General features: G+C 30.6%; 2 protein-coding genes, 1 long non-coding RNA gene and 1 pseudogene across 3 annotated transcripts; 2 read left to right on the top strand and 2 right to left on the bottom strand.

Annotated features, from left to right (window-relative positions):
- Nucleotides 1–38,999: 38,999 nt before the first annotated feature.
- Nucleotides 39,000–40,866, bottom strand: LOC139426650 (uncharacterized). Its single transcript, XR_011637881.1, has 3 exons — nucleotides 40,738–40,866; nucleotides 40,162–40,269; nucleotides 39,000–39,129 (listed from the first exon to the last, which is right to left on the bottom strand). It is a non-coding gene; the product is annotated as an uncharacterized lncRNA (long non-coding RNA).
- Nucleotides 40,867–53,864: 12,998 nt separating this feature from the next.
- Nucleotides 53,865–55,528, bottom strand: LOC107447400 (cytosolic purine 5'-nucleotidase pseudogene; annotated as a pseudogene).
- Nucleotides 55,529–56,517: 989 nt separating this feature from the next.
- On the top strand, nucleotides 56,518–80,908 carry LOC107447399 (uncharacterized). The gene is made up of 14 exons (XM_043055089.2): nucleotides 56,518–56,669; nucleotides 57,968–58,110; nucleotides 59,773–59,870; nucleotides 61,384–61,445; nucleotides 62,467–62,524; nucleotides 63,831–64,029; nucleotides 66,402–66,503; nucleotides 68,178–68,269; nucleotides 69,588–69,657; nucleotides 71,337–71,448; nucleotides 72,875–73,147; nucleotides 76,423–76,545; nucleotides 78,723–78,851; nucleotides 80,667–80,908. The coding sequence occupies exons 1-14, from the start codon at nucleotides 56,639–56,641 to the stop codon at nucleotides 80,891–80,893; spliced, it is 1,719 nt and encodes a 572-aa protein (XP_042911023.1). The 5' UTR covers nucleotides 56,518–56,638; the 3' UTR covers nucleotides 80,894–80,908.
- A 2,316-nt stretch (nucleotides 80,909–83,224) lies between these two features.
- Nucleotides 83,225–100,052, top strand: LOC122272063 (uncharacterized). Its single transcript, XM_043055090.2, has 6 exons — nucleotides 83,225–83,251; nucleotides 84,606–85,022; nucleotides 87,600–87,684; nucleotides 92,575–92,688; nucleotides 94,839–94,913; nucleotides 99,921–100,052. Exons 2-6 carry the CDS (start codon nucleotides 84,655–84,657, stop codon nucleotides 99,951–99,953), a joined length of 675 nt encoding a protein of 224 aa, XP_042911024.1. The 5' UTR covers nucleotides 83,225–83,251; nucleotides 84,606–84,654; the 3' UTR covers nucleotides 99,954–100,052.
- The last annotated feature ends 5,209 nt before the right edge of the window (nucleotides 100,053–105,261 follow it).

The following is a 105,261-nucleotide window of genomic DNA, read 5'->3' as shown; positions in this document are numbered from 1 at the left end:
CTTGGCCTTTTTCCCAACTTGCACCCATGTGTTGGACTAAACCAGCGCTATTTTGAGTAGACAAATGACACAGGAGAATGAACTGTTAGAGTTCAATCCTTTAATTCCTTCTCGCTCCCGAGAAAATGACGGGATGAGGTTTCGCCCTCTATTTCTCGCTCCCGTGAAATATCCGGGCTGGAGTGTTCAGTAATAAAGCGCTAAAAAGAATTAAAACTAATTCATTTCTCTTGCCCGAAAAACATTTTATGTCTCCTTTTACACACCAGGTGGCAGTACCAGATATTTTGAAGGGAATTGTAGGTATTTTCTACGACACCAGATGTCAACTTTAATCAAATACGTGTATTTATCAAAATAGGGACTTTTATGACCGTTTTCTTGAAAATTAACCGATCGTTAAGTTGTTTATAGTTCCACTTTGATCAGCCTGTGTAGGGACCGAGAGTGCGCAGTATCAGTCATCGTTAAACTGTTCTACCGTAAAGTGCACTACTTCGCGCGTAGGTCTCCGGGCTACCAAAGCGGAGGAGTCATCCCTTCTGCAGAAGATCAAAAATGTGATGGCATGTCTTCGGATAATCCTAAAGACATTTCCCAGATCGTCGTTAAAAGCTCATTGTACAGCTTTAGTACTACGTTAATAAAATACCTGTCATTCCTTTAATAAAAATATCTTATGCATAAAACATAAACTTGACATTCAAAATCATTTATACGCATACTTTTTTAACGCTAAATACTTTAACTCTTGTCATAGTGCAACTCAACGCTTTGCAATTTATCGCAGCTCTTAGAAGTAAGTTTTATTTTGCTTGTTTAAACTCTGAAATAAAATTTACTAAGCGCCCTGCTTAAATATTCATAGATTAATTTAATAAATATTTAAACTTGGTGTTTTTGGGCAGACAATAATTGTTTACTTTTTTTTTTAAATACTAGATATTCCCCATGTGTGATAAGCAGTCTTTAAAAAAAAATTACAACCTCGAAAATTGCTTCCTCAACGTTACAAAAAAATCTTTTATCAGTAGATAATTATAAATGCTATCTAACTTCGAAACAGATGATATTGATTTATAACCGACATTGAACAACCGACCCAATTTTGGGTTTTCCGACAGCAAATGTTAAACCTCCGTAGACTTGTAAATTTGAACCCATTCCAGAAGACAATGGAACTCCTGGATCAAATATCGAGAGATATTCGCTTACGTGGATGACTTTTTGAAGTTATACTTCTTATGCGACTTCCAACAAGGTTGCGTTAACGTTTAACGCTACATTTTTATTGACCGGGAAATAACGTGGTAGGATCCAGTTTTCCCTCATTCATTTCCATATTGTTTTGGTTCTCACTAGCATAAAAATAATAAAAGTATTGTTTTTCTATAAATATTTTTTTAGTTTGTTTTGATACACATATAATTTAATAGGGTAGTATTTTTTACTAGGGGGCAAAGCCCCCTGTTCGCTACCGCTCACCAACCCCGATGATTGCTTCGCAATAATTGTTTTTTCTTGCCAGAAAACAGTTTTTCTACTAAAATTAAAAATATTCACTTAACATCTATGTACTAAAAGGANCTCTTAGAAGTAAGTTTTATTTTGCTTGTTTAAACTCTGAAATAAAATTTACTAAGCGCCCTGCTTAAATATTCATAGATTAATTTAATAAATATTTAAACTTGGTGTTTTTGGGCAGACAATAATTGTTTACTTTTTTTTAAAATACTAGATATTCCCCATGTGTGATAAGCAGTCTTTAAAAAAAAATTACAACCTCGAAAATTGTTTCCTCAACGTTATAAAAAAAAGAAAAAAAGATTTTTTATAAAATTGTTTCCTCAACGTTATAAAAAAATCTTTTACCAGTAATTATAAATACTATCTAACTTCAAAACTGATGATATTTATTTATAACCGGCATTGAACAACAGACCTACTTTTGGGTTTTCCGACAACAAATGTTAAACCTCCGTAGACTTGTAAATTTGAACCCAATCCAGAAGACAATGGTACTCCTGGATCAAATATCAAGAGATATTCGCTTACGTGGATGACTTTTTGAAGTTATACTTCTTATGCGACATCCAACAAGGTTGCGTTAACGTTTAACGCTACATTTTTATTGGCCGGGAAATCACGTGGTAGGATCCAGTTTTCTCTCATTCATTTCCATATTGTTTCGGTTCTCACTAGCATAAAAATAATAAAAGTATTGTTTTTCTATAAATATTTTTTTAGTTTGTTTTGATACACACATAATTTAATAGGGTAGTATTTTTTATTTTCAAATTTAGTGGATAACAATTGTAAAAAATGAGTGAAAACAATCCCACGGACAATGCGACGGATTTAAGGTTACAGGTACGTCTCTTGTGAATATCAATTGATTGTTTCTCTTCTGAAATTACATTATGACGCATTCACATACATTATTAATACAAATACATTTTCCATGGCGAGACGATGAGGCAACCACAAGCACTTCCACTGGTTCAAGAGGTTCACGAGGGAAAAGTGCACAATATTACAGTGATTACAGAGCACGGAAGCGAGCGGAGCAGGAAAAAGAGTCGTTGAATAGAACTAGTGATCCTTCTACAACTGCTGATTCTTCGATTATTAACGTCGCAGGTTGCGAAGTTTAACTTCTTCCGCGCGGAGGGACTCCACGCACTATTTTTTTTTGTGGAGCTAACCCGCATTTGTGTTACATGCAGGGGTAAACCACGAAAATCTCAAACGGTTCACCTTACAGGAACTACGCAAGGGTACCCTTGATACGTCTTCCACCAAGGATATTTCAGGTCAGCACTGTGGTCGGTGAGAGCCGGATGCGGATGAATATCGGTCAGTCATCGCAGGGATTCAAACCCGGTTCTCCTCATAGGAAGGCGAACGTTTTATCTAATTGGAGCCATCGCGGCTCAAAAGCTAATGATAGAAGTAATCGGGTCAATATTGAACATTTTGTGAAATTTGTGATTGTGTTCTATAGCTTATTTTCAAGATCAAAATTCTATAGCAACTTTAATCAAAAAGTATATAAACTATAAATGTTAGTGTTTTGTTACCCGAAAATATAATCAAGTTTAAAAAGTGTGTTAAAAATTATATTTACTAAATTCGTTGAAAAAGATATTGGGGTAAAAACAAAATATGAATTCTAAGCATTTTCTCCCAAAGCAATTCATAACTTTTCTAAAAACCGTAACTGAAGAAATTTATCATTGAAATTAATATTTCATAAGCTTGTCATTTCAAACCTATTTCCAACATAACAAAAAGTTTCCCTGAATTTTACGAAGCGAAACGTTTAGGAAAAAATAGATTATTTTTTATCAGCAACCTGTCATTTCTGACATAGAGTATCAACTGTAGTAAGGATTGTGCTTATTACTATTTGTTTCCGATTGATGTACAATTCATCTTTTATTTATACTGTTCAAACTAACAATTCAAAACTTAATTCAAAGTCCTATACTCTCAGTAGTTTATTTTATATTGACATAAATCATTCTTTGTGCTGAGTATTATTTAAATTCTGCCGAGGATCACTAATAAAAGTTTACTTAAAAAAATGGAATTCAGTTCAAAGAAGTAGAGATCATAAAAAAGCTATTTCAAATCTTTAAGATATCTTACTATATATAAAATTCTAATGATGGTGTCGCAGTTTTCCATTGTTGTCAGTGCATTTTTATTGGCCAGAAAATCACGTGGTGTGATCCAGTTTTTCCTCATTCGTCTCCTTATTGTTTTGGTTGTAGTCAGCATAAAATTAATAAAAGTCATGCTTTTCTTTAAATATTTTTGAATCCCTAACTTCAAGTTATTTTCCTGTACTGCTATTATTACGCTTTTAATTCAAGAGTTTAAAACTAAGAGAATTGCTGTTTTTTTTTTAGTATTATAATGTAAATCTGTCTTACATTTTAAGATAAAGTTATTTAGAAAGGTGGTCTAACAATTACTATTTTTGAGCAAATAACATTAATATACTGTTATAAATTATAGTTAAAGAGAACTGTTAAATGATTTAGAACTTAAGGATCAGCTACATGCACAATGAGATGCAGGCAAAAAAAAAAGTATTTAATATATCCTACAGTTTGGTAAGTGAAAATATTAAATAAAGGATGTGAACTCATCAAATTTGTTTCAACAATATAACGTTATAACAACATAAATGTTATTTAAAAAAATGATTACTTAGAAAAATCACTTCTGTTTACCAATAGATCTAAATATCTAATATATATAATTCTCTTACGTGGCTCCCAAATTTTGGCTTTATTTCTTTTCCNAGCAAAACATTTTTTTAATTCAATATTTTTACTTTATTTAAGGCATTTTTTGCGCAATTTTTGCATTTTTAAGGGCATTTTTTGCACTTTTTAAGGGCATTAGTTGAGATTTTTTAGGTCATCAAAATCCGGGCTCTATTCATAAGCTTGTCATTTTAAACCTATTTCCAACATACCGAAAAGTTTCCCTGACTTTTACGAAACGAAACATTTAGAAAAAAATAGATTATTTTTTATCAGCAACCTGTCATTTCTGACATAGAGTATCAACTGTAGTAAGGATTGTGTTTGTTACTATTTGTTTCCGATTTATGTACAATTCATCTTTTATTTATGCTGTTCAGAAGAACAATTCAAAACTTAATTCAAAGTCTTATACTCTCAGTAGTTTATTTTATATTGACATAAATCATACTTTGTGCTGAGTATTATTTAAATTCTGCTGAGGATCATTAATAAAAGTTTACTTAAAAAATGGAATTCAGTTCAAAGAAGTAGAGATCATCAGAAAGCTATTTCAAATCTTTAAGATATTCATATAAAAAGGAAAGCACTTTTTTAAATTCCCAATATTAGTTCACATTCCCCCTATATCTTGTTCAAATTTTAAATCGTTAATGAAATACTTTTTATTCATACTCAAGTTCAAATACATTTATTTTAAAATTTTAGGAAATGACACTTGATGTTAATACAGTTTTTTTCAATTAATTCTTTCATTAAATAGGGATGAGGGAAAAACGAAATGGAATTTTCGGATGGGTTAAGCGTTAGTCATTTTCTTAAATTTTACTATAAGCGATTTAGTTTTCACATTTTTTAAAAGCAACATCAGTGATAATTTTTAACTGAGAGCTCTATTTGAACAAAACAAATAGTTCATTACGCACATTTAAATATCTATATATATATTTCTCTTACACGGCGACAAAAAAAGCCTCATTGCAACTCCCCGAATGGTAACACTAGAAAATCGACCAATGATTGCAGCTAAAAATGTCACATGCCAAATCTAGGTGAAGTGGCTCAACATATAGCGCTTTTAAAAACGGAAACTGAAATAACCAGAGAGAGCATAAGCTAGGCAGAAGTGAGTAGTCTTTGTCGATAGATCTCTATTTTAGTATTTTGTCGAAAGCGCTTTTTTTCACGATATTACGAATTTATTTGACGATTTTTGATTTATATCACGAATTTACGCAGGTTGTTCCATTGCCATTCACTTATTTCAATTTTTAATTATAGCCAAAATTTTAACCTTTTTAAAGAGATATCAGTTTTAGAAATTTTATCTTAAGATTTTATACTATAGCACATTTCTAATAGGTTTAACGAATTACATGTCATTTATTTGAATTCAAATTTATTTTAATGACTTAGTATTCACTAAAAAGATGTAATTTTTTTTAAAAAAGTTGCTACAGGGATTTGAATGATTGTTTTGAATTCTTAGAATTTTGTGCATTTGCAATGTACCTAAGTTAGTAGCGAGCGAAGCGAGCTTGGTTTGCGAAGGAAACTACATAAGATTGCATAACAATTTTCGGGGGTTGGCGAGCGTTAGCGAGCAGGGGGCTCAGCCCTCTAGTACTTTTTATTCATCCATTCAAGTTCAAATGCATTTTTTTTAAAATTGTGCTGGATATTAATACAGTTTTTCAAATATTACATTAAATTTATTTTTATTTTCATGTGGGAGAAATTTTGATTATTTAATAAACTGAAATAAAATTTCTCCTTGTTGATCTAAGTCAATATCAATAACTTATCATATCATATAATCAGAGCTTAATATTACTTATCATATCTTAATTATTACTTATCATATCATATACAATATCATATATCATATACAATATCATATCATATCATATAATCAGACTTAGATCAATATCAATAACTTTGTCAATACATGATTTCTTCCCTAAACATGTTGTTAAAGTGAAAGCACTAAAATTTTATAGCTAAATTTTATATTATTTTTCAGCTCTCACAGTTGCTATCACAGTGACAAAATTTTGAGATGTTTCAATAGCACCTTCTTATAGAAGCTCACTGCAAACAATCAAGCATTTAGAACGATGTATAAACAGCGATGCTAGGCAGTGATAAAGAGTAGGGTGTCTTACCAAATTTTGTCGTATCAGCAGCTCAACTGACTCTACCGAAAAAGTTGTAGTCATTTATACTTCCTCCTACATCTCTATTCACTGGAGAGAAAAAAATCTACATCCATATAAAAATGTAGAGACCCGTATAAACCAAATTTTACAAAATTATTTTTTTAAAACTTTGTTTATATGGATATAACAATCCTTACAGACCCCATGTTTAAAAAATTTTGGTGAACGAAAGAAAAGTGTTACTGCTATGTTAAATATTGTGTTTATATGTCTATGCTAATGTTAATGTCAGTGCTATATGTAATTTGATTCTTTTTAATAACGGAGTTGCAAGCTGTGATGGCTCCGGAAATAGAGCGTTCTCCTTCTATTGAGGTGAACCGGGTACGAATCCCAGCGATGGCTGGTAGATACGAATTCCGCATCCGGCTTGCATCGACCATAGTGCTGACGCGAAATATTCTCAGTGTTAGAAGGATCATGGGTCCGTCAGGCTAACCGTGAAAGGTACTCGTGGTCTTCCTCTTAATGTAAATCAAAGACGAGTTAGTTCCAACAAAGTCTTTCACGAAGACCAATTTTTCTCCCAATACTTACTCCAGGAGTTCTCTTGTCTTCTGGATTGGGTTCAAAATGATAAGGCTTTGAAGTTTAACGTTAGCAGTCGTAAACATAAAAGCTGAGTCGGCTGTTCAACGACGGGTATAAAATCATATATGAGAGTTACGTTTAATGTTGACATTAAACTAAGTAATATCTGTTTTCATGCATTTTCAAATAACATTGTTCCATGAAAAGGAAAGATTAACGTAAGTGTGAGGTATAAAGACAAATATATGAACTCTATTACGTGCTAACTGGACATGCTTCTGTCGCAATTGCATCAGAAGCCTCGAACTGAAAGATTGTCACAAAATTCTACAAATCTGTCTTTGTTTACAAAATAGATTCGATACTAAGTGAATTTCATGAAACTTTCAAGGAAGAGTTTGGTTGCTTAAAAAACATTAAAATATCTCTGATCCTTCCAGCACCTATATTTACAAGAGAACGGAATGTGCCATACGCGCTAAGAAATAGAATTGACAAGGTTCTAGATACCCTAAAAAGTCGAGGAATTATCACTCCTGTTGCCATTAGTGACTGTGGTTCTCCATTAATAGTAACTTTTTTATAATCGTCGTTGAACAGCCAACCCAACTTCTTGGGTTTACGACTGCAAAAGTTCAACTCCTTAGCCTTGCAATTTTGAACCTAACCAAGATGACAAGGGAAATCCTGGATCATGTATTGGGAGAAATTCGCCTTCGTGGAAGACTCTTTTGATGCAACTAAGTCACATTTGCGTTACATGGAGAAGAGAACCACGGAAACCTCCCACGGTTAGGCTGACGGCATATTACCCTGANATAACTTTTGTTCTAATGATCGGATTTTCACGATCTAAGTGTCAATCTTAATGGTTCCCGGGGGTGACCTCAAATATGCTAATTAATTAGTGCTAACTATTAATTAAGTTACGAAATCAGACACAAAAACGTACTTTCTCTGAATAAACATATATATTTTTTTTTACATATTTGAATTTCTTATCTTCAAAATATAGGGGATAGCCGCAATCTGGGAAAAAAAAAATTTCCCTTTAATAACGGCAGGCACTAAACTTTTCGTTCTTCGCCATAGAAGATGCCGGAATTGTTACTCATTTAGCGTTACCCAGTGGGCACCTGTGAACCAAAATCACGGAGGCGAGCAACGTTACCCACGCCATACTGGCGCAAACCCGTTCATAGGGTGGGCCTCATTCACACAACAGAAGACAACACAGAGAGAGAAACATCTATGCCCAGAGCGGGATTCGAACCCGCGACCATTGGCTCCGCAGTCAGACACGCTAACCACTCGGCCACCTGGCCGGCAATCTGGGAAATGTGGTCACCCTACTTTGATCAGGAGAGCGATTCAAAGTTTGGAATCCTTAATGTTAATTTCGCTTTTTGCGTTTTCAGTCATATTTTAAAAACTAATGAAGCAATTCAAAAAAAAAATTACACCCACTCATAAAACTCATTTACCCAAAGATAATTTCATGAAAAAAATAATTTTTTATAGTTATTATTTTTTATTATTTAATTAAATTAGGGATGAGAAAATTTTAAATTTTAAGGTATGGATATTTTTATACCATATTAATCTACATATTTTTCAATTGAAAAACCAAAAGTTTCAACTATTTTTATTTATTAGAAAATGAGAAAAATTAAAATTAATTATTTTTAAAAAAATAATTTGGCGACAGTGAAGAAATAGTTAAATGGGGTGATTAATATTAAAATGTGATAAACTTACGAGGAACTTGACTTAACGCGCGTAGCGTAAAATTTCATTCATATTTATTTCGCAAATAATCATTTGCTATCTTTTTATTTTTATTTTTTTTAAACTGTAAAATACGATATTTCTTTTTTAGTCGTCTAAAAATCTATTTGAAATTTAACAAAGAAATTTGAATAAAACATTTTATTGAATAAAAAACATTTTATTCAACGAATGTCGAGTTTTATAAAAGGATACTTCTGATAGAATATGATTATATATCAGATTTTGCTTATTTAATGGGTTTATTTTTTAGTTTTTTTTCTCAATAACTGATACAATTTAGATAATATACATCCGTATGAATAGATTTGGAATAAAATATTTATCAAAATATATATTTTATAAATATTACTTTAAAATTTTGACTACGTATTTTTATTATCTTTCACAACATCGCAAATTTCTCAACATCTTATAGTGTAAACTAACCAGTGAAGGAACACTTAGTTTAAGCTTAGTTTGCCTTTAAAAAAAAAATCATAAAAACTTCAAAATTTGTAATTTTAGCTAAATGATGGAGTCGACATATTTGTTATTAAATGCAAATTATGCAAAAAAAATTTAGATAGCATACATAATATTGTTTTAAGCTTTTGTTGGTTTAAATAATAAGTAGTAAGATAACCAAGTGAAGGAACAGTTCTTACCAGGGAATAAACTCTAAATTTTCCAGTGAATGAACACTTAATTTAGAGAATGTTTAATGCTCGTTAGGAATCCATAGGCCACACAAATGTCTAAAAATAAGATTTTTCTTGGAATTACAACATATAACCACAGTTAACGTGGAAATTGTTACTTTTTTTTCAGTCATGGAATAGGAAGTAAAATATGTTTAAATACATAATTAAAAAAACATTATTCTCATTTTTTTTCTCTCAGTTTAATAGCCCGTTTTAAATTATGAATGTTTATGAATTCCGATGTTTTTATTATTATAATTAGATCACCTTTTTTGTTTGCTCTTTTCCCCATATTTTTTTAAGCTTTTTTTAAAATCTTTTTAAGTATTTTTTTTTCTCTTCATCATACTTTCTGCTTTAACTTTTTTTTCAGCTCTTTCACTCTCTTTAAATTTTAATTTTTTTAAGTTAATACAAAAAAGTAATTTATTTCCTTTTCTTTTGATTTAACCTTCCCGTTTTTTTCCAAATTTTTGGCCAATGTAAATGTATCTTCGAAATTTCTTTTGATTTTCCAGCACCATTTCAAGAATTCCTCACTGAATAATAAATGAGGAAAAGGAGTTACGAAGTTTGAGTAAAATCCATCTCTCATTGACTTATATCCAGTGGGTTTTCAGCAGTACTTACCATTTACTTATGGAACCAATTGTTTTTGCAACTAACAATGCCTCAAGAGGACTTATCTCAAAATCAGTTTTCAAGATACTTTCATTATCAGTGTTAGTTGTATCAGCTTCAGTGCCAAAATTTGATTAACCAAATGTTCTTTTTGAAATAAATTCTTCCATAATGAGAAAAGCACGGGCTATTGGATATTTGGGAGATTAAATTTTTCTGTCAATGTTCCTTTAAAAATTTGCGACATAACTTGAGATTTCCTTCTCAAGCTTCTGAAGAAATAGTGCATCGTTACTCTCGAAGCATGTGATTTGTTGATAAGCTGTCTTGCTCATTAACTCTTGGTGTCTGCTTTGCATGCATTTGTTAAAGTCAACGTTTTCTACATCGAATGGAAAAATATCGCATTTCATAAAAGCATTTTAACTTCATCAGTTGATGCCTCAAAATCTTATTTAAAAATGGATGCAAAATTTTCTCGACATATTGTTTTACAATTCTTTTGGTCTCAAGATCTAACGGGAGAGTTCCATAAATTAGGTAGTAAACTAAACCAGAAAATTTGTTTTGATGAACAAAACTTGCTCAGTTTCAAACTGATAGGAGATTTATACCTATCCAGAAGAAGCAAAATAGGGAATTTGATAGCATTTTTAATTAGCCATGGGTAGAAATATATTTGGAAAATGTTGCTGCTGTCATTGTTTCATTTCATGAATCGCTTTTTCCAATGAAATATATAGCAGGGACAGATTCTGTAATATCTCAAAGACTTCTTCAGTAAGGAAAAACTACCAATGGAGGTACTTTTTCTTTCCTAGTTACTTTAGAATATAAATCCTTATAATTTTTAGGGCCAAAGATTTTTCCCGTTTAAGGGCAGTATTCAACACTTGTTTCGTTCGCATTGTAAATGCAATCACTTTCTAAAAGGATGCCTGGGCTACTTCCCTCCTAAAGATTCATCTAAAGTTCGTAAAACCAGAATTTCGAATATTATTCTCTAAGGGAAGTTTTGCCTTTTGAAATTATCTTCGCATTGCACTGAGTTATTGGTGGATGTTGTCTTAAAAAAAATTTCACCCATTTTTCACCTGGATGATTGTCTTTAAATGGATTTTTCCTACCAGTTCCTGTCAGGACAATAAAGACCGCAATAAGATAATAATTTAGCTAATTATTGGCGCAAAATCCTGCAAAGAAATTTTCTATTCAAGCTTTTATTATTATATTTAGTCAGTAAACATAGTTTATTAAGTTGTCTAAGATATGATGTAATAACTAATCACTACATTTATAAAGATAAATAATAAATAAATTATTATTATAATTCTTCAAATAAATTTAGCAATTAAATCTGCTTTTTGAAATGAAATTGATATAGGAACTATTCATGCAACATTTAACTGAATTTTAGGTGTCCTCTATATCGCAGAACTACTAATTAATCACTTTCCGAGCCTATTTTAATAAAGAAAAAAAAACATGGCAAGAAGGCTTACATACTTTTTAAAGAGACTGTGAAAACCATTTTTTCCTATATTTCGTCAAAAGAGGATAAGAATGATATTGCTCCAAGGGACCTACTCAATAATTTCGCTATTTCAAGAATGAAATCTATTTGATCGAAACATATTATTCATTGAAAATTAAGACGAGGAAAAAATTAACTTTTACTATTTATCTAAGCTTATTCCATTTACTTAATGATAGCGGTATTAAGGTTAAGGATATGCGATGGAAGCCCCATTTACTATTACACTATAAATGCATTAAATCATGTAGCCTGAATAATTTATTTTAAGCAAATTATTTAATAATTTTAAGTAAATAAGGGTGTAAAAATAAATTCGATCGAAATACTCCGAAAGTATACCCTAAAATATATGTAGAATAAACTTATTTAATTTGTAGAATGAAATATATGTAGAAAAATCGATATATAAAAAATACCTTTTCAAACAATTTCGTGTAGGACGGAACTATTTAATTTCGAACTAACTTGTTTGAAATAATTGTCCTTTTAACTATTTAATTTCGATTCCTGGTGCTAGGGGACATTCCATTTTCACATTCAACTTTTGAAATTTCAATTGTAAACGGAATTTTTTTATGCCCTTATCTTAAAATGTTAAGGCTTGCAGCAAAAAAAAATTGCACTGCATTGATTTTTTTTTACAAAGTAGTGAATTATTATTTTTTTCAATTTAAGCACCTGTGCCTATAACTTAGGTAAAACTTATTTTAATATCCAGTAAAACAATTCAATATGTTGTGTAATGAAATAGATAATCTCAAGGAACTGAATCAAAAATGTAAAAACTTCATTGATTTAAAAAAATAATAGATGATAATAAAAATAGACATGTTTTGAGTTCAACAATAAAAATCACAATATATTCAAGCCTGACAAGTCTTGAGAATGGACGATTATATTTGAACGCTCGAAACATGTCGACTTATACTTCCTTCTTCATATGTTTTGAAGCCAGTTGAGTTTTTACCAATTACACTGTTTTACATTTGGGTCTTGATCACTATTTTAAAAAAGGATTTTACAGTCGCTAAAGTAAACATATGCATTTTAATATAACAGGATTCATGTGGTCTTAAAAAACGTGAGAGCATCAATATTGTAAAAGTTAAAGATAACTTTAAAATTTTGAAACCAGATGTTTTTGAGTTAATGAAATTGAATATTTTATCTTTTAAATTTTTGTGCCCCCATTTCAGTATCTTAAGGACCTTGCGAGCTCTGTTTAAGTTTAAAAAGAGAGTATCGTTTCAGATATATATAAGAAAGCACAAATAATCATAGTAGCAGTGTTTGGTGGTAAATGTAGCTTATCGTAATTGAAAAACATGCTGTGCAACATTTTATGGTGAATTTGCGAACGTAAGTTTCAGTATGTATCGAAACATGAGGATGCTATTTGCAAATCATCTTTATTCAAAGAAAACCATATAACCTAAATATCTAGCAGAAAAAAGCGATTTTTTTAAACAATTAATCATACAATATGCAACATATTATTTCAATATCTTATTCTTAAACATAACATATTTCAATATTTTTAAAATGCCACAAAACATACAGCAATTCCTTTAGTTATAGAAAAAAGAAATATCGCAAATTATAGAAAGCCATGTGAATGTGCATTAGAATTACTATACAATCTACATTTCATTTTTCAAGCACTTTTTTTTCCATCAGACTTGCATGCTTAGAAGACTATTACGGGTGTAAAAATGATTATCCCTAAAATTTTGTATATAGCTGTAATAAGTTATGCTAATTTGATTTTAGTTTGAAATTCTCGAATAAATATAGCAAAAACAACATAATCTGCATAATATCAGATAAAAAGTTCATGTATTTAAATTCTAAAAACTCATAAAATCATAAATAATTTATAAATCTATTCAATTTTTCTTTAAAGGAGATTAAAAAAAATTTTTTTGTGCTTTTTTGACAGAAAGCAGCTTAAAAATTGTCTATTGCCTAGGAACTTCGAGATATTTTTAATAAACAATTAATTAAATCTCTCCGAGCAATCACAGAACATTATTTCAATTTTTTTTACAATCTGAGCTTGGTTGCCTAGCAACCTAGTAAATTTAAGCTTTCCTCCTTTGAATTAGTCAATGGGTTATCTTAAAATATTCATTTGCTCAGGCGACTTTTTTTGGCTGTTTTCTGGACCATCGCCAAATATATAAACCTTTATTGTGCCCCAATTTACGATGAAATTTTTTTTGTCTACCCCCCCCCCCTCTAATTCTAGTGTCTAGATTCCGAATATGTGAGAAAAAATATATATGCTTATTCAGAGAAAGTAATTTTTTGTGTCCAACTTCGTAACTTAATTAATAGTTAGCACTAATTAATTAGCATATTTGAGGTCACCCCCAGGAACCATTAAGATTAAAACTTAGTTCGTGAAAATCCGATCACTAGAACAAAAGTTATTCAGGGTGATATCTTTTTTTTGCGGACAGTACATGCATGGTTTTATATTTAGTTTTTATATGGTTTTGTATTGTACTTTTTATATATTTTTAAAATTATACTTTTAAATTTTTATAATTATAAATCGAAAATTTAAACACCTTTTTATTTCAATTCAAATTTTTAATTAAATAATAAGGCGAGAACAAATTTTCTCTAATATATATCTGAAAATATGTCATCACTGTATTTAATTTAGCATAAATGAGCATCTCAAAATCAAATTCTTTTTAATCAATTAAAAATAAATCTCTCTAAACCAATCCGATATGGATGGTGTTTTCTACACTAGGGAACGCTGCAAGCTCGATACCGCCTAAATTTCCGGGTAACTGTTTCCGCTGTATTTTAAAGCCATTTGACATCATTGTGTTTTCAGATTCTTGCGAACAATGTATTTGATTACTTATTACTTGTATTTACAATGCTAACAATGCTTGTGTTTACAATACTAAAAGTATTAACGCTAACGTAAGATGGTGCACAGCTTGCAACAAGAGCAAACAGTGATAAACTTATGGAAAGAGGCCATATCAAGACTGCCAAAAAAAGCGAGTTATCTGAAATCTAGCAACCATGTCACCTTTTTTAACAATATATCTCTAAATAACTAAAACAAATTTTCACTCCAAAGTCCCCTGAATTACATAATAACATTAATATCTTATGAAATACGGCAGATTTGAGCTCAGAAATTATCTAATTTATTTCTTTTATTGAAAACAAAATTATCCGTTTGAAAATATCGCCTCGCAGAATAACTTGCAGTAAGCAGCTGCAAACTTTCTAACCGGAACTAGAGCAGGCATACAGCTCGAGATTGTTATTGTTTACACTTCTACTGAAAACACCATCCATACATTTGTCCAATATACCCTTCAGCACACTACTACGAAAAGAAACTGCACAGATATATCGCCCATTGGGACAAAACCGTAAAAATATTTTTAAAAAATTAAAGATATATTTTTAATACATAAATTCATTAAATAATATCAGTGTAAGACTAGTCCTAAAAATAAATACTAATAAAAAAAGTTTATTTGAAATTATTAATTAAAGGCACAAATTTAAGCACTTGCTAAACTCTAAACTGGTCTGTAATTCAGGATGGTCACAACTGGGAAAAGTTTAAAAAGTGGGTGGTATGGAAACATTTTAGATGCAGATTGTTTTGACTAACTCTTATCTTCCAAAATTTAATCTAGGAGTTAAAATTAACTAATTTAATTTCTTAAATTTAATTGAAATTAAAACATTTTCCAATTTTCAAAAATGTTATAAATCATTTTCCACCACGTACATTTTTTACATTTTGGCCACGCTGATACAGCAAAGCATATTCTTCTTCCGAGTGCAAAACATCATCAGTGATGAGTTGTATACGAATATTGATATATACTCAAACATTTTTAACACATTTTCTGTTGTGTTGCCTATCGGTGAAAAAAAGAGGATACTTGGTAGGTCCACTTGGTTAGCTCCCATTTATTAAATAACGTTTCGTACAGAAATTTCATAAGAATTATCTGTCGTTCGATTTTAAAAAAATGGGAGCTTTAAACCCCTCCACCGCGATAAGGTGGGACCCTTCGGAGGGGGTTGTGTTGAAAGTGTGTGGGCAGCTAAGGTTCCCAAGCCGTGTTGACATTGTAGTGGGTATCTAAGGTTCCCAAGCCGTGTTATGACTTTGTAATGGGAATCTAAGGTTCCCAAGCCGTGATGACATTGTAGTGGGCATCTAAGGTTCCCAAGGNCTCCACCGCGATAAGGTGGGACCCTTCGGAGGGGGTTGTGTTGAAAGTGTGTGGGCAGCTAAGGTTCCCAAGCCGTGTTGACATTGTAGTGGGTATCTAAGGTTCCCAAGCCGTGTTATGACTCTGTAATGGGCATCTAAGGTTCCCAAGCCGTGATGACACATTGTAGTGGGCATCTAAGGTTCCCAAGCCGTGTTTTGACTTTGTGATGGGCATCTAAGCAAGCCGTGTTTGTTTTGACACTGTGTTGGGCATCTAAGGTTCCCAAGTCGTGTTGAAAGAGTGCGGTGAGCAGCTAAGGTTCCCAAGCCGTGTTGAAATTGTTTTGGGCATCTAAGGTTGGTTCCCAAGCCGTGTTTTGACATTGTGTTGGGCAGCTAAGGTTCCCAAGCCATGTTTTGACATTGTGTTGGGCTTCTAAGGTTCCCAAGCCGTGTTTTGATATTGTGTTGGGCTTTTAAGGTTCCCAAGCCGTGTTTTGACATTGTGTTGGGCTTCTAAGGTTCCCAAGCCGTGTTTTGACATTGTGTTGGGCAGCTAAGGTTCCCAAGCCGTGTTGACATTGTGTTGGGCAGCTAAGGTTCCCAAGCCGTGTTGAAATTGTTATAGCTAACTATTTTGTTGTGAAATACTTACAAGGCAGAAAACAAGTAGGTGGACCAGACCTTTTGTGTCTTCTTTGGCTCTACTGTTTCTTGGTCTTGAGCGATGGGTGATGATTCAAAATCCTGTGATTTCAACCAATCCATCACTTTCTCGTAGACTTCTTGGTTGTAGGTTCCACGTTCCTTCCACGTGAACACATCTGAGTTTTTACCTGGTATCCAGATCTCGGGACCTTTCAACAACAGGTACGTCGTGCTTAAGTCGTCTTCTTTCTTCTTTTGTCTCCTTTTCGTCTTGTGATCTTTTCTACCGTAAGTCTTTTCCAACCACATGTTGTTCCGCTCTTCAAGGTTGTAAGCTCTCTTCGTCGAAAACCTATAGAAGGAAGGAAAAAAAATGAAGACAAATTTTTGAATAATCTTAAATATTTTCATTCCGATAATGAATTGACACAAATTTACTTTTCTTGAAACTATCTTTACAAATTTATGTTTAGCAAATAAGATTTATTTTGAGGATATATTTCTTTGGATCATGCAAACATATACTTAGAACTTACATTTATTTATATTACATTAATATTTATTATATTTAAAACTATTAGTAGTTTATAAATATTAAGCTACTGTACTAACAGATAGCTAGTTATAGCTAATTAAGTTATTATAAAAACGAGGTGAGATTCGGTGGGTTATTGCTTTTTTTTTAAATATTCTTTTTAAATGGTACGTTTATTTGTTTGCCATTTTTAGGTTACGATTTTCTGTGGTTTTGCCTACACAAATTCTTGGCGAAAATTTTTAAAACGTCATTTTGGTCGTTAGTGTTGCTTCCATCCTCTCTCTTTAAACGTAACAGTGTAACAGTGTAGGTAGATGCGTCAAAGATTTTGATGAGAGCTGATGTAACTAGCCAATCTCCTTTGTTAACAATTTTGAATAAAGTTAAAAGAAAATTGTGAATTTGTTTAGCAGCCTAATTATCAGTTATCCTGCTCTTTTGGTTTCTATATTGGATAATTTTGTTTACAATCAATAATCTTACATCGTGGCGTCCTCGAACTTCATTAAATAAAAGGATAAAAATGGCTGATGATGAAGCAACCAAAAATTTTGACCTACTTAAGACGTAGCGAAAACGCCTGCGTGCTACGTTTACTAAATGCGTCACCAAGATTGAAGATACCTTAAAAACAAAAATAGTGGATGAAACAAACTTTCCGAATTTGCAAAGGCAAATCACCGATAAATTCTAAAGATTGGAATCAATTCAAGGCGAAATAAGCAACTTATTATTATCAACAGAAAATTTGATGGCATATTATGATTTCCAGACAGTGGAAACTTATCGTGATAAATACTCTGAAAAGTGTAGTACTTTGGAGGACTATCCTACTGCGATAAAAGAACTGTCAATTCCAGAAAAAGGAAAATATAAATTGCCTACAATTGAATTAAAGAAGTTTAGCGGGGATGTGAGAGAATATTTTGGATTCTGGAGCCAATTTGAGAAAATACACGAAGACTCAGAAATCTCAGAGGACGACAAATTTCAATACCTATTTCAGGCGATGGTTCTCAATTCTAAGGCTTCAAGGTTTGTACTGAGTTTCCTTCCAACGAAAGAAAACTATAAAAAATGTATCACACAACTCAAGAATCGGTTTGGACGGGAGGATTTATTAGTGCAAATATACGTTCGTGACCTACTTAACATGGTCATGCGAAATGTTACGGGCGGAAAAGCGAAAGATCTCTCGGAACTATATGATGAACTTAAATCCAAGTTAATGTGTTTAGAAACTCTCGGTAAAGGTTCTGAAAATTTTTTAGACTTTTTAGCGCCACTGGTTGAAATCAGTTTACCGGAACAAATACTCCGCGCCTACGAACGCAGCAGACAAATGGATAATACCAATAAAGAAAGTAGTGCAAGATCGTTGAATAAACTTTTAACTTTTCTTGCTCAAGTTAAAAATGAGTAAATAATGTTACTTTTCCGCTACAGCATACAATCGGCTAACTAGAAAACAAAATCAAAGAAATTGGAGAGAGATCAACCAGTAGCTACAGGTGCGGCGCTCTTAAATAGGACCAATAACTCAGGTAAGCGATTTCGTTGTATTTTCTGTTCTAAAACAAATCATAAATCTATTGATTGTTTTCTTGCTAAAAAGATGGCATTTAATGAAAGGAAGAAAATTTTAATCCAAAAACATGCTTGTTTCAAATGCTTACGTATTGGCCACTCACTGCGCAATTGTAGAATTCCGATTACCTGCAATTTATGTAGTAAAACCGATCATTGTATATTGTTATGCCCCGAAAAAGAAAATAATATTTCTGATGTAGGTAATTTAGATGCAATTAGTTCTAATACAATTAACTCTAATACTGAAAATGTGGTCACTAATACCCTCTATAGTAAAAATGTCAATAATAACATACACTATCTAGCCATTAATGACCGGACACTGTGAAGTTCGGTGGTGGAGGAATTATGGTGTGGTCCTGTTTCTCATGGTTTGGCCTTGAACCCTTGGTGTTAGTGCGTCGAACCCTGAACTCAGAAGGGTATAGAGACATCCTGGACAATTCGGTGCTTCCCACCCTGTGGCAACAGTTCGGTAATGGCCCGTTTGTGTTTCAACACGATAACGCTGCCATTCATAAAGCACATGCCATCACGGACTGGTTTGATGAAATGGGGGTGCAAGAGCTTGACTGGCCATCCCAAAGTCCCGACATCAATCCAATTGAGCATCTCTGGGATGAGTTGGAGCGCCGGTTGAGGGCCAGACCACAACGCCCCAAAACCACCACTCAACTCTTCGCCATGTTACAGGAGGAATGGCGGGCAATACCTGCCGCCGTGTACCAACGCCTAGTGGATAGCCTTCCTAGAAGGGTTAAAGCTGTGATTCGGGCGCGTGGCGGCCCTACGCCCTACTGACTTGATACTAGCACCTCATGTATCCGAAATGAGGGTTGTCCGGTCATTAATGGCCAGATAGTGTATTTTACTGTCAATATTAACATATATTGTTGTAAATAAGAAGGAAGCAACTGTTCGTGGGTTAATGGACAGTGGATCACAATATTCATATATGAGTGAAAAATTAATTGAAAAATTACACTTGCATCCCAAAAGTAAACAAACACTTGTCCACGGTTTGTTTTGGGGGAGTGTGACCCGTCCTCGTAATCACTCATTATTTGAGATAAAAATCAAAAGTCTGAATGGCAATTACACACATGATATTGATGTTTTTCTAAAAACAAAATTTGTGGGTATGCTCCCAAAGTTAATGATTTGTATGCTTTAGTTGAACTTAAAGAAAAAGGTATTGATGTTCCTGATGTAAATGTGGCTCTAAATGAAATTTATATATTATTGGGTGCCCAAACAATTAGTGATATTTTTCAAAATGAAATATATAAACTAAATTGAGGTTTATTGGCTGTTAAAACAAAACTTGGGTTTACAATAATGGGTAAAGTTAATGGTATAATTAATGAACATCAGGTATTGTCCGCACCTGCCTTGCGTGAACGCGATTTGTGTAATAAAACATTTTCTATGCTATCTTTCAATTTTAACAATTTAAATGTTAGAGAATTGTGGGATTTGGATGTTATTGGAATTCGTGATCCAATAGAAAAATAATAAACAGGTAGTGCTGCATTCTGATATGATAAATCAGTTGAATGGAAGGTATGAACTTTGTTTACTTTTCAAAGGGTATGTGACTTTGCAAGAAAATAAGGATGCAGTTCTTAAAAGGCATAGACGAATTATTCAAAGGTCTATTGCAAATAACACTATAGATGATTATGTGTCTGCATTTAAAGAATGGGAAGAATTAAAAATAATTGAGAGTTCCCACAGATTAAATATTAGATAAGAGTTATTATCATCCCCACAGACCGGTAATTAAGGAAACTAGTGAAACTACACGAATAGGGCCAGTATTTGATGCTAGTGCTAAAGTCGGCCAACAACCCTCCTTGAACGATTGTTTATTTAGAGGGCCAAATTTAATTGAGCTAATTCCAGATGTATTAGATCGGTTTCGAATGTATCCTATAGGATCATCTAGTGATATAGAGAAAGCATATTTGATGTTAGGCATTTCACCCGAGCATCGTAATTTTTGCGGTTTTTTACCATTCGAGAAATGAATAAATTGTCTGTAGACATTGTAGGGTAGTGTTTGGGGTTTCGTCTAGCCCATTTCTACTGTCCGCCTCAATTAATCACCTTTTGGATAATACTAACACAGAATATGCAGAAATTGTTTCGAAACTCAAGAATTCATTTTATGTGGATAACTGCATAACCGGAGCATTTAGCGAAACGGAAAGAGATAAATTCATTTTGGGTGCTCAAAATATTATGAAGGGAGTGCGTTTTAATTTAAGAAACAGGGAAAGCAATTCTAAAGATCCCAACATTACCAAGAGCACAAGGGATAAGAGCATTTTGGGTATCACTTGGAATTTAGAAAGAGATACGTTAAGATGTAATATTTTCAGAGATCATAGTAATATTGAAGAAATGAGTAAAAGATCAATATTATCTACTGTACAACAGCTTTGACACTGTAGGAATTTTGGCAGGACTATTACCTAAATTTTGGTTACAGGAATTATGGAGATTGAAATTGTCCTGGGACTGCCCATTGCCCTTAGAAATCCGCTATAAATTTTGTAAATGGATTTCAGAAATTTATATGTTAAGAGAGTTAGAAATTCCCAGATATGTTGAAACCAATGATAACTTTGAGCTCCATATTTTTACGGATGCTTGCAAAACTTCCTATGGAGCTTGTGTATTTGTTAGGACAGATACTCAATCAGGGGTAAACCTAAACTTATTAAGAGTAAAATCAAGAGTAGCTCCCTTGAAAAGTGCCTCGATTCCACGTTTAGAGATTTTAGCTTGTTGTATAGGCGCCAGATTAGCCAACTCAGTTAGAATCGCTCTGGATTTATCACAAATTAAAACTAATTTTTGGACTGATTCTATTGTCGCGTTGTGGTGGATTCAGAATCGTGGGGAGCGAGGTGAATGGTCAATATTCGTGGCTAATCGTGTTAAGAAATAAACGTGATAGCTTTCCATGAGAATTTGCCATATGTGCCAAGTAAAATGAATCAAGCTGACCTCATTTCTCGAGGATGTACTCCGCGACAATTATTAGAATCAAAATAGCACGAAGGACCAAAATGGCTACTTAAGTCAAGTGAGAACTGGTCTTTAAATGACACGATTTGTGAAATGAAAGAACTAAGTGCTGAACGCAAAAAAATAAAAATTAGTAATGTTAATGTAACCGAGGAATCACCATGGTATGCAACAAGGTTTTCCAACTATCACACCATGATTCGTGAAAAATTTGCGTACAGCCTTAGACAAAAGAGAACTAGCCGATCTAACTGCGACTGAAATTGAAATAGCAGAGAAAACTATTATACGCGAAATACAAAGACTTTTTTTCCAAACTTTAAAGAAATTTCAGTTGTTAATGTTTAAAGAGATAGTGACAATTTAATTTGTGTCAAAACCAAAATCATCGAGCGTAATGACGATCTGAACTTTAAGGCCCCTATCCTTTTGCCAAGTGACTGTTTGTTTACTAAAAAGTTCATCGATTATCAACATCGAAAAAACTGTCACACGGGTGTTCAAATTTTGCTCTCTATTATACGAGAAAAATATTGGATCTTAAAAGCTCGAAAAACAATTAGAAGTGTGGTTAAAAATTGAGTGAGTTTTAAGCGATATACTGCAAAGGCGGCAGTTAGCCAGCCAGTATCGTTGCCCATAGATATAGAGTAAAAAACGCTAGCGTATTTGAGGTCATAGAAGTCGATCTGGCTGGACCTCTAATTTTGAAAAATAGCGAGAAGGTGTGTATAGTGCGCAATTTTTAGAGCAGTGCACTTGGAAATGGTAGCATCTTTATCAACTGAGAACTTATCTTTTCGGCGATTCGTCGCACTTCGTGGTAGACCCAACATCATCTATTGCAATAACGGCACGAATTTCCGCGGCGCATACCGTGAGCTCAAAAACTTAAATTGGGATAAAATTGTGGGAGAAACTGAAATACAAATAATAAATTGGAAGTTTAACCCTCCAACCGCCGCATGGTGGGGCGGTTGGTGGGAAAGACTTATTCGTGTAATAAAAGATTTACTAAGGCGTACATTGGGGAGGTCGGTGCTCAATTATGAAGAACTGTTCACCATTTTGTGTGATTGAAGCAATTATTAACAATAGACCCTTGACGTATGTGCCCGAAGACACATCAGATTTGAAACCACTGACCCCTGCTATGTTTTTGGCTACTAATTCAACCTTTGACGTAACTGATTTAGATCTAAATGATTTTTCGAAGTTTCAAAAAAGAATAAGATATCGTCGTAAACTTATTCTTGATCTAAGATCTCGTTTCGAAAAGAATATTTAAGTCAATTGATCCAAGTCAAAGATTAAAGGAGCCACTAGAAATTTTGCTGTTGGAGAAATTGTCGTAATTGGTAACGACAACAAAAAACGTTTGAATTGGCCCTAAGGTAAAATATTTGAGCTAATACCCGGAAAAGACGGGAAAATTCATACTCTTAAGCTCCGCTGTAATAACAACATACTAATCAGACCTGTTGGTAGAATCTATTCCTTAGAAGTTCCAGCAGATTCCATCTTGGAAACAACCTTGGAAACAACACCATCTTCTGGCAGTGAACCATCAGTAGCTTCTGACAGCGAATGTTCTGCAGTTCCTGCCCTAGAGACTACTGTTCCTTCGGCAACCAGTGATCGTGCTCGAGTGCCTCTCCTCCCACTCATGAGTGACAGAGTGTCCAAGTATGGACGTAAGATAAAAAAGCCAAACCGGCTATTTTTTTACACTCTTACGATGAATAGGTTTTCGTTTACTTCAATTTAATGCAACAACGATGTTGAGCAGAATTTAGTAAAAAAGTTAAATTTTCAAATTAATTTTTATACAATACTTGTAAAATTAACTTTTTAAGTTCCAATTCTCACTTTCCTGATCGAATACGGTACTTGAAAAAATGAGAGTTCAAATTTTATTTATAGCAAATTTCATCTTAAGCGATAAAACTGAATTAAGATTATATACGAGGAGAAATTTGATAATCTTGTAAAAGTCAGCTTAAAAATAAAAATCGGCTTAAGCCTAGTATAAGTTAACCGGTGGATTTGGCAACATTGGCGACATTTTGAAATTCTTTAAAGTTCGCAATCCGTGGTTATATATATGGTGAGATTCGGTGGGTTATTGCTTTTTTTTTTAATATTCTTTTTAAATGGTACGTTTATTTGTTTGCCATATTTAGGTTACGATTTTCTGTGGTTTTGCCTACGCCAATTCTTGGCGAAAATCTTTAAAACGTCATTTTGGTCGTTAGTGTTGCGTCCTTCCTCTCTCTCTCTCTTTAAACGTAACAGTGTAGCGGTGTAGGTAGATGCTTCAAAGATTTTGATGAGAGCGGTTGTAACTTGCCAATATCCTTTGTCAACAATTTTGAATAAAGTTAAAAGAAATTTATGAATTTGTTTAGCAGCCTAATTATCCTTTATCCTGCTCTTTTGATTTCCATATTGGATATTTTTTTTACAATCAATAATCTTACAGTTAGCGAAGTTTTTCATAAACGCGCCAAGTGTGTAACATATACTAGGATTTTCAAGAAAAATCTGAATATTAAACTGTATATAAATTTGAAACATTAACAACACAGATTAAATTTATTTAAGAATTTGTTCATTAGCTGATTGCGAGGATTTTTCTTTTCTTAACTTTTAAAACACTAACACCCGTTTTAAACAAAGGGCATAATTTAAAAATAATACAACTAAAAGTTGAAAAATATTTAATAAACAATTTTAACACCATCTATTGGATAAATAAATAAAAAATAAACTTAAACTATATGTATAATTTTTTATTAACCTCTTTTATTAATGCCCAGCAACCCGATAAAGCTTAAGTTTTAACTTTTCATTTATATAGTTATCATTTCTAATCAGGAATTATTTTTGTTAAAAATTTAGAATGTGCACTACTAAGATTTAGAATGTGTTTCTAACAGAGTTTCGCTTTAGTAGTTTTTTTTTATATATAAATCACTAATGTAGATATTTTATATCTTATCAGATAATAACTTTCGGGAATTTCTATTTTGGCGATGAAGCTGTATTTGAGTTCAGTTATATGTTTGCAAAGTTATATTTGAAACAATTGCAAAGACAATTTAATTTAATGAATTATTTCATTACTTTAAGAATCTATGAAAACTGCATGAACAAGTATTGAAATAACTTAAAAGCGAAATGCAAAACAAAGTTGTACTGTTTAAGTGCGCTTATAAACACAAGGAGAACTCCAAGTATTTATTTCGCGTGAGAATTATATATATAAATACTTCCGTTAACTTAAGCAGGCTAAATTGATTTTAGAAATTATTTATCATAGCTCGAGAATTTTATTTCTGTTTACTAGTTTAATGTAATCAAAATAAAAATCTAATCATTTGTACTAAATAAACATGTATCGCATTTGTTTTATAATAATGACCTTATATATTCGAAAATGCAATTTTTTATTTCTTTACTTATAATTTACTTTTCTTTTCGCAAGTCGGAAAGCTTTTACTTCTTAGTTTTATACAAAATATAGGGATCTAATGGTCGAGACTGATAGCTTTGAAATTGAAAAGTATAACGTTACTATACATTTTCATATTCTAGATGACATACAGCTGAAGACTTCATGAAAATACAGAACTATAATTTAAAATACTTCACGGCTTGTTTAAAATTGTCAGATAGTAGTTGGCAAGTGACTATTAAAGCTTACAGAGTTTATAAGAGAAAACTGTTTTAATTACATGCTGGTAATTTGCATAGAAGCTTTAAAAAAATCTACTCTTAAATTAAAACAGAATTTATAAAACTTACGTTTTTCTTACACTCTTGAACATCTTCGCTTTAATTTATCACAAAATTATTATTATATAAACTAGGACAGTTCAGTCATATGAATTGTACAGCAATTTATCTGATGGTGTAATGTTTAGAATGTATGACGTCATGAGATCATTTAAACTGAATTTCGATTGGTTGGTATTTGAAGTCTTCTGCCATTTTTTTAAAAGCAGTTTGATTGGTTGATAAAGCAGATATTTTTGAAATTATTTCTCATAGTTTAAAAAGGAATTATTGATAATATTTTTTGAAAAAACTTTTCAATTTTAGCACCTTTTTTAATTAAATATCTTTTCAATTTATTCAGTAATGCGTTAATAAGATATCGCAGCTGTTTAAGCACCGAAACATCTACTTAAAATTTACGGAAGCACTTTCATTTCTATTTTTAGCTCTGACATTCCAAAAATCTGTCAACCCTATGTCATTCCTAAACTTATTATTTATTTCAAGCTTGGTAAATTCTAACTATTAATTGCATTATATTTTGAAATTCAAGCCAAACCCTAAAAAAACTCATTATTAATTTTCTATGCAGCAGTTTGGCAAAAAAACATTTAAAAATTATGCAGAGGGACTTTTTCATACTCTTTAACTTATGAATGTCTCTAAATTTTGAAATTTCTTTTCTGAGAATTAACAATTTAATTGAACTGTAGATTTATTTCAATTATTTACTTCCTAATATTGCATTTTCAATTACCCGTTTTCTTGCGATGGACAGTTTCTACAAGATCGCTTACTCATTTTGACTGTATTTATAGTACTGCATAAAACTTGTCATTTAATTGTAATTTTCAAAATATGAACTATATTACTATTATTTAACTTATTACTACTTATTATTTAACTATATTACTATTACTGTTATTTTACTTATGAGATTTCGTTTCCGATGCAGACTTTTAAGCTTAATCTATTGAAACCAAGTCCAAGACGATGGCGATAACAGTTTAGAAGTAATAAACACATGAAGAATAAAAAGTGCATTATTGTACTTGTACCTATTAATGCATTTGATAATGCTAATTAAGCAAATGAAATGTGGTTTTCAACGTATTTAAAAAAAATTAAAAGCAAAATACCAAATTTAAATAAGTTATCAAGATGTTTTTGCGTTATGTAATAAGTAATTCTTTTTATCTAATGAAATTATAAAAAATATAGTAGCCAATAAAGATTAATTTTGGATATATGTTTCACATCTTCAAAAATTGAATACAATTTTTTCTCACAAGATTATGTTTCTCGATAAGGCAAGATTTCATGACAATTTAAAGAGATTTCCAAATCCTTAATAATTTCTAAACTGTACTAATGCTTATAGATGAAGTGTTATAATTTAAGACAGTTGTTCCATTTTTTTTTTTTTTTTTTTNCTTTTTTTTTTTTTTTTTTTGAGCTACAGAACTTTAAATGATCAAACTTTTTTGACAAAATCCTGATACTTCCATTAATTCGATAGAATTTATATAAACTAGTTCAAAAATTCTAAATAATAATCAATTTGGGAAAAATATACTTGAGGGTGCCCCTTGGCGAAATTGGCGACTTATGTTCTCCATACTTGTTTGCCCGGAACGCCGTGGTAAACCACGAACTGGACATTTATATGTATTACTAATTAAACCGTCATTCATACACCAGTCAATCACTGTTTTTTTTCTCATTGTTATTTAAATTGTACAGAAATTTAAGATTTATCTTATTGACAGTCTTCATTTTTAGTATCTGAAGCAAAAATAACCTTACCAGCCGGTATCCAAAGTAGAACTAACGGATCTCTGAAATTACATTTAAAAATTCATTTAAAAACAACGCTAAACTCTAATCAGAATCACGATTAAAATCTAAACCAATCTGAATCACGATTGGTTTTCAACATCGCCCAGCTTGGCGATCAATCGCGATCACAACTTGGCGGGGGCACCCTCAAGTATAGTCTACCCATCAATTTATCAAATTTAGAAAAAAATGTCAGAATTTATTTTTAAAAATCAGTATGAGAAGTATAAATAGGAAATAGTTCTAGTTAGGAGAGTCTTCAAGATTTAAATGTGTGAAGAAAAATTCGTTTAATCTTAGTATAAGTTAAACGGTAGGTTTGACGACATTGGCGATATTTAGAAATTCGATAAAGTTTACGATCCGTAGTTGTAGTTAAGGTGAGATTCGGTGAGCTATTGCTTTTTTTATTTAAATTCTTTTAAATAATATGTTTATTTATTTGCCGTTTTCAGGTAGTGATTTTCTATGATTTTGTCTATGCCAATTCTTGGCGAAAATCGTAAAACGTCATGTTTGGTGTTAGCGCCATTTTTCGTAATGGTGCGTGCCAAGGATGTAACGCATACTAACATTTTCAAGAAAAATCTAAAAATTAAAACTGTATTTTTTGAAATGTAAGCAAAATAGATTAAATTTATTTTAGAACTTGCTCTCTACCTTATTGCGAGGATTTCGCTTTTCCTAACTTTTAAAACACAAACACCCCTTATAAACAAGAGGCATAATTTAATAATAACGAAACTTAAAGTGGAATATATTTAATAATTGGTATTTAATAAACAATTTGAACACCATCTATACATAAATAAATTACAAATATGTTTAAACTATATGCATTTATTTATGAACATATATCAAAGGCCAATTAACCGGCTTTACTTATAAATTTTCATTTATAAATTTATTACTATTTTTATCTACTAAGACTAAACGATTTGGAATGCGTACTATCAAGACTTAGTATGTGTTTGTAGCAGTGTTTCGCTTTAGTAGTTTTTTCATAGATAAATCATTAACCTAGATAATTTATATATCATCATACTTCACGCTCCGAAAATTTCTGTTTTGTCAATGAAGCTGTTTTTGAGTTCAGTTATATGTATGCAAAGTGACATTTGAAGCAGTTGCGAAGAGCATTTAAACTTGATGAATTATTTCGATAATTAAAGAATATATGAAAACTGTATAAACAAATATATTGAAATATTTTTATAAGCGAAATGCAAAACAAACTGGTACTGTTTAAATGCAATGTTAAGTCTTATTTACATAAAGAGAAATCCAAGTATTTATTTCGCGAGAGAATTATATGTAAGTGAATACGCTCGTTAACTTAAGCAGAAAAATTTATTTTAGAAATTATTTATCATAGCGCGTGAATTTTATTTTTGTTTACTACTTTAATGCAATCACCAAAAAAATCTAATAATTTGAACTAAATAAACCTGTATAACCTCAATTGTTTCATAGTAATAATCTTGCTCCTATAATCGAAAATTTAATTTTTTATTTCTTTACTTATTTACTTCTCTCTTCGCAAGTCAGAATCTTTTACTTCAGAGCTATTCATAAAATGTAGGGATCTAATGGAATGATAGAGACTGATAGCTTTGAAATTGAAAAGTATTATGTTAATATACATTTTCATATTCTAGATGACATACAGCTGAAGACTTAATGAAAATACAGAATTATAGTTTAAAATATGCTTCACGGTTTGCTTAAAATTGTCAGATAGTAGTTGGCAAGTGACAATTAAAGCTTACAGAGTTTATAAGAGAAAACTGTCCTAAGTACATGCTGGTGATTTGCATAGAAGTTTTAAAAAAATCTACTCTTAAATTGAAACAGAATTTATAAAACTTACGTTTTTCTTACACTCTTGAACATCTTCGCTTTAAATTTATCACAAAATTATTATTATATAAACTAGGACAGTTCAATCATATAAATTGTATAGCAATCAATCTGATGGCGTGATGTTTAGAATGTATGACGTCATGAGATCATTCAAACTAAATTTTGATTGGCTGGTATTTGATGTCTTCTGCCATTTTTTAAAATGCAGTATGATTGGTTGATGAAGCAGATATTTTTGAAATTATTTCTCTTGGTTTAAAAAGGAATTTTTGAGAATATTTTTAAAAACCTTTTGAAGTTTAACACCTTTTTTACTTAAACATTTTATCAATTTATTTAATAATGCGTTAAAAAGATATCGCAGCTGTTTAGACCAAAACATCTACTTAACATTTACGGAAGCATTTTCATTTATATTTTTAGCTCTGACATTCCAAAAATCGGTCAACCCTATGTTATTTCTAAGCAGTTTTTTTATTTCAAGCTTTTTAAATTCTAAATATAAATTGTATCATAGTTTGAAATTCAAGTCAACCCATAAAAAAACTCATTATTAATTTCTGTAGAACAGTTTGGTAAAAATATTTAAAAATTGAAAAAGAAGGACTTTACCATACGCACTACATTTTGAATGTCCCTAAATTTTGAAATTTCTCTTCTGAAAATTACAAATTTTGTTGAACTGTAGATTTATTTCAATTATTTAGTTCCTAATATCGGATTTTCATTTACCCGTTCTTTTGCAATGCACTAAACTCAGTTTCTAAGAAATAGTTTTCTCATTTTGACTGTATTTATAGTACTGTACAAAACTTGTCATTTAATTATAATTTTCAAAAAATAAATGAAGGTTTATCAAAAATTGTGAAATAACAAAATTTAAATAAGTTATCATGATGTTTTTTACATCATGTAATAGGTAATTCTTTTTTATCAAATGAAATTATATATAATATAAAGTAGCCAATAATGATTAATTTTGGATGAATGTAATAATATAAATATGGGAATAATTTTGGATAAAAAGAACTTCTACAATTCAATACTATTTTTTGTCTCATAGATTATGTTTGCAAATAAGGCTAAATTTCATGACGAGTCAAAGAGATTTTCATATCTTTCATAATTTAAACGGCACCAATGCTCAAAGATAAAGTGTTATAGTTTAAGACAGAGGTTCCCACTTTTTTTGAGCTTTGGAATCTTAAATGATGAAACTTTTTTTTCACGAAATCCTGAGACTTAATGAATAAATTTCCTTAGCAATGGGGAACATATTAATTAACGATAAACAACTATTTTAAAAATATCAAGTGAATGAAGGAAGAATGACATTTTTTCATCATATCGTTTTANTTCATACAGAAATCGCAGGTAAGCGTCTCATACAACAACGCCCCCTATAGTTCGTTGCGATCGCGAATATTAAATAATTGGTCAATATCTTAAATTTTATCAATATCTTTACGTCTTAAAATTATGTTTTATATGAAACAGTTAAATTCACAGGTCTGGAGAGCTTGCTTTAATTTGAAATCACAAGGATGCCACAGGCGACTAAAAGTGTAAAAAGTGGTAGAAACCCATTTCACTTTTATTTATTTATTATCTCTTTAATTATTCGGTACCTTGGGATTATCCCGTTAAATTGTGAATCCTTTGTCTCCATCATAATGAAAAGCAATTTCCAAAAAAAAAACATTTTAAGCACATTATATTTATCAAATAATAATAGCAATAAAATAATAACATAAAAATGTAAGAGTAAAAGTACGTATTAATAAAGTATAATAAATAAAATCAAAATGAAGTGAAAACCTCTTTTTTATAATTACACATTGAATTCTTTTTGAATCTAACCATATATATTATTATAAATCATTTCGGCTGCAAAAAATCCTTAGTAGCTTTCAAAGCGCTAATAAACAAGTCCTTATTCTGGTGAAGTCTCTGCCACATAAATTCGTATTCTGGTGAAGTCTCTGCCACATAAATTCGTTTGTATACGAATCCAAATGTTTCGGTGTTAAATAATAATAATCTCTTCGGTGCTAGTCAAATTCCAAATTCGAGTCGTTTGCCAGCGGAGTAAAAAAAAAGTATACTTCAACACGCTAAAGAAAATTAACTCGCATAGGATTAGAAAGTAAATATTATAAAATTTGCGGTTATTGGCGTAGAAGCTACCTTTTGGCAATAATATCGGGTTTGGCGAAAATGTTCGACGGGAAAATCCCAAAGTACTAATTATTCATTTGCAACCACTATTATTACTAACATTTCAAATTAGTCACATTTAGACGAGAGAAAAAAACTTTTCTCACTTACAGTAGTAAAATGAAAATATGTGTTGTAAAAAGTTGCTAATTTTAATGTCTATTAATAGGATCTTGAATTCAATTAGTTTTTTGAGATTTTAGTCACTCGTGACAACTCTGATATTAGTGTATTCATAAACTGAGAGTGAGTGAGCCGAAATATGTTTTGAGTTAAAATAAAAATGAAGAGGGGTAATACGAAACAAAGCTAACAAAAAAACATACTTATTCATTGTTCAATCTAAATATTTTTAATCGACTAGACATACTAATGCAATTTGTTCATGTATGATTTATTCATAATGTAGTTATTAAAAAACAAATGTTTTGAATTTTCTTTCTATTAAATAATTTCATAAAAATTAAGGAAATATAAAATATTTAATAGATAATAAATTGGATATGAATTTAATTACAGATTTCGAAAATCGCAACTGGTAAAAATGAAGTCATATCTCTCGGAAACCCTGTAACATTTCAAATAAACCCCACGGTACGCCATTTGGAATCTATTGGTTTAAGTAACAAATTATGTGTATAGGAATTTAAAAATTTCTGTCAAATATTTTGGAGTACTATTAAAGTAAACTTTTGGCGATCACACTCTTAAAAAATTGGTATTAATCCGTTCTAAAGAGGGCGCAAAAAACATTTTACAAATGTACTAATTAGAAATCAATTACCACAATACCAGTAATTCTAATTAACTCAATTAATTGAACAATATTGAAGTCAGTTGTCCGTATCTTGTTAATTTTTTAGATCTTCTCAAAATTGATAATTACTTAAAGTGACCGACACTCTTTTCATGGTTTTTTAAATGCTACAAATCTTTAAATAGTAGTATTCGTATGTTATTGTGCTTTGCTTTTAGATCTTTAACTCAGAAAACGGTACTTAACACGAAATTTGAGCTTTCATAAGTTTAACATTTTCACTTAGCGATGAATCTGAATTTGGGTTACAGAGGCAAAGAAATTTAATAAACGTGTGTATACATTTAGTGTAAGTAAATCATTCAATCAATTAAAGGAGAATGTATGCAAATATAACAAACAACTAAAAAATCAATATGAGAATTACGCAAAGAATATGGTACTAGTTAGGCGAACCTTCAAGACTTAGTTGTGACGAAAAATCTAAATGTTTATTTCACATGGAATAAATTGCATTTAAATTGAAAATGCAGACCATATTTATTTCATTAGTTGCAAGTAAATTGAATGCGAGAACTTTGTTTTTTCTAACTCTCAAAAATATAAACACCCCTTTTAAACAAAAGCCATGGCTTAAAAACAAAGAAAATAACATATTTTATACTGAATTATTTCTTTAAACATTTTTAACACCATGTATATTTAAATCTTTAAAATATGCATTAAAATTGAGCGTGATGCTATGAACCTATAATGCTAATGCCCAGGAAACTGATGGAGCTTAAGTTTTAAATACTCATTTACTTTTTTTTAAAATATTTTTTGTTAACTTTTGAAACTTTTATCTTTCAAGATTTAAGTAATAGTATTTGGTTGAAACAGTGTTTCTCTTATCCATAGTTACATAACGCATAAATCAGTTGCTTCGTCAATTTTGGCGATGAAGCTGTATGGCCATTAATTTTGGTGATGAAGCTGAATAAAGTTCATTTATAAAACTGCTAAATGATATTTGAAGCAGTTATAAAGAAGAATATAGGATGCATGTAAACTATATAAGCAAATATAATATAATAACATAATGGGCATAGTTCAAAACAAAGTAGTACCATTTAGATGAACCGGTATAACTTTGTTTTGAATTACCGGTTTACTTTGTATTGATTTACCTCAAAGAGGAAACAAAATATTTAACTCACGTGAAAATCAAAGTACGTAAAATAGTTTCATTGACTTAAGCAGAGAAAATTTATTTTAAAAGTTATTAAATGCAGCGAGAGAATTTTGTTTACTTTTAAAATGTAAACAAATGAGCAAAGTAAAACCTATTGTATCAAAGTCATTGGCATCAAAAGGGAATGAATAATTGGTACTTAATAAAGTCGTATCATCTCATTAATTATTTAATAACTTAAAATTATGAAGCGCAATAAAAGATATTACATTACTAACTTGAATTATACTACTAGAACAAGTATTACATATAATAAGCTAAACATTGAAATATATAATACCAACAACTACGGATATAAAATCTACGGAAATATAAATTTTTATTTATCATTTTTCTTTCATTTTTGCAAGTTTAAGAATTTCGCTTCTCAGTGATTTATAAAATGCAAATATCTAATAGAGATACCAAGAACTTAAGTAGAATAGTTTAATGTTAGCTGTTTTGTTGATTTACATTTTCCTAATTAGGATGTCAAAATAACTAAAAGCGTCATAGAATTATAATTTGAAATACATAGTGATTTTCTTTTATATTGTTAAATTTTACTTTGACAGTGAATCGATATGTTTACAAAGCTTAAAAAAATTATTTCAGATACTTTAATGAAATTTTTAAAACGTAGTCATAATATTTACAGTTTATTAAAATAGAACTTAAAAAACTTACGTTTTCTTTACCATCTTGAACATTTTCGCTTAACAATTTCGCTCAGAAAATCAGTACAAATATTAAAACAGTTCTATCTTAAATCTTAAATTTGTTAGCAATTGTAAGTTTAGAATATATGACGTCATTATGAGATCATATAAAACGATTTTTGATTGGTTGGTACATTATACGATTTGTGCCATTTTGTAAAATAAATTTTAATTGGTTGATATGTAACTAATACCATGAAAAAGTTTTAAAAGGTCAATGCAATTTAATATTTTTTTAATAGATTATATATTTTATTCAAAACTAGTAGATTTTTTTAGTATTCACTATTTCAGGAATTAACGAAAATTACTTTCTTTGTTGTCTTTAATGACCGTACCTATTTAAATGATTGAATTGATTTTGGGGAAAGGAATATTTAAAATATATTTTCAAGTAACCTAATTCGCTGCTCATTGCTTTCATAATTTTTTTTAATCCAAAAGTAAAAAAGCAGTAAGTGTAGGTGCCGCACAAAGGAACTTTTATTAGCACTAGAAACGCTGAAGTAATAGTGATTATAAGTACTACTGGCATTATAAAAACAAATTCCTTATATACTAATATGGATACCTAATATAAGTTTCTAGTAATAGGTTTTTTATGTCTTAATCTACGCAACTTGAAATTTTTTCCTATAGTGGAATATCTGAAATAGCTATAAGTAAATCTGTTGTGTGAAACTAAATAAAAAATAGCCATACTAAATGAAGCCAGCTTTTAATAAATAAATATATTTATTTATCCTTTTTCTAAGGCAAATATTTTTGCAAGAAGTGCATAATTTTTACAATTAAAATTTTTGATACTTAAGGTAAATTTATTGATTTTCACCGTTTTCCCGTATCTATCACTCGTTTACTTGTTTTTTATAGATCAATTGTAAAAAGTATTACGTTATTGTGAAAGGAATTTTGAGGAATCTTGAAGAATTTTTCATAGCATTTTAAACTTTTTACTTTATTTCATGATTTTAATCAATGTGTTCAATAAACGGCACATGTAATCGTGTCATCTAATAAAATAAGTCAAAAATCTGTTTAATTTCTGTTTTTTTTAGTTTATTTAATGTTTTCGTAAAATATGAATTATATTTACCTAGCTGCCTTTAGCGACCTTCTAAAATTATCTTCTTTAACATATAAACTTTAATAGTAATCTAGCCAAATACACAACACAAACTAACGCTATAAATTCTTAAGGAAAATTATAAATAAAGCTAATAAACAATAAATCCGTATTTCATATTGACCTCATGAAATGAATCAGAGTTATAATGTGTTAAAATATTACAGACGGCGTTAAGTTAATGCGTTTTATGTTTCATAAACATATCAAATAGAATTCTCTTCTATGTGCTGCTTAAATGTGAAATTATTATTCTTTGTTATGTAAGAAGAAGAAAAATCAATTTTCTTTTCTAGAACGTAAATTCCTCTATTTAACTATTATTTTTAGGTACAGGCCGCTGTCATAATCTTTTCCGATGACATATATTATTTTGTACTATTGAAATATTTTATTCTTTATATTATTAGAAAATAAAAAATATTTTTTTGTTATTAGAAAATTTATTTTAAATCACATCACCAAATATTTAACACTCTTGGCAGGTTGTTTTTCAACGGATTTGAATTTTTGACCTTAAAAATATGTTATGAATATTTTCGACTGAGGAGAGGTGTAAATCCATGTAAAAAATTTCTGATAATTTTTCATTATTTCTTTTAATAAGGTTCAAAATAATATTGAATTATGATATTTTATTTTATTTTATAACCGTCGTTGAACAGCCAACCCATTTTTTTTTTTAGGTTTAAGACTACTAATGTTATAATAGCCATATAATTTTGAACTCAATCCAGGAGACAAGAGAACTCCTGGATCAAATACTGAGAGAAATTTGCCTACATGGGGGACTTTTTGAGGGAACGAACCCGCATTTGCGTTACATGGAGAGGAAGATCACAAGAGCCTGCCACGGTTAGCCTAACTGCAAGGGGACTCTAACCCATGATCAGTCTACCACTGAGGATATTTTACGTCAGCACTGTGGTCGGTGCAAGTCTGATGCGGAATTCGTATCCACCAGCCAGCGCTAGGATTCGATCATAGTTCACCTCATTCATTCTCTAACTTAATAGATTCCTTCATTCTTTACCTTGATTGATAGTTAACACTGATTAGTTGCATAATTGAGGTTCCCCTTTTGAGTCTTTTTGATCGGTATTTAAGTCATGAAAATCATGTCATTGGAACCCAAGTAATTCAGGATGTTATCTTTTAATTTTACAAACAGTACACTCACAAAAAATCATTTAATGAAATGAGTAGCTTATAATTGAAGTATATTTTTTTAAAACTATTTTAACAGTTGACAAACATGAGATGCGAAAAAATATCATCTTAGAAATTTTGAGATGTTAACAAGAAAAAAATATTTTGTAAAAAACGGCTCAAGTGTCCCTTGTTTATCCTATATTTGAAAGGCAGCATACCGCATGGAGAATACAGTTAGCAAAAAATAAAGTACGTAAGCAGTAATTTATTATCTCCAGTATTATAATTGTTTTTCTCTTGCAGTATTTATTATTATTCATTACTATATTACTCGTTGCAGTTAACAACGAGTTCTTATTCCAGAAGATGACCCTCCTCGCAATTTACGCACATGTCATATTATAAAAGAGTAATCGCAAGAAGTAAAACCCTGACAGAAAGCGATTTATTTCTGTTAGAATATAATTTATTAAAATCATTGAAATTCCAGGATAGCAAGAAATCAAAATTATGTGACAAAAGCAGTACCTTTCATACTATTGCATGCTCGCATAAAAACTCTTGCAACTTTTGAACTATTTGTTAGATTTACTTGTGTATTATCATCATCAACATACTTGGGCAGATAGCCCAATGTGGGCCACTGTCTTCCTCTGAAGATTTCTCCATGATGATTTCTCCATCTTTTTATTAGTTGCAAGATTTTTTTTACTTGTGTATATTCTCATTTAATTTAATGTTCTTACTTGACTAGGTTTCAGTATCAGTTGCGTACTATGCGTACTAGCATAATTTCTTATTATAAACATTCATTTCTTATTATAAACATTTCTTATTATAAACTATTGGTTCTATCTTCTCAAATCTCATTCAATTCACCATGTAGAAACATATCTGAAAATATGCATCACGTGACTGTCTAGAAGAAATTAAATTCTCCCCCCAAATCACCACTATTTTCCTCGAGGATAAGGGGAGGCGTACAAAGGAAAGTAAGTGAAGTTTTAGGTATTTAAAACTAGTGGGTCTCCACTAGGTCTGTGCGATGTTAAGATTTTGGCATCGTGATGTATCGTCACGCTAACATCGTGATATTTTAATGCATCACGATGTTTCGGTTCATTAATGCTTTACATTTAGTACTGCGTAAATGCGCAATTAGTTAGTTGCATTTTTTTATAAACAACGTTGCATTTTTTTTTTGTAATTATTTCTCAATATTTAAAGACATGGATATCTGCAAAATAGTGGTTAAAAAACCTTAAACGGCTGGATTAACTTTGCCCTTTATTTTGTAAAAAAAAATCAACAGAATTTGCGCACACACAATTAAAAGAAAACCCTTCCATAACTAAAATATTCAACAACGCTTCGATTCTCCAATCACATACGTATTCATATTCATTATGTCAGTAAAACGATGAGTCACGATGTAATAAAAACAAACGGAGGAAAATGACGATCATCGCCACAGTTATCACTGCACACTTAAAGCTCTTCGCGCGAGCTTTCAAACATCGATGTATGAAAACAGTCAACGATGTATGAAAACAGACAACGATGTATGAAAACAGACAACGATGCATGAAAACAGACAACGATGCATGAAAACAGACAACGATGCATGAAAACAGTCAACGATGCATGAAAACAGACAACGATGTATGAAAACAGACAACGATGTATGAAAACATGCATGAAAACATATCAAACCAAAAGAAAAAACATATCATCAGTAACTAAAAAATCCGTAAACAACTTGGGTAGCTTTAAGTTCACTTCATTAATGATTAATCATGCAATTCAGACAGCACATCATATATCATTGCTAAAAGAACGGACAATAGAAAAATCGTGGAGAAATGACATCCTTAATCTCCCCGATTGCTCAAGGAGCAGTGCTGTAGCTGCGTTTCGTTTTGCTACCAAGCACGATTGCTCATGCGCTCATCTTTTCCGTCTTAATAGTGGATAATCCTGCCTGCCCCCTCTGCCGCAGTGGTGGGACGATGAATGCTGAACATCTCCTCAACTGTTCAGTTCTCACAAAGAACTGCATCTACTCCCGATACTGGGAGGCCAGAGACCTTTCGTTCAATTTAAATTCTTGATTTAATTTTTGTGTTTGATGTTTTGTATTTTGTATATTTCATCTCTTTCTGTATTTGTATTTTTCTTTTCTTTTGATCTCTGTACGGCGTTAGGATAATGTCTGTATNATCCCCTCTGCAGAGGATCAAAATTGTGATGGCATGTCTTCGGATCATCCTCAGGGATGTTTCCCAGACCGTCGCCAATAGCCCATTGTGCAGCTCTAGTGCGGCGTAAATTAACAACAACAACAGCATTGGAAATAAAATAAAATAAATAATTATGAAATAGTAGTTTATTTAATTCTTTTCATTAAAATAAAGTTGACATCAGCAAATACATAGATGGCATAGATGATTGCTATTATTCATGCTACATTTCTTAAAAATTGTTATTGCAGTCATAGTTCTTGGTGGTACGATAGTTATTAATGTTTCAATTCCTGAAGGTACAGTTATTATTTAGGTTACAGTTCTTGAAATTTTGATTATTATTCTTTGAACTTTCTCCACTTTTTTTTAACAATAGCAGCAAAGAAAGCAAATGGGTCGCAAAAATATTAGCCAAAAGTATTAATTAATTAGCTTGTCCCTTGAAGCAACAGCAGAAAACCCAGCAAATAGATCTCAAAAATGAGCTGAACGTTTTCTTCTCCATTTCACTATTCAAGAACTCTTCTTCCCCATTTGCACTTCTGAAAAACAATTAGCATTTTGTAATTAAACATTTTCTTGCATATTACATCAGTGTATATAAACAGAAGGGAAATATATTGCTGTAAGTAAATAATAATACTTTTTTTTAAAATTTATATAATACACTTTTAAACAAAACGTTTTTACTTTTAGAAAATTTATTAACTGTTATTTGAATAAAAACGAAGGTTTTGTTCATTCTGCGAAATAAGTTATTTTTGTATAATGCAACATGTCCGAACATGAGCTTAGGAAATTCACTGTACTACAGAATAAAATTCTGAGAAAAATCACGGCTGCGAGATGTTACCAAAGGATCTTGGATCTAGACATTCACAGCTACGATCACCACTTTTACGAACTGAATCGAAATTTCTTTGACAAATCGTTGAACTTTAATGCAGCAAACTTAGATTCAATCTTTGATTATGAGAATCTCATTGAAGATGCCTCCCTGAAGACGATTGCATACTTCTTTACACGTGTGATGCGATATTGGTCATTTAAGTTTAACTCAATGGTGTGTATATAGTGATAATTTATATAGCGATATATATGACGATATGCGATAAGAATATATAATTGAAATGGAATTATTTGTAAAGTGTTGACGGAAATCAACTTGATTTGAAATGGCACTTCAAATGTTTTTTTTTATATTTGAAATGGAAACTTTGCTTTGTACAATTGAAGAAGCGTTAGATGACGTATAGTAGTTATGTTTTTTTACACAGAAAGTATAATTTTTATTAGCTATATCTTTTTTATGTATATTTACATGCATACTCTGCATCATCTTTGATGATATCTACTCGTTCAATGTACAATAAAGGGCCACGTCGGCCTCAGGCACCCTGGCAAATCAATAAGACTAGGGCTAATTTATTTTTGTAAATTTTTTCTTTTTAATCATTTATTTTGTTTAAATTTGCATTTCAAACTAATACACACTACTCATGAGAATTAAAAGCATATTCATTTAAAAAATATACATAACAAATTTTATTTACTTAAACCATAAAGAATAATACCTTTTCGCATCATTCGATTCATAACTGATGATAGGATAGGCACCATGTGCGTTAAAATCAAATTGAAAATCATCCAACATTTCATCATTCAATACCATTTGGTTGGATCTAAAATTATAAAAGTGTATTTTTTTAAAAAGAAATTGTTCTAAGAAATGTTTAAGATGAAAATGTAACTCCTAAAATAGTCTTTAATAAATATAAAAGAGAAAATTATTTATGAACACAGAGTTCAACTAATATTTAAATTAAGCACTGAAGATAAATATTAAGTTCTTCTGGAAAATAATTGTTACAGGTTACTTTTTTGTCTAAGTTAGTCAGAGTAAGTGAATTTTTTTAATATTCATAAAGTGTAATCACTGAAGGAAATAAATTGATTAAAATAGTATAATAACACCTGAAAAATCATATTTACTTCATCATACTGAAAATTTATCTTCTATTGAAAATGGGATTGTTTTGGATTATTAAAAAAACTTGTAAAGAAATTTTCTTGAAAGAAAATTTTAAATCATAAACTAAATGTAAAAAATAAGTTTAATGAAATTCAAAGAAATTTAGAAAGTAATTTACGTTTTCCTTTCCTTGTATCCATCTCCAAGGTGCAAATCAAATCCACTTTGATCATCATAAATAATATGGACAGAACTGAAATTATAAGAAATAAATTATTTTTTTCAGTAAAACAATTCTGTACTTTATTGCATTTTAATGATAGAAATAAAAGTCATTTAAACATTACTAATAAATATATCATTAGAAAAAAAAAGGAATGGTTTTACTTACATAAAGCTTAGGATTAAGTTATATTTATATATTTAACATAGAAGCTAAATTGCTCTGTTAAAAAAATTAAATTTAACAGGTCTGTTTAGCTATTATTTAAATTTAGTCATTTCCCTTGACTTAATAACAAAAACAAAAATTTGAGTAAAATTTTTATTTTTTTTTGTTATGTTATAATTTCGATTAAAAAACCTTCTCCGTCAACACTACAACCTGGTGGTAGTTTGAATTCGTTTCCTTCAATAAGAACGTTTCGAGAGAAGAATTCGCCATCTCTCTGCACCTTAAGTTCTAAAATTTTCTCGGCAAGAAAAAAATAAATACCTAAAAATACATAAAAATTAAAAAAGCATGTTTTATTAAGAAATTTTTTTTTCTTTTTTGCTATAATTTCGATTAAAAAACCTTCTTCATCAGCACTACATCCTAGTTCATGGGTAAGGCGTTCTGAAATCGCATTCTCCAATCAGAACAGTTTGACAGAATAATTCACCTTCTCTCTACTCCTACAGTTGTGAAATTTTCTCGACGCAATCCAACCATCTTTTGTATGGTCTACCTCTTTTTCATGTTCCTTTTATTTTCGTACATATAGAAAATATTTGCCATAAAAAATCAAATTACTCTGACATACGTTTTATCCTATATTTTAGAAATTCATTTTGACTAAATTGACAGGAATTTTTTGGAATTTAAATTAAGGTACCTAGTTAAACGGCCTATTTCTGTTTATGCAATCATAAACTGCCTTATATTCGAAGAAACGATGGTATGTATCAATTTTGTTGTAACATAACATAGGTTATAAGATAAAACAGAATTAAAAAATTTTTTTAGTATTCTTTAAAAGTAATATTTAATAATCGCATCCAAATATGTTGAATGTTAAAAATGAGAATCTATCTGGATTGAATATTATTAAGTCCATAAAAATATTTTGAATTATATGCACTATACATTTCAATAATTTTAATGTAAAGTTTAACTTTAGCTTAAAACTAAATTACCTTCGTAAAACATCCAACTCGTTACTCATGTTGGGGTAAGCCCCATATCCATTATAATCAAACTCAAAGTTATCCACCAGTTCATCGTCCAATATTATTTGATCAAAGCTAAAATCACATAAAAGAGCGTTTTTAATTTACTATTTAATAAAAGTTTCAGGAAATAAATTGTATCATGCAAGTTTTTTTTCAAATATGTCAATCCGTAAAAGAATTTATTTAATAAGCAAAAAGTTAAGAATATTTAATGTTATAACATAAAATATAGTTAAAGACAGTTAGCTTTATTTAAAATATTTTTTTAATTCATATAACAAATAAAAAAAATTTTGAAAATGATTTATCTACCCAAAATGAAAAAAAAAACTCTACGATTGTGCTACACTATGCCGTAAGCGATTTCATAAATTCATAAAGTTGTCAGTATATCTAATTTGTTAATTGATATAAAGAATAAGTTTGAAAAAGTGATTAATTTTTACTTGATAATAAACAGTATTCAGATTAGTACAGATCTCTTACACAACAATTTTAATTTATTAAATTACAAGGTAAATTACCATATGTTCTCAGCACTGTTATCATTTTCATCCTCCCAATACTGGGAATCATACCTGAAATTATAAACGAACACTTTTTAAAAATTTTAATTTGGTATAGAATTCAATAAATAATTATTTATATTGATATTTAATATTTATGTTAATCAGATGAGACATCGATTTCTTAACCAAAGAGTCAAGAATAATAAAATAATAAAAATAGAAGATTCAAAAAACTTTTTTTAGAACACGAAATTTGAAAAATTCTATTCACTGTTAATAGAAAAAAATAGAACATGCTATGCATTAATACTTGATCAATTACATATTACACAATAACACATAACATAAATACATTAATAGTCACACATAATTACACAATAACATACTAATACGTGATCAATACTCGGATTAACTAAATATTTTAAATGTTAATATCATGTATGACAACTGATCTTTAATTTTAAATCATATTTAATTTCGAATTTATTTTTCTTCAGCATTTTAAATCTTCGGCCAATTTTAATAACATTTAAAATCAATTTCGTTACCTGTAACTTTATTACTACTAACATGAACTAAACATTTTTTTTATATTGTATATGAACAAATTCTAGAGATGGATTTTTAAAAGCAGCAATTTTTTACCAGCATTATAAGCATAGCTTTTTAAAATTTGTCGGAAAAAGATATAAAAGCAATATGCTGTGAGAAAAAAATATATATCACCCTGAATAATTTTTGCTCAAATGCTTGAACTCTCCCATACAAGTGCCGATCTCAATAGTTTCAAGGTTTAATCTCAAATATGTTACCCGAATATGTTTTTCTCAGCATTTTATATCTTCTGCTAATTCTAATGACATTTAAAATCAATTTCCTTAACTATAACTTTATTGCAACTAACATGACCTAAACATTTTTTTATATGATAGCTGATCAAATACAAAATCGATTTTTGAGAGCAGTAAATTTTTACCAACATTATAAACATAACATTTTAAAAACTGTTTAAAAAAAGGATATAAGTGCAAAACGCTGTGAGGTAAAAAAAATTTAAAATGTCACCCTGAATAATTTTGCTCTAACAATTGAGCTTTCACATACAACTGCCCATCTCAATGGTTTCAAGGATTGATCTTAAATGTGTTACCCAATTAACACTAAATATTACAAAAAAAGTTCGATAAGACCTAATATAGTTTGTCTGGAAGCCGTGATGGCTCACAGGATAGAACGTTTGCCTTTCAATCATGAGAACCGGGTTCGTGTCCCAGGGATGGCTGGTCGATGCGAATTCCGCATCCTGTTTGCGCCGACCACAGGGCTGACGTAAAATATCCTCAGTGGTAGACGGATCATGGGTTAGAGTCCCTTGCCATCAGACTAGTTGTGGGAGGTTTTCCTCTCCATGTAGCGCAAATGCTATTTAGTTCCATCGAAAATTCCTCCACGAAGGCAAATTTCTCTCAATTCTTGATCCAGGTGTGTCCTTGTCTTCTGGATTGGGTTCAGAGTTACAAGTCTTCGGACTGCTGTTCAGCAACGGTAATAAAATAAAATAATATAAAATAACACGCGAAATAAAAAAAAGTTATACATACTCCGACTCATCTCCACTTTCTCCATTTTCCAGTACATCATCCTCGGCTAAAAATTTGAAGAAAAAATTTAATTTTTAGAAATAAAAATACGCTGATACTTCAAAAAATAAGCCATTTTTTTCATCTGTAGATCAATGAATTTAGAATTGAAAATAAATTTTTAATTGAAATAAAATAAATAGGAAGATAAGATCGAAAAATAGAACATTTGTTTATAGCAAACACATCTTGTTTCAAAGAATAATCAATTTCATATTTAGGACAGAAACTGTCAAAACTCAAAAGTTTAATTAAATATCACAAAACTTTCAAAAGAAAATTATAAAACTTGTTTAAAGGATTTTCCAGTTTGTAATATTTTTATCATTATTCAAAAAAAAATATGTACATAAAACAAATCGGACACAGATTTTCAAAAGTTAGACAATGCTAAAAGTTATATACATTTCTACAACTATCATAATTAAATTTATACAAAATGCCTCGTTTATATTTCAGAAAATATCTAAAACAATAAAAGGAAAAGTTTGTGTCTTTGTGTTTCCTCAGTAATGCTAGAACCTTTTATACTACTGTTTTGAAATTTATTTGATAATTTCAGCTCATGGAGGCCATTTAAATATTATCTAAGCTTAGTTTTGTACTTTTCCCTTCCCCTTTTCGTCCCGCAGTGGACTGATCGTAAGGACACGGTTCCCAGTAGAACACCGAAGTAAAGTATCAATGACTGCCGTCAGTAAGCGGGTGGGTGACCACTCTGATCAGCCTGCTTAGGGACCGAGGTTGCGCGGTATCGGTCTTCATTAAACTGTTCTACCGCCGTCTGCTGAGGATCAAAATTGCGATGACATGTCTTCGGATCATCCTCAGGTATGTCTCCCTGACCGTCGCCAATAGCCCATTGTGTAGTTCTAGTGTGGCGTAAAGTACCCACCTACCTTTCCACTTTTTAGCAAGAATAAGCAACTTTCCGAAATTGCTTACATGAGATAATCGTAAAATACCAGTTTTTGCTAGCATTTCACTGTGTCAATCTAATTTTAGCATTAAATTCAAATAAAAGATGTAACATACAAATTAACAAAATTTACTTTTTAAATCAGTTTATATAATTTTGAGTTGAATATTCTTTTATAATCTTTTGTATTCAAAACTCTCGACTTCTAAAACTCTTCAAATAAATTTTTTCCCAATTTTTTCTTACCTCAAATTTCTTACAAATTATAAATAAATTTTCTCTTACCATTTATTCCAAATTTGTAATTCTTCCACGTGTATTTTTTCGTTGCATTTTTGATTTTATTTTTCAACAAATTTTTAAAAATTAGCTGACGTTTATGTCAGACGTAAGTATTACTCATATCCCTCATCTCCTCTGATCATCAAAAATAAGCAAAGCACAAGCTCGTTTCGTGATGGCATAATATTTCAACTCCTTTTTGAACTATAATTTGTCTAAATATTTTAATTACTCCGTTGGTACATTTAAAAAGTGAATTTTTCTCATTTATAAATTCAAATATAAGCAATTCATTTTCTTTTCATGTGTATTTAAAAAATAACATAGGTCATTTTCCCCCGAGTCAAAATTCTTGATGATCAAATCAAAAATTTTGATGGTTTATGTTGGTTTCAGTGCGATTCATAATGGTTCAACATCGTTTGATGATCACAATCATCCAACATTTTTCATTCGTGTTCAGGGTTTTTGATATGCCAACAAACTGCCATCATTCCATGATGGAAAATACTACTTTAATACTATGATGGTTAACCATTAAGAGAAGTTTGATTCTCATGGACAAACAATCCATGATGGGCCATCTGTACATTCCCATGATGGTTTAGTGAGAATTCTTGTTGGTTCTTAGGAATATACCATCAAAAAAAATTCGTTTTTTTTTATGTTGGCTCATCATAAATCACTATAAATTCCTACATTGGGGTGACAATGGTTCATGATCGTTCCAACATTTGATTTCTTAGAAACTATGATGGAAATTTCTGATGGTTCAAAATGAACAAACCATCAAAACAAGTTGCTATTCTTATGTTGGACCATCATAAATCAGTTCGAATTCCTACATTGGGTAGATGTTCACTTACTGCTGGTTACTATCAAAAAAATATAATGGTTCATGATGGAATTATTGATGGTTATCATCAAGATTATGTTGGTCGATCAACGGATTATTTTGGGGTGATGGTTTATTTATATTGTTTACCATCAAAAAATATAATGGGTCATGATGGAATTATTGATCAAGATTACGTTGTCCCACCAATAGAAAACCATCTAAAGCTTTGACTTGGGTTACCAGCGAATGTATAAATATACGTACCAAATATACCTATAGATAAAATATATAGGTACCTAAGGGGGCTTGAAAATTCTCATTATTTTCAAGCCCAGCTGGTCCAATATGAGTAGTAACTGTAATNAGTCCATCGGCGATAAAATTATTATGTTTTACAAGAACTGCTTTTGTTTTTTCTTAAATGCATCAGGAAATGTCTTTCAGCTTATATTAGGAGAATAGTGCTAACATAATTTCGAAAATTCATCGCACAATTTTCATGCCTTTCTTTTTCTAAAAGTGAATATATTTCTAATAATGAAACAGATTAAAAATATCATCAAGACAATATTACTTCTCGAGTCTTAATTGCTAGCAATTATTAGTCACCAAAACTTATGTATCGTGTCAAAATATATAATATAATAATGCAAATAGTATCATGTCAAAACCTTTAAATAAAAATATATTAAAAATATAAGTTCGTTATTGACACTTACGTGGTAATCGAGGATACTTCTTCCGCTCTTTAAACCAATGGTTTAAAAGAGCAAAGTGATATAAATCACTTTTTTTAGGCATTTTATAAATCGCAGTGAATAACAAAACATTCACCAGTGACATTCAAAAGAGAATGAGCTTTTAATTGTTCTAATAATTTTTAGATCTAATCTTAACAATTAAACTTTATTTTGTCAACAGTGACTTAAATGAAACCATTGTTACAATATAATTAATTGCACTGTTTACTTAATGTTTCTAAAAAGTGAAGTATTGTTGCAATTATCGTATAAAACTTTCGGGTATTTAACTTTTTTAGTGAAAAATAAGAGTATTGTTGAAGAATTTATAATCAAAGTTTTAGTATACACTTAATTAAATTTAAGTTGAAAAATTTAACGGTTTACTGTACGCAAATGCTTTGGTAGCAGAATTTTCAATAATTCAAATTTCTCTGTGACCCTAACGCATTCACTTAAATATCTAATTGTAGTAAATAAGCTTAATCTAACACGTGTAAAAGTGCCGTGGTGGTACAGGGGATATAAGCCTTCGCCTTCTAATGAGATGTACCGAGTCTGAATCCCAGCGATGGCTGGTTGGTACGAATTCTGCATCGGGCTAGTACTGACTACAGTGCTGACGTAAAATATCCTCAGTGGTAGACGGATCATGAGTTCGAGTTCCCTTGCCGTCAGGCTAATCATGAGAGGTTGTGCTTTTCCTCTCCATGTAACGCACTGGGGATTGGTTCCATCAAAAAATGTCCTCCCCGAAGGCAAATTTTCCCTGTTCTTGATCCGGGAGTTCCCTTGTCTTCTGGATTGGGTTCAAAATTGCAAGTCTACGAAAATGAACATTAATAAACGTAAACCCGAAAATGGGGTCGTCTGTTCAACGACGGTTATAAAATAAAATAAAACACGTGTAAAGCAAAATTGGCTTATCTAAAATTATATACACAACAGTTTATGTTAAGAAAGCTTTATAAACCCGATAAATCCTCAAAATCAGTTTAAAAATTCAGAAATTAATAAAAGAGTTATATTTTTAAAATTGTTTTCAATTTCCTTATTTAATTTCAATATAATGAGAAGAAAAATTTTTTTAGAAGTTTTTGAAATGTTTTAGAAACGTTTGAGAAGTTTTATGAAATGTTTTAGAAGTTTTTGAAAACTTATTCTCTTCAGCTCAGTATCTACAAGCTACTTTTTTTTTTAGTTTCACCCTATATTTTTTGAAGAAGAAAAACTTTTTACTAAACTTAATCTTTAAAAACTAAGTTTATTTCTTGTCCGTAACCTACTCGAGATTTAAGGTAAAATGTATTAAACCCTCACACTTATTTAAACTGTTTACACGACGCTACCTTGTAAGTACATGAGTTTGTTGCTAAATACACTTGTACTTTTGCTAAATACACTTCGTGTGTTTGTTGCTAAATACACACACATGAAACTTTTTTCCACTTTAAGAACACTCAAAGACTGACTTCCTCAGCTGAGTTTTCAGAAATTTTTTTATGAAAAATGTCACTCAGAACAGTTATCTACCAAGCTCATCATTCATTCTTTAAGAACTCGTCCGCAAATGAAAGTGAGAATGAGAATTTCTGAAATTGTGACAGTTTTTGACAAAAAAGAAACGTTAACAGTGACATATATTACATAATTTAGTTAGGGAAAATAAAGCATTTGAAATCAACATATGAGGCATTTTTATTTTCCTTTTATGTTTATCTTAAAATGTAAAGGATACTGTTATCTTCTGATCTTATTTTGTATTTTTTCATTTTATTTTGTATTTTATTATCGAAAAAAATAAGCATCGATTTAAATTTAAATTGTTCTGAACAAGAAATTAAAATGAAACTTTCTTGAACGATTTTAACTTTAAAAAGCGTTTGCAAAGTATTTCGAACCATCTTAACTCTAGAATGACCATATTGGTCATTTTGACCACTGTCAGGATTCTGAATCCACTCCTGTGCATCTGAATGAACTGGGGGTCAGTGGGTGAGGGACTGGAGACGTGTTGTTCCCCTATTCCTGGGTGAGAAATGAGATTCATTATGGACATGATGCTGACGAAGTGTAGATTAAGGAAAAGGGAGAAATGGGGCTCAGAAATAAAAGCTGGACTTTGTTTTTAAGTTACTTAAATACTTGTAAATATTGAGTACATAAATCCAGAATCTAAAATAAATCTAAAATGAATCTAAAAAATATCGTCATATTATCTCGCGAATAAAAATATATTGCCAATAACAAGCAGAATTTATCGTCCCAATATCGCCTGAATAAAATTATCAGTTTTAGTAATTTCGAATCGTGTTTGAACTAAAGTTAACAAAATTGCAATACAGTTTTATCACTGTTGAAAATATAATTATCTATACAGGGTGTTTATAAAGTCCCGGGCCCATTTTGATGTTTAATAACTCATAAAATGATAAAGATAGATTAAAATTAATAACATAAATGGTTATATAGACTCAAAAAGTTTCATGACCCTTGTCAATGAACTTCTACGTGTGCCCCCTTCGTCGCACGGAGAATATCAAGTCGATAGTCAATTTCACGCCAGGTAGCGGCAAGCATGTCTGCATCCACAGAGGCTATTGCGGGTGTAATTCTGGCTTTTAGGTCATCAATGTTCGACACGATCCTCCTGTAAACATTGTCCTTTATAAATCCCCAATGAAAAAAGTCCATCGGCGTTATATCAGGTGACCTGGGTGGCCAAGGAATTCGTCGAATTCAGATTCGATTATGCACGACCGAGTCATTGGGCCTTTCTTTTTTACAGAAAAGACGTTCTCGTCAGTCGTATACTTAGACATGTTGAAAAACTTCGAATTTCCACAACTAGAAGAAGTTTGAAGCCACATGTCTTTTTGCAACAAGATGGTGCACCACTTCATTGAGGTATCATCGTTCGTAGTTCTTTGAGTGACCATTTTCCAGGAAGATGGATTGGGCGAAGAGGTTCAATTCCTTGGCAACCCAGTTCACCTGATATAACGCCACTGGACTTTTTTCGTTGGGGATTTATAAAGGTCAATGTTTACAGGAGGATTGTGTCGAACATTGATGACCTAAAAGTCAGAATTACAACTGCAATAGCCTCTGTGGATGCCGACATGCTTGCCGCTACCTGGCGTGAAATTGATTATCGATTTGATATTCTCCGTGTGACGAAGGGGGCACACGTGGAAGTTCATTGACAAGAGTCATGAAACTTTTTGAGTCTATATAACCATTCATGTTATTAATTTTAATCTATCTTTATTATTTTATGAGTTATTAAACATCAAAATGGGTCCAGGACTTTATAAACACCCTGTAGTTTCCTTCCTATAATAAAAAGAATTCATCGCCAATTTAGCCACATCGTCAAGAATGCAAAAACAATTCATTGCATCAACAATTCTAACAGCTTTGTGACTAGTGTGCAATTTTCTATAGATTTGTACCTAGTGAATATAAAAGAAGTTGAAATTGTTTCTTAATGCAGTGAAAAAAATTCATCAAGAATCAAAATTTCGACTAGCTACATTGCTTGAATTTTAATTAGATTTCTGTATCTGATGCCAATAGAATTTATCAGTTTGTCCTAAATGCTAGAAGCAAAATTTTTGGTCTATCGTAATTTTGATTACATTTTATAAAAAACCAGACAAATAACTAAAGAGGAAGAACGAAAAACATAGCAGCGTCACTTTCATAATAAATAAAAAATTTAACCCAAAAATTTCTCTATTCTTTCGAAAGTTATGCTTTCTAAGTTAGTCGTTTTTGCTGCTCCATTAACAAAACTATTTTAACCCTTAGTAGTCAAATTTATCACGCAATTTTTAAAGTTTTTGTTTCATTTCGAAATATTTGCATGCCAGTTAATTAATTGTATAAATAAAAACATTTTTAAAAATTTTTGAAATACATTATTGGAAGCATTACGAAAGTTTAATCCTTTACCATTGATATTGTGATACTTCAAAAACGTTGGTGTTATTAAATGAAACATTTATTATAATGGTAATTGAAAAATAAAATTAACTATTGAAGACTACTGATGAAATGGACTAGTGAACGTCGACTAGAAAAAACATTTTTAAAGGTGCTTTATTCTGATTTTTCAAGCGATTCCTTCACTTTACTGTGGTATTGTGCCTACCCTTCATATATAGAAGAAAAAGAATTCCAAATCCTCCGAAAAAAGGCATGTTTAATTCTGTTTATTCAGAGAAGGTAGGTATGCTTTCTTTTGTCTAATTTCTTAAAAAGAGAAAAGATTTAAATTTAAGTACAGCATCCTAGTAAGGCAATCGCGTAGTAAAACAAGGGGGTTAATGCCTGCCACCTGCACGTGGTACCCACTGGATACCACTCACTGGGGAACTAAATGGACCGGGTGTTCTAAGTGAACCGGGTGCGAATCCCGACGATGGCTGACGGATATGAATTCCGCACCCTTTATGAACCGACCACAGTGCTGACGTAAAATATCCTCAGTGGTAGAAAAATCATTGGTTAGATTCTCCTTGCTTCAGACTAATCGTGGGAGGTTTACGTGGTTTTCGCTTCCATGTAACGCAAATGCGGATTAGTTTCGTCAAAGAATACTCCATGAAGACAAATTTTTTCCAATACCTTAATCGGGAGTTCCCTTGTTCGGGTTCAAAATTGGTTTCGAAGTTAAACGGCAGTAGTCGTAAACCCAAAAAATTGGGTTGACTGTTCAACGACGGTTATAAAATTAAAAAATAAATTAATGCCCTCAGTAATTTGTCAATAATTATTTAACTTCGAATAGTTGTATATTAAAGTATAATATCTCACCGAGTTTTAAAATTTCAGGTTAATATTAAAAGGAAATATAGGGCATTATCTATACAGTGTATGGGCAAAAATTTTATAATTTTAACGCTTTAATTAAAAACACAATTAAAAAAGAATATTTTACTTACGTAAAAAAAATTTTAAAAAAAAATTTCTAAATATATTTAAAATTTGACAGCGACCGGGGTTCGGACCCTCGGGACTAGCAATTTTAATGCTTCCTACCATTCAACCATACAGAATCACTTGGGTGTCCGACTTATATCAAGATTTTTAATTAAATTTTGCGGTTTTTCGAGGGAATCATATTATGCCTCACTGTGCACCCCTTATTTATCTATAATTATTTTCTTTTGTACGTTAGTTTATTATATTACGATAATCTGAGAAACTTAATTTCAAAAAATTCAGGCATTTAAAATTAAATTTCTCAGGAACTAATTCAACTAATTTTGCTCAAATTTTGTATTTTGGCATGTAAAATTATGTTCCTTAAAATGATGCAAAAAATTTTAATACTGCAATTCAAAATCTTTTCGACCATTATTAAATAAAATGATGAGAAATATATTTGCAAAAAATTATTTTTATGCATAGAATTACCTTTTGAACAAACAAACTTTATAATTGTGAGCAAAAATTTTTCAATTAGATTAGAAAGTTTCCGAGGTATAGAAAATACGCAAAAAGTAAAATTAACATTAAGGGATCCAAGCTTTGGAGCACTCTTCTGACCAAATTATTGGAACCATATTGCACAGATTGCAGCTATCCCCTATATTTAGGGGGTCAGAAATCCGAATCAGTCGAAAAAAAGGTATGTTCTTTCAGATAAAGTGCACTTTTGTGTTTAAATTTGTAACTTCGTCTGAACTTATTAATTTTATATTTTATATCCGTCGTTGAACAGCCGACCCAATATCGGGTTTACGACTACTAATGTTCAACTCCGTAGCCTTGTAATTTTGAACCCAATCCAGCAGCCAAGGAAACTCCTGGATCAGTACCCCCATATGTATTGATTTGTTATGGGAACATGAAGGATATTAAATACGGTGATATGATCTCTCAGATCTCGGGGTTTCAATCATTACAAACGCCTTTTAACATAAAATATATTTAATAACAAGAAGGATGATGATGATGGTACAGTGTCATGGAGGAAACTGATTAGAAACTAATGTTTTTACATTGCTGCGCAGAGCGCCATCTATTGAGTATTAGAAATTATAATTAACAAAGGACTTTCGACTCGACAGATTTAACGTGCATCAGTCGCCATTTACTACACGGGGAGTCTTCGGCCGGCGGTAATTGAACTCACAAACTCTTGGACATAGGCCCAGCGCCCTACCAACCAGGCTATCCTGGCCTTGCACTTATCATATTTGAGGTTGCCATTAAGATTGAATCCGCGAAAATCGGATCATTGGATCAAAAGTTATTCAGAGTGGTCCTTTTTTTGTGCACTGTACATAAACTACTAAATGAATTGTTTATGAATCAGATGTTTCGTTGGATTAATATGTTGGAGATAATTAGAACTTAATTTTAGAAAGAGTACCAGCATGCAAAACTAGATTGAACTACATACGTATCCAAAGAGAGAGCAAAGCAAACTAGAATCGAAGGAAACTGAGTAAGTATTTCTGGGGTCTGACGAGCGCAGCGAGCAGGGGGTTGTACCAACTCTATTTTATTATTAATTTGGTCATGATTTTTGTTTGCTTTAGGTTCTAAAACCACCATGTAACGATTGTCTGTTTTTATGTAAGTTCCCGGGCATTATTTTAATTTCAACTAATGAGAAAAAAATACTTCATTGAACTGTACCTATTTACTCAGTTTCCTAAAAAAAACTAAAATTCAAACCGAAAGTCTTGTAGTCCTCTTATGACGTCATAGCCTCTCAGATTAGTATAAATCAATGCATTCGTATCATTAAGAAGTTATAAAAGCCTCTCATTGTGCTGCCATCTACTGATAATAGAGAGAACCTCCGTCAGGAATAAGGTGAATAATCATAAGATTTATTAATTCGATTAAAAATTGCCCAGTTACGCTGGCGCACGATATAGTGCTGAGAGCAATAAAAAAAAAATTCGCGTAATCAATTGATTTAATTGCTTTATTTTAGCGGCAATTTACTTTCACTAAGCCAAGCCTTCTTCTAAAGGTGTATTCTTTATCAAGTTTTTCGATATTTGGTATTCCTTTCTTGTACTGTCGATTCGTGAGGCATGAACATTAGAGGAGCGATAAACATGAAACTGAATGGATAGTACATCAGATTCATAAATGTGCTAGAGTACAAATCAGCATAGTGACAAACTTGACTGGCAAAGTGTGTCCGCCTGGAACCACTTCTAAAAGTACTGCCTAAGATACCATAAGACTCATCGCGAGTCAGCTGACCTATGGCAGAGTCCATTTCCTCGCCAGTATCGCTAAGCTGAACATCCAAATCTTGAACTTTATGGAACAGATCACTTTTTGATCCCCAGACCCGAACTTCCTTTTCAAGCTCTGGTACTAATAAGAAAGTTCTCCAACCACGGCATTTCTTAGATTTCAGTATGTCACCATATAAGTGATCACCTACGTACAGCACACCCTTCGCTCCGGCTTTTATAAGAGATTTAAAAACATCCGAGCTGCCCCCAGAATATACCTGACCAGGAGAAAGGGGCCCAACGTGAACACCAATTCTGGGAGAGCCTGTTTCAACGTCGACCTGGCGCATCATGGTGCCCTCGCCAAAAAAGACCGGTTTTTTGGCATCAACGACTATGTAGTCAAAATATTCTTTCCAATCTCTTCCGTTTCCTGATGGAACATCGAACAAATAGGTCAAAATCTGCGATGTGTAGACGTAATCACTGTTGGTGACGAGGAAAGATTTCCTCCCAGCTTTATGCATATTATCAAAGAGTATAGGCAGCTTTTCATGCTTCACCACATATGTAGTTGGATTTTTAGCAGTCTCCTCCTTCAGCGTTCCGTACGCATGTACCCAGTCAATGGAATCTCTCACATCTTGAAAAATTGAGGCGTAAGACATGAAGATATCTCCACCTTTAATTCCGTTTCTTCCAGAAACATATTCAGATGAGTTGGTGAAGTAATCAATCAAACAGGCCAACATGCAAGCCTCGGGGAGGTTAAATGGTGTGTTCATAACATAAATTCTCCTTTCGTCAAGATGGAGGAATTTATCTGGATACAGATTATGTATCTCTGATGCTTTTAAGAACTTGAATCCATGAATGCAAACCAATATGTTACCATAGGCGTCTACTTTGTTAAGAGTTCCGTAAGTTTTATCAAACCATAGGCCTCTAATTGGAAAAGTTGGATCGTATTGAAAGGATTTAATCTGTGGAGGATATCCAATGGAGACGAGCCTGTCCCTTGTTAAATCAAATTGAAGTGCTTCATATTCGGGACTTTTGTACTCTGCTAAAGTGTAGTCCATGTCAAAACCAAAAAATTTAATTTTTTCCAAATGCAGGCTACGATTGACGAAAATTCTGTGGTGGATATTATTCCTATCAAGTTCTGGAGACAGTGTCTTGCTGTTGATAGATTCAGATCGATTTTCACTAGCTGTAGTTTCCATGTCCAGAAGTAAAAATTTTAGTTAATGAACAAAAATATGTAAAAAAAAAAATTTATATAATAAATAAATTTTGTACACAATATGAAAAAAACTTGCTGCTTTTTCAGTTCTAAAATAACAAACATAAGGAGACCGGTTGACGTATCTAATGCTATGTTTATGTTAACCACTAAATTACTCACCCAGGTTAGCCTAGAGATGGACCTCAACACTTTTTATTGTCGCCTTTTTTTCTTTTTAATTTCTAAGTCTGCTAATGTCCAAAACCTAGCCATTTAATTAATAGTGACATATTTGGGCGCTTATCGGTTTAGCGGCAACGAAGTTTTGCCGATGCGTAAGAACAACGCATGCCAGATTCCAGTTTGCACAAGTCACTGGCTAATACACATGGGTGAGCTGTGGTGGTTCAAGGGATAGAGTGCTCACCTTCCAATGACGTGAACCGGATTCAAATCCCAGCACTGGCTACTCGATATAAATTCCGCACCCGGCTCGGACCGACCACAGTGTTGACGTAAAATATCCTCTGTGGTAGATGGATCATAGGTTAGAGTCCCCTTGTTTCAGGCTAACCCTGGGAGATTTTTGTGGTTTTCTTCTCTATGTAAAGCAAATGCGGGTTAGTTCCATTTAGACCTTCTCCAAAAAGGCAAGTTTATCCTATACTTCTGGATTGGGTTCAAAATTATAAGGCTATGAGGTTGAACCATAGTAGTTGTAAATCCAAAATTGGATCGGCTGTTCAGCGACGTCGGTCTGGGAAGTGTCCCTGAGAAAGATCCGAAGGCTTACCATCGCAATTTTGATCATCTTCAGAGGGGACTTTGGTAGCTCGACAACCTGAGCTCGAAGTCGAGCACTTGAAGGTAGAACAGTTTAGCAAGAACCGATACCGAGCTCCCTCGGTCCCTACTCAGGCTGATTAAAGTGGCCACCCACCCGCTTACTGACCACAGCCAGTGATGCTTGACTTAGGTGTTCTACTAGGAACGGTGTGTTTACGATCAGTTCACTGTGGAATGTAAAATATAAAGAAGGGGGGAAAGACGTAGTACATTCCTACACAACTTTGAAGAGAAAGATTGGGAAGAAGGTAAAGCCATGGAACCGGTCTCCTCTCTAGATGGCGTTTTCGAGCGTTGATGTCACGAATATTCGGGGAAGCAGAAATAATCACCAGGAAGCTTTGTATTCTTATTATTAAAGTAAATATTGTATTTTAAATGTCTAACTTTTAGCAGGCGGGAATTTTCATTCTTTTTTTCGCAGACTTAATGGAGCGATACTTCTTATTTATTTTTGACGGTAATTTCACTGTTATATCCTGATTATATTTTACTTTCACACTATTGTCGTGTTTAATTTGTATTAATATGCTTTGTTAATGGATTTTCTTCCCCGCGAGCGACATATTTTTCAACTTTTATTCGTAATTTATGAGCAGTAAGCAATACCTTTTCATGGCATATACTTCTGCTTCATGCTCCGAAATCAAAAAGTTATATAACTAATGAACTTTTTGTATGAAAAGAGTTATTAGTGGTTAGATTTATGTATTAGGTGCTACTTGGTTTGGACACTGTACCTTGGAGCTTTTATTGTACATAAAATCTCTCATTTACTATTGTTTCTATCTCAATTTCTAATTGCTTGGAAAGATAACTTTTAAGTTATTTTTCCTGTTATTTGCAAGAAAACAGCGAAATAAGAGGACACTCTATTGTAAATTTTTCCGAGTTAGTTTTTTACTATTTTAAGTAAAACATGTCATGCTTAATTAATAATTTTTACTGTAATGCAAATTCTAAAAGAGTTAGTATTTAATTATCTTTTTTTAGAGAAAACTGCGTAAAGTTCTTTTGGACAAAAGCAGTATAATTCACATTATAGTTTGAACACACATTATAGTTAACGCTGTGTCAATAACATTGGAAATTAGAGATTGCTTAGTCATTCGAATTTTACTGTCCGCTATCCCACTTGAATAAAAGCCTGAGCTTAACTGTTGCTATGGAAACTCGAGTAAAGCCATTCCTTGTGAGGTCAGGAAAAATTTTAAAAAATTATATGACATTTGAAGCTAATTAATACCAGGGCAAAATCGTTAACTCCTTTTCAAAGTTCTTTGAAATTACTACCATGCAAATATGGGAAAGTTTTTCTGATAGCCTGACAGTGCTTATTTATTTTAATTTCATTAACAACAAGAGGACATAAAAAGTACTAGATTTAATTGAGTTTTTAATATATTGTAATTTTTTTATTAAACCTATACTTTAAATCATTAATCGAATATCTGTGAACCAGTTAAACCACATGCTGATTATTGCCAGTTAAACGGTATACTGATTAGGTACGTCAGGATACCAAAGAATTGGCGACCAAAGAAATACTTTTTTATTGTTAAGAAAAAGGCACTTAAAAAATAATTATAAAATCACTTAATAAATTCATTAATCCCTAATTAATCATTAATTTTTGAGCATTATATTTTGCTGATTAATTTTTAAGCATTTATAAAAATACTGATATTTAGTTTTTTATTTTATTTTTATAATCCATTTCAAAATTTTACATTTTTTCAATTCTACTTTTATTTTCAGGTGTTCATGCTGAAGAGGAATCATTTCTTTTGAATTACTTTGGATCTGATGAGACAACTTGTGATGAGCCACTTCAATCTTCGAATCAGTTTTATCATTCCTCATATGTATATTTTCTGAATTTAAAGGAAAGATGCAAAAAAGTAATTGCTTTTTTTTTTAAATTTTTTTATTTTTTTTTTTTAAATTCTTTTCAATTATCAGGCTTTATCCAGGGCTCTAATCTTCGAACCTGCTTTATCATTCCTCATATGTCTATTTTATAAATTTAAAGTAAAGATAGAGAAAAGTGATTGTTTCAGAGTTTTTTAGAATTTTATTTAAAAAGGACTTTATCAGGAGTTCATTATTTAATTGTTCAGTTTAACGTTTTGGTAATTTTCTGCAAAGAAACTATTTTTTGGAACTAATAGAAGAAAAAATAATTTAGTCAAAAATTTCTAATTTTTTTTTTTATTTTAGTAAGATACTGGGGAAGGTATTTAATAAGAAAAATACAGCAGTCATATGCAATATTAAAAAATACAAAAATTATTTTATTTTTTATTAAAGTTAGGGGATGATAAGATAGTGAGGGAATGATAACTTTAGTTATAAGCATGTGTACAACTCCAAAAAATAATAGTTTGGAGTAGAAAAAATCTGCTTCTTCTGTTATCAGAAGGCCTTAAAGGATAATTTTTTTTTCACTATATTAGGTAATCATGCATATCTTCCAATCTAGGCTACTGTAACTTCGCATACCCTGTATACTCCACGGCCATTACTTTCATTCGATTTATATTTACTTCAAGTAAAAAAATTATTTTGCATATACATAGCAAAAGTAAGAAATTTGTCTTTTTTTTCTTTCTTTTCTTTTCTTTTTTTTAATGAGGAATTTTGCGAACTATTGAAACTTTTTATTTTAGCTTTGTCCACAGAAAAATTTTCGAGAGGCCTTGAAAAATAAGTTTACATAAATTCATATTTAAATATGTCAATTGAAATACACTTATTATTTTTTTTAAAGTGTTATTTTGGAGGAAGAGGCATTGGTAGAGAAGAGAAATAGTGAAATTGGTTTTTATAAAACTACTGATGTTCAACTAAAATCCACACAAATTTTGATGAATCAAATTTTTTTTTTTTATGATACTTTCCTTGAATACTCATTGTTTCCTAAATCAAAATTTATTTTATTCCTTATTCTAATTTTGTCACGAAGAATATTCTGAAATTCTGCTTCTAAAACAATATAGATTGCATAAATTTCATGTTATTTTTGTAAAATAGAAATGAAATGTGATTTTAAAAAATAGTTCATATTCTTGAGCATTCATTTAGTTAAAGCAATAAAGAAAAATATTTTTACTTTAAATCTAGAACAATAAATAAAAGCAAAAAACTATAAAATTATTATTTTATTTTTTTTTACCTATAGGAGATTTTTGGTCTGAAAATTTAAAAAAAATAGTTTTTTCTTTTCTTTTTTTATCACATATTTTGCTACTTTAAACTATGGAGTATATATGAGCAAAACCGTTTTGCTTGCAAACTATTTGATTGAGGGTAATTATTTATGTGGTGGAAAACGTGTGGCAAATTGCACATGGATCTCAAACTGGAAATAGATGTCTATTCATTGGCGTAGCCCGTCTTATCTTTAATACTCATGCACTCCTTTGAAAAGGTAATCTACTGAAGCAACTTAAATGTCCTTTTTTACCCTTCAATTCAAAATTTTTATCAAGATTTACTATAGCATAATTTCTTCGAATACTTATTGAATTAAACTTAAAATTTTTTCAAATGAATTTTTCTAGCTCACCGAGTGGAAAGAAGTAAATGCAACCCAGTATATTACGCAGTTATTGTCGAAATCTGGTGACAATATTGATGAAGGCAGCAAAATTGAGGACACGTAAGACATAATTAAATAATCATTTGATTTGAAATATTCTTGTAAAAGTCATAGTACTCATTTAGTTATGATTGTTCTTAAGCTCTTTCACTAAGAAAAATGAAAAAAGCCACTGCATAAGTGTCTCAAATGGTTTTTACAAACAATGTCTAAATTTCAACTCAATCTTGTTGAAAAGTAATATCTATATTTTAAAAGGGACAAATATTTTAAATATAAGTTTAATTTTAAAGAACTTGGTGACATTTTTGCACATTGATGGAAATTATAAAAATTGAGTAATTTGTTTATTTTGACATATTTTAATGAATTCAAATAATGTAGTGTTGAAATAATTTTTCAACAATTAAAACATGAGATTATAGACACTTTTTTTTCTTATCATAGAGGATGCAGGCTTTTGATAATAAATCTTAAAGTAATTGTCTTAAGTAACAGTACAAGGGAAAACCTGGAAAGTACAAGGAAATTGAAAAGTCCCCTAAAATAACAGGGATAATGCAGGGAATTTTGAGTTCTTTCTTGCAAACTGGGAAAATACAGGGAGTTTTATTCCTTATTTTCGTCTTTTGAAAGTTGTGATCACTCAAAACGCCATCTATGGAATATTTAGGGATGATATTTCAGCTATACTAAGCTATTTCATTTTCTATAACATAATTTGTTTTAAGTATGTTAAACTGTTCCTTATTTCTTTAAATTTTTCCAGCAATTAAAACTAGTATAACTAGACTAATATAGGTCACTTAAGAGCACAGTGAATGCGCATTTCCTCTTAATATATTGTGCATAATGTGTACAGGGGAAACACAGGGAATATTTTTCCTGATTTGAGTAGAAACCCTGAGTTCAATCACGTTAGGTATTTTGTCCTGAAAGAATCTACTTCTTTGAGGACAGTCTAAGAAACTAGATGAAAAAGCTATATAAAAAATTAGAAAAGGAATACAATTATTCAAAAGTATAATAAGAATAACTTAATTTTAAATAAATTAAATTTAATGTAATAGTATCAGAAAGTTAAAAGTTTTTTACCTGTACTTTTTTTTTAAAAAAATAAGGGAAAAATACTATTTTTTTATACAAATTTTTAAATCTATATATCATATTATTTAAGAGTCTGTTTGAGTATTTATACTTAACAGTACTTGTTTAAAAAATTTATATGCTATTCGTTATTATAAGTTCAGTATGTGTTTCGTAGCAGTATTGTAGTATATATCTTTAGTATATGATTTGTTAATTGAGTTGTATGAAATTTTATTTCCACATATTAACAGTTCTTTATGTACCTAATTATAAAATTAAGTTTTACTCTTTTACTTAAAATTTTATAAAATTATAATGACAGTGTCATCTTTTAATACAACAATATTAAAACACTAAATAATAAGTTCTAGCACAACATATTCATAACACCTAGATCCTCAGAATTATGCTTCTTTGCTTTATTTTTGTGTGATATGATCGTTTTGGTATTCTAATCCTAAAATGTGTTTTTATTTCTCTTAAGATATGACTCAAGTTCAATTGCAGAGTGCATCAACAGTCTTGCTGATCTCTTACCTCTTCCTGGTATGCTTTATTGATTATTTTATTTCATAACCTGCATTGAACAGTCGACCCAATTTAGGGTTTACGACTATCAATGTTCAATTCCATAGCCTTGTAATTTTGAACCCATTCCAAAAAGACAAAGGAACTCCTGGATCAAGTATTGGGAAAAATTTTCCTTCTGGAAGCACTTTTTGATGCAAATAACCCGCGTTTGCGTTGCATGGAGAGGAAAACTGCGAAAGCCTTCCACTGTTAGGCTTACGGCAAGGGGAGTCTAAACCATGATTCGTCCACCACTGAGGATATTTTATGTCAGCATGGTGGTCGGTGCAAGCCGGATGCAAAATTCTTTTCGATTCGCCATGGCTGGGATTCAAACCCAATTCTCCTCTTTGGTATGTGAGCGCTCTATCCCCTGAGCCACCACGACTCTTTAATTGATTATTGTAATTTTAAATAAAATCTTTACTGAGAAGGCTTCTAAGTTACCTTTATTGCATCATTTTAAAAAGGTGAAAAAACTTGAAAATTGCTAGAAATTTTTTTTTAAAAACACTATCATTTTTACTGCTTACTAAAAGTTACTACTATTTACTTATTTTTACTGCTTAAGGTAGCACTCCACTCCCCCCTTCTCGAAAGTTCGGTTTTACACAATTTTTGATCTATCTTTATTTTTAAATTTAGACTAGATTGTATGTTTCTATAATTTTTCGTTTCTTGGTCATTCCTTTCCATAATGATGCTTAAAAAAGCTTTTCTGACAAGGTTTTTTCCTAATCTTTTTCCCTGTGTAAAAAAGAAAGTGGTTAATTGATTTATATTTTCATTAAAAAAGTAATTATTCAAAGGCTATTGTGCTCCTTTCTTTAAAATATTATGGCTTTTACACATTGTAAAAACTACTATATTTTGTATAATTTTTTGTTTGCATTTATGCATGTAATAAGCTGAAATTTTATTTGCTATCTAATAACGTAAACCATTTTTGGAATGTTGTTATGATTTATAAAACAATCCAAAACAATTTTGTTTCTAGGAACATTTGTTCTTGATGTCATAGTTGGCTGTAACGTATTTGAAAATTTCAGTGTCAGGTAATACGAATTTTAAATTTTTGTCAGATTTGAACATAGCTTTCTTATGTTTTCCTGTTGTTGATTTACTATTAAATGAGCTTATATGTTAACTGGTTATAGAAATGGTACAAATAGTGATTTAAATGAATGAAGTCTAGAGTCTAAGCCATGATAACTTTTTGGGTCTAATATCAGTTTTTTTGATGTGATTCACTAGTTCTGGGGAGATGTTTCACTTAAACGCTCTTTGGGGCTCATAGCCCGTAAGAAAGTTGTTTTATTTTTATAGTATCTTTTATTAACTACTGACAGAGGGTTGCCATTCCTGAGGAAAAGCCTGAAAAATACAGAGAACTTATAAATCAGCTAAAATAACACGGAAATTTGAGTTTTTCTTTACAAACTCTGTAAATACAGGGATCTATGGGATATTTAAGGATGATATTTCAGCTGTATAAAACTATTTCATTGCATTATTTGATTTAAAATATGTTCAGCTGTACCTTTTTTCTCTAAGTTTTGCCAACAATTAAAACTAGTATAATTAGAACAATGTAGCTCACACAAGAGCACAGTGATAGTGTGTTTTCTCTTAATATATTATGTACAGGGTGCATAGCTTTTTTAAAAAGTGCTTGAAGATGCTTATTTTTGATTTTTAAAAGCCCTTAAAGATGCTATTTTTTATTGGGTGTTTTTAAAAAATGCTTAATTTTCCCTTTTTGAAAGTGAGAATTTTTTTTTCTTTACCATGTTGATTTTGACCACTTATTGTGCAAAAGCATGGTTTTCACATTGTTCTATTCAACGTTTTCACAAATCATTCAAACACAATGCATTTTGGCGTACCGTCGTTCCGCAGCATGTGAAAGCACTAATAATTTTACATGTTTGATGAAATGCTTGCGGGTCCGCGTGTGCATCTACTGAGCCGGATTCTTGCACTATCATGTGCAACTCTGCTGCATTTTGCAGGATATTCTCAATTTTCGGCTTCATTTTCCTCCCTCTGAAATCAAACCGAAAAATCTCTCTCTCTTTTTATGGTGACTAATGTAATAAAGAAAAAGAGTTCTTTGTCAGAAACTAGTTATTTTTATCGTGATCATGTAAAGTCTTTGAAAATTATTTTGCATTTTGTTAATGTATATAGGGCTTAAAAATATTTTTTAAGTGCTTAAAAGGTGCTTATTTTTTTGTTGAAAGATTTGGCTGTGCACCCTGTAATATGTTACCAGTGAATTTTTTTTCCAGATTTGAGTGGCAACCCTGTGATGAGAACATTGAGTTGACAAGTTGTTTACTTTCTTTTTGTCTATTTTAGTGATAATGTGCAATTTGCTGCATCTTTGCATCGATTATCAAAATGGCATTCTGCTCACACATCTTGGCTCTCTCGTAAAACAGACTCAAATGTCAAGGAATGGTTGGACCTCACAAATGCTGAAGAAATTAATGTTAATAGTTTCTCCAAGCTCACTCTGCCCTTTTGGAGGGGATCAATTGAATTCAAGGATATTGGTGTAAGTTGCAGCAAAGTTGTTTCTGAAAAAAGGCAACAAAATATCACTCATGACAAATTCTTTATTTGCTTGTTTTTTAAATATTCATTACCCCCGTGGCAGAATTGCAGTGACACAGCGAGGTTGTCTCAGAACTTTACATAGTTCTTGCAGAAAACTTTTTTTATTTTTTACAGAAATTGACGTTTTATATTTGAATCACTCATTCAGGTGATCACTTTTTGAAGCTCTAAATTTACTCTGATAGTATCGTAAATCGATGTAATGTTTCGATTGTGTTTTCGGCAGTTATTGATATTGATTTTCACATGGTTTTTAAACATCCCGATATATTTCAAACAATGGAAAATTTGAATTGTGTATTTGAGTATTTATTTTTTAAGGCAATAGTTCTATCGCATTTTTGGCAGTTATTGCTATTGATTTCTCCATAGTTTTTATGTCTGATATTTTTTATATTATATTATTTATTACAACAACGTAATCTCGAAACGAAACACTCGTTTGAGGAGTCCAATGTACATAATTTCGTCACAGATCTTTTTTTTTTAAATTACTACTACGGATTTCATGATATTCAATAATTTTTTTATTGTGATGGTTATTTACTAAATGTGAAGACGTAAATAATCTTTGCGTTTACCCCCCAACCAAATGCGAGAATGTCACCCATGATGTTAGAATAAAAAATTAATACAAGTTCAATTAAGAAAATTATTGTTTTTTTTGACACAGCATATATATAACAGTTTTTTTTGTTATCACAGCATATATCATTTCATTCTCTTAAGCCGTTCTCTAAAAATTATATATAGTTAACTAGCGTTTATCTATTTAGTTCAGGGATAAGAGTTAAGTACATGTAGTCATTGGTTCAAAAAACCAACCTGGTAACTCAAGATATTACCAGTCAGTACACATTTTTACTATACATCTCTATTACAGTAATTTTCCTGGATATGCTGTGCCCTATCTATATTTAAAAGTTAAATTATTGTGTCCCGTGATTTCATTTTTGTTCGCGAGATTCGCGCTAGAATTCTATGATCAATGTGGATTTAAGCAAAAATAAACTTTTACAAAAGCGTTATTAAATAGTGGACCGATATCAATTTGCTCGGAAAAGGGTATATTTTTCTCGTTTTTGACTAATATTTTTTTTAAAATTAAAATATAGCAAGATAAGGCATGTTTTTGATTGAGGGACTGTACCAAGTCAATTCAAGTGTGCAAAAAGATCCAATTTACAACTTGAGAATAATTAATGTCTGTTTGTGTTCTGTGGATTTGGAAAAAATATGTTACTCCTTAAAACAATTGCACAAAGCGAAACAAAAATTTTGGGACAAGGAAAAGATACAAAGCTTGAATGGAAATTCAAACTAACATCTGCAAGATATTGTTCTTGGAAGTGGATGAAACATGTTCGTCAAGAAAGAGAAGGAAAAAAAAGGTCATCAGAGCCACACAATCGAGCATGGTGTTTCGCTATTTTCTTTCTCCTTTCGATTCCTGCTTCCATTCTTCTTGCCTTTTGACTATGCATTTTACCAAGGTTTTTTTTTTTATTGTCAATCCAATTCAATCTGCTAAATAATTTATTATTTAAGACTTTTATTTTATTTGTTTTATTTACTTAATATTGATAGTTTCGTTTCATGCACATAATTAACCTAACTTCAATTGTTTCTTTGCGTGAGCTGTTGCTATTAATTTTGAATTTCGATCTAATTAGGTATTGAGTATCATTTAATGATATTTTGGTCATTTCATTTCTGTAATATTACTGGTTGAATATAAATTTGAATTAGTTTATATATGTTCACAGTTTTACTTGATTTTACAAACCAATAGTTTAACACTATTACTTTGTATTCTTTATCCACTTTAATCCAGTAAGTTGTTTCAGTGTTATTATATGTTCTGCTTTTTGTTTCAATGTTGTAATATTAGTGGTTTGAAAATTCAGTTAATACTGATATGTAATCTTTGCAATCTATTTAAGCCGTCAATGTTAGCTTTAACTATTTCATTAATGTAATTTCGCGAAGATACGCCACCCCCATAAAATTTGACTAAAAAGGAACATTTTTTTTCATCAAAAAGGCTATGCTGCATGAATTTTTAATGTGATCGATCACAGAGTTAACGCATCTGTTTCAAATATTTAGTTATATACGAAATAAATGATTAAACGTTTAAAGAATAATTATTAAATGCACGATAAATTAATATATACAAACTTACTTTGTTGCCTTGTTTACTTAAAATTATTAAGTTTAAACTTTTAGTCATCTTTTTGATCTTACTGTGGAATCATCCTGTTTTGTTGCTCGACATACCTGTTTGTTGTTAATTTTGTTTATTTTTAGATATCAACACAGTGCTATAATGGGTTTGAGCTCAGAATCGATTCAGAAAGCAAGGAAATTCTTCAATATTTAAAATTTGTTTTTAACATCAGCACATCTGAAGTGAGTATGATGGCTTTTTTTCAATTGATTATATTTGTTGCTTTATGCAATGTCATCTATATTAATGCATTATACCAAGTAAAAGAATCTTCCAAAAGAAATTTATCATTCAAGGAAAAAAAACATGTTAGGAATCAATGTGCATCCCCTCAGTCTTGAAAAGGCCTTTCTATCTACTTAATTGAAATAACCTACATGACCAGTGTTTTTTATTTTATAACTGCTGTTGAACAGCCAACCCAATTTTTGGGGTTTGCGACTACTAATTAACTCCATAGCCTTGTAATTTTGAACCAATCCAGAAGACAAGGGAACTCTTGGATCAAGTATTGGAAGAACTTTGCCCTCTTGGAGGACTTTTTGATGGAACTAACCCGCATTTGTGTTACGTGGAGAGGAAGACCACGAGAACCTCCCACGATTAGCCTGACGGCAAAGGGATTCTAACCATGATCCGTCTACCTCTAAGGATATTTCAGTCAGCACTGTGGTCGGTGCTAGCCGGATGCGGTTTTGTATCGACCAGCCATTGCTGGGATTAGAACCCGGTTCACCTCATTGGAAAACAAACGCTCTATGCCCTGAGCCATCACGGCTCAATGACCAGCGTTAAAAAAACTTTTTTAGCTAATTTCAATCAAGAATCAAAACAAAGGAATCAATTCTTTCACTATGGAGAACACTTTAAAATTAACTGCCCTAGGGAAATTAGTTTCTTTCAAACCAAATGAAAGAAACTGTTTTTAGAAGAACATTTTTTTTAAGAGCTTATAATCGCAATCTAATTTATAAAATAGCATTGATTTCTTAGCTATTTAATATATCTTTTTTAAGTTCATGTAAACTTAAAAGAGACAATTAGAAAGAAAAATAAATTGTAAGAGTTTTTCGAAAACTTAAAATAACTGCAGTCTTTTATTTTCTGTGAAGTATAAAATCTTATTTTATATTCATATGAAAAAACTGTTAATATATAATAAAACAATTATAATCTATAAAAAATTCTAATAATTTAATTTATTAAATAGCATTGATTTCTTAGCTATATCTGGAGCTATTTCAAAGGGGGGCTTATTTAACTGATTTAAAACGAGGTTCTTTATTATCAACAAGAAATTATAAATGTTTTTTTATTATTTTAGCAGGGTGTGCAGCGTTTTTGAAAAGTGCATATTTTTTATTTATGTTTTTTAAAAGCCCTAAGGGATGCTTTTCTTATTCGGGGTTTGTAAAATGTGCATATATTTTCTTTCTTTTAAAAAGATTTTTTTTTCTTTGACGTATCGACTGTCGTTCTAAATTACAAAAAATGCATGATTACATCTGCAATATTTAACCGAAACTAGTTGTTTTATCATGATCATATAAAGTTCTTGAAAATGTTTTTGAATTTTATTGATTTTATGTTAATAAATTAAGAACTTTAAGCAATAGAAGAAAATAATTTTTATTACTGCACCTAATTCTGAATTTTTTTTTTTTTTTTTTTTTTTTTTTTTTTNTTTTTTTTTTTTTTTTGGAAAGTGATTTTAAAGAAAATTGAGTGCTGTAAAAATACTAAAAATGTGCTTATTTTTTGTTGAAAAATCTGGCTACGCACCCTGTTTAAGAATACCATAAATCCTTAATTTTTATTTTATTTTTTAAAAAATTTTCTTTTTTTTTGTACTATAGTATTTGCTTTTTAATCCTGTTTTAAAAGTAACTGATCTGTGTTGCTTCTCTTCTGTACCTCAACATCTGATTTTACCTGTTGTTTTCAATCTGTATCCTTTATATATATGTGTGTGTGTGTCTTATTATAGAAAATGGAAATTATTATTTGCAAATGTAGCTTGAAAATATTCAAATTCTGTTACATTTATATTAAGATTGAAATTTGTTTGTGTCCTTAGCTGGTTTTGGACTGAGGACGGAAGGATTTATTCCCTAAAACCACTATTATTAAACTTAGCTTAATAATAGTGACTAGACTAAACTTTGTTTGACAATAATTATTATGCTTATTTTGAAATATCTAACTGTATTTGTTACTTATATTTCATTTTAAATATTAGTTTAGTTCCAACTGAAATCCCACAATTCATTATATTTTTTTAGATTGCATTAATAAATTCTAAAATACAGCGTCATTCTAAAATACAGCGACTTTCATTTAACGATCTTCTATTTTGGAAATTTCTTCGTTAAATAACTTCCAAATGGCTGAGTGAATTTTCTATTTAATGAACTTTTCTTTGAGGTCCACTTTCTCTATTTCTTAAAATATTTTTAGAAATTATATCATGCATCAGAGCTAGATAATTTTTATCAATATAAAAGCAAAGAAAAAAAACTTGTTGGAGGTGCCAACAGATTTGCACGCAATTAATTGTCTTTTGTTGTGTAATTAACATGATGCCTAGCATTTTTGAAAAGTACTTAAAGGTGCTTATTTTTGATTTTCGTTATTTAAAAGCCCTTAAAGGTGCTTTTTTCATTGGGTGTTTTTAAGAAGTGCTTAATTTTCCCTTTTCGAAAATGAGATTTTTTTTTACCATGTTAATTTTTGCAACGTATTATGCAAAAGCATGCTTTTCACATTGTTCTATTCAACGTTTTCACAATTCATTCAAAAACAATCCATTTCGGCGAACCGTCGAACCATAGCATATGAAAACACCAATCATTTTACATGTTTGATGAAATACTTGCCGGTCCGTATGTGCGCCTACTTACTGGATTCGATGAGATTATTGCACTCTCGTGTGCAACTCTGCTGCATTTAGCAAGATATTCTCAATTCCAGACTTCATTTTCCACCTTCTGATATCAAACCGAAAAATCTCTCGATCATTTTATAAAGATTGATTTAATCAAGAAAAGGAGTTCTTTGTCAGAAACTAGTTGTTTTATCATGATTATCTAAAGTCTTTGAAAATTATTTTGCATTTTGTTAATGTATATAGTGCTTAAAAATATTTTTTGAGTGCTTAAAAAGTACTTAAAAGGTGCTTATTATTTGTTAAAAGATTTGGCTACTCACCCTGTTAAACAAATATTTTATTTCAATAAATAGTGAACTGATTCCTTTACTAGTCATAGATGTGTTTCAGAAAACAGCTGTTATCATAGTTCTGTTAAGCTTTGTGCCAACATCAAAGAGAAAAATGATGTAAGTAAATATTAATAAAACATAAATCTACCTCTGTTGAATTTTACTACTTAGATAGTTTATTTTTAATAAATATGTCTTTAAAAATTAAACTACAGTAGACTCTCAACTAACCGGGATCCGATTATCTGAAGCCACCCAAAAAGAAAATGATGTTAGGAAATCTTTGTATTAAAATTTGTCGAATGTTTTTCTTTTTAATTATACAAATTGTGGAATCTAAATAAGATGCTTTAATAATAATTCTTTATAATTAATAATAATTTTTATAATTAATTCTTTTACTTTTGAATTAATTAAACTAATGATGTTTCATAGTATAATAATTTTCTATAATTTTTTTATAAAAATTTGGAATATTTGCGTTTCCGAAACATAACATTTCCTGACTATCCTTAGTTAATTAAATGTCTACTATATAGTTTTAATTGCATATTCCCCCTCTGTAATGTAGCAAATTATTGATATTAAGTTATTGCTTTAATTTATAACTCTCTTTCATTTCAGCATTTTATGTCCATTTTATAATCAAAACAAATAGAACATTTATTTCATTTCATTTATTTCTTCTCTTTTTTTACTTATTTCTGCATGTGATGAACTTTGTTCCAATATATCCAGAGTGTGATTTTAAGCAGCAATCATAAATTAACTCTTTGCCTTTTCAAATAGATAAACTATGTATAAGGTTTTTGTTTTACAGTTGACGTTTTTGTGATTCACGATAAATGCATTTATGCATGCAATTTGTGACATAAAATTATTCATCGTAAAAAGAAATTGACAATACAACTAGTGAAACTTGTTTAGGTATCAGTTTTTTCTTTTTTAGGAAACTTATGTCACATTATTAATTATTAATAATTTTATGACACTCGTTTTTAATTACCAACTTAATTACTTTAAATTTATTCGAGGACCATCTGAATAATATTAAATCCGTGACACTATGATAAAAGTTTTTTGTTTTGCAGTTCACGTTTTTGTGATTCACAATAAATACATTCATGCATGCAATTTGTAACATAAAATTATTCATCCTCAAAAAAAATTTTAACTATACAACTAATGAGACTTGTTTAGGCATCAGCTTTTTCTTTTTTATGAAGCTTATTTAACATTATTAGTTATTAATAATGTTACGGCTCTTGTTTTTAATTACCAGCTTAATTACTTTAAGTTTATTCAAGCACTATATAAATAATATTAAATCCGTGACACTATGATTGAGGTTTTTTGTTTTGCAGTTCACAATTATATGATTCGCAATAAATGCATTTCCTCATTCAATTTGAAACAAAAAATTCTTCGTAAGCTTAAAAAAATTTTAACAATGCAACTAGTGAGACTTGTTTAGGCACCAGTTTTTTCTTTTTAATGAAACCTATGTGACATTATTAACTTTCAAAATACTTAAAGCAGAACTTAAGATGGAATACTGAATCTGGGAGATTTTGAAATCAAAAAATTGTGGAATTTCAACCTTCTCAACTATCTAAATAATATATTCAGACTATAAATGTATCATTTTTTTAAAATCTATTTTCATCACTAAATTATGAAAATGATAGTTTAGTATTTTAAGGTTCAGTTACCATCTATTTAATTTGGTTGTAATTGTTTTTCTAGCTGTATTTTTGTCTATGTATGTAATTAAAAAAAAAAATTTTTTTTATTAGGCTGCCCTAATTCTAAGGATGGGATATTCCGTATTGAAGGAAAAACCAAAGCCTGATAAATTATTAAGTACAAGTAGATGGCTGAAAATAATTTCCTCTGGCAATGTGAAATGTATTTATAATGTTACTTGTTCATCTTTCTTTTCTGTTCTACAATTAATGATTCATTTAATAAAAATCTTTATTAAATTTGATTTTATGTAAGTGTAGTATAAATAATATTGCCATTTGCAGCTAGTAGCTGTATTTTCCCTCTCATATACATAAATATGTCCCATAGGTGAAATTCACAATTTTTTTTCTTCTGAAATTGAGTGGGAAACCCTGTAAAAAGTTGTTACGCTCATTCTCTGTTCAGATAAGATTCTTCTGAGACACGATGTATAAGATAGCATGTTATTAACACCGGTTTCACGATTTGCCTACAGGTGAAATAGGGAGAAACCTTGGAAATTCAAACAATTTAGCCGGGGGGGGGGGAATAAGACTCCTTTAGAACATCGATTTCTTTGACAGTTAAGATGATTTTCCAAAAAATTAATAAAAACACTGATGCCATTAAACAATGTAATGATAACAGAAAGCAATTATTTTAACATGTAAGTGAATAGAAAAAATCTAGACCAGAAGCAATAATTTTAACAGTGGTTTTGATAGCAATATATTAATGCAGTGAACTCTCACTACTTTGATATCCGCTACAACAATAACTCCCACTATTACAATAATGTTTCGTGATCCCGAGAAACTTGAATATGAATTAATGTTATCCTCCTCTCAATATTGCAATATTCTCTGAATCAATAAACCCCTGTGAAAAGATTTTGTTCTAAATTTTAACCTTATTTTCTCTATTTATTATTGGTTTTCAAATAATGTAAAAAATCTTATCATATTTTGCCATTTTTTTCGGTCTTTTCTGACAAGAGAAGACTCACTGCTGATTATGTACTTATTTCTTTTCACCACAGTGAATGGCTTTTGTATTCAGACTTGAATACCCCATTCTTGATGTACATGGACCACCCCAAGACCTTCTATTCTTAGAATTGCCACCCTTATCTCTTAAGAAGTCACAGATGTGACATTCCTGTCCGATTTCATATTTAACAATAATTAACACTCTGCAAATTAAATTTTTACATAATATGTAAATAGGTTTATAGTTAACACATATATAACATTAAAAAAAGCCTTATTGTGTCCCAAAAATATGTAGGCCCTCGATATAATAATATATCCCTCTACAACCATATATTTATTTGGTCCCCAAAATATTGTTGTAGCGAGGTTTTACTGTAGTTGATAACATTAACCAAGCTCTCATTAAAGGCTACTACTATAATTTGTTGTTTATTTTTATTTAATTCTTTTTATTTAAGAAATATATGTTAAAGGTTTGTTGCAGTTATTTTTGCATATTCTATATAAAAATATTTATTTCAGCATAAAAAATTGTCTTAAGATAGTTAAAAAAAAAATTCAATATTTTAGTCATTGCTTATGGGACTTACATAAAAGTATGCATTCTGTTTTAGATCCTGAGAGTTGTTTCCCTTTTGTTGACAAACATCTTACTTTGGTTGTTGTTCCATCTCCGAACTCGAACTGCATGTCTGCTTACGTTGTAAGAGATTCTACACACTTGGATGCTCATTTTTTCTTTAATGCAGTCAGTACTCAAAATAGGCAATCTCTTCTCACGTCTGGCACGAAAGTGACAGATTACTTAGTACCTTCTATTTCAAAGACAACATTTTTGTCTACAGTAGAGGAAGCTATACGCTTGCATGCAGCTTCAGACGAATCTGGTAAGCTTGTTGATTTTTTATTTCTTAACTGTCAATTTTATATTTCAATATAGGGGATAAAAGTAAGGAGTTTTACTTATTTAGGATCAATTATTACAGAATTACAACATAGAATAAATTATTACAGAATTACATCAGTTATTACAGAGGATCAATTATTATATTAATAAGAGAATGTCACCTGGAATAAAAAACCGACTCTATCTGGCAAATAGGACTGTCTATGGGTTGAGAAGAATTATTAAATCTAGGTTTCTTTCTAGAAAAACAAAGTTCTTAATTTACAAAACTCTTGTCAGGCCAGTCTAGACACACGCTTCTGAAGCTTGAGCAATGGCAAAACTGGAGGAAAGTTGTATCACTATATTTTTCAGACAAGATTTTGCGGAGTATACTTAGTGGTGTAAATGAAAACAATAACTGGAGAAGGAAATTTAACCTTGAACTGAGCAAGATCTATAAAAAACCCGATATTATTAAATACAGGAAAAGAAATAGAATGAATTAGATGGCCCACATGATTCAATAAGTGAGTGATGACAATACAATAAAAAATATACTTTTCTTAGACCGGCTGGAGCAAGAAAGCAGGGAAGGCCGTGGTTGAGATGGGCTGACTCTGTGGAGTCTGATTTTCTTGCAATCAATGAAAAGAATTGGAGATCAAAGATAAGTTTGATGTTGTTGTAGAGGTATTCAGAGGAAGGTATTAGACTATCTAGCCAACTATGATGATGATGATGAACTGTCAATTTCATTCCTATAAATTCTCCTGATCAACAATTTCCAAAAGATGTTTGGTGAAATCTTGGTTCAGGGCTGTAGAATGTGCCCAATCGTTTTAACAGGGTTCAAAGAAAATTCAGACAGTCCTGTGGAATAATAAAAGAAATTGATATAAATGTTTTTATTGCAACCCCTACTCTTTCTGAATAGAAGCCATAGAAGAGTCAGGGTGCTCCCCGAGTCGCGACTTTTTTCTTAGTCAGTAATGATGTTTGAAACCTTTACCTATCTATACACCCAATCCAAAAAAGATTTAATATTTTCGTTATCTTTATGAAGTAATTTAACTAAACTGCCCATGAAAAATAAAATATCAAAATGAAATAAAAATTCATTCTTCCTGTGATACCATAATAGGCATAACATATTTCCAAGTTTTTAAAATTTCTTACATTTGTTTTTTTTTAATCAATCTTAATTGATTTAATTAAATTAAGCCAATTATTTAATTTTTATTACATTTTATAAAACTTAAGTATAAATGTTTTATTCTTTTCTTAACAATCAATGTAATGGTTAACTTTTTATTTCAATACAAATGTAAAACTCATTAATTCATCAAATGCGAATCTGTCATGACTGAATCTAACATCAAAATCTATTTTTAACTCTTCATTTTTCTTACCACAAAAATTTTTCAATCATAGGGTTATATTAGTTCTTATTTTTTGGCAATTAGCTATTTTTATTACAATTATCTATATTTATTTATTAGCTTTTATATTATTTTAAATTTAATATTGATTAAGGGGGTGGGTTTTGTTTTTGGCTTTTTTTTATCTTTCAATAGATCGCTAACCATGGATCTCTTCCCATGCTCCTAACAGTCCGTTTTATAAATATTCGATATGGTATAATTTAGCGCCTGGTAAGATTCCTTTCATCAATTTATTGTATTTTGGTAATTATGTTCAGGTTCTTAATCACTTGGTTTTCATAAAATTGGAGTATTTTAAGTTGATATATTTGTTAACTTAATGCATTTGGGAATGTGTTGTATTTGTATTGTTCGCTGTACAATTTTTAAAAGTTATGATGAAAATTATTGAAATACGTAATTTCTGATTTTAAGTAAGATCGCATATATTAATTTATGGTGTATATAATAATTATTTTAATGATTTTTAAACATCTCATAATTTATTTTGTATATTACTTGTTATTTGAAACAGATGCGATAATTCCGCAATCAATCATGCAGTAAAATTTTGTGCAGCATATCCTATATGGTGTGGCCTTTCAAAATTTTTCTTTTTCAATCAAATTGAATGCACTGTATCTCTGTGAAATTACGGTAATTATTTCATAAAATAACTTAAGTTAAAGTATAAAATTTTTCATCTGTTATATACTTTAACCGACTTGTCTAGTTATATCATGAAATACCCAGTTATTCTCTGAAATAACTTCATTGCACACTTTAACGGTAACATATATATTTAAAAAATACTTTAAAATTGGTAAAGTTTCTTTCCCTTTAAAACTAGATTTTTTACTCAATTTGTTGGTTGTCTTCTTTCAGATTCATCTAATCACCTAATTGAATTGAATTCTGTCCCATTTTTTTCTCTTCTGTAGTTTCGGAAATACCTTAAGTTTTGAATGTTTCTGAAAAAAGTACCTTTCAAAATTATTGAAATATTTATTTAAAATAAATGCTTATTGATTTTTAATATTAGGAATTAAAAAATGTAATAAACATAATAGAAAAATTTTCTCTTCAAATCCATTTAATGCCCATTGCAAACCAAAAATTTTTTGTTGTCAATTTAAATTTATACCCTTTAGTGTTGTAATATAAGTTATACATTTTATTTTAGATTTAGCAGTGGTATTTGAGATATTACAATAATTCATATTAATTTAGAAAATCTACTTTCATAGCTGTCAACTTACCAGTAGACTACAGTATTTTGCCTGGTTTAATAAAAACTCTTATGGTTTTTATAAATTTTAGAAAATTCCTTAAATTGAGTGTAAGTTTTCTAAAAAATAAAATCCCTATCTAATTAGTATTTTTGCTCAATTTATTGTTTGCTTGAATATTTGGATAAGTATAATTAATAATTAAGTAATTCCCATTTATAATAATCAGCTTAAAGCTTTTCTTTTGTTACAAAATTTTCAGTTTATTTTAATTCAGAATTAATTTTAAAAAAATCTTTTAATTATCAATAATGAATTACTTGACTATTACGATTTAAAATTATGTGGTTACCATAATAAAAAATATCTCAAGTTCATATAATGTTAATCATAAATGAAAATTATTGCAGACCGTTAGTGTAATAAAGTTTTTTGTATTTTGATAGTAGTAATAGAAATTCTTAAAATTCCCTATATGTAAAACATTTAGCATTATATTAGTATTTTGTTAATTCTTCTGGATTTTTTCTGATCCAAGTTGGCAGCTATGTACTTTGTTTTTTTCATTTTTATCTGCCGTTATGAACATACTAAATTTTTACAATCCCCCCTTCATTGTTTAGGTACTTGTGAAAATCAGTCTTCTGTGGACACCAGTGATTTATTGACTACTTTTATTCAGTGTATTGACTCCAGTGAGCTTGTGAAATGTTACAACAACTTCAGTGATGTGGATGCCACTTATTGTATGTTTACCCTTCTCCTTTTTTTTAAATTCAAATTTTTAAGTTTTCTTTTATCTGTAAATCTATTTTTATTAATCAATACCTCAGGGGGGGTACTGGGTTGGAGATCGATCGTTCTCTGATTCAGGTCAAAATTACAATCTGTAGATGTATGAATGGGTCCGCCCTATAAACAGGTGCGACATATGGTGTGGCAGAAGTCGAGTTCTTAGCCATAGATGGCGCCACTGAAAAGCAAGAAACGCACACTCTGCCTTAAATTTGCTCAGTTTCACCAAGCAGGTTTGCCCGTGTGGCAAGTGGCATTAGAAACAGCAAGAACAACATTTTTATTAAGCTTATTCTAGGCCTCTTTTAACTTCCCACTGTTCTAATGCTTCTTAAATGCATTCAAGTTGTGTTCTCAGCATCTGTGTGTGTGTGTGTGTGTTTTTTTTTTTCCTTATATAATGTCTAGAACAGTGGTGGTTAACCTGTAATCTGCAGGTCAAACACTATCCCACGAAGATAATGTTTGACCTACAGATTACAGGTTAGAATTACAACAATTTATTACAGAAAAATAAACAAGCAATTTTAAATATGAAAAAAATTTAAATTATAAATATGAAATGTCAAATTTATAAAATTTCTCTTAGTGAAAGTTACCCAAGTGATTTCTTAGTGTATACCACTGCAGTCCCTTGTGATGGTTAGCAACAAACTTAACTATTGCTTATATTTTGGACAGCCATATTGCTGAATTCTAAGCACAGTATGATATCAAGCTTACTTTTATTTCATTTTTTCCCCTTTATTAAATTTATTTTTGTGATTTTATTATCCATTGTTTTTTTATCACTTTTGTTTTTTCTCTGCACTTTGAAAAGGAAAAGTTCTAAGAACACCAAAATTTTAACGTATAGAGCATATAATTTTTAGAGAATTTTAAATGTTGGAGCAATAAAAAAAAGATCAAAACTCAAGTTTCTCTGTTTAGTACCAAGTCTTCAGTGTTTTCTAATCATTAGTACTTTATTTGACCTTCCCCTTCAAATGATGCAACCAACTTGACCACAGGCTAATATTAAAAAAAATGAACAACATTTAACCCACTTCTCAAAAAGGTTCCATTGTTGGTCTAGGTCATGTAGGAAATAAGGGATATAACCAGAGTTTTCCCTAGGAATAAAAAGAGTGTATTTCCTCACAAAAAAAGAGCACTTTGAATTTTGAAAGGGCACTCACTTAAGACTGCAAAAATGTATCAAATTTTGTAACATTTGAATTTGATCCTCAACAATTTTTAAACTACCCTCTTATACTAATTTATGTGCGTATTTCATAACTTAATACACACTATCAAAATAAGAGAATTTGTAGTTTATAAAAAATAATTAAAAACTTCCTAAAGGACAATAGCTGTGCACAAATCTTTTCAAAAGAAGTAAACTAAAAAAATGATTTATTGATAAACAACTTAGAAGCTTTTTTCTATAATTTAAACTGAAAATTATGAGACAATAAACATTTAAAGGTGATTTTTTTTTTAAATTTAAAGGATAAAATCACTTAAAAAATTCATTAATAATCCATTCCTTTTCCCCTCAAAAAAAGAGAAACTCTAAAATTTAACCAGTTGAGGTTAATATTAACAAAATAAAGATTTGTAATAGTTATCAGAATTTAACCTATAGACGCAGACAATTTTTCACGTGTGTAACTATTATTTAAATGGTGAATTAATTTTTTTCATGGAATATCAATAAAAAGGCAGTGTCTTCAAGGGATTGCGGCTTATTTTTACAAAAATAGAGCAAGGTGGCTCATCATAGGTGGGTCGCCCTTCTAAAAATGCTTAAGAAGAACAGTGATTTAACTTTGATCATATTATCACCAAGATAGCGGAATCTTATGCCATGTAATTTCTTTGCAATGTAATATGTCAAAGACATGTCTTTAAACCACCAATGCTGAAAACACAGCAATAATTTAAATAAAGAAAAATGGTATATTTTTTCATTAATTTCATGTATCATTTATTGAAATGTGTGCAACAGTTTTAAAAATATGAATATTTAAAATTAGTTCATTCATTTGTGCTAAACCTGTATTCTAACATTTCAGTTTAACATTTTGTCTTTTCATCAGTATATTAATGTCTGTAATCATTAATTCAATTATGCGTATAACCTTAGATGAAATTGATCCATCTGACTGGGCTGAAAGGATTAATTTGCTGCAAAGACAAATACGGTGTGATGAAGAAACGAAACACAAAAAGAATGTTTTCATGTCATTTAGCCCCAAAAGATCTCGGTATTATGGTAAGCAATAATTTGAAATATCGCAAATATGCTTGGGATTTTTTTTCTGTTAAAGAATTATTATACACCTTTTTGAGGGTGTCCTTTGTAGTTCTTTTTGCCAGAGTTCGTGAGTGCCTTAAACTAAAATTAATGTTCTTTTTTTAACAAATGCGTAATTAATTATAATAATAGTATATATTAATTAATATTTAAAACTTTGTATACTCTCTAATTGAAAATAATTGTCCTAACTTAAAAGTGGACAAATCATGAAATTGTGAAAACAGCTACAATGTGTTTTAAGTGAATTCTCATCTTGGAGCATTAATTACAAGTTAAGCATTTATTACTGTGTCTTATTTAAATCAGCAGAGACCGAATGAATGTCTATGTTAACTAAAATCAGCTTTAAAGGTGTATAAATACATGTAAATTTTTAAAAAAAGGCAATTTTACTGTTAATTTATTGTTTGCTGTCTATTAATATCACACTCATTCTAAGAACCTTTGATTTTATAAAGCGGCTAATTCTATTAATTAGAATATCCATACTCCAAAGCTGAACTTTACTCATACATTAAAAGCTAAATTGATTATGACATCTATATTTTATTTTTAGTGAATCTACATTTGACATTTTAATTAAACATAAACTACATTTTTTAATTTACAGAAAATTTTTTAAAAAATTAGCATATTTGTTGGATTAGCAAAAGTTGAAATGAATGGTTTCAATATGGTTTGAAAGTCAACTTTCTATTACTTTAATATTTTATTTACTGCTAAGTTCGTTTTAAAATACCATGTGCTTTTCTAACAATAATTAAGAATAGATTTACCTTATAATTCAATAAGTTAAGTAAGGGATGATTGTAATGCCATTACAGGCATTACATATTTCCTAGCTTTTAAAATTTCTTTTATTTCCTTAATTTAATTTTTATAATCATTCTTAATTCTATTAGAATTAAATTAAATAACTTACATTCTTTTCTTAACAATCAATGTAAAGACTAACTTTTTAATTCAATACAAATGCATAACTCATTAATTCAATGTCGTTACTAAATCAGAAATTGAATATCAAAATCTATTTTTAACTTTATTTTTCTTTAAACTACTTTATTTCTATAACCACAAAAATGTTTTGGTTACAGTGTGTATTAAATTTCAACTGTCTTTTTGGTTTATTAAGTTGGAGTCAAACTTAAAATTTAGAATTAATTATGTGGTATCAGCTTTATTTTTGGCTATATTATCTATCTATAACTTGGATTTTGGATCTTTACCTGTGCTCTCACATGTCAGTTAGCAACTTTCCATTTACTGGGCGTACGCAGAAGGATATAATTTGAGTCCCTTCCCTCTCCACAAAATAAGAGAATATCACCCGTAATATTAGAATAAAAAACTATTACATGTTCAATTAAAAATAATTATATAGTTTTTTTGTGTAAACACAGCGCTTTTGTATTTTAAATTAGCAGCGTATATGTTTGTTATTATTAAAAGTATCTTGCAGAAAGATATTAGTGCTAAAGAGTTTTGTCGCAGATAGCTCGAAAAAATTCTGTCACAAGGCTTAGTACATTGTGGAACAATTTTCATGAAATGTATATTATTATGTAAAGTCTATCGGATTTTTTTCCTATCCATGTTGGCAGCTATGTAGTCTGTTTCTATTAACATTATTTATGCTCTTATATGTTGGTATCCTACTTATGTAGAAAAAGTAATGTATTATTTTCCTGGTGATTTGTTCTTTCTAAAATTATATTGTCCAAGGTTAATTCTTAGTTCAGTACTAATAAAAAAGACTTTTTTTTCTTACAGTTTCCTTCTCTGGTGAAGATATTAAGAAATATTTTGAGCCTTCTGGTGAACCCAAAGTCAATAAAACAGCTGAACCTATACAATCAGTATTTATTACGCTTACATATTTATCTATATATGTAATTTGTTGTTCTGTTAAAGTTATCAGGTGCTATTTGAATCTATCAACAGATATTTTTACAAATTATTTTATGGGAAAAAAGGACTCTTCACGATTTTTAACATAAAAACAGTTCCTTCACTTATTATTTTATTTTAATAATGGAACTTTCATAAGATATTTCATTTTAAAAATAAACCCTTCTCAAAATTATTGTTTTGGAAAATGGAACGAATATCACAAGTCCATAATTTTTAAATTAGCACTCCTTAAATAGGGTTTGTAGCGTTTTTAAAAAATGCTTAAAGGTGCTTATTTTTGATTTGCATTTTTTCAAAGCCTTTAAAGGTGCTTTTTTTTATTTAGGATATAAAAAAAAAATTTTTTTGAAAATGTTTTTGAATTTTATTGATTTTATGTTTATAAATTAAGAATATTACTGCACAGATCCTAATTAATATTTTTTTTAGGAAGGTGATTGAAAATATTTTTTTAGTGCTTAAAAAGTGCTTATTTTTTAATGAAAAAATTTGGCTATGCACCCTGTTAAAACATCTGAATTTTGTGTTTTTTTGCTAAAAAAAAGGATTTTATTTTTACGTATTTACTAAAACAGGAATCTGGAAGATAGAACCTAATCCTGTATTAATTTTAAATTCAAAAAATATTAGATTTTCACAATTCACAAAAAGAATAGCCAGATTTTCAAAATCTCAAAAATTGTAACAATATAGGGTCATATCTTCTCAAAACTATGAAAAGATTTTTCTTTATTTACCAATGCCAGGACCTTTCACCTTAAAGTCTGAATCAACCCATATTATTATAATCATAAAATAACCTATCTCTCTATAAAAGCTTACAAAGAAGTAAAGATAGTTTTTTAATTGCAAAAGAGAAAAACAAAACTTGCAAGAAAATAAATTATGCCCATGGACTTTAGAATGTCGAAGGTGGGAAATGAAATAACCAGAAATGGATTGTTGACAGGTGTATCTGAAGCAGAAAAGAAGTACCTATTTAGAGCTTAAAATATTTAGTGTATATGAAGCATTGCATATTAATTACTTAGTACAAAATAGGAACTTTCTGTTTTTATAGTTGTTTTTAATTACCTCTACACTGAAAAAACTTGCAATTGTTTGTTCGCATCAACTTTATTATGTGAACAAGTCTCTATGAACCTTTTCTTTTGAAAAATTTCTTCATCCCCCCCCCTACTCTTTGAATGAATGTATTAATCTACTTAAGAGTCGTTTTCCCAAGCTATCACGAGATAAAGCTTTTGATATTTTACTTACACCATGCTTTATTCACTTTAAAAAACTTTCTATAATAACATATCATTTCGAAGCTTAATATTTTTTTTTTTTTTTTATTTAAAAAATGAAGGATTTGCTTTGTTACACTAGGAAAAACAGTGTTTGATTACTTCTGGAACTTCTATCGATTTTTTTCAAAAAATTGAAGCAACAAAATTATATGTTCAGTAGTTATCGATAAGTAAGTTTAGTTTGTATGGTTTTCTGTGTAAATTTTTAACAAGTCCTTTTTCTTTTCTTTCAACTGACAAAAACTGATTCAGAAGAACTATTTTGACATGAATTTTTTTTCAAGATATTTTTCAAAATTATAAATCCAAACAAACATATAATATTCAACAACTTATCAAAAAATGCTAATTGATGGCTTGTGTTGTCATAATTTTATCATACAAATGAAATTAATAAGTTAATCTGAAACTGCTCTAAAGTGTATTGAAATGTTCGGAACCTCTATGTCTAAAAGTAGCTTAAATAATTATTACTACAGTAGACGCCGCTTAATGTGATCACATCGGGACGAACATGATTTGATAACAATAACCGATTGATTACAATAAACAAAAACAAAAATTAAGCTAAAAAATGCTTTTTTTTACATACGTATTAAAATAAAAATTATTTTAAATTAGGAGTTGTTGCTGTAAGACTCTAAAGTATTTAATAGAAATTAATGTACACTAAAGAAAAAGAATTAGTATACTTACATATTTAATGATGAACTGCAGAAAACAATACAAAATACAAAAGGTTAATTATTAACTGAAAAAGAAATCATCAATTGTCGATTGTTTAGCATTCTTTCGAAGCAAGTCATTTACGAATCGCTCATAATCATAATGTTTATGAAAGTGTTCCGCGTCGGCTTTGTTTTGCACACCTAGCCGTAAGACTCGAAGTGCCTCCCTCATCTGAGCAGGCGTCGGAATTTTGTCCTCGATAGCACTTTCAGGTTCATCATCGGCATCAGAATCTTGTGACGAAGCTGGATCTTTGACACATACGGCTTCGCAAATGTCCTCATCAGTTAACGAAGTAGAAGTCTCAACCTTCTCGTCGATCTCCATCCATGCTTCAAAATCCTCAGCATTCATATCGGGCGGGGGATTGAAANAAATTTTCAAAGATAGTGACATTTTGAATTGTGTCTATGATGACATTTAGTAAGTATAATCATTATTATTATTTTTTTTAATTATATAACTCCTGTTAAGGATTATTGCATTATTTTTAAAATGCTATAATTATTACTATTAACAAGACTTACAGTAGTTATATATTTATTTCTTGGATTGTAATAAATATACACTTCAAATTCAACAATGCCTTTAAGTTATAATTGAATACTTTTTATTTATTCCAAACTTCCCAATTAGTAGTGATTTTAGTTTTGTATTAATGAATTTTTTCATATTAACTATTATTATTTTATGAATTGCTGTGTTGTATTTGATATGTTACAAATTTTTATACATTTAGAGCCGTCATTCTTTTCTTATATTTCACGAAAGAAAGAAAACCCTTCTAAAAATATTTTAATTTAAAAATTCTGCAAAGCATTTTTTTCCCTCGAGCTTAATAACAATTTCCTTGCAATTTAAGTTGTAAGAATGCTCCATACATGCTTATTCATTTTTAACCTTTCTTTGTAAGTATTAATTTTTTATTAATACAGTAGAAAACCATTTATCCAGTATCCGGTAAACCATGAAAAAATTTTCTCTGTTTTCCAGCCATTTTGAACTAGAAAGATTATGAAGGAAAAAAAAACGAAAATTTGACTCATCTTAGAAGTTGAGTAGAGGAAACTGTGGGGAGAATTTTTCTCCCCGTTTTCCCAGAGAAACTTCAATTCTTCCCCTGACCTTGAAGATCTTTAGATTGAGAAAGGGTGGGGAAGGAACAAATTTTTTTTTTCTCCTGAGTGTCTGAAAGAGCTGTTGTTTTTCTGATAAGCTGACGTCAATCAAACTTAAAAGAGTGGCATGCTGATTTCGTTTTCTCTTTGATTTACGAGGGGATGGGGAAAATGCTCTTCACAGGCATATCCTTGAACAGAAGATGAAAGAGAAAGAAAAAAGAAAAACATATCCCCATACTTTACCAAGAAAAAGTGAAATGGAAATGTGAAAACGATTAAAATACGACTATTTTTTATTTAATGATAAAGTAGGAATGCAGTTAACCTGAATTTAATCATTTAAAATATTAACATAATTGGCTGTGCTAGTGGCGGAAAAATATAAAAACCATCAAGCTAGCATTAAATTATTCCAAAGAGAGTTATAAAACATCCGTTTGAATCCAAATTTGAGAGGTTAGTTTTTTTAACTCATTATTTAAAAATTGGATTAAATAAGAAAAAAAAATGCTAACATTTAATTAAAAACGCGATAAAGTTTATTATCAATAAAAGTACAAGATTCTACCTTGATTTTCCTTTTTTTTTTCAATTAAATAACTTGTCTTCTGATTTTAGTTATAGCTTCTCTTAATTTCTTTTAATTTTTGCCTCAGTTACAATGTAACTCAACAATCAGAAGACAATGAAAGTTTCGGAAATGAAATGGTTAAATGCTACGTTCCACACGAGACGGCGTCCACATGCAATAATCATCAGAACCAGCCTGAGGCTCCCGTCACCATTCAAGCAAAGTCCATGACGCCACGCAAGAGGCCCAAGAATAACAGTAAGTTGGAAACTTCTTTTCGACAGGTCATGATGAAGCCTAGTGCTGGCGTGAAGAAAAAATTTCTTAAGACTACTGTAGGACAGACAGATCATGTCATTTCCACAATCATTAAGACTTTAGGCGTGAACAAATCTTCAAATGATCAAAGTGTCCATAAGAAACGTGCTTCCAGGAAAAATAGTGTCCCTGTCAGGTGCAGTCCAAGGAAGAAATCTTCAGTCGAGTATTATTCATCCTCTAGGTAAATATGAAACCATTCTAATGATATTACATGGCTTGTAGATTTTTTAAAAAGTGCTTAAAGGTGCTTATTTCTGTTTCGTAAAAGCCCTTAACCCTTTTCGGCCAACGCTGCGCAAACACACCATTTCAATAAATATTTTTTTATTAACACTGTGACATATATTTTCCACTAATTTTATTTTTCTGCTGTTGTCAAGGGCTCTAAAGAAATCCAAAGATTAATAGTAATACAATTGGAATAAACACTTTCTGTTGAGAAATTTTTAAACTATTAAAGTTTTTTTAACTTGAAATGGTTAGTGATAAATGGAATTGTTTGAAAATGTATAATTATTCCTTTTGGGATTTATCATTATGTCTTTATGATGAAATGAAGTTGCAAGTCAGTAAACAAAACAAAAAAATTTCATAAAAAAAGAGAAAAACAAGCGTTCAATTAAATGGTTTGTTGATTGGTTTGGTGAATGGTGCCTATATGCACCACTTTAAAGTAAAGAAATTTATGCACAAAATATTTTTGTCTTAGTGAATGTAATGTAAGCATATTTCAATGAAAATAATGCTACATTTTATAAAATTTATATACTTGGCCAAATTTGGTTTAAAGGTGCTTTTTTCATGGTTTTTTTTTTTTTAGTGCTTAATTTTCCCTTTCTGAAAGTTAGATTTTTTTTTCCACGTCAATTTTCACTGTGTATTATGCAAAAGCGTGGTTTTCACATTGTTTTATACAACGTTTTCACAATTAATTCAACCACAATCCATTTCATTGTACCTGTCGGTCCATAACGTATGACAGCGCCAATCGTGTTACATGATTGATGATATACTTGGGAGTCCGCATGTGTGTCTACTGAGCTGGGTACGGTGAGATTATTGCCCTCTTGTGTGCAACTCTGCTTCATTTTGGAAGATATTCTCAATTTCTAACTTCATTGCCCCCCCTCCTCTGAAATCAAACTGAAAAATCTCTCAATCTTTTTATGATGGGTTTTTCTCCTGGTGCAAAGAAAAAATGAAAAAAAATCCCCTGGTCCGAAAAAATAAATTTCCAAATTTGCCTGATTTTCGTACATTTAAGTTTCCTAAAAAATCCCTATTGAAATGGAATTTTTGCACAGCTTATTGCTTACTTGAATATTAAAATAAGTATTATAAATAATAAAGCTAGCCTCATTTATAAAAATAAGTTTAAAACTTTTTTGTCCTTAAATTTTCAGTTTATTTTTATTCAGAAATCCCTTTCTAAATTAATTGAAAAATCTTTTAACTGTCTTTGATGAATTAAATGCCTATTACTATTTAAAATTATCGGTAAACATTTTAGCATATCATAATATTGCAGTTTTTCTATTTTGATGACCATAAAAATTCTCTATACATAAAATATTTAGTACATTATGCAATAGTTACCATTAAATTTGTATTACTTTGTAAAATCTACTGGATTTTTTCCAATCCATGTTGGTAGCTATGTTTAATGACTATTTAAAATACAATAGTCGATTTTCTGAACACCAATCTGACATTGCTCTAGTAAAAGAATAATTTTTAGACACAAAAATAGCCTTGATTCAAGAGTTGAAGGACTGTGAGAGAAGGGAGCTCTGACTATTCTATTGTTGGCTGTGAATTCTTCTTTAGAAATATTTTATTACAACTAACTCAGCAGCAAAAAAAAGTTTAGCTGATTTAGTTTTTCTTAATAACCAACTTCTCCCACTCAAGCTCATATTAGTAGTTGAAAACAGTTTTCACAGTTGTACTTTATAATAATTTTATTAATTTTAATTTAGTGGATGAAGTATTATTTAATGCTTTTTTTAGTAAACAAAAAAAAATCCCTGATTAAGCCACACACAAAAAAAGACTCTGTTTTTTACAACTCTGTGACTTTTTTTAATAAATCTTGAATTGAATTAATGCTTTTTTTCTTTTTAAAAAAAAAAACGAGTGATTTAAATCAAGCCAACCCTGCTGATGACTGTACAAGTTAGCAACTACGCTGTCATTTTATTTTTCCAGGGTGCGTAGCATTTTTAAAAAGTGTTCAAAGGTGCTTATTTTTTATTTACTTTTTTTAAAAGCACTTCAAGGTGCTTTTTTTTATTCGGGGTTTGCTAAAGGTGCTCAATTTTCTATCTTTTGAAAAGAGGCTTTTTCTTTGTCGTGTCGATTGTAGTCATAAATTACAAAAAATGCATGATTTTCACAATTTTCTCTGCAATATTTATCAGAAACTAGTTATTTTATAATGGTTATATAAAATTTTTGAAAATGTTTTTTTAATTTTATTAATTTTATGTTCATAAATTAATACATTTAAATGATAGAAAAAAATAATTTTTATTACTGTACAGATCCTAATTATGATTTTTTTTTAGAAGGTTATTAAAAATATTTTTTGAGTGCTTAAAAAGTACTTAAAAGCTGCTTATTTTTTGTTGAAAAATCTGGCTACGCACCCTGCTTTATTATCCTCTTTTAATTGATTTCTATTCCAGTCTGTATGGATTGTATTTATTTCTGTTGTTATTTAAAATTTGAGTGATCAAATTAGGGCATTTTTTTTCAGGAGTCTTAATTCAACCAACAAAGTTGAGAAAAATAAAGCAATTAAAGAAAAAACTAGGTGCTCTCTTTCGGATGTTTTGAAAAAGGTAGTTGTAATTTCCTTTTGTGTTTCTCTATTGACTTCTAATGTATTATAAAGTCAAATTTTTGTATTTTCTTTAGGTTGTAAAATGTATAAAATTTAAAAGAATTAGATAATATTCTGAAATATGACAAATTATTGGTTTTGATACAATATTTTTTGGATGCCTTATCTGTTACAAATTCTGTTTAGAATTAAGCCGGACTCAAAAAGAGTGCTTTCTTTCAATGAACACCATTCACCCTCTTTTATTTAGATTTTTGATCCTCAAAATTTGGGCAGTGGATAGCATTAGCCGTCATTCTAACATTGAGAGGTTTTTGTGGTTTTCACCTCCATGTAACGCAAATGCCAGTTAATTCCAGGAAAAAGTCAGCTACGAAGGCAGATTTCTTGATACAGGAGTTCCCTTGTCTTCTGGATTGGGTTCAAAATTATAAGGATACGGAGTTGAACATTAGCGGTAAACCCAAAAAATTGGACCATGGTGTTCAACAATGGTTATAAAATATTACTTTCTGGTCTGAAATTTAACATGTTGTTAGTTGATCCGAGTCCTCTAAACTTTCACTTGAACTTCCTTGAAATAATTATGTGTGTTTTTATCTCAAAATAACATGTTGCATCATAATTGTGAACATTACACATTCTCTGTATTAAATTTTTTTAAACTTTTTTTTAAAAATATAATAGAGATATGATAACCAACAATGAAAATGTGTACTATGTCTTTTAGTTACGAGGGACATTTTACGTTTGGACCAATGACTAAATTTTCTTAATTTCTAGTCTTGTATGTCTATAACTTGTGCAAATGAAAAAATAAGTAAACAAAAACTCATTATTATTTATAAAGCTTTATTTAAGGATATTTTTAGAAAAACATAAATTACATTTATTCATTATATAATACAATAATATTTGCAAAAAATTAAAAAGAAAAAAGATGTAAAAACTTTTTTCCTCCTCTTAGACAATGTAATTATTAAGTAATTCAATATTTCAGAGTACGAGAATTTTTAATTCCTACATATTTTCCTAATTTCCTGCCTTTATTTTGAGGGTAAAAATTCAGGCCTCCGAAAGAAAAAGTATATTTAACTGTAATGTGTGTGTGTTTGTGTCTAATAGTTTTTTTAACAGACCTAAGTAGTTTCCATATTTCAAAAAATGTTCTTTGAATCATTAAAAGTTATATTTTAGTAGATGAAAAGAATGGCTCTAGATAAATTCCAATGCAGAAAATCCCATGCTATGGCATAAGTTTATACGTGAAAATTTATATACATTTCCAGCCAAAATCTCTGAAATTTGAATTATTTCTTTTGTAAAAGAAATATATCTTATCTGGGTTGTAAGAAAGAGATGCATTAATTTTTATGAAACTGAAAGAAATAAAATTTCTTCCTGAATAAAAATTATATGAAACCAATATGGATTTCTACAAAAAACTAAAATCTATCATAAATAAATTTTGCTTCACAGTTTCAAAACCAGTTATTTTGGTCCTTATGTAATCTGTAGACTGACAGTATAACCACTGTTCTACAAATAAACGTTGAGAAAAAACGGCTATTATCTATTATTATTAAACGGCCATTCATTATCCCTTTCTCAAAATATGTATATTTGTATTTTTAGTTATTTAATTTTTTTTTTCTTCAGAAACTTAGAAGTGCCATTGCATCTGCTTTAGAATCCAATGGGGTGAATATCGAAGATGTTCTTTTCAAGCCCTGTTTTAAAAGGCTTTTTACCATATGCCAAGTATTTGTGCAGGTGAATATGTTACATATTTAGTACATATGACATCAATAAGAACAGTAGATGTTGAAATACAACCTTCTTGCATCTTCATAGAATTATGTAAATATAGCTGCCAGCTCTACTAGATTTTCATGTAGACTACAGGATTTCACCAGTTTTAAATCACAATACATGTATTTTTTTATGAATTTTAGTATTTTTTTAAAGTTTTTAATGCCCCAACTGCTTTTCATAGCCATTAAATTATGCTATTATGATACAGTTTTCCAGTTTAATACTTAAAATTGTTTCAAGGCATGTTTTAAACACTTGTATCAAGTTTCAAAAAGTTTTATTAAAAAAATTATGACCTCATTTTGAAGTTGACAAAAATATTTAAAGAAGCTTAGAAGTTATCCTATACATATTCTTCTCCTAAAGTTGGTAGAAATTTTTGTATTTTTTCCCTTTATATATAATATTTAGTTATCATATATATATATATATATACAGTACAGAACCCGTTATCCGGAAATCAGAAAACCGGAAAACCAAAAAACCGGAACGAAATTCGATTAGTTTTCCCGCCATTAAAAAAAAAAAAATTTTTTTTCCTCATAGGATTTTAGGATTTTTCGTTCTTATTTGAAAGATGTTTACCTTACCATCATTTTGGAAATAATCATTAGTGTATTATTTCATCGTTTTTTCTTCTTTTTAAGATTATTTCCAATTTTTTTTTTTTTAGTTGGGTTTAACTATAAAAAAAACGGGGTTTTGTAGCGATTCAGAAAACCGGAAAAATCAGTTATCCGGAATATCAATGGTCCCGATCGTTCCGGATAATCGGTTCCCTACTGTATTATTGTTATATTATATCATATCATACACTATCTGGCCATTAATGACCGGACACCCCTCAATTCGGATACATCAGGTGCTAATATCAAGTTAGTAGGGCTGTAGGGCCGCCACGCGCCCGAATCACAGCTTTAACCCTTCTAGGAAGGCTATCCACTAGGTGTTGGTACACGGCGGCAGGTATTGCCCGCCATTCCTCCTGTAACATGGCGAAGAGTTGAGTGGTGGTTTTGGGGCGCTTTGGTCTGGCCGTCAACCGGCTCTCCAACTCATCTCAGAGTTGCTCAATTGGATTGATGTCGAGACTTTAGGATGGCCAATCAAGCTCTTGCACCCCCCATTTCATCAAACCAGTCTGTGATGGCATGTGCTTTATGAATGGCAGCGTTATCGTGTTGAAACACAAACGGGCCATTACCGAACTGTTGCCACAGGGTGGGAAGGACCGAATTGTCCAGGATGTCTCTATACCCTTCTGCGTTCAGGGTTGCACGCACTAACACCAAGGGTCCAAGGCCAAACCATGAGAAACAGGACCACACCATAATTCCTCCACCGCCGAACTTCACAGTGGGGACAATACACTCCGGTAGGTACCATTCTCCGGGCATTCGCCAGGTCCACACCCGTCCATCAGAGTGCCACAACATGTACCGTGACTCATCACTCCACATAACGCTTTTCCATTGCTCTACTGTCCACTGGCGATGTGCTCTGCACCACTGAAATTGGTGGCGGGCGTTTGATGGAGAGATGTTTGGCTTATGTGCTGCTGCTCGTCCGTGGAATCCTTATGCAATCAGCTCCCGACAAATGGTACATGTACTGGCAACACTGCCAGATGCAGCCCGGAAGTTGGTTTTTGGCTTGCCGGGTCGTGTCTTTACACATTGTCGACTCCCGGGCACCTCCACTCGCCGCGGTTTTATTTGTCAACTGTTTCACCGCCTTATCTAGTAACCCTCACTCAGAGGCAACCCTACGCTCGCCGCAATACAGCACTCGCAAAAGTCATAAACGAATCTTCGCGCTCATGGATATTTTTAAAAGTTGCTTGTTGAATTAAGTTAAAATTTTATCCTCGTTTAAGACTAGAAAAATTCAAATTACGAGATCAAAATACTTCGTCCTTCTATAAAGAAAAAGTTACATACACACAATTATTTCAGTTAATTACATACATATTTCGGTTAAAAAAATTTTCAAATAGAAACTATTCTTGTAAATTAAATAAAAATCTGTTGTAATAAAATATTTATCTTCAGAATAATCAATTTCTTTTGAATATCTTAATTAATAAACAAAGTTTAAAAAAATAATCCCCTATATAAATCATCACATTATTAAGTGTACATATTTTTGAAGATAAAAGCATTAAAAAAAAAATTACGCAGTTTGAAAAATAATTATTTTTATTTCCTTCATTTTTACCATGTGTTTTCAATTGTTTCTATTTTGGAAAAAATATGTATTCTTCAAAATGCTTACAATATCTTAAAAAAATTGCATATATTTTATACTGAACAACTTTTGATTGACAATATTNAAAAAAAAAAAAAAAAAAAAAAAAAAAAAAAAAAAAAAAAAAAAAAAAAAAAAAAAAAAAAAGATGTAAAAATTTTTTTTGTTCTCTTAGACAATGTTATTTTTAACTAGTTCAATATTTCAGAGTACAAGAATTTTTAATTTCCAAATACTTTTCTATTTATAGTATCTATATTTTGAGGGTAAAAATTCAAGCCTCTGAAAAAAAAGTATATGTGTATGTTTGTGTCTAATAGTTTCTTAACAGGCCAAAAAATGTTCTTTGAATCATTAAAAGTTATATTTTAGTTTATGAAAAGGATGACTCTAGGTAAATTCCAATGCAGGAAATCCCATGCTATGACATAAGTTTATAATCTCGAATATTTATATAAATTTCCAGCCAAAATTTCTGAAATTTGAAGTATTTCTTTTGCAAAAGAAATGCATCTTGTTTAGGGTGGAATAGTACACAAAGAGATACATTAATTTTTATGAAACTGAAAGAAATAAAATTTCTTCCAAAATAAAAATTATATGAAACCAATGTGAATTTTTACAAAAAACTAAAATCTTTCATTAATAAATTATGCTTCACAGTTTCAAAACCAGTTATTTCGCTCCTTATATAATCTGCAGGCTCACAAACCACTTTTCTCCAAATAAAAGTTGGAAAAAAAAGGCTATTTATTTTTCTATTCATTATCCCTTTCTCAAAATATGTATAATATTTGTATTTTTATTTATTTATTTTTTTTTTCAGAAACTTCGAAGTGCCATTGCATCTGCTTTAGAATCGAATGGGGTGAATATCGAAGATGTTATTTTCAAGCCCTGCTTTAAAAGGCTTTTTACCATTTGCCAAGTATTTGTACAGGTGAATATGTTATATATTTAATACATATTAATACATTTGATATATATTTAACATCAATAAGAACAGTAGATGTTGAAATACAACCTTCTTGCATCTTCATAGAATTATCTAAACATAGCTGCCAACTCTACTAGATTTTCCAGTAGACTTTCTCCTGATATACTGTTTTAATTAAAATTCTCCTAGTTTTTGTACATTTTAGAAAATTCCCTAAAATTGAGTAAGTTTCCTTGAAAAATCCCTATTGAAATAGAATTTTTTTTACAGATTAATGCTTGCTTTCTTGAATAGTTAAATAAGTATTACTAATACATAATGGAGCGAATCTCATTTATAGAAATCAGTTCAAAACTTTCTTTAATCTAAAATGTTAGGTTTATTTTTATTCAGAACTGTCTTTAAATTAATTTAAAAAAATCTTTTATGAATTAAATGCTTATTAATATTTGAAATTATGAGTAAGAATAATCCATGACATTTCAAGTAAGTTTAAAGGAAAATATTGCAGTTTTCCTGTTTTAATGACTATAAAAATTCCCTATGAGTAAAATATTTAGTACTTTATGCAACAGTTATTATGAAATTTATATTTCGTTAAATCTACTGGATTTTTATCCATGTTGGCAGCTATGTACAAATTTTTATTATAAATAATATAAATTTAAAATAAATATAAATACCATTAGTTTACCTTTGACATTAAAATTTTGAAGAAGAAAAAATAAGGTGCATAACTCAATTTTTTTTAATTTAAACAATCAAACTTAAAAACATAACTATCAGTGCAACCTTAAAGATTGGTTTTTAAATCAGGATACATGTATTTTTTTTTTTTTTTTTTTTTTAATTTTAGTATTTTAAGTGTTTTTAAATACCCCAACTACTTTTTATAGTCATTAAATTACGCTATTATCATAAAGTTTTCCTGTTTAATACTTAAAATTATTTTGAAGCATATTTCAAACACTTGTATCAAGTTTCAAAAAGTTTTATCAAGAAAATTATGACCTCATTTTGAAGTTGAGAAAAATATTTAAGGAAGTTATGATGTTATCCTATACATATCCTTCTTCTAAAATTGGTAGAAATTACCATATTTGTATTTTTTTTCCTTTATATATAATATTTAGTTATCATATTTATTATTATTATTTTATATCATGTATATTATATATATATCATATATTGGTGAAAGAGTTAGCAAGATTCCCCTCCCCCCCCNTCCCCCCCCCCCCCCCCCATATATTTGCTGTCACCCTATAAACTGATTATTAGCATACGTGTATATTAATAGATACGCAATGAGATACAAATTTACTGACTGCTGAAAATAAATGCATAAATGTAAATTAATGCAAATTCAAGTCTTTTTTTTTTCCCATCTTCTGTTACTGAAGGCATAGATGACATGTGTGCCACTGTGTCATATGGCAGAGCTTTAATAGTGACTTGCAAAGCCTTCTTCAAAAACTAAAAACAATGGGGAGAAAATAATAATGTTGCCTTCAGAATTTTTTTCATTATTTGTAAAAATTCTACCATAGGCACTGTATTGAACTTGGGAAAATTGTGCCAAATAGCAATTTTTTAAATTTACGTGATTTGGCTTTTAGTTAGAGTTGTAGATTTAAATCAATGTAGAATTGTAAACAAATATTTTCTTCAATGAACATAATAAAATCAAAATACTGTTCAAGTGTAACTGATAGGCTCCTAAAATACATAACTTTGATCGTATCTTCAAGAACCAGTCCTAATAAAAATTATTTTGTAAAAGGAAATAAAAAGCAAAACTTATAACTCGTTATAACTCATTCTCGCTAATAACTCATTCCCTACAGCAAGGGGATTCTCGCTAATAACTCATTAGTTCGATAAATAGCCCTACGGCAAGGGGATTCTAAGGTTTGTGTAGTTTTCCACTCAATGTAATGCATATGCAGGTTAATGTCATATCATAAAAAAATTCCTCCATGCAGGCTATTTCATCCTAATCTTTGATCAAAAAGTTTCCTTGTCTTCCGCATTGGGTTCTAAGATTACTAGGCTACTGAGTTAAACATTGGAGATTTGGAATTGTCAACTCCAGAATGGATCTGCTGTTCAATGCCGGTTAATGAATAAAATTACTTAATTTCAATTTGTTGCAGGATATTCAGGGTGATCCTCGCAAATTAGGCACAAGTCAATGCATTCAAGAAATTGCAGAAGAACATGTTAAACAAGTAAGTACTGTTCTGCTCTTTTTTTAAAATTAGCGAGTTTTGGAGTATCTCGTAGTCTGATTCTACTTCTTTTGTTTTCCATTGTAAACTATGGAGAATTTTTCCATAGTAAACTATGGAAATCGCAAGCATAAATATTTCGTAATGTAAATTATATGTAAAACTCAGGTTGGGATTTTAGACATGACGCATTGAAAAGCTGCATAAACTGTGACCAAATTTGACCAAACCCTGGGACAAGTTAATTTTTTATCAGTTCATTTAATAGGAAATAATATACACTATTGCATTTTATACAATTATAATTCATATTATATATAATATACAAAAAGTGTATAGCCAAAATTATTGAAACTATTAATTTGTTTTTGGAGAAACATGACACTCTTAATACTTTTGACCAATATTATTTGTATTATAACTGTTCAGTTTATGTTATATTTATTAACTATGAGTTGTTAATTATTGTCAATCTAAATATTAATTATAATTCTTCTATGCCACATTTTAGGCATATTTTTTAGATTGGCAAAACTCAATAGTCGCCAATAATTGTCTGATCCCTGCTTAAAATTAAAGTTATAAATTTTTATTATTCTCAATATTAGTTGTTATTACTCATACAAAATATTTCCTAATTAAAAAAACTTATGTGCCTATAAGTGTGCATATTAGTTATAATTTCTTAAGTTTATGAGTGGGAACTTTAATTTAATAAATTATCACTTTTTCAATATATGTTGATTTCTATTATTTTTAACTCCTATGCTCGTTTATTAAAGTATTGTTTGAAATCTAATTAATTTTTTTTCTTAGTATTATCAAAAATTTTTAACAATATGTGGATTTTATTGAGACATGGGCACAGGCCCGGACTGGCCAGTAGGCAGACCGGGCAAATGCCCGGTGGGCCGGTCTGGCCTGAGGGCCGATTGTACCGAGCCAGCAGCGACAATTTTTTTTTATACATTGCATGAATTCAAACAATATTGCGCAAATAATAATAATATTAAATAACATATATATGATATATGTGGTAATAATATTGTTTTAATATACAGGGTGATTCAGATCATGCGTGCTACCCATTTTTTTCGAGAATGGAGCAAATAATCGATTTGAAATAAAAAATCTAATAACTAAATCGACCCCAAGGAATTCAATAGTGATATTGTTAATTCCCGGAAGTACCGGAATTTGAACACAGTTTTGATTTTTTAAATGGAAACCTATATCTTATTTGGCATCATTGGAGAGGGTTTTCGAAAAGAAGCAACTTTTACTTGAAATTTTTTTTATATCTCTTACTGTTCTCAAGATAATAGATACGAAAAAATTCTGATTATTTACTTCAATTTATCATTTTTATCAAAAATAATTCACTTAAATTATCAAAATCGCTTCAATTTTTATAAAACATGGGAAGAAAAGCACAAATGTGTTTTAATGAAGGTAAAAGACATTATGACGAAAAAAATTTTTTTTTAGTGAATATGTCAAAATCTATTTAATATGTATTTTTTCTTATCTATTATCTTGAAAATAGTAGGAGATATTAAAAAATATTTTAAGTAAAAGTTATTTCTTTTCAAAAACTCTCTTCAATGATGCCAAATAAGATATAGGTTTCTATTTAAAAAATATATGAAACATCGTGTATATGAAAGACTTCTTGCTGTTGTAGAGTGTATGTAAATCTTCAACTGGACAGAATGTGCTTTCTTTAGTGGATTCAGTTTTAAAGTCTTGTAATATAGATATAACAAAGTGCATCGGTAATTCAACTGACTGGGCTGCAAATATGTAAGGTGAATATAAAGGATTTTCTTCATGGCTTTCCAAAGAGTCCCCTGGTCTCATTCATGTGTGGTGTTATGCACATGTCTGAAATTTAGTTTTAGGAGATACCACGAAGACACTAATTGAAAGTGCATAGTTTTTCAGCCTACTAAATAGCGTCGCAGTATTTTTCCGTGAATCATACCAACGCATGAACATCTGGGAACAAAGTAACGAGCACGGAAATAAAAAAAAGGCTCGCAACTATTGAAGAAACACGTTGGTGGTCCAAAGATTCTGCATTAAAGAAAATGTTTGGTTAATTTTCAAACTCAGATTCTACTATTAAGCCGTTATATACCACATTGATTACAAGTTTAGAAACTATACAACAAAATTCAAATTTCAAGCCAGATATCCGTGCAAAGGCAGAAATATTTTTGGAATCATTTTGCAAATATGAAACAGTAATCACCGTCAAAATATTCTCAAGAATATTTGAATTAACTACAACGCTCTCCCAATATTTGCAAACCTCTGGTTTAGACATCTTAAAAGCTTTTGGAATGGTATCACAAACGTGTTCAGAACATAAAAAAAATAGTGAGAGATTTTGAAGGTGTACAATAAGTTACAGATGATTTCATTATTTGCGCAAATAAGGAGCTTGAAGAAACTGAAACTGAAATTCAAACAAAGTTTCCATAAAAAAGATTGAAGAAAAGAAAATTGATGCCGGGTGAGACAGCGTCGAATGAAACAGTTTTTGATGATGAAACCACTGCATTTAAGATAAACGTCCATAACATTATTTTCAGCACAGTTGTAGCGTCAATGGAACGCCGATTTCTGGCAAATGGAAAATTGTACGCCGATTTTTCCTATCTAGATCCGAAACGTTTTCCTGAAAAACGTCTTAACAAGCTTCAATCTGGCGAACTAAATGAGCTAAGCAAACTCTTGCTAAAATTTGACGAAACAGCTATAGGTGAAAGTTTTCGGATTGAACTAAGAAATTTAGCTTTACATTGGGAAAAACTGAAAAATTCAGACTTAGGAGATTATAAAATAATCACAGAAGATCATTCAAATGAAATAACGACTTTTCTTTGGAAACAGAAGAAGTAAGTCTAAAATGTGAGACACGCAGTGCGTTCAAAAATTGTGTTATTTGTTGCCACAAGATGTTACAACAGAGATTCAATTGATTGACCAATTCTTCCAATTTAATTAGTCTAGCATTAAAATTTTTACTAACATTGTCAAAAAGTCAGGTGGCTTGTGAAAGATCATTAAAAATAATTAAAAATAGAATGAGGAGTACTTTATCTTCTGATAATTTGAATGCTCTCATGGTAATGGCAAATAGAAAAAAATCTATTAATGAAATTAGATAGCGACGACATAATCGATCAAGTGGCAGAAAATAGTGAGCCTCTTCAAAAGTTAAATTTAATTTTAATTTAGTGACTTTTGAAGAAGCATCAAATCTATTTTTAAATTTTTTTTTATATAAATCATTCATGTATGTGTAGTATAATAAATATTTTTATTTACTCTTCATCTTTCACCTTCTTTTTGATTTTATCAACCTATTACCTCATAAGAACCATGTATTTTAAACTGAAATATATTCTATAAAGGATTATTAAGCAATTTTTATCTACTTTCTTACTTCGATAAATTAACTTACGTTCATGAGAATTTATAAGTAAAAAATGACTAAGAATGATACATTAGGAGCCGCGTACGCTTCGTGCACGCGGTGTTTATGTGAGATAGAGGGCCGATGTCTCCAAAATGCCCGGGCCGATTTTAGATCCCAGTCCGGGCCTGCATGGGCAAATGCATTAAGGGGTTAAAGAATTTTTTTTACAACTTTTCCTTTACTTAATTTTAATTCTTTTTTCAAATTTGAAACTTTTTCAAATGTATTTTTTTTTTTGTTTCTTAGCTACTTTTACATTTAAAAAATTTTAAAAATAACAGACAAACATTGATCATATACCACCCACCGACCCTTGTCAGTAAAAATAAGCTAATCATTTATTTTTCCCCATTTGGTGCTTGCACAATATTTGAACAGCATCGCTATAAGCTTGTAAAAAAAAAAAAAAAAAANAAAAAAAAAAAAAAAAAAAAAAAAAAAAAAAAAAAAAAAATCAGACTTATTCCTAAATTGAAGGATTCCTAAAATAGTAACTTGTTTATGTACTGGGTAATTTAAAATGAATACAGTGATTACCCCTGTGGCAGAATGTTTTCAGATTTTCTGCGACAAAACTCCAGAACTAATATCTTTTCCAAGATGCTTTCAATAATAACAAAGTTGTATGTTACTAATTCAAGGTAACAAAAACGCTGTGTTCATAAAATAAATATATATTTTTGTAATTGAATATGTAATATTTTTTTGTTTATAATATTATGGGCGATATGTTAAGAAGAAAACTCACCAATTATTTTCTTTATCGCATTTTGTAAATCATTAACGCATTAAGAAAGATAATTAAAAATCATGAAATCCGTAGCAGTAAATGCCAAGGACAACGAAATCACTTGAATCGAACTCTTCAAAAAGAGGTTACTCAAATGCCTGTTTCATTTCAAGATTTGATAGTAGTAATAAATAATATCGGATTTTAAAAACTATGGGGAAATCAAAAGCAATAATTGCCCTAAAAATGAAGTAATCGTTGCCTGAAAAGGTAAATAATCGAATGCATGATTAGAATTGCCCATATCGACTGTAATATATCAGGAGGCTTAAAAACCACATGAAAATCAATAACTGCCGAAAATACAATCAAAACACTACATGGATAACCCATACTATCGGCGTAAATTGAACGCAACAAAAATTTATAATTAAAATTCAAATTTTACGTGTGAATTTCTGCAGAAAAGAAAACCAAAATTGTTTCTTCCCAAAAGAAAAATTTTTCTGCGTCAGCTCTGTAACGTTCTGCGACAATGTCACCGCGCTTCTGCCACAGGGGCGATTACAAACGGCTATAAGAATTTAATGAAAAAGAATTCATCGATAAAATTTACACAGGATGTAAAAAGAATTTTTAAATTTTGCATACATGCGTCACTAAAGTTCCGCCTACATTCTACGTTAATCTTATAGAAAAGTTATTTTTCATTAAATAATTATCGAAGTTTGTAATTGCTATATTCGTTTTTAATTACCCTGGATATTAAAATTGTTTCCTTTTGTTTCAGGTCATAAAATATGAGAAAAAGAAAATGAAATGACATTTTACATATCATCTTGTAAATCTCATGCATTATTGTATATAGAATCTTTAAATTACTACTGAATATGAAATATATTTTTAATAAAATTAAATATAGAATTTGTTTCTCTTTTTTTTGCTATTTTTACTCATTATGAAACCTACACTACTTTGGTCATGTTTTTTTTTTCATTTAATATTGTTAAGTAATTGATAATAGGTAAATACTTTATTTACGTCGTACTGGAGCTGCACAATAGGCTATTGGCGACGGTCTGGGAGACATCACTGAGGATAATCTGAAGATGTGCCATTGCAATTTCGATCCTCTTCAGATGGGATAGCTCCCCTGCTTTGGTAGCCCGATTAGCTGCATGCGAAGTCAAGCACTTTACGGTAGAACAGTTAATCGAGGACCGATACCGTGCACCCTCTGTCACTACCCAGGCTGATCAAAGTGGTCACCCACCTGCTTACTGACCGCAGCCAGTGATGATTGATTTCGGTGTTCTACTGGGAACCGTGTCTATACGATTAGAGTGTTTGAAAGGCGCTTATTTTTTGTTGAAAAATTTGGCCACGCAACCCTGTAGAATCGTTTTCTTATCTCAAGCTTCTTGTGTTTACTCTGATATCTTTTTTTCAGTATGTTCAAGTAATCAGTTTTGTCAATTTTTTAATCAATAAATTTTAAATCCTAAAACCTCATCTCCAAATGAGGTTTGAACAAAATTAAAGTGGATAAGTATTTTTATAAAGGGGATTTTTTATAATTATGACTAGAAGTTATATTATTTTATAAGAAAAATTAAAAATACTATATAGTACAGTTAAAAATTGTCAAAACCAGGACCTCCAGAAAAGATTCTGCCCTGCATTAAACTACGAGTACATTATTTGCATATCCGTCCTGCGTTATTTGCACCATCTTTGCCCTAATGTCTGCCTGTTTTGATAGTTTCTTATTTAATGACATATACAAATAACAAATTATCATCATTTAGGTACTGGTGATTGACTAACAAAATGCAAGTTTTCGTCATACTGACAGATATGTGCTAAATACCTTCCTCTAAGTAAGTGGTAAAAAGCAGCTTAATCTAGCGTGTAAGGTTTTGTTGAGAAGGGGAGAAGAAACTAGCTTTCTAGACATATGAAGTATTGTTTTCAATGTAGGTATAAGGGAAATAAAAGACAATGTGACAATTAAATTAGAAGTTATCAAGATGTTTTTTACGTAATGTAAAATTTTTGACTTGTGTACAATTGATGATGGCTCAAAAGTTTCAGATCCTAAAATCCATAAAATCTAATGTAAGTCATAGAAAAACAAGAGTTTTATTATAAAATCTCTTTTAAGATAAATTTTAACATATGCTTGTGAAACCTGGACCATATCTTGTACGGGTGAGGTTATGTTGGGTACATTTGAGAGAAAGGTCTTCAGAAGTATTTTTGGAGGAATTCAAAAAAATGGTGTGTGACTTAGAAGAACAAATTTAGAGCTTCATCACTCGTATAATGAATCTGGCATTATTAACTTTATTATATGACAAAGAATAAAATGGGCAGATCCCGTTATCAGACTGGATGAAGACCGTACCACAAAAAGAATTTTCAATACCAGACCAGATGGCACACGAAAAAAAGGCAGGCCGAAATTGACATGGATAGATTGCCTAGAAAAAGACCCTTTGGTCTTAACTAAAAACTGGAAAACGCTAGCAGAAATAAATGTTAGCCTGAAAAAAACTTCTTGAGAAGACCAAGGCACACCCTGGGCTGTTGAACCATAGATGATGAAAAATAAGTAAAAATTCCACCTATTTATAATCTTAAGTATCTACTTAGCAAAGAAGGGGGCCTTAATTATTCAGACTTCTGCCCACATTATGCCCTTCTGTTCCATCAAACAGCTTATTAAGAGGACCTTTAAGACCTGTGCTCATGAAAAACTTACCGACCGTACTAAGTCTTGGAGGGCTACCATCCTAAATTTGCGAAATGGTCCAAGACGAAGAGCGGTGGCTGAATTCCGCTTGGCCACTGGTCATGACTGTCTGCGGAAACATCTGTCTAGATTTGGTATCGCTCCTTACCCGGTATGCACTCTTTGCAGTTCTGGTGAGGACATGGACCTCTCCACTGCTCTGCACTTTGCAGGAATTCTATCACTGAAGCTATTGGGAAGCTGGAGACATGTTGTGATTAATAGATTCTGTTGCAGCATCTTTTGTTTCTGTTCTTATTTTTAGATGTTTATATATGCTGTTACTGTCTATAATCTGGAAATAAAAATAATCTTAAGTATTTTACCCTACTTTACCAAAAAGTTGCGACTCTTGAATTTTAGTGAGAGGAGGTGAAAGGGTAAAAATTTTATTTTGTATGAGTAAAACCCGGGCAACTTTAGCTCATCCTATCAACTAGGATTTAGTCGCATTTGATTCCTGCTTGAAAAAATGCAACGGCTACGATACTGAACTTGTCTTGATAGTAGCTAGTGAATATCCCTTGAACGGAAACCTTCCAGCAGGGCAGCGGACACTGCTGATTATTGCAGCCTATCTACAGATGAATTTTCAACTATTTTTCCTTTTAAGGAAGAAAATGAACAAATGTGAAAAAATTTCTAAAACTTTTTGAAACAGCTCTTAACTTATTTCTCATGGTGCGTAGCGTTTTTAAAAAGTGTTTAAAGGTGCTTCGTTTCGCTTTTTAAAAGCTTTTTTCATGGGGTGTTTTTAAAAAGTGCTTGATTTTTTTTTCTTTTCGAAAACGAGATTTTTTTCTTTACCCTGTGGATTTTCGGCACGTAATATGTAAAAGCGTGCTTTTCACATTGTTCTGTTCGCCATTTTCACGATTCATTCAACCACAATCCGCTATCTGTCGGTCCATAGCGTATGAAAGCGGCAATAATTTTATTGGTTTGACGAAATACTTGCGAGTCCGCATGTGCGTCTACTGGGCTGAGTTCGGTAAAATTCTAGCACTCTCATGTGTAACTCTGCTGCATTTTGCTAGATATGCTCAATTACTTAATTCCCCACCCCTCATTTTTCGAACCTAAAATTCTCTCGATCTTTTTAGTGTGGCTAATATAATCAAGAAAAGATTTCTTAGTCAGAAACTAGTTATTTTATCGTGATCATGTAAAGTCTTTGAAAATTATTTTGCTTTTTGTTAATGTATATAGGGTGGTCCTAAAATCTGTGTCAAAAATGTAAAGGCAGGTGGAGGGGACTTAAATAAGCATATTTCGTATAGGATTGTGTGTGCAGTAATGCCGCCTTGAGCCGGTAGGGAGCGCTGATGACTGCGGCGTATAAAAGCGCTTGCTAGCTGGATTCTCGCACGGATCTCAAACAGCATGCATCGTTTCACCAATGTGGAGCTTGCCGACGTGCATTTCATGTATGGGGCTGCACAAGGAAATTGATTAGCTGCTCAGAGTATGTACAGGGATCGTCAGAAATCACCTGGACGCTGTCTACGGCCATCATTGGATAGGACGGGATGGTCCAGTTCTCTGGCCACCGCGTTCTCCTGATTTAACCTGCTTGGATTTTTTCTTTTGGGGTCATATTAAAAGCCTGGTGTACGAGAGTCCCATCAAGAAGATCTTGTTGCCCACTTGTCTGTTGCTGCTTTACATGTGCTCGACATGCCTAATGTCTTTTCTGCTGTACGCCGATCCATGCGCAGTCGCTGTGAATCTTGTATCGTTGTTGGTGGCTGCTCTTTCGAGCACCTCTTGTAAACTGTTGATAAATTTTTCTTTTCTTTTGTCCTTTCAGTTTCCTCTGATTCCTACTGCTTTACAAGCTAGTGCTTTAATGTATCTCACACACATTCCTATTCGAAATGTGCTTATTTACGTCCCCTCTACCTACCTTTACATTTTTGACATATATTTTAGGACCACCCTGTATAGTACTTAAAAATATTTTTTGAGTGCTTAAAAGGTGCTTATTTTTCGTTAAAAGATTTGGCTACACACCCTGTTTCTAATCAAGATTGCCACTCACCGGGAAAATACAGGGAATTTTAAAATCACCTGAAATAACTGGGAAAATGCAGGGAATTCTGAGATTTCATTAACAACTGGAGAAAAAAGGCGAATTTTGCTTCTTATTTTCGTATTTTAAAAAAAAATGTAACCACTCAAAGTGTAATGTATTGTAAAGTGTAATATATGCTAAGGGATATTTAAGGATGATATTTCAGCTATATTAAACTATTTCATTTACTATAACATTGCTTTTTTTAAGTATGTTCAGTTGTACCTTTTTTCTAAGTTTTTACCTTTTTTCTCTAAGTTTTCTCTAAATAATTGTAAAGTGTAATATATGCTAAGGGATATTTAAGGATGATATTTCAGCTATATTAAACTACAGTGAAACTTCTCCAAAAGGCCACCTCTATTAAGGGCCAATATTATTTTATTTTTTGGTCACCCCCATTTAAGAGCCACCCCCATAAGGGCCAATTTTCAATGGAAGGACAGGTGGCCCTTACCGAGAGGTTTCACTGTATTTCATTTACTATAACATTGCTTGTTTTAAGTATGTTCAGTTGTACCTTTTTTCTCTAAGTTTTTCCAGTAATTAAAATTAGTATAGTAAGACCAATATAGCTGTCGCAAGAACACAGTGAGTGTGTGTTTCCTCTTAATCTTTTGCATGTAATATGTACAGGGATTTTTTTTTCCAGATTAGAGGGGCAACCCTGCTAATAAAGTAGTTGATATATCCTAAATTCTTATAGTTGATAAATTACTTGTAGGAATTTATTTCAATTTTTTTAGTATCATTGTATCAAATTTAATTTAAATTTAAACAACATAAAGTTTTTAAGGATCTTTTATTTGTTTACAAATTTTAGTACATCTCTATTAGATTAAGCTGAATTATTACTATAATAGTCTTTAAATAAATGTCCCGCGGTGAACTGATTGTTAAGACACAACTTCCAGTTGAAGTGCTGGACTTCGCTGGTAGGTCGTCGGCCTACTGAAGCGGGAGTGCTATACCCTCTGCAGATGATCAAAATTGTGATGGTATGTCTTCGGATCATTCTCAGGGATGTTTCCCAGGTCGTCTCCAAAAGCCCATTGTCGAGATGGCTCAGGGAATCGAGCGTTCGCCTTCCAATGAGGTGAACTGAGGTTCGATTCCGGCGATGACCGGTCGATACGAATACCGCATCCGGCTTGCACCGACCACAGTGCTGACGGGAAATATCCTCAGTGATAGACGGATCATAGGTTAGAGTCCCTTTGCCGTCAGACTAAACGTGGGAGGTTTTCGTGGTCTTCCTCTCCA

The sequence above is a fragment of the Parasteatoda tepidariorum genome, chromosome 10, assembly GCF_043381705.1.
Source record: "Parasteatoda tepidariorum isolate YZ-2023 chromosome 10, CAS_Ptep_4.0, whole genome shotgun sequence".
Classification (NCBI taxonomy): domain Eukaryota; kingdom Metazoa; phylum Arthropoda; class Arachnida; order Araneae; family Theridiidae; genus Parasteatoda; species Parasteatoda tepidariorum.
The sequence above is the reverse complement of the archived record's forward strand: the minus strand, read 5'-3'. Positions and strand labels throughout refer to the sequence as shown.

Excerpts from the sequence above, each read along its gene's own strand:
- LOC122272063 (XM_043055090.2), top strand. The coding sequence starts at position 84,655 with ATGGTTAAATGCTACGTTCCACACGAGACGGCGTCCACATGCAATAAT. Across the intron at positions 92,689-94,838 it reads TTTGCCAAGTATTTGTACAG|GATATTCAGGGTGATCCTCG; the intron begins GTGAATATGTTA and ends AATTTGTTGCAG. Across the intron at positions 94,914-99,920 it reads CAGAAGAACATGTTAAACAA|GTCATAAAATATGAGAAAAA; the intron begins GTAAGTACTGTT and ends CTTTTGTTTCAG.
- LOC107447399 (XM_043055089.2), top strand. The coding sequence starts at position 56,639 with ATGGAGCGATACTTCTTATTTATTTTTGACG. Across the intron at positions 64,030-66,401 it reads TTGAATTCAAGGATATTGGT|ATATCAACACAGTGCTATAA; the intron begins GTAAGTTGCAGC and ends GTTTATTTTTAG. Across the intron at positions 68,270-69,587 it reads TTACCTGTTGTTTTCAATCT|ATGTGTTTCAGAAAACAGCT; the intron begins GTATCCTTTATA and ends TACTAGTCATAG.